Consider the following 144,179-nt stretch of genomic DNA (forward strand, 5'->3'; position numbering starts at 1 on the left):
TTTAATAATGTACAGCCACAAAAAAATCTATGCGCAACAAGTCGGCATCGTCAGGCGAGTTCGTTCTTCCGAGATTAACGTCTGAAAATCCGCGGAAGAGTTTGCCACGGCTACTACAGCAAGATAGAAACATACACGTGCGCCGTACAGCAGCCGTCCTGACTTCCGGCGAGGTGCCCAGAAAGCGACGAGTTCGTCGATAACATCACGACTGACGAAACTCGTCAAGTTAAAAAAGAAGACCAACAGCATCCAACGCACGCTTTCCTCTTAAGCGCGGTAAAACAATCTGCAGTGCTATGAATCTTACGACCATAAAGACAGCTAAATTAGCCTCTAGCTAGCGCATACATTGACGTAACAACTCACGTTTGAAAGATCGTTCATATGCATATACGCCGGCGTTCGCAAAGAGCACGACCACCGTGCAACTACTGCAACAACCGCACGCACGACTCGCTCAGCGCGAAACGCGCTCTGTCCGCCATGTTTAGACAGCAAAGTAGTCTGCATCGATGTTGCCTTCGGCGAAGCCGTCTTCGCGAGACTGCTTCGCGAGAATTGGAACGCGTCCCAAGATGGCGGCTGCTCGCGTAGCCGTCTAAGTAGACGTCTACGAGGGGGTATTGGAACGCACCCTCAGCCACTAAAACCCACCAAGATATTCTGACATCCCCTGAGTTTTGTTCCATCTCTGAGATATATCCGAGCCCCTGGGTCGTTTCCTTACGTTACAGCACTCGCGTCTTGAAGCGACGAGGCAAGAATGGACCTGCGAAAAGTCAAAGATGACGAGAAGCTTCGGCTGTGTCGGTGGTACTACCGGGGCGGTTTCTTCGCGCTCCCCTTTCTTTGGCTGGTGAACGCGGTCTGGTTCTTCCGGGAGGCATTCGTTCGACAGCCATTTGAAGAACAGAAGATGATTAAATCCTACGTTATCAGGTCCGCGATCGGCGCCACACTGTGGACCATCTTGCTGGTGTCTTGGGTGACGTATTTCCAACTGAACCGGGTCGAGTGGGGCGCATTTGGTGACTCCATATCTTTCATCACGCCGACAGGAATACCCTGACGCCCACTATCGGAACGACCCACCTGCAGAAAGCGATGCGCGATGTGTACCAGGAGCCTTGCCTGCGAACTTTGTTTTAACGCCTTTGAGTGCTTGTGTCTTCAACGTGAACGGTTCCCTGCCGGCAGCAAAATGAGACTTGCGTCACGAACTGGTTGGTCAAAGCGAGGCTGGCCATAACTGGCATGTAGCGCAGGTTTTGTAATGACTGTTTTCAACTACAAGAGTGACTTTGCGCACGACCGACGTCATCATCCAGGCTGCAAGCTGCTGCTTTTTTTTTTTTTTTTTTGTTAAAAGCTGCTCTCAGCTCAAAGAAGATATATAGCTTGCAATTATTTGTGTGAATGTTAGCTGCATTGCCAAAAAATTTGACAATTAAACCGGGGAGAAGTTTAAAAAAATTACTGTGCACAAGTTTTCATCAGTCATGAGAACGTGCCCGCAGCAGCTCTTAAGACCGTGAAAGATGGCAAGCATTATGAATTGCTTCAGCTAGTTAGCCATGCATAGCAAAGTGAGGCACCTGTTTGTATGCTACTTTGATTTGAAACACCAGGGATATAGCTAGACAATGGGATAATTATTGCATGTTTATGTTTTCGTTTCTCAGCGTTCTCAGCCGATTTATTTTCCCTGTTGCATCATTACAGCATGTGTATTAGTGACTACCTATGCTGAGTACAGCTTGTAGACGCACTTTGCCATTGTCTCCATGTACCGCATCCAAACTTCATGGAGATGCAGGTCTCTGTAATGAAAAAGCAAGCTTGTTGTAGAATTTATGACAACGAATAAAATTTGCCATCACGGTTGCAGGCAGAAAGGAAAATGGTGGTTTAACTTTGACAAAAAAAAGTTAAAATTTGTTCCTACTGAGCAAAAGTGACGCTTTGAGGACTCTTCACAAAAGCATCCATGACCAACTGCAACTCATCTACAGTCCAGTGAGCAGCTCTGCAAGGTTCTATGATCTGCAAGGCAAACGTTGAATAAGATCGGTACCAGGTTAAAGATGAGCCAGCAATTTTTGCTTGAAAGGCACACACATACCTTCTCAATAATGTCAATGAAGAAATCTCTCAGATCTTTACTGTGGTTCAGCCCATACGCAATGTTGACAAGTGTCCGTGTCAGCGACTGTAAATATGAACAAGCATTAAATAGCGCAAGCAACGATAGCAACCAGTGGTTACAGTTTTTGCCTTCCTATACAATGTTATGATCAAAAATGCTTGTAATCATCAAGTGCCATTGACTCGTCTTTTCTTTTGATGTGCTATGACTTTACAGTTCATACCACACTCAGCAGTGGCCATCAGATGAAGATGAGTCATTGTAGTTACTCTTGCATAATTATATGCCTTGTAAGTGGACACTAAATCTCACCTTGAAATTGGATTCCACATCCTGCAAGGTATGTTTGGAAATCTGACTCCGTAACGAGAACAGCACCGAGTCCTTCAACCGGTCAATATGGTCCTTGTCGAGAAGCAGTTTCATCTCACGCAAATGCTGGAGGAATTCGCGGTCCATCTCCATACCAGACTCTTCATACTTGCAGTCTGCAGCAAGTGAATCCATTTCACGAAACAACTCGAAGGCAGCAACTCGGACTGAGCAGATAAAATGCAACTCTGCATGGCAGCAGCACCCAAGAACAGCAGAATCGCCAAGGGTGACATTGCAAGGTGATTATTTCTAGTACTCTCCTGAAACAATATATTCAGTACCAAGACCATTCAGTGCTTGCAAAAAACAATGACAATTTAAAAACCTCATTAATTCCAAGTCATTGGGGCTGATAAAAATGTTGGAATTAACCGTATTTTCAAATTAACCGAACACATTGCAAAAAATTTGGCCCAGGTGAAAAATTTGATTGCGAGAACATGTTGGGTGCATGGTTTGTTTGAAAGTGTGGAGGAATCCTCTTTAGAAATGATGCAATAAGAAATGTGTGAGGCTTTTCTGTGATTTAGCCACAACCAGATGCCATTGAGCACGTATCTCTTTCACGCACTGCAGGTACAAATGTATACGCATCCTAAGTTATGCTGAATCTCTGTGCGGAAAGCACAACGTCCAAAATTATGGGTGTGCTCCCGCAAAATTCAAGCCAATGTCCGCATAACCCTGGCATTTCTCTACCTCTATCACTTTCCTCTCAATTCCTTTCACCCCAACTGACTGTCCCTCTTGGGCTGGGCAATATTATGTTTCGTTTTATGTACCTTCCTCTATGCTAATCTAGAGCATTTTCAATTCGTTTGTCCCATTGTCGTTCAATTCGAATCCTCATTACGTCCCCCTTGCCCTGTCCATTGACGTGCTTTCACTTCTTGATAGTCAACTCGACTTGATTTGTCAGGCCACCAGCCTGCTGGGTACTGATAGCTTTCCCACAGAAAGTATATTAATGCTAATAAAGTGTCGAAAGGAGCAAAATCATCTGTAGTACAATTTCAAGCCAAGCATCTGAAATGAATGTAGAAAATTGTTTTTAAAGGAACTGAACACTGATCAATACGTGCCATAGTGTTGTGGTAAAAGTGAGAACATCTTGCCACCATATTGTACAGACTCGGTACCCCTATTCCCAAGAAATCAGAATCTATAATCTTAATTTGGCACTGGTTGAACTTCTTGAATGAGAGAGACGGAGAGAATAAACTTTTTTTAAGCGGTATCCATTAAAACTTTCACTGACAAAAATATGGGTCACAGCCATAACAACTTTCAGTGTGGAAATAGAAATGGACACTACTCTGCACTAAAATAGAATTACTGTCTGACAGGTGAACACATCACCCTTCCTGACATGCAACCACTATTGTGGTTAGTGATCTTCGTTTCCAGCACCAGAATACATGAAGAAGGAGCATGTAGCAATAAAAAAAAATTCTCTAAGATTTTCCCACAACGTTTCGAACTAAACTAATGCGGAATCGAGCACTTTAGATAGGAAGCCTTCAGATGTAGTGAAAAGGAAGCGGATGCTTCAAGTCCACAGTTTGGTCTCTGCGTTTTACGGTTCATGTCGGGGCACATTTTCGTTTGTGCACACTTTGTATGCATAAGTGCTTTAAGATGCTTAACATTTGCTGCAGCGAGTATTATGACAGGAACAGGTCAAAAGCAACATTAATGAGACCCTGAAATCAGTGTGAATTGCAACATGGAGAAATGAGGTCACGAGAAACTTGGCTAATTAAGCATCTGGGAGAAAGGAAATCTTTTCTCCTTGACCCTGACATACTGCTCAAGATATAAAAATTTCAACAACTTCCCCCTTCAGATAACATCTGAAGCATATTACAGTGAGCACCCGTTGTCTGCAGCTATAGCACAAGCATGCCAAACAGATGGAAACCTGGACACTTACTTGGGTTTCTACAACTCCACAAGCGGATCATGTGGTCAGCACAGAAGACAAAGTCCTCTAGGCGCAGGTAGCCAAGCTTCTTTTTACCGGTTTCAAACCGGTTGTGAGTTATGTAAACAATGGCAGCATACTTCCTGTAGGCAACAAACGATGCCAAGGAACTGTAAGTGGCTACGAAACAGCGACTGTCTGCAGCCTGCATGACACTGACAGCAATAATTAAAAACACAAGAATTCGACTGGGGACCATTAGAGTTTCCACGAATAAACAGACCTGGAAGCAATTTTCAGTGAGAATGGGCAAGCACGTCACTGTTTGCTCATTATTGTGGTGCAATTAAAAAGATTTCAGACCAATTCCAGTTTCCCATCTACCAATACATGGGGACTATTTAAGCACTCTGACAGGACGATTGGCATATAAATTATCTTGGCACTAATTAATCCAGAGTTCAAAGGTCAGCTCGCTATTCATACAAACTATCACTGAAAATAACACTAAGAAACGTTGCTGTGCACGAGTGAAATTCAGTGATGGTGCATCTGACTGTCTGCATCTGGAAAATAATACAGATTTTAATTTGGGGTTTCATCACTACAGTGGTTAAAAAACTAAATGCCTGTTCACAGACCACATTAATGCTTAACCTCGCTCTCTTCATCAACCAGCTGCAGCTCCTGCTTTCTTGTAAGGTAACCATATATGCAAAGCAGAGGGCAGTGACCACACCTTCTCAGCATCACCAGTGAAAAAAAAGTTTGCGTACCATATCATTGCAGTGGAAATTTGAAGATTTAGTACGTGATTTTTTTCAACTCTACAGATGTAGCGAAATAAGCTATGAGAATCATTAACCATCTCTGACACAACAATTAAAACAAATAAAATTTTTCATTTACACTACTAACAACCGATACTATACCATCATAACAAGCCGGACTATACCCACTGCAGGGCGAAGGCCTCTCCCATATTCCTCCAATCAACTCAGCCCTGTGCAAGCTGCACTCACTTGATCCTCGCAAACATTCCTATCTCATCCACCCAGCAAACTTTCTACCACCCCATACTATGCTTACCTATTTTGGAATTCAGTCTGTTAACCTTAGCAACCATCAGTTATCCTATCTTCGCACTACATGACCTCCTGCCGATGTCCATTTTTTCTTATTTTTTTTTTAGACTAGAATGGTCATAACCAATATGCTCCTCAACCCACTCTGCTCTCTTCCTGCCTCTTTATATTATATGTACTACTTTTCACTAGTCATATTCATACTCATGACTCATGAAAAAAATTTCATGCACAGTGTAACTTTCTACATATTCCCATCCGTTACACAATCACATTTCCATTCAGTACACAGTCAGGGCTCCGTTTACTGCACACTTCATTGTACACTATTACACAGTCCATTACTTTATAAAATGAAACTGCAGCATTTTCTAGCCCTCTATATATAGTTTCTCTTATGCGATAATGATACAACTCAACATGTTGCTTCACAAAAAAAGACACCAAACCTTTTTTGTCTTTCATGTAGCAAATTCACCCACGAAAATGATGCAACTGCTTGACAATAAGGGCATTTCTGCAATCTCCATCAATGGAAATAGAAAACCTAATTCAGCACAATGTGATGCTTCCTCTTATAGCTTGAAAGTAAAGCAGCACATGGTTAGCTAAGTTCATATTACTCCACCTCTAAATGAACAGGTGCTCAAAGCAGCGCGTGAACTGAAAAAACAGCATTCAGAGGGCTGTTTGAGAGCAATGGTCAATCACCTTGCCAGCTCTTCCGGAAGCAGGAAATGAGTCTGAATGTTCTTTGTCAGAGACCCTGGTAGCTCTTCGACTGCCTTGTAGACCCGCTTGATGTTGTCGAACTGCGACAATTTGAGCACACACAGCTATAACACTTTCTGGCAATTTTTCCTAAACTCTAGATTTAGCAAGAGGTGGCAATGAGGGAAGGTAGGATGTAAAGTGAAATTGGGAATTTCAAGACTATACATCAGACTATAGACTCCAGATATGCCTGCCTTCCATTCTGTACCACACGGAGGGCACTCATACACAAAAGTAACTAGCGAGGTTAAGCTCCATTAAACAATTAAGATGTGTGAAAGCACAGCGATGTCGGCGCATGTAAAAGTCCTTAGGTGGTAGAAATCATTCTTTAGCTTTCTAGTAAGGTGCCCCCTTTCTCCCTTTCACTCAAACCTTCTTCCTTTTCCATAAGGCACAGCTCAAGTGTCCAGCGAGAAGTGTGAAAGAGACTGCGCCTTTCCTTTTCTGTACACCAACTTACAAGGCACCCGTGTACTGTTCAAAGTCAGTGCACATTAAAGAACCCCAGGTGGTCGAAGTTACCAGAGCCCTCCACCACGGCATTCATTGTAGCCCGAGTCGCTTTGGGACGTTAAACCCTATACACTAACCAGCTAAAGTATATGTATTTAGTTAGTTTGTTTTTGAGGAAAAAAAAGCACAGTATCTGCCTCACTCCTGGGTGGAAACTTATACAAAGCGGACAAACAACTTCCAGATTAGTGCTTTAGCCCACAAGAACATGTGTCACAACATGGCCAACAAAGCATTCATCACCGCTCTTTCATGACACCAACATCACTTCTTAAAGATGCACATTCTGAACCTATACTATAAAAGCAATCAGTGAAGTTTTGAGCTGTTTGAAAACTTTGTGCTGTTACAATTGCCCAAAAATTCGTGTAGTAGGTGACGCAAGCAACTAAGCAAGTCTACTTTATATTAAGCAAACCTGTAGTGACAAGCAATTTTACTTTACCCTGTGTTATTTTTAGAACAGTGACAATTAATCAAGCTATAGCACCAGTTTTGTGTGCTACTGTTCATGAACTGAAATAAAAAATTTGCAGTTGTGTGATACAAAAATAAAAACGCTGGCAGGTAGCTAGGTCATAGCATCAGGATAGCAAAGCTTAGGAAACAATGAGCACTGCTCCTAATTGCTGAATTACATAATTCATCTCTGCAGTTAATCTACAAATTTCAAGTAATATGTGTTCATTCCAACTAGCCCAGTTTGCCGTTCTAAGCGATTTCAAGTACGATCTGCATAAGTGCTTACATGCTTTGCTGCATCACGGATTTCACTTTGAAGCCTCAAGGGAAAATGATTTCGGTGAGAGCTGGTGCTTTAGGAGACTACGTAAACGACTGATACGAAAAAAAAGCTCGACAATGTCAGCTCAGAAATTCCTGAAAGTATGACCTTGAGATCATTTCTGAAAGCTGGGGCTTCCCTATTAATCTCTACAACAATATCAGTATATATGGCACAAAAGAAAGTGCAGAAGTATGTTAAAGGGAACCTAAAACACATTCTTCAGAATTCAGTGAGGTACAGTTCTACCACCGCTGGCAGCTGCCTGAGAGACCCTGCTGCGCAGCTCAGTCCCGGGCATACAAGACTGGATCCCCAAGCGTGCCTATGAGGTCGCCAACAGACTTGACCTGCTGGTCATCTAGTAGGGCAATATAACTCGGCCCTATATAACTATCCGGCTAAATAAAGGTTTCTTCTTTCTCTCTCTGCGTTTCGATGGAGGCAAAACTGGTTGTCAGTGTGGTAAAGATCCACACTCCGGAGCCCTCTACTATGTACCCCTCTCTCTTTTTTCAGTTTCACTCCCACCTTTCTCCCTTTCCCACACTCCGGAGCCCTACACTATGGCATCCCTTTCTCTTTTTTCACTTTCACTTCCACCTTCCTCCCTTCCCTTATGGCAGGGCTCAGGTGTCCACAGAGCAAGTGTGACAGATACTGCTTAATCTTCTACTTTCTTAGGCATTTATGTTGAGTGCAGCCTACCCCTGAAACAAGAGACAACGGCACATTACAGTTTCAAGTAAACTAATACTGCATCACAGACCTGACGCCTGCAGCTCTTGATGTCGACGCCAGTCTTTTCACTGACTTCATCCAAGTCTTTTCGGTTCCGTGAAGATAGCTTCTTGCCAAGGAACTCTCTCACAACGTTCTGGTCAAAGTCATAATATCTGAAGCAAGGCATTTCATCAATGACATCCTATGTCCACAATATTCAGAGGAGTGTAAAAAATAAATAAGCTAAGGAGAAAAATTCAGTTCACTAGATACACTGGTGGCAGCTCAGAATATGGTACTCTCTATTACAAGAAAAAAAAAAAAAAGATAGCCATGATTGAATTGCAAGGAAAAGTATACCAGAGTACAGCAGTTTAATACAGCTTGGAATAATGCAGCTGATGCCAGTGATAAACACAGAATGTATGACAGTGGAACAAGTTTCCACTCTCAACTATATCATCGAACTGGTAATTGTGCCCTTCCACATGGAAACCATCCAATTCTAGCTAGAACGGCTTATGCTTTCAGCTAGAAAATTCCACTTCTTGCCTGAAAATCGTGATGTGGGTGTGGTAAATTTCCACTTGCAACGTCACTCCAACAGGAAAGACAATTGAAAAAATGCTCTTGGAATGGGTATACCACTGTCGAAAGTCTGCTGCCTCTTCATTTCCATGGGAGGTAATTACTTACAAAAAAGCCAAGCATTGCTTTGGTACGACCTCCATCGCTAAATGTTTTACACGCTTCGCTAGAATTTGGAGGTCACAGCCTTTGTCTGCTCCAAATATAACTTTTCTTTTGCTCGTCCTCACGAAGCCAACTCACTGCACATTGTACATTACTAAAGTGCACCTCGCAATCAGCATTCGTTGAGTCTGTGGCGCCAGTTGGAATGTCCATTGCTCTGCGAGGTGTACGGGACTGTGCAGAAGTCTCTCAAGCATTTGAAGTGTCCTGTAGTGATCCAAGACATCGCTCTTGAGGAGCTCCAAAGGAATGTCCGTCTCTTTCATGCGTTCATTGTAGTGCAACGTGACGGCTGCATCTTGCGCTGTAAGTACAAAACAAATTAATTTAACGCCGCTTTACATACACGCTCGTTCCTTGCAATGCTTCTGTTCAACCGCCGATTATGCATGGTGTGCGATTTCAGGGTGAGTGTAAGTAACGATGAACATAGACTTAATTTGTTCGCCTGTATTTGCTGTGCTAGTAGGCTCCATGTACACACAATTTTTTAGGTAGGCACTAATAAAGTGATTTTGAATAATTACGAGAAGTTGCTACAAGCGATGCTCGCTCATTTCAGTATCGGGTAAAGCGGAGGAAAGATCGAACCTGAATATCCCTCAAGCCATAGTTGGAACACCTCTGGATCAATCAACGTATTATTTCCCACAAAAACATCCACTTCGGCCAGCATAGATGAGCCGGGAGCTAAACAAACACTGGGAATGTAAGTAACAAACTTCGCTACACGGTCGTTGAAAGCGAAACCAAAATACTGTAGTTGCTTCTGGAGAGAAAACGTGGTTGGAGAACTTTCCCCTCCGATGCCCGCCTAATCTGGCGCGTTGGTGCTGATCGCCGTAGCAGTAGTTCTCTTGTTGTCTTCACATTTATAGACGCACATTTATTTTGGTAAATTTTTCTCAGTCGGTTTATTATTACGTAAGTTGCAAGCATGTACGTGCTGCTAAACGGAGCTATAAGGGAGCCCCGTTTTCGCATGTGTGATGCGCGCCATTCGCTATCCATTTGCATGCGCAGCCGAAAACACTGAGATGTCGCGGCCGACGCCATTGTGATAAGTGTGTGTGCGTGGTTTTCATGGTGGAAATTCTTGGTTCGCTGTTTTCAGATGAGAACACTACTGCATCGTGTACGGATGGTGCAGTACCACATGTAGCTCGAACTCGAGCGTAAAGTGGACTCGGCGCGGTCCTCGCGGACCTCGTCACAGGACTCTCTAAGGGAGAGAAAAAGAAAAGGCCCAGCAAAGACATGTCCGGACGGCCCTTTCGCGGCGGCCGGCGCGGCGGGGGCTACTTTCCCAGGGCCCCGTATCGCGGCCGGGGTCGGGGCTTCAGAGGAGGACCCTTCGAGGGTGGACGGGGTCGTGGTCGGGGAAGGGGTGGCTTTGGCTACAACAAGCGGTACGACGACGATCGGGACCGCGACAGGGACAGAGACAGGGATCGGTACAGCAGAGACCGGTACTACTCGAGATCACGCTCACGGTCTCGTTCGCGTTCTCGATCACGGTCTCGCTCGCGGTCTTACTCGAGATCGAGATCGCGGTCTCGCTCACGCACCCGCTCCAAGACACCACAGAGAGAGACACGGACGCGCAAGGTTCCCACGAAGAAAGAGCTCCAGGAGGTGAGTATCCAGTTGCGCGCTTGCCGGCTCCATGGATGCCATGTCATCCCTCCATTGGTGAATGTGCAAATAGCTGTCGTGTTTGCTTGTTAAAAACGTCATTGTCCCCCCTTTTCCGTCTTAGACATGCATTGTGCGGTGTCGAAAAGGAAACGCATTGAAAAAACTCCTGCCAGGCCGGTTGGCAGTCTAGCAGCATTTGGATGTGCGATATTTGCATTACGTACAACTAAATTTTGTTTCATTTCTTGACCCTCTCACTGCATCACAGTGTTGAAGCCAATGGCCATTGCAAAACCTTCCGCGGTGGTTGGTGGCCTTTTGACTTAGGGGCCATTAGAATGTGGGATCGAATCCCGATTGATTGGAGGCGAAATGCAAAAGATGGCCGTGTGCTGTTGTCTGTGCACGACAAAGAACCCCCAGGTGGTTGAAATTGATCGTCTTTACGGCTCCTTTTATAGCCCTTGCGCAGCTTTGTGACATTAAACCGCGCATACCACGTAAATAGTCTGTAAATATTGGAAGCAGGTTGTTGTCTTTGGATGTCAATGCTGGTAATGTGCAGCTGTTAATGTATTTGATGGTAGAAACTCATATATTGTCCTTAATGGCCCTACATTAGAAAGTCCAATAATTAGTCTTTAAGTGCTGCACAGTTCAGTTTATAGTTTTGCCTGTATAGCAGCACTAGCCTTTTGTTTCCTTTGAGCGCAGTTCAAGACTATAAACTATTCATGCCACCTGCCACAACTGAGCTGCCGCAAATCTTTGTGTTGTGCGCAGAGATTTAGTGAACGCGGCTATGAAAGGCCATATTTCCTGGCCACCTGTTGAGCATCAAGAGCTCAAGCATGAAAATTAGCAGACTCTTGTTGCCCTTATTGTTTTAGCCATGTGGCATGTGTGACATGCTCGGAATATTGGAACATTGGGGGGAGCATAGTCCCCTTAATATTGTGCGGAGTTCATATCCCCAACAGACCGATTATTACCGCTATGAGGATCCGCATTAACCTTCCTGATTGGAGACCAAAGAAAGTTGAGGTGCGGGACAAGGATTTGCCAGGAGTTTTAAAGAAGATGCCCACTAGCTTTTCTTCATACACTCAGGTGCCCCCTATTTATTAACTTATTTTCTGCATTGCATACCTTTGCACAAAAATTGCCTCCTGGTTCGGTCATTTTATTTAAGATTACATATTGAAGAATATTGTTAATCATTACTTATGTTATTGATGTTGTATAGATTCAATCCTTTATGTGCTACGTTTTACTGGGTTTCCTACCAAATTCAACTGTTTCCAGAAATCTGTGCGTCATCATTTTCATCAGCAGCTATGTAGTTGCTGCTATTACTGGCTGCTGCTCCCACCCTGTGGTAGTGGCAGTACTAGGAGGATGGGAATGCACCCCCCTCCCCCCTCGAAAAGCTTTTTTCGAAAATTACATTTTTGGGCTTTCATGGAGTATGCAAAGAGAATTTTCCAGCGGCCGTTTTTCTAAGCAAGATAAATAAAGACCTCCGAACAATCAAAGCTAGAGCTATATCCAAAAAACATGCCTACGGCGTTTACTTTTCACTTAGCTATTTTTGTTTCTATCTTTTTTGTTTTGGTATTAAGAGGTCCATCCCCCCTCAGAACAAGTTCCCGGGACTTGGCTTCCTCCACAGGGCACAAACTTATTTCTGCCAAGTCAGCACTAAATCTGTCTGCTAGGATGTTCGGACATCATATTGTGTAGTCAAGCTTGATGTTTTAGCTTTCAATAGTTGCTTGCTTGCTGTCGTCATTTTAAGTCCCTTATTTGTTTATAGGCAGCACCACATATTTTCTTATGTACAGTCTTTCCCATAAGTAACCGTGTGGCCATGCCAACCGAAGGTGCAGACCTAGGGCTAAGCAGCAGCAGTGCATGCTTGCTGTGCGCCGCTGTGAAAGGAATTGGCATTGGCATCTTAAATGGGGACAGGGGCTTCTATGCCGGCGCTACGCCTTCGCTGACCACTGCTTTCTGGCTATGAGTGTACGCCGGTTCATATAAGCATGCTCTCTGATTCTCTTTCATGGGATGGTAAAAAGTAGGCGAGTAGCATGTGCGGCGTTCAATTTTGTGTCCTAGGAGTGCTGTGCTACTGAGCAACAGCACTATGCACAGCAAAGTTCGCTCAGTGCTCCTTTTTGGTTGGGTTAGTTTTCCCAAAGAGAGAGAGGCGTCTCTCCATTACGGCTATGAGAGACGCCGTAGTGGAGAACTCTGGTAATTTCAACCACCTGGGGTTCTTTAACGTGCACTGGCATCGCACAGCCGCCGGGAATCAAGGCCGTGATTCTATCCCGCGTCCTTGAGCACAGTAGTCGAGCACCGTAACCACTGCGCCACCCCGGCGAGGCTGTGCTCTTTTTTGGTTGGCGTAATGAAGCTATGCTCTTCATTAGTACCATGCATGTTTAATGTCAGACACAGCTCCTGTAACCTGAACAGTTGGGCTAATATCTGTTTTTCTGCTCATTTGAAAGTTTCAACAACGTAAGATGGGAAACTGATCTCGAAAACTCGGTTGTGAACTTTTTCTTGTGCTTCCGGGTCTTTTCTTGTGACTTTTCGTTCAGCTGTAGGAGAGATAAAATGAGGCAAGGTGACCAGCTGTTTTAAGTGTGCCTTTTGTGACACACTGGATTTCCTGAAACTCAGTATCGCACTGCGTAATGCTTTTTGTAGTGATAATTATCTTGTTACATAGGCCTACGGGCAGTTTTTTCATTTCATGAATGAACCGCATTAAAAAAAATGTCACTCCCACGACTCAAACATACGTAGCTCATTTTTACAATAAGTATTGCCATTTTTTTATGAGAACACCAAGCTCTAGAAATGAAAATAAAACTGGATGCGCAGCATAGGACTGGCAACTGTTCTTTATTGCCTGCTATTAGCTGGTCATCCGATATCTAGTTTAGTGCCTGCTGGCAGTATGGTGCCATCGAAAACTTGTAAACACATGCTGTATGCAACCTTCAATTGCTATTCTAGATCACAGCTGGAACCTAAGACTTTCCACTCTTCCTAAGTTCCTGGCCTTAGAATGGTGAACGCTCTGCGGAAGATTCAGTGCAACTAGCAATAGGATTTTTTGTGACACCCTTCACAGTAGAGAGGTTTTCTTGGGAGATCATTCCTTTGGGAGCATTTATGTAACGCGTTTGCAGTCGCCAAATATTTTTGATGAGTCATCCTCTTTGCTCAAGCTTCCTGCATTAGCTTTGGCATCACCAAGCGGTAGGAAATGCAGTGTTGACTGATTTGCCTCATTACATATGCAGCCATAAGGGCGCTGGAAATGGCTGGAAGCCTTACCTCAATTTTTTTCCTGCTCCATCTGAACGAATGGGTAAACAGAAGACTAAAAACCGCAGAAAAAAAAATTAACTGTGGTTTAGCTTGTGGTTAAACCTGGAGTTATGCGAGAGCTATCTGCATGGCTGCTCTTGGGTTTGGCTTGAAAGTAAAGACATGTCTTTTGAACATAGTAGCTTACTCTATGGTTTCAGCTTTATTTATGCCATAGGGGGCACTTTTGACCATTAAAGTGCGATGAGGCGAAAGCCTCTATCGCGCGGTGGTCCGAAGCCCTCCACTATGACACCTATTTCTATTTTCACTCCCACCTTCGCGATGACACGATAGCGTAAGCTACCAGCTAGCATATAAAGCTCCGCTTTAACTGAGCCGTATGAACATGTCTGTGTGACCTAGGGATAACGTGAATGCAAGGCCCTTGGCAGGCCGATTCTGATATCACCTTCCCATATGAAAGGAGAGACCCGAGTTGGCAGCTCCTGCCAACTCTTCTTCTCCTTCTTCTTCTCTTCGGACAGGTATGGCGAAATGGCGAGACAGGGGCCAATGTAGCTCTCACTACAATGTTTTCGAGATCTGTTGCTGATCTTACTTTGCCGACACTCCAAACGAGCACAAAACAAAGTACAGTGTTTGCCCATTCGTTGCGGCTACGGGAGGTGCTTACTAATATATTATCAGCTTCACTTTGCCAGCCAAAATGAGTGTTGAATGAGTTTCGTTACAAAAGATTGGAGAGTTGGGCTAGTTGAATGCAATTCATTTTGGAAATGATCAGCGCACGTAGACAAGGACTAAGAAGAGGGCTTTGTCAGGTTGGGTGGTTCATGTTGAACGGAAAGAAGAAACAGCTCAAACGGATGGGACGTGTAGAAAGGCGAGACAGACACATGAGCTGTCTATCTCACCTTTCTACACGTCCCATCCGCTTGAGCTGTTTCTTCTTTCCGTTCAAGGACCAAGATCAATAGATGCACGAGTGTGTATAAATAGCTGTTTCTGGAAATGTGCTCCTTCTGCAGAGAAGCATGCATACATAAAATTGGCGACTTGAGTGGTGACCGCATTTGAAGCTAGTTTGTTACTTACTCGTTGCTCTAGTCTTCACTACACCTAGTGACATGTTTTCTTGGCAATGAAAATAAGGCTACAGGGCTGCACATCCTTAACTGTGTTATTCCACAAAACATTCCCCAAAGGGGATCACTGATTATGCATATTATGCATGACAGCGCAATAGCGTAGCCGCTTCCATAGACAGCCATGCCATAGAGACACCCATAGCATGACCTGCTCCCGTAGATGCCATATACCAAGCCAAGCCAGGCATTCTTGCATGTGTCGGTTGATGGTTCAACTCCCGACCAATGGCTGGTGCAAATTGAGACTAGCAGTTCTATGCTAGGTCTCGCGCAGATTCTAACATGTTTATACCCGCGGTTGTGCAACAAATTGGGGGCCCACATTTCTTTCGTAAATTGGGATTAGGAATTCTACGCTAGATCTTGTGCAAATTTGAGTGCAGTCCGCAATCTACCTGAGCACCTTCCACCTCACCTTGCGTGGCAGCAACATAAAGCCGTAAAAACTCTTTCTCACAACTTTCCAACATGGAAAATGTGCCGTTATGTTTGAAATATGCCTTAAATAGTGATGGTGTACTATGTTTTGAGACCAAAATATCTGCAAGTGGGATATATTCCACCTTATAGAAAGGATGGCATGCTTTTTTTCCATCGTTGTAGCTTCTTTGCCAGAAAAAGTTATTATGGCTGACTTGAAGCCCCCCCCCCTCTCCCTTCTTTTTTTACCTTAGTGAGGTATCTGTGATTTTTTAGCACTCACTCCATACTCGCATGTAAAAATCTAAAACTGAAAATACCTTGAGGCTTTTACGTTTTCTTTTTGTAATTATTTTAGCATGTTTCTCTAACTCTTGTGAAATGTTTTTAGTCGACTGTTTTCGCCTCTAAACGTCTTCTCGACACCTGTAGAGTGGAGGTTTCACTGTTGCTCTTGTTTTTTTTTAGCAGACCTTCTGTGGGAGACCTGTCTATATTTGTTGTAAAGCACTTGCTTCATCTAAATTTATCTTCCCGCACCCCCCACCATTATGGCGACCCTCATAACCTATGTGTTGCTTCGGGACATTAAATACCACAGTTTACATTTTTTTTTGTAATTGCTTCAATTTGTGCTTGCTGTTTTGGAGACATTTATGGGAGGCAGTTTATCTTTTGTTGTTCTGGCCGTGTGCAGGCATTTGGCTATCTTTTTCTGTAGATGCATACTTTAGAGGCTGTTGCATACTTTTCAATGCAAGTGTTTATGTTTGACTTTCTGATTGGACCTAATTTTTTTAGATGCATTCTTAGACATGCTCGATACTTCGGCTTTCAAAATGAGTACCTCAGTCCTCCAGGAAGAAGAAGTGCCTTTCTAAAGATTCATTCCCATTGACAGCATGGCCAGGATAAGTAAAAGTTGACCCTCAAACTGGAGTAAGGGGGCCTTCACTGTAATTGGCAGCTACATACGTGAAACATTATTTTTGCTTTCACCATCTCAAGGATTGAGCTCAAAGAAGTTTCAGCTAATCTGAAACAAATGTTGAACCTCAAGTAGATCTCATAGAGTGTTGGTGATCAGTGACAGCGTCCTATGTGAAGGAAGAGCTAGTAGCATTGGTCTGCTAACGGTGCTAGTCTAAACGAGAACGAGGCCTGTCCTTACACTATGCGGGCGAGGAAAACGAGGGCCTCCTTGTAAGCATAGCAGGTGATTTCCTCCACGTTTTAGCGTCATGCCTTCCGCATTTCCCGCTGAAGACAACAGGCTCGTGCTACCTCTCGTCGCTGCTAGGGAATTCGGCATTTTCCTGTCCGCGTGCTATGCAACCTACCTGTTATCAAGTCCAGCTGTCACTTAATTGGAACGTACAGACAGAGCCCATCCCACATTCCATATAGTGGTTGACTGGGGACACCAACTTGACCACAGGGAATGCCCCTTGTATAATTGTGGCCTTATTTAGCTAAGCAACCATGACAACAGCGCAGCAAGTTATTATTTACATGTTTTGTACAGCTGTTGAAATATACTCTCGTAACATATGGCTGCTGTTTGCTTGCTATGGCACGGACTACAGTCGGAGAAAACTCAAGAACGCAGCTGTGACCTTCCAGTTAGTGGCTTTACAGTTAATCCCCTTGTGCTTGACATGTCGCCGTTGGGGTTTGAACCCATGGCGTTCGGATTTTGCGTACGGTGCCCTGCCGCTGAGCTACGGCAACGGATGTTTACTCTTGCGCTTTCTTAGGTATTTGTGTTGTGCTAACTTGTTCTAGAGAGAGTGTGCCAGTGCCGCTTAGAACGACACCAAACGGAGAGGGCGGGAGCTGTGATAACCCTCTTGCACTGCCTGCGACGTCAAGGCCCTCAAATTTGAGGCCCTTGTTAAGCTACATAATTAGCAAACAATTGCAGATTTGTCTGCATTACCAATTCTGATTGCAGGAATAAGCAGAGAGCAGTATGTATAATTGGAGCCCCGAAATTATTGTGGAGTCATGATGCGGAGGAATGATGTCTTGGCTGAAATTGCATAATGAAGCATCTGGGAGGGTGGGAATTTTAGTCTGTCCAATCACAACTCCTTAGTACAGCCCAAAATATTTAGTTTCCACCACCCCTTTGGACAATCATCCACATCTTAAGGGGATTTTGTTTTTGGTCCAGGAATGGTCAGGCATGGCTGTTAGGCCTTCAATCGCACTGTCTTATTTACTTTCAGATTGCTGCCGCCGTCACGCAGTCAATAGCCAAGGAGAAAGAGCAGTTGCTCAGGCCCAAAACACCAGTTAGGACGCGATCCGGCTACACGGAGGCTTCGGGCTTGGCCAGCACACGCCGAAGCCTGAGCCCCGTCGCACGCAACGACAGCCCCTATGGGACCAGGGACTACGGCGTCTCAAGGCCCAAGACCCCCCAGCACAAGGCAAAGGACTCGGGTGACACGGGATTCAGGTTGGTGGTGGCTGCATTCTCTTTGTCAACTTGTCAACTTCCTGTTTCACTTCAGTCTCTTGATTGTCAGAACCGAAGACACTTGGGGACATGCCTGTCACTCAGACCTGTCAAGCTGCTTTTATGTGTCATCAACCCCCTTCATCTGTGAACCTCTTAGCTGGACTCACTCTGTCCAGTCCTCTGCTGTGTCCTCTCTCATCCTTTTACTGTGAGAGTGGTTGAGGAGCGCGTTTCCTGCTTTGAAGCTGACGTAACTTGAAGCAGAGACAAAGACTAAAGGGGAGCGAAGGAAGAGGGGCATTGTCATGAAATAATGCTTATTCCATTCAATGTTGTATGCACTTGTGGTGCCCTCTGTGTGTGTGGCGGGAACTAGTGCATTTTTTTCCGCCGCAAATTCCGCTCTCGGGATATCATGTTACACTGGCGTTGCAACTGGTGACAAGCTTTTTATAGCGCAGCTCTTACGCGCTCTTCTGGTGGTTGGGCCGCTTCACCGTTGGTGTCGTTGCCGGTGTAACCGAATGAAAGTGAGCCGTGAGCCAAAGCGAATTTCTCAGGAGAAGAGAAATTCTTATCGCCTTGTGAGAAAATAAATCTCACATCAAGGAGTTTTGTTATCGACCTTGGAATATATTATTATTTATCATCCTTTTTGTTACCTTTTGGACTGATTGTCTATTCTGCTGCATTTGTAGGGGTCTGTATGGTGTGCAAAGTAAGCTGAAGCAAGGTGGTGCATAAGGAAGCACATTGCTGTGTGTTTTCTTGTCTTTTTCTGCAGTGCTTTGTACCAACTCGCCCACATTTTCATTTTCGTTGTACGGACTGTTTTGATGCGCTTACACCATCATAATTTTGGTCTCATTGTCTTAGTTATATATTATACATCACGAACTGATTTTCAGTGCCGTGCCGCCCTTTTTATATTTTAACGCTACACATATTGTGTTCCTTTCTCTCTCTTTTGTACCTTTAATTTTTTTTTTTGGCAAATGCTTTTCTTGCACTTTATTGTTGGTGTCCAGGAGACGTTGCATGAAAACTCGCTGGGACCTCTTTTGAAAACCACGATGTTGTGCCAAGCTAGCTTTGATATTGCACTTCGTTTGCATGACGTAAGTTGCCAAATTAACAGTAGCTAGTTTACTAGTTTATCTTTGTTGCTTGGTGAAGCTGTCGAAGTTTGTTCAAAGGCGTGACCTGCCGGACAGTATATTCGTAGCTGTGGTAATTAGTGCAGCAGTGTTGGTAACCAGGCAGGCAGATTGTTATTACTGGTGGCAATTTACGGATAGTGAGAGTATCAGTAATGGCAATGACGTTGTTGTTAGTCTTCTTTTAGGCACATCACTATCAGAGGAGTAATGGCTTATTTTTATGTGACAGTAACACCTGTTGGTAGTGTTTTTGCTGAACAGTTTAGGCTATGCTCTCAAATTCACAGTATTCTATGTTATTCAAGGCTGCTAGTCAGGCTGATTGAGGGGACCTCACATTGATCACTTGCTTGACTAAACTCTGCGAATATCCAAATCCAGGGAATGTGTAATTTGTATATATGTCCCTGTGTCTTATCTTTACTTTCGCTGCTACCACGCCTAACTCTGTTACAGTTACAAACATAGACAACACACAGGGACGTAGCTGCCAGGTTAGAAGGCAGTTTTTTTGAAATGCTTTACTACTGCAAAATCCTGCCATCTGACGAGGGGGTTGTTTGCGCATGTTAGAAAAAAGAGCTGGCGAATTCCTGGTACCATCAGGAACTCATTGTGTCATTGTGTGCTGGTTGTTGTTGAGCCTGAATTTCTTTCAATGTTGTTTTTCAATTTTGCATTGTTGACATTTTGTGCTTGAATCTGTCAACCCACTCCTGGATGGTCTTGTACTGGCCTACAATATGACTAAATAAATAAATAAAATAAATAATAAGAAAATTTCTGTTTTCACGTTGGTAGCGTTAACACTTAACGGTTTCTTTTTGCAGCTGCACAGGACATAACTACCACTCACATTCAACTTCTCTCCTTTCTGCTAGTAAATTACAAGAGGTGCGAAGTATACATTGTACTCAAATATATTCAAAAGTATACTCAAATGTTTAGGCAACAATTTAAAATGGTTTGCATTTTTCTCTGGTTATCGAAGCCTACACAAAATGTATTGGCATGCCAGGGTTAAATTTTGAATTTGTGATTCTGCACGGACGCCATACGCAGGGTCATTGGATGTAGCATACTGTTGAGGTGAAAGTTACCTAAAAGGCAGCATCATTTGTCCTATTCCTGTGACATGCTCTCAGGTCTTGGGTAATCTGTGGGTACAAACTTTCTCTGCTAAACAGTGCTTATTCAGCCCCCTACCTGGTACTGCTGCTTTTAAATTATGCAGGGCCCAGCTGCTGGAGCTAGCCTTAAAGGAGAAGCAGAAGCTTGGCCTTGACAAGCTTGACTCGCCGCGAAGCTCCAGTTCTGCTCTGAAGGCAATTCAGGGTTACTCTGGCACACGTTCACCAGACGAGTCTGATCACGAAGACCAGACACCGCAGGACCTTTACGATGACCTCCCCAAGCCACTGTTCCCAATAGGCGGCAAAGGTAACTCAGAGTCTGCACGAAAGGCAGGTGGAGGCAAGCTTGTCTCATCATTTACACCTGTAGAAATGCGGAAAAAGCCCATTGACGATATCTTTCACGACATCGATGAATACGACCCTCGCCGCGATGCTTGGGAGGACCGCCGCGAGGGCAAAAGCAGCAGCAGCAGCCTGCGCTTGGATCGTCACCCCGATTCACGTTCTGAACCGCACCGGCCTGACTCACGCCGGCCCGACTCACGTGCTGACTTGTACGGGGACCTGCTGTTGGAAAGCCACACAAGTTCGCAGGTGGAATCGAGGTTTCACGGAGAGAGCAACAAGAGCCAGCGGCAGTCGTCCACGCTGATTCCAGGTCTGGGCATTGATGAAAACATTGACGACGAAGACGCATTCCTCTACGGGGACGAGGCACTGAGCACATCGCGTACGCCGTCCGCTCAGGAAAAAAAGCCCTTCATCGAAGAAGAACCACCCAGGAAGAAGCATCTGCCTCAGGAGTCATGGATGCCAACATCGCAGCGCTTTGGCGCCGCCCCCGCTTCGCCAGATGAGTCGGACCTGACCATCGATCTGAAGCTTCCATTCGATAGACGCAGAACTGCCGAGTCGGCGCGCTTGGAAAAGATGTATCTCGACAGCAGGCCACAGCACGCCCCTGAGCCGCCTCTTATCCAACGAGGCAACCGCCGAATGATGGACCGCATTCCCGATGATCCGGCACCATTGGAGACTTCCTGGAAATCTCAGAGGCACCGGACGCCATCGCCCAACCCAAGCCCACCTCCCTTGGCACCTCGCACGCCCAAAGCGTCGTCTTCATCCAAGCAAGCAATGTTGGGCTTCAGCTCCATTGAATCGATGAAGCAAGAACTGCGCGAGCTGAAGATGATGCTCAGCCGCGAGAAGGAAGCCAAGGAAGACAACTTCGAGCGCGAACGCAAAAGGTTGAGGTCACCATCGGAGGAGGGCTCCTATAGCCGGGCTGCTCGGAGCCCGAGTCCTCTCAAGCGTCGACGCGAAAGTTACTCGCCAAGCCACCGGCGGCGTGGGCGAAGCCCTGGTGACAGCTATCGTCGTCCTTCCCCACCATCATATCGCAGGGAGCGGCGCGAGAGCCCTTACTACCGTGGGGCTGCAACACCGTCTGCGCGTCGATACTCTCCATCACCTGCCAACAGCCCCTCGCCATCGTCTGAACGCTCGGGGAAACGCTGGTCACCGAGCCCGCCTCGGCATGCCTCTCGAAGGCAGGAGGGCAGGACGCCAGGACGTCGATGGAGTCCAGACAGTCCACCACCCAGGCCGCGACGAAGCAGCATAGAGCGGACACCTAAGCACCCATCATCACAGACGCCCTACTATCAGGGATCGGCAGCGGCATCTCAAGCAGCCTACTACGACCAATCCTCTGGACCACCCTTGATCCCGCCGCCAAATCTCTCAGTCCCACCGCCCAATTTTCCCGTCAATGCTCCACCGCCCCAGGCAGCAGCCTATTTTGCTGGCTACCCTCCGCAAGCGCAGGTGCCACAGGAATATTCTTATCCTCTTCCATCGTCGCAGCAGGCACAGCAGGCACAGCAGCAAATGCGCTCCAACCTTCGCGTAGTGCCGCTCCAGAGTGGGATGGATGACTCCATGACGCCAGTGAAGCAAGAGCCGTTGTCCCGAGCATCCATCAAGCAGGAGGAGAGCAATGCAGTGCCGGTCATCAAGAAGCAGCAGCAAGTGACGCAGGAGGAAATCGACACGTACCTGCATCTCGTCGAGACTAAGGACAGCCAGAGGGACAAGATTAATCTTCTGAAGCAGGAACTCATGCGGCTTGGGAAGATCCAGAATGAAATAATGCGGCGGAGACAGCATGATCGGTGAGTCTGACCATCGTGTAGGGGCATCCCAGGGCTGTAGGGATGTTGCCCTGTATGTTTCTGCTTCTTGTGTGCTGTTCTTGCTCAATTGCTCAATATCATTAACACTTTTAGCCCCTCTCCACCTCCTCCCACCCCAGTTGGATTTTGCACTGGCCAGAAGAAAAGCTGGCTAAGAAGGGGAGAGTGTGTGTGGGGGGGGGGCAGCGCTATCTAGTAAAAAGAGAAAGAGAAGGATGTATGGTTGCAGGCACACCCCTAGCTGGTAGGAAAAAAAAAAACGTTAGTACATATGTATGTTCTAAGATGTATGATTACAAGAGCAGCTTTAGCTATTAACGATGAAAGGCATGCCGACAGGTGTATGCTGACTGAAATATGTCCTTCACAATTCCATCTTTGTTCATGTTCCCATCATGGACATTGCACATAGTCGCAAACTTTCTCTTCGGTGCTTTGACGACGAGTGTTTCTCCTGTGTGATGTTGTTGCGACGTGCCCACGGCTCAAAGCAGCAGCCTCGATGAAAGCAGTTGGTAACAAGTCCTCCACACCGTCTGTACTTGATAGCAGACCCACAACCACCTTGGCGTGCGACAGAATGACCTGCCAAGGGTGGGTATGGTTTCGGATTTCGGCATGGAGCCAGCGATGCGTGCACCGGAGATTTCGGGTAGTGAAGCGCGCTCCAACCGGCTGTTTACTCTGGGGCTACCTATCACTCCTCCGGGAACACTACCGCCATCGTGACCAATTTGGGTGAACGTACCTATCATTCCTCCGGAAACACTACCGCCATCGTGACCAATTTGGGTGAAAGTAGCGTGGCTCAAAAGTTCCTTAGCGAAGTGACTTGCATGTGAGTTGACCTTTTTTTTTTTTATCGTGGAGCCATGGCATTAACGAGCATCAGCACAAGCCATGTATTATCCGTGGCTGTGCTGCAACTACCTTAAATTTCTCAGCTAGATCAGCCCCTCCAATTTCAGACGGTAATTTTTGTTTAAAGGAAGAAGGCCGTGCAGTAAGTGACAGTGTGTTTTACAGTATGTACAGTATGTAAGCAAGTTAGGCGCAAAGCTCATTATGCAAGAAAAAAAAAGAAAAGCTTGTGTGCCATTCATCCATCTGTTTGTCAATCGTCAACAAAAGCATGCGGTCAGCCGCTCTCATGATGCCGGTTTTTAGCGTTGTTCGATTTGGAAGGTGTTTACTGCTAATCATAGTGTTGGTCAAGCACGGTGAGAATGAGATGAACATGCTGAACGCCTGGCTTGCTCATACATTCACCAAGCGAGCCGCTGCCCCCTCCCGCACCCATACGCTCGTACCGTGGGAGCTCCCGTCAAAAAACAAGTACATAGGCATGCTGTGATGTTTGTAGAAAGGTAGGATTGAAAATCAATAGAAGACTAAGGTAATATTCAGCAGCCTCGGGAAGGAACAGCAGTTTACATTAGGTAGCGAAGCACTGGAAGTAGTCGGCGAATATGGCTGCTTAGGACAGGTAGTAACCGCAGATCCAAACCATGAAAAGGAAATAAGAAGAATAAGATTCGGATAGAGTGCATTTGGCAAGCACTCAAAGATTATGACTAGCAGCTTACCGGTATCGCTCAAGAGGAAAGTATACAACAGTTGCATCTCATCTGTACTCACCTATGGGGCTGAAATATGGAGGCTAACCAAGAGGGTTCTACTTAAGTTGAGGACAACGCAGAGGGCTATAGAACGAAAAATGGTAGGGATAACGTTAAGAGATAGGAAGCATGCAGAGTGGGTCAGAGAAATAACTCAGGTTACTGACATTCTAGTGGAAATCAAGAAGAAATGGGCATGGGCAGGACATGTAGTGCGAAGAGAGGAAAACCGATGGTCGCTTAGGGTAACAAACTGGATTCCAAGGGAAGGAAAGCGTAGCAGGGGGCGGCAGAAAGTTAGGTGGGCTGATGAGGTTAAGAAGTTCGCAGGGATCAAGTGGATGCAGCTAGCACAGAACTGGGTTAATTGGAGAAATATGGGAGAGGCCTTCGCCCTGCAGTGGGTATGATCAGGCTGATAATGATGTTATCGGCGCACAGCGTCTTGGCTCGCCACCAGGGCATGCGCCAGGGACTGCGACCGCACAGAACTGAGGGCTGTGCTTTGAAAAAAAAAAAAGAGGAATAATAAATTAGCAACAAAAGTGACGGGTGTGGGTTCATTATGTAAAAATGCGCGTTACGCGATCGAGTGACTTCGTTTGGAGGTCACATATGCCACTTGTTCAGGACAGAATTAAAGGAGCCAGTAGTCTATGAGAGTGCAAGGTAAACGTATGGGGATATTATGTTATTTTTTTAGCTTTTTTTAGTTGATCTTGACCAGAATTAGTCGTGTGATGATTTTAGGTGGAGAGAATATAAATGCAAAGCGGAAGGAAAAACAATGCGCTGATGGATACATTCCCTTTCAATTTTCTGCCTAATAGCTTGCGAGGGTCTCGGCTCCCTAATTATCACGTGCTACGTGATGCTTGCGGTATAATAGGATGTTCCTCATCCAACGCTGTGGATGAGGGTGGCGCTGGTGAACACTCTCAGGTTTCTTTTACAGTCAACATAAATACCCAAGAAAGCGGAAGGTTGAACAGCCGTTGTTGTAGCTCAGTTGGTAGAGCACTGAATGCGATATTTGGAGGTCGTGGGTTCGTCTCACCATTAGCGCATTGTTTTTTCTTCCGCTTTGCATTTATATTCTTTGTCCCTAAAATCATCACAGACTAATTTTGGTCAAGATCAACTAAAACACATGCACACAAAAAAATAATAATATCCCCATACGTTTACCTTGGACTCTCGTAGACTGTTGGCTCCTTTAATTGTATCATAACAAGCCCCTCATTTCCCTTTCAATTTTCTGCTTGTTCAGGACAGCTTAGTTAAAGCACCTTCTGTAGCTCTATCAGCATTCACATTCTGTCACCCCTTAGGGAACTAGCTTGAATGCTGAGAGGTGCTTTCTAGAGCAGAGTGGATGCGTTGATTCCACAAACAACCTCCTGGTTTTGCTTTGTTATTGTACACAAGGCGTGGAACTTGGGGGCATTAGTTAGGCACTAGTTAGCACAACAAGTCAACTCTTCGCATTGCCTAATTTAACTGCCTAATTTAAATTACAGTGCGCTAAAGTAAAACCTCAGCTTTTGTGCCTTGCTCTCTTGAACGCGAGGCCCACCGGTGTAACGAGCGGCACTAGTGTGTTCCTGAAGAAGCAGCCAAGGGGATCACGTGTCTCCTTTTACTGTTGCTGGTCAATTGTATTTATGTGCAGTGTTTAGGTTAAAGTCGTGCTACTCTTTTTTTTTTTTCTTTATATATTGAGCGTCAGCTTCGCTTTTCCTGATGTTGCATTGTCACTACAGCTGCTGCAGTTTGTTTAAGCTGTTGCCATGGCCTCTTGCCATGGCGAGACTTGAACTACGGCGTCACGTGTAAGCTCCCGTTTCTACCCAAAAACGAAGCTGCGAGAGAAGCTTGATTAGTCGAGCTGCGAATGGGCGAAGGAGCGAATGGTCATTTTTACATGTGCAGCAAGCATATCAGCTAGCATGGTTTCGTTTATGTACTCGGTGCTGAAGAGTTCCGTGAGTAGTGGCCGATTAATGGGTGCACGCTCACATCTGTGTGCTTAGCACTTCTGAAGCTGAAGAAGGCTGATTACTGGCACAGTGCGAAAGGTGCTGGTTTCTTCATGGAGCAGCACTCATCCAGAGCAAGGAAGGCCCATCTAAAACCTAAGAGGTCTTGAATTTCTTCTCAATGGACTCATTGACGCTTGACGGTGAAAGTTTCGCTGAAACAAACTAAAAGACCCTGCAGTAACGTGCAGTGGCATGCATGATGAATTAATTGACTTAAGCGTTTCAGCCAGTACTGAAGTAGTAGTTTCAAATGCCTGAGAAAAAATAGACAACCAAGGGCATTGCAGATAAGAGCCAAATATATGTTATGATCTGTGTGTAGTAAACAAATATTCACCCAAAGCTCATGTAGCAATGATTGTAGTCAGTGTGCAAGAATTTGCAGCACGAAACACTCTGCACAGTTGCATTTAAAGATTTCTTCGCATTGTCTGCATCGCCCGGTTTGACTACTCTAGTATGTTCAAGAGAGCAGCCAAATGGCGCTACTTCTGCTGCTTATGTCCGGGAACACTCCTAATCGGTCGGGCACCGGACAGCTCTGTTCCTGTCTCGGAGGAACTTTATTACCAAGACTTAGACACTGCTTAACCTCTGATGGTTTCGCAACTTCAGTTCTTTCCATAACGGCTACAATAACACTGGTCCGCACACATGGTCGAAGCAGCGGTTAAAACTCGCCGGCTCACTCACTCGTCGAAGTTCCTTCTTGCTAAATAAAGGGGCCTAATACCTCAAAATAACCCTAAGTAGGCCCTGACAAGAGTGAATGCTAAGTAAAGAAATAGATAAATGACATATTTGCACACAACTAAACTGGCTGGGAAATCAAAAGACAACAGCTGTGCAGCGTGCCACTTAATGCATTACATGGATGCTGCCGAGACGTGGCATCACGTTACGCACTCGTGCCCAATATAGTATGGCATTTGTTTCTCACACTTACTGTGGAAATAGAACCCTTGGTGAGCCACTTATTTATTACGTATACTTTTCATGCCTCAAAGTCTGCTAGATAGGGTGCAGTGAGGGAACCAAATCTCGAGAATTGTTGGTATGAGCAACGTGTTTGATCAGAGCTCGGTTTCTGCCACCAAACTTTCCTAGTAAGTAATGTTCTTGCAACAAGATCTTGCTGTCGCTCCGAAGCTTTAAAAACTAGAGGCTGAATGTTTTTACAGGGTTGGTTGTGCACTACGGTAGATATCGCATTTCAGTGCTGCACTGTGAAACCTACAGGCCTTCCCAACCTGTCAAGAGCGCGTTCGGCACTTAAATAGGTTCCTGCGCACCTCATTGTTTGCTTTTCATCCGCTGGCGGTGAGCAGACGTGACTGTGCAAACACTATGGCGCACTTGGTTTGGAAGTAGGAACCAAAGGCCTTCTACAAACCGTATAGGGGAACAACATCCATTAGTGCGACGGTTAAGAATTCCTCTATGGGAAGCACTGAGCGGCTGTGCTGCAGAGACTATAGCAAGGGTGGAAATCCGTGTCGGGAAGACAGTACTCGCTGAAGTTGGGACCCTTGCTTTGTAGTGAATTTGTCATCATTACTATGCTTCACAATATGTCCATGGGCTATGAATGGTGCGTGCAGTTTCCACTTCATCTTATCGCACCTACTGCGAAACTGGTGAGTGATAAATTTGCCTGTTTCTTATTTTGTTTGACAATTTATGAGCTTCTAGGCCTAGTGAGAGTGCAACTTTCGCGTCACTTTTTCTGTGTGTTTGTGAGAAATAATTTATTCCTACAAATTTTGTTTTATTTTTTCAGTTCACTATACCATGTCTGTGTGTGGTCACAAGTAGTGCAAAGATTATTTTAACCTTTACTTTAGAACGAGTAAGCTCATGTAGCATTGTCTAACATAGAAATGGTTGTTTAAGATTTGACTTTGCAGCGAAAAATTGTAAGGTCAAAACAAAAACAAAATAAATGGAACTGTTCTGCCTGTGCAAGCTTTGTCATAAAACATGTTTGAAAAGTTTTGGTTGACCCCTCTGCATCAGAAACGGTCACACATCATATGGCCTCCCTGACGAGGCAGCAAATGGAATTGCCGTTCAACAGTCGCAGGGACCAGGAAGATGCAATTTTGTGCCATTTGTACATGATTCTGCATTGATGGTTGCTTGTTACGGTTACAGAAGTAGAAGTTGTCAGTGTTCACTTTCACTGTCTTTGCGTGTATTGGAACAGCCTACTTAACCAGTCGACACTCCTATGCCAGTGAAAAGCCTGAGTAGACGACGCAGTGCTTGACCATGTGCTTAGCAGGAGCTGGAGCCTCCTGATCAGCAACGTCGTGTCGGAGTTTGCGCATCAATGCGTCATATCTCTCACAGCCATGGTCGCAACTTATAAAGATGCTTTCGTACTGTGTTCTTGGTTCCAGTACTTCAAGTTCGTGGCTGCAACTAGTACAGTTAGAAGGAATGAAAGTGAGTGGGATACACATATTTGTCGTTGGGGGAGGGAACGAAGCCTGCAAGAACTTTTAAGCAAAAGCCTTTCTTTGCTCATAAGTGGCGTCTGAAGAAATGTGACAAATGAGACAGATCCACAGCCTATTCAATACTAGCCACATAACAAACCAACATTGGCTAAAGTATCTAAACATAGCCGTAAACCAATCCAGAAAGGTCGTAAATCAATCCAGTGGCCACATAACAAGTAAACATTGGCTAAATTGGCTAAAGTATCTAAACATTTATTAATCAGTAGCCAAAAGCCATAGTGCCTCCTAGAATTTTTTTGTAATTTCTTGCTGGCTAGACCATTAGGTTGCGCAAGCTAATCCTAGCATATGCTGCTTTTTTCTGCTGAATGCCATTGGCCCTGCGAAGATTCGGGTGCTGAAAGAAAGCACGCCACATTGCAGGCCCTCTGCTCTCCAATGGCACCATTCTCTTTTTCTTGTTGTTGACTTTTCCTACTCCAAAGTTGCTCCTCTGAGTCCCTCTGCATGGATGAGGGTGTGTGACTACAGTGTTTGGTTGGGGGCACTCTCCTAGGGATGGTCACAGGGACCCCTTGCTGCTGGAGAGCAGCAGCATGTACGAAGATGTGAAGAAGCAAGTGATGGAACTGAACAGCAACATGGAGGAGGTGTCACGCAAGATCTTTAAGGTCCCGCAGAAGGTCAAGATGGAGGCTATTGCCTACAAGAAGAAGCTGGAGGAAGAGGTGAGTCGGCTGGGCCTGTAGTCCTTCCTCATAGCAGTGAAAGGAGAGGCACTAAGCATCCAGTTGACTTGTTAGTTTCATGCCCCCTCACATTGCTATAGTAGAGTCCGTATTCAGGGTGTGTGCCAATATCGAAAGTTGTCGCTATCTCCCTGACCTCGAGTTATCTGATTGGCGGAGATGCCGGAACCAGATGTCACTACCACTTCCTTTTACCGGCGTTTCCACCAATCGTACAATTCGAGGTTAGGGAGATGGCAACACTTTTGATAACGACGCAAACTCTTATAGGGACAAGGTAAGGAGACAGACACAAAATTGTTATGTTTGCTGCAGCATGGGTCACTAGTAGGTAGCATTTATTTAGGTCTAGCTGCCGCAAGTACTGGGTTGCATGATGAAGTTGTGGGGCAGATTTTTTTGTGAGGTCGATAAAATGCTGAACCTCGCAGTAAAATTTGTCCCACTTCTTCATTGCGTGACCCAGAATCCCTGGCTGCACAGCGTGAATAAATGACACGACGCGCCAGTAACTCGTGATTAGTGAGCGTTTTAAAAGCACTCGGTTATCAAGTATTGCTAAAAGCAGAACAGGTTAGGAAAGCATATTGCTCTTGCAAACTAATAGACCCGAGGAAGTAGCACTAGGAAAGTTTTAACTGGTGTGATGCAAAAACATGAACTTGACGGCTTTCGGCTCTGGTGTGGAGATGATGCTGGCAGGCAAGTGGTTTCAGTTTGAGCTGGGGTTTGGAATGAAAGTTTGTAAGTTTTGCAAGTGAAATGCAGTTTTCTTACTGGAAAGAAACGGGGAAGATGTTATCAAGGGCATTCTTTTAACAGCTTATAGTATACAAATGAAGGTCCGAGGATTGTTTGGACATGATTGCAACACAGAGAAAAATGATCCGACCTGAGGACTCGTTGCACCATCAGTGCCCATTAGCGTAACCTTTCTTGTGTGTTAACGTCCCTTTTACGCTGCAGTTATGTCAAAACATTTTAAGCAGACTTGCCTAAAAGCTCCTCTTAAATGCAGCGGAATTTTTAGTTTCGCTTGAAGGGTAGGGAGAGCAATTTCCGGTGTTTCTTCTTCTGAAGACATCAGTAAACATAAATCGCCATGTGGAATTTGCCTCAGCCTGATAAATAGTTTATTAATTCATTTTGTTTTGGGTTTGAAGAGAGGCTTTGATGGCACTCTTTGTTCATTTGACAGCTGTTTGCCCATTTGTTGCCATTCTGGATTTTTGGGCTGGGATGGCGTGACAGTTTGAGCGAACTAAAATAACAAGGCGGCAATTTTACCAACTTTCCTATGCCTCATGTGACATCGCTTTTGTTGCAACTTATCCGCGATGTCACATTCAGCGGTTGAAAAGGAACAGCTGGAGAGAAAATTTGAAGTCAAGTTATTTAGCGTGTGCAGCCAAATTTCGCGTGGTGATTTATGTGTGCCGATGTCTCGGGCACTGTTTGAAAGATGCAAAAGGGGCAGCTACTTATTTGGTGTCCCTTCTTATTAATAATTAGCAGTATCATTTGTACACATTGCAAATGAAGTTACTCGGATGTTTAGTGCCTGTCCTTTGCCTGTGTGTTGTTTTTGTCTCTTGCTGTCCTTGTGCTGGCAAAGGATTTTATGAGCACGAATCATATTTGGCCTTGTAATGGTGAAAGATCAGAAATACAGGGAAAGATTGGGGCACAGCGGTGCCAATTACTGCTGAGGAAATTGACCAGGAAGTCCTGTTCGTTTTAAATATGATGTCTGCCTATTTCTACAATAACTTTTTTTATTGCAGCTCTTTGTCACTCTGATGAGACGTCTTTCGATCTCTGTATTTCCTCGTTCTGACTTCATCAGTGGTACTTTTTTATGCACTTGCAAAGAAGAATGTGGCTACTAGTTCGCACTGCTTTTAACGGTAATAATGTACGCAAAAAGTTTTCCTGTGTTTCTACTTGAATAAGGCTTTTCTTTTTTCCTCAGCAGAAGGAAGTTAACACTGTAACTACAGCTTTTGAATATGTGCAGCTTCCTATATCAAGGCACTTTGATAGCTTGTATGGATCACGGTTCAGACTCTTCAGGCAAAAAAAAATATATATATATAAATGTGTTGTCGTTAATGTACATAGTATAGTTGAGTTGATGTAACGCAGTTTTTAGACGCTACCGGTTGTAGATTGCAAGACTCCTCTTTCGCAATAGTTTTTGTAGTCTTTCTTCCGTCGATCCACTCTTATGCTACTCGGAAGGATTGGTACGTACCAAATGGAGTCTTCGGCGTGCCTTGTTTTTAGCATGTTCAGTTAGTGCTTGTCTTGTTTTTCCGGCTTAAACACCAAGTGCTTTTGAATCCCTTTGCCAGAACTGCACGAGCGTCGAGTTGACATGCATTGTCAATACGTTTGAAAGCTCTTAATTTGCGCCAGGCAGATCGAAGTTTGCTAAACTGGTTTTGACTAAATGCATGAAGCACTTGCTGAGTGCCTCTTTTGTAGAAAGAAAAAAAGAAAAAAAAAACTTGATAATTGTCTTTCATAAGTGTCTGTTGTACGGTATATAGTAGCAGCCAGCTGTAGAGCTGGAAACAGCATTTACTTCAGTTTTCTGCTGAGCATCAGACTGGGCCAAAAACATAGATGCAGTAGAGAATGTTTTGAGCTTTGACCTATAGCCAATTATGTTCTAGTAGCAGTAATAATAATAGGTACCTCTTAATAGATAGCATCTATGTTTACGGCATTGGGAGTTTCAAGCGGTCATTTCAGGAAGCTTGACACTTGATGTCTTCTTGTCAGGGACAGGTGCGCCATTGCGGATGTCTGAGGAAGCCTAGGCAGGCGTGCAGTGTGTGTCGAGAGGATGTGGGGGTCGTGTTTGTGAAGCATGTTTATGGAGCGCATTGTGGGCGAGCGTCACTGGGCGGATCTGGCTCTGACAGGCTCTGGCTGCCGAGAGCCCCGACACGGCCGGCATCAAGTTTTTCTACGAAGACCCACGTGACCACTGGTGCCAGACATGCAACGTGGTGTTGCCGACGATAAACGATATGTTCCGCCACTTGCACTCGCCCAAGCACAAGGAGGTAAGCAGCTGCGTTCTGCGGGCGCGTTAATATTACTTCATACTCACCTTGCATTCCATATTCTTTGTGTGTACTCTTTGGCAACCTGTATGTACGTATACTGATCAATACTGTTTTGGTATTGTTAGTACTGTCATCCTATTTATGGATAGCTGCAGAATAATAAAAAGCACTACGGTATAACTGGTGGAACAATGCAAAAAGCAGTATGAATGATGCAGTCGACACTGACTGCATGCGAGTTGTATGTTGGCTTCTGGGGTATCTTTGTTTGTCTTATTGTTTATGTTGTCTCTTTGTTCTTACTGCTTTTCGCGAACTGTGTACATTTGTTGTGTTTGGCTGAACTTTTTTTATTTTACGAGTATAAGTTTATTTGAATCACATTGGATGAAGCATGTTATGTGTTAGAAAAAGTGCCCTGATCACTAACTCAGGGACTCATTTTTCTTGGAAGGACATTGCTTAGTTCCAGCTTGCCAAAATGCCATGTCGCAAAATGGCTTGAAGCCATTTAACACAACTACTGCTCTTAAATGGCATTTGGGTGGGCCCGTTTCTATATGTCCATTCACGTTTGTCAGTAAGAGTTGCATACTATCTCTTGGGTAGCACACCTGATCAGAGCGTCAATGTTTTACATGTCTTGGGGTCCATAATGTGCAGAGAAGGGTGTCCATAATGTGCAGGAAAAAAAAATGCTGCTTTCCCCAAAGTGAATTCCAGTAATTGCTGTGAATTGGAGAAGCCGTTGAAGAAGCCGTGATAAAGTATAGCTTTTTCTCTGTTGCTCATTTATTTGCAAGACACGGAAACTGGGGATGCCATTGTCACTTGCGGTAACTACTTGCATGGCGAACTAATGGATTGTGTATAATTTGGTCGTATTGGCTGGCAAGTACATTGCCTTGGCAGTCTACTCATTAGTTGTATTGTTAGTTGAGCCACTTTCTTACATCTCTTGCCATTCCCCTTCCGAAATTTAGTTTTCTTTTTTTTTTTTTTTCTATGTAGTTGGTACACACTTCAGAAACATTTTATCAAGTTAGCATTAGAAAATGCTAGTGGTGATTGCTTCATGTACATGAAGAAAATTTCAATACCAAGTGTCACGCTGGTAGTAGATTGTAACTTTAAACAGTGGGATTTTTTTTAAGGGGCACTCGGAACGATCATGGCATCGTGTCATTTTCTTTCTTCTTCCATTTTTTGAGTATGTGGAAAATGGTAACAGAGGTGATAAAATGTGCCTGCATCAAAATGTAGGAAGGGTTGCCAGTAAGCTTAGTATTTTGTGAAATATTTCTTGCTGCTATCCATAGCTGACATAAAGTCAGCTTAGAATATGACAGGTGCTGATGAAATCATCTTGAATGTAAACAACTCTGCTAAATATCTCTGCGCACTCCCAGAAAGGCTTTGACTGTAAACTGTACTTGCTGGAAAAACAAAAACTATTTGTGTATGAAATCATTTTTACTGTCCCTTGAAGGCATTGCACCTTTTCCCAAATTTGCACGTTCCAATGGGCACTTCTACATGAGAAAGAAGCCAAGTCACTGCGGGCGATGGTACCATAAAAAAAATATATACCCTTTTTTTTTTTTTTTTTTTTTTTTTTTTTAGGGTGGTGTTGATTAGGGTGAAAAGTTTGTTGCAATAACATTTAGATGCAACATGGTAAATTTGTAAGACAGCCATGCCTCACCTTCATTGGGATTTCAAACCCATGACCTCTGCATGTCACTTGTGGTGGTCTCAGTTGTTGCATCTTTGTTCTTACTGTACACGTGAAAAGGAGCACTTGCTTTGTACAGTGATAAGCCAGCTATCTAGAAAAAGCTTTTTATTACTTGCGCAGCTTTTATGCGTTCGTTCGGCGGTGGAGCTGCGTCACCATTTGTGCTGGTGTAACTGAGTGAAACACAGCTACAACGGAGTCACGAGCCAAAGAAGATTTCTCAGAAGAAAGGAAACAAGAGCCACAAGCACAGCTCCGCTCGCTCTTGGTTCTTCTTTCTCTTCTTCTGATAACTTCTCTTTGGATTGTGAGGAAAATAAAAAGCTCCTTGTTTAAAGGGGAACAGCGCAACCACGAGACAAAGCTAGAAACAAAAAACACAGCACTGGGTTGTTCGTTCCTCTCTCTGTCTTACATTTAGGCTGTTCCCCTTCAAGCATTGTTTTAACCAACAAGCCCGCAACAGCACCCTCGTAAAGAGTGCGATGCATACAGACAAGCATCTCTCAAATTCTTTACCTCAGTGTAATCGCCAAACCGCTTGGATTGCGGCGCTCAATTGTCGCTGTGTGATGTAATCGTCCGTTGCATTTTTAATTTTATCTTTTTCCAATAACGACCCCCTCCTTGCAATACTCCCTCACAGGCTACGCCGTCTCATGAAAGGCCTTGGGCTGAAATGGAAAAGCAGCAGCAGTCTTCAAAGCAAAACTTTCATCGTACAATTGTATCTACTGTCAAAGGTAAGCTTCCTAGCATTGGCTTGGGCTCTGTCTGCGTCCGATGCCTTTTGAACGCACGCTTTCTAGTGCGCCTGCGAGATTTGGCAGGCATGCTGGTTGGACATGGGTTGCGCGTGGCATTGCATGTTCAATAAAGCTTTTTGTATCGAGTCATTTTGCAGGTGGTGGTTACCATATTAATGACACAGTGGAAGGCCACTGAGAGTGAGTAGAGAGCACTACCGTCCAAAACGTAACAAAATCCAAGCTCAGTGCGAGTAGAAAAGCATTAGTCCAACCATTGTACTATTTAATGTGGCTTTTATTCGCGTGCAAAGTGGCTCGGTGGCTGTGCCGTAAAGTATGTGCTGGTCCCACGATTGCGGGTTCGGTCCCGAATGTAGTGGCCATGTCTCGGTGGAGATGAAATGCTAAATGATGCGTGTGCGTTGCAATGCCAGGGTATACTGAAGAACCCCAGTTTGTCTCGGTTAATCCGGAGCCCTTCACTACAGCTTCCCTCATAACCTGTGTGTTGATCTGGGACAATGAACCTACTTGCTTCACTTACTGTATATTCACGCGAAAAGAAATTATTGGCTCATTGTTTACGAAAATGGTGGCAATGTTTTGCTTGATATTCATCGGAATTCTGTTCGGTGCAGTGAGCAACCCCTCATTCTTTTTTTTTAGTCTCCAAGCAAAATGCATATGTTCTCGCAGAATATATTGTAACACACCCGTTGACAGAAGTTTTATATCTGTCATGCTTTTGCTCCGTGAAATCTGGCCAGCATTACAAGGATGTGGTTGCTGCAGCAAAACTTTGGAATGTGGGAGATCTGCAGGTTAGTTTAAAGAAAAGATTGGCCGAATTTTGGGTTTGTTTCATCTGTAAGCGCGGAATGCTGGCACTGACACTACACTTTGTGCGACGCACATGTTGCCAGCAAAATTCGGTCAGTTAAGGTCGTTGACTAGTGCTGTGACTTTGCCGCGTGTGTGTATCTGGAAAGAAAGGGACCGCGTGTCCGGATCCTAATACAAGCAAGGACACACTCCTTTCGTATAGCCATCGTTGCTATTTTACTTCTCGCTTGCGTAAAATAGTTGAGTGCTCTTACATTCCAAGTTTGTTGTGAAAAATATTGGTCCACTTGCTTTTTGGGATAGTGTATTTACTCATTTGATAGTCTGGCATATATAGGAGCTAGGCCACGCTATGGGACGGTAAACTGTATTTCAAAGCTTTAGGTATATTTGTAGCCATTGCTTACTAATATTGCCTGCCATATCGTGGTAAGGATTAACATAGCTCTGGTTTTTGTAGCGAAAGCTACACTACGGTAGGTTTTCAAGCTGTCGGCGTGGCACCGTGGAAGACAAAGAAGAAAAGAAAAAGAAGAAAGAAAGGAAGAAGAAGAAAAACAAGAAGAAAGGAAGAAGAAAAATAAAGGAAGAAAAAAAAAGAGAAAGACGGATAATTCGGTAGTTGGTAGAGACGAACGTTGCTAGGACAGAAGGTTCGATCTAATGTTGTGACGGCGGCACATTAAATTGACATGTTAGCAAAAAAATTCGCTGCAACACTCGCAGCTTTTGCTCTATCGCTAGGTTCAAGCCGTGCTTAAACCACCACAATTTTTTTTTTTCTTTCTGATACACTAAAGATTCTTAGCTTGAGTTTGATGGATGCTATTTGCTCTTGTTCTGCATCTTTGAATTGTCTAAGATACAATGTCGTGTATCTTTGTGAACATTACAAATCCTCCGGGAAACGTCTGGGAAACTACTTTTTCTTGTGCAAGCAAAAGATGCCTGTAGTAACGAATTCACCTTCAAACTTAGCTGGCTCAAGATATTGGCTGCGTTACGTGAACAAATAAATTTGTATGTAGAGTTGCATTCAGTTGGCTTTAACCCTTGCTGTGTCCATTTTTGTTGGGTATTATGCGGCTGGCACAACTAGCAGGTCTCTTCCAATATTAAAACATTTCTTTAGAAAAAAACTTTGTTATCAAGCTTCGGGATTAGTCATAAAAGGTAAGAGGGACCCCGAAGTGCATATGAAAGGAACCCAGGTGGTCTAAATCATTCGGAGCCCTCTCCTACTTCGTGTCTTGTAGCTGAAGGTCGGTTGTGGGAATTGGCCCAAGTGATTGGGCCTGGCACCTCTCCGAATTACTCCTATCTGCCATTGAAGCTAACCAGGATGGCTAACAGAGGGCAGGCCATGTCCGAATTGATCAGCTTCTCAAAGTAGAAAGCTGCTCGCCTAAGTTTCTGGAAAGCTGTATAACTTTCCCCTGTGGCCATATGATTGCACTTAGGTGGCCTCTAACGAGAGATTACTGTTTTATTTCGTGCTTTATGCTTCAACTGAGCCTAGTCCCAGGCTATAAGCCTTGTATACATGGACTCGACAGGTCGGGTCAGCGTCGGGTAGGCAAGGCACCCTTACTTGACCAGCTTGGTGTCTACATGAACTCGTTTCTGGCGAGTCAGTATTGTAGCGGCACCTAGTGTCAAGATTTGCACTTTTGTGCAAGCTTCCTTAATGGTTGATTCCGTTGCCTTTTACTATAGAAAGGTTTTTTTTTTGGATGAAGGTTGGAAAACATTTAATTTCATTGTCGCTCCTAGCCACGCTGGAAGCTTTTGATCCCAGTGTTCTCTATTCACTCTACTGCCTGTCTGGACAGCACCTACATAGTTTTAGACAAGCGGGCCAAGCGAGTTAACTCGACTCGCACCACCGCTTGCTTTACTCGACACGACTGCCTATACCGGAACCTGACAACCGTTTTTTTTTTTTACAGGACAGGCACACTCAACCCAACTCTGTTGAGTCCATGTATACAGGGCTTATAAGTTGCCTACAGGTGGAGATGAAAAAATGCAGCACCGTTGTAGGCTCGGTCATGAGCAGCCTTTATGTTGACGCAGTTGTGCACACAAGTTTCTAGAACAGCCGGCACATCTTTGCTTAATGGATTCATGGTGTGTAAACCGAAGCAAAAAGAAGTTCGGCAGCATGGGGGGCTATTATTTTCTTAGCCAAGAGATTCCTTGTGATATCGCATTGTCATTGTAATGCATTTTTTTTGTTTTTTTACTGGCTTTGGTTTTCTGCCCTTTTCTAAGAAATTAATTTCTCCATGTGGATGATGGCTGTGACTTGAGCCGGTGCATACTATCATTGCACCAGTTTTCATGGAATGGTCGAGTCGTCGTAATCGTGGCTGCCTTGACTCTAAGGGTGGTGCTTCATTTTTTTTTTTCCCAGGCAGCTTTGTTTCAGTGGTTCTCATGAGTAACCGTGCTGTTGAATTGTCGCGAAGCGTTGTTCACCAGTGCCCTCTACCGTCCTGCAGGCGTTCAGTTCCTGGTTGGAATCTCTGGCTATTACTGCAAGCTCTGCAAGTTGATGAGCGGAGACTCTGCCATGGCTCGCAATCACCTGCACAGTACTGAGCACAATCAGAATTACACGGTATGTGAACGGCGCTTGCTTCGTGGAGCTGGCGTGTGGGTAAAGATGGATTATAGCAAAGGGCAACCTAGCTAGAACATCAAAGATACATACACAGGAAACGTTGAGTTGGGTACCAGCCTGTCTTGTGTTTGCTTTGTGTCCTCACTTAATTACGCCACTTTTGGCTGTAGTGTAGCGCGTATGCAGAGAACTAGGTACTTGTACTTGGTTCACAGTGTCGTCTATATGGGTGCAACTGAAATATTATGAAGCCCATTTCAGTGTCTGAATTTTTTCATGCATTCCGTACAGAGTCACTGTTTCTTGCAATCGTACGAGAGTGCACCACGGCGTGGGCTAACATACGCATGAACTACTTCCCAAATGTTTTCTCTAAGTAAGGTGTGGTGAGAGTGATCATTGAACCCTGCTCCTCAACATCACTATGGCCGAGATTCTACAAAAGGGGTTTTGGGTGTAGTCGCTATAGGCGGCGTCAGTTATTAAGTGAAAATACGTTGCATAACTGCAGGGTTGAGTGACGCTCCAATCGCACCACAAAAACTGTCACAAACCGATCAGCTAGCCCTGCTCCTACTGACTCTGACTTGACCTCTGACTGGCAGACCTGTCGACCAATAGTAGATAGGGCTGTTTGAGGGGCTTGTGGCAGTTTTGGAATGTGGTCTGAGTGTTATTCGGCCTTTGCATCCATTATGCAAGACCGGACTTGGTCTTGCATAACGAGCGCACTTGTCTCCATTTTAGTGGTTCAAAATGCATCTCATTCGAACTGACTTTTTAACCTGTCTTAAATAGGCACCTAGTTTTTGGGTTCGTGATTTATCACTTGTAATTATGCCTAGAACATTAGTGTGCGTGGACCACCACGTCACATTCACCTACGACTGCTGAATAATGTATACAGTGCAGTCCACTTATAACGATATTAAGAAAACCTGAAAATCATTGTCTTCTAAACATTTTATCTTTTATTGAATATTCAGTCAAATTTTCGTGATAAACACCTATCGGGCGGCGATAAAGCTATCATTGTATCCGATGTACCGCCAATAATCGATCGTTATATCTGGTTTATTTTTACATGGGGGCAATGGGGAAAATGCTAAATCTCAAGAATTTGATCGTTATAAGCGATATATCGCTATATCTGGTATCGTTATAAGTGGACTGCACTGTAATTGAATTTCTTTTCTCACCTGTTTCGGTTTTAACAGCACAGCCGAGCTATGGCTGTGACGTCACAGTCAAGTCTAGGTCACACGAGAGATGAAAATACAGCGGTATAATCATTGCTGTGTCATTTTAATTTACTACAATGATAAAGCCAGCCTGCCTCAAGAACAGGAATCACTACACGTGAAGGATGAGCGATTATATAGCTGTTTTTTCATGCCGTGCATCAAGGCATGATTGTGACGTCACAGCCGTCTCTCTGCTGTCAAAACCGAAACTGGTGAGAAAAGAAAATTCAGTTATAAATTATTTAGCGGTCATAGGCGAAAGTGACGTACGAATCTGTATACAGGAATGACTTACGCATCATTAAAAAAATAAAAGTGCCACCGAAATTAGGTGTCTGTAGTCCCTTAAGGCCCCTAGATCCGTATTCATTTAAAGAACACGGAATGGACTTCTTAATCTGTCTTAGGGCCTAAGATTCTTATTCATTAAAGAACGACTTTGAGGTGAAGTTAGTCGAGCAGTGGACTGGTTCGTGTGAGTGGAAAGTTCGGTGTGAGAAGGCGCTGGGAATGTTTTAGAGTGCAGCTCTTGTTTGGCAGTTGGGCCGCGCCACCTTAGTGCTATTGCCAGCGTAACCGAACAAAAGGCTCGTTCTCTTCTTTTGAGAAATTGTCTTTGGCTTGTGAAAGAAATATAGCACTTTGTTACTTCACACACATGCATGCCTGCATACACACATAACACCAAAGGATGACGAGATCTCTTTTTTGTTTGTTTGTTTGTTTAAGAGAAATTCAGGCTCTAGTAAGTACAGCAGGGAAATAAAAATATATTCCAAGGGCGATTACGATACTCCTTAATGTGAAATTTGAGTGGTTATTTAAGCTTTTTTGCGATATATTGTTGTTCCGAACACACTCCCGCATTGCTACTGATGACACGAACACGGTCATGAGCAGTTTTTGGCATCATGCGGGTCCGCACATTACCGCCATTGAAATCTACGGTTGTGTTTTACACACCGTAAGAAGCTTTCAGTGGCACGCGGCTCACACATTGCCGACACCACAATCGCCAGTCGCTATGTACTGTGAGCTTTTGGCGGGGGCACATGCGGTGGGCACGCTGCCAATGGTGAGCTATGGCCGTGCGGTCACAAATAAATATCCTCGGTCGTAAATAGATATGTGCGAATGCATTTCCCATGCTTCTGCTTACCGATTTTTTTTTGTTTTGATGATACAAATTTTTTCGTAACCCCAGGAGATTCGTTCCACCGCGGTCCTACTGCATATCGCAAAAACGCTTATATCGCTGTGCTCAAATTTCGTATTAGGGAGTATCGTAATCGCCCTTAGAAGTTTTCTTTCTCTGCTGCACTTGAAAAAAAGGAATCTCATTATCTTTTGACATGCACGACGGTGTTCTTTGTCAGAACTATCAGTGCAAGCAGGCGTTGAGAGTTGTCAGGGCTCATTATTTTAATTAAACGCTGTGGCGCTGCTTTCAAGCACCAGCCTGAGAAATTCCACACTCATTTGAAGATATTTCCTTGGTTTTATTTACTGTTGGCTTCCCTAATATGGTTAATAGTGGCTATTTATAAATTATAATTTATCAGCAAAAGGTACAATGGGGACAGCTTGTTGTGATTGCTCATTCTTAATTGTTTGTGTTGCTAGATGATAGTAAAGGCACATGTTGCTGAGTAGGCCATACAATCTTGGCGAGCTCAAGAAAGTTGCCATATTTCCTTGACATTGGGACTCCTTCAATTATTCGACCAACCACGGTTGGCTTTGGAGTTTGGCTTCTGACCTCGTAGACCATGTTCGATCTAGTAGCCATATTTCGATGGAGGCAAGATACACAGAACTCTTGCTTGCCATGTAATTTCATTGCACATGAAAGAGCAGTGGATTCTTTGGGCTGAATTTATCCGGAGCCCTTTATTACGACAGCGCAGGGGGTCGAGTCCCACAATCATGACTTTTTTATTTTTATTCTTTCTGTGAGGCCACGCTGCATACTCATTGGTTTTTCTGCGAGGGCAGAAATGACTCAGTCTGTTGCATTCTGTCATTGTACATCTAAGCCATTCTTATCTTTTGCAGAAATATATACTGCTAAACCCGTTCTATGAGCGACGCTGGAAAATGGAGAAGGACATTGCCATCGGGGCTGCCATTAAGGAGGAGAAGGAGAAAAAAAAACAAGATAAGGAGAAGCAGGAGAAAGAAAAGGACCGCGACCGAAACAAGTCGAGATCACGGTCACGCTCGAACTCCCCATCTTCCGAGCACAATTCTTCATCGAAGCGCTCAAAGTCCAGCCGTAAGGAGGAGCAGGAGAAGATACGACGGAAGAACGAGGAGCTGCAAAAGGCGGAGCGCGAGAACAGCCGCTTAGTCAAGGAGCTGGACGACTCGGAAGTAAGTCCGAAGAAGGGGAAGTCAATATCACCTCCGCCGTCGAGGGCAAACACTGGTGGAAGCGGAATCAAGCTGAAGCTCCTAAAGGGCCAGAAGGCACAGAAGCAGCCACCCAAGCAAACTCCGGTTGTGATCATCGGCAAGGCGCCTTGTTTCCGGCCATCGTTCCTGTCGGGGAAGTCCAAAGTTGGAGCAGCCACAACAACCACAACAACACGGCCAACAGAAACAACACCACCCGCAAAGCAAGAAGAGAACAAGCCGTACGGCCCAGCGCTGCCACCAAACTTGGCTTCAGCTTCAGCTGCAGACCTTGTGGAGGAAGCCAAGAAAAATGAAGAAGCCATGGAGATCCCGCTACCAACCTCTGCTTCTTCAGAAAAGGAGGGTCAGTTTCAACTCGACAAGTCATTCACTAAGGTTTTTTTCTGATGGCATTTTTTAAAGTCGCTTTCACGTTCAAGCGGAAAAACACGTTCTGCACTTTTTGTTTGTTTCGTTAAAGAGGCAAGTCACCTGTGCAGCTCTGGTCCATATCCTATCACCTGTATCTTTGCCTCCATGTGGTGTAGGAATAAAAGCTTCTGAATCACACATAAAGTAAAGGATGCAGTGCCTGGGTTTTGTCTTTTCGCCTACTCAGCTGTTTCGACCTCTGTCCCTGCATATGGCCTACGCAATCTGCTGATACACAGAGTCTACTAGTGCTACACGAGACATTTTTGGCAGTGCTGCTTTGTTGCTGCAGGCCATATCCCAGGCAGCACAAACCATATAACCAATATTGTGGCTTAGTTGCCAATGTCCGGCTGTACATTGGGCCGGTGCATTAGCAACACATTGCGATATTGAGCCAATATTGGGTCCACGGTTTTTGCTTCTCGGGCTCAGTGTGCAGGCTGCCAAGAATATTGCAGTAAAATGAATGCGATTTTGCACTGCGGTCCTCTCTATGTCGAGCTTTAATATGAGTCTTCTTTTTTTTTTTCTGACACACTGACAGATGCCGCTATGCGACGGGAGTCTTAATATTAAACCTGAGTAGCCATGGCTGAATAGTTGCTTCTTTCTGTGCATATTATATTTCCGTTACCATTGGAAGCACAAAGCGCTGATCACAAAATTGTTCGAAATTTTTGTCGCTTTAATCGCAATGATTTCAAGTAAGTTGATGGAGGCACCTGTGGAGCCATGCTTTTAATGCATCTGAGGAACCTGTTATGCTATTTTGATGTGTACTTATGTGACAAGTCATCGCCTCAGGGTAAACATTTGTTTCTTATCCGAGCAGGCCATATTCACAGTTTAAATGCTTTCCAGCTTGGCACGTCTTCTTCGCCACACTCTGTTAATACAAGTTTAAGATAAGCTCTTTGTGGCTGCACACTTAAAGCTGGTTGTCAGGCATATCTTTTTTTTTTTTTTGCTTGCCATTGATTTCATGGAACCATTAAAAGAACATAACCGTGTGACCACTTTCTAGTCACATGAATAACAGCAGCTCTGAAAGGGCAATCCCTAATTCCGTTTAACGGGCTGGCAAACTGTTAGTGTCTTTCTTGTTAAAGGAGTATAGGCACCACAAAGATATTTGCTTACTTTTCTTTCAATGCAAAAGGTATTACAATAGAACTCGGTGATACGAATCTCACGGGGTCGCGAAAAAGTTTGTATCATCAAAACAAAGGAAAAAAAGTATGCAGAAGCATAAGAAAGGCAGTCGTGCATATCTGTTTACGTTCGAGAAGTTTTATTACGGTCACGCGGTCATAGCTCGCCACTTGCGGCGCCGCACATAACGCAACAGTCTGCCACGACGTTGGCAACGGGCGGGCCGCGTGTCTCTTGTCTGCGTAAAGCATGACAAGAGACAGCGACGTGCCAGTCGCGTGGCGCCGCAGACTGCTCACAATGTGTACAGCGCAACTAGTGGTCGCAAAGTCTACGATGTGCGCGTATGCCGCCGACTACTACTCACTGCCACGCGCCGCTGCAAACCTTTCGCGGCATGGAAAATGATCGCGAGGCCGGCGATGTGCGATCCACCCGCCTCCGCGTACTTCTCGTAGCGCATACAGCATGAATGAGGATGGCGACATGCGGGACGCGCGGTGCAGCAAACTGTTCGCGGATCGCGATCGCGGAGCCAGCGATGTCCAGTCCGTGCACACTGGCCGCGTACACTGCCACCAGCTACGACGGTTGCGATGGGTATGGTTTGTGGGCCACGCGCCGCTGTAAGCTTTTCGCAGCGTGAGCCCGACAGAAAATCGCGACGTCAGCAAGGCGCGGACCACGCATCATCGCAAACTGCTCGTGATGCGTACATACAATGCGGCTGGCGATCGCGAAGTCAACGATGTGCGGGCAGTGCGTAGTGCTCAAGGTTGCGGTCGCAATTCGTGTGTTCGTATCATCCATAGCGGCACGAGAGAGTGTTCGGACCATCCGAAATTTTGCCCATTGTACGCAATGCACTTTAGCCAGGAATTTCGCAAATTCGTATCATCCCGAATTTAGTATCAACCGGATTCGTATCACCGAGATTTTACTGTAGTTTGAATTGGTCGCCAAATTGTATTTGCCTATCTCTGGTATATTAGTATACTTGAATTTCTCCTCTCGTGCTGTTTTATTTTCAGCAGTCGAACAATGGCTGTGACATCAGTTTTTAGTGTAGGTCACCTGGGTCATACAAAGATGCTGATGTACCCAGGGCTTCTTAGTTTGAGTTTTGTTGTAATTGCAGTTCCTGAAGCAGTGGGCTTCAGTTTTGAAGTGAATTAGAAGACTGCTGCAATAAATAATATTAATTTTTTTTACCTAACATGATCTATGCGGAACATTGTAGCTGCCATTCGGTTGTTTGAAACTGAAACCGAAACCGCAAGAGGAAAATTCATTTATGTTTTATGTACCAATTTTAGGCTTATCTACAAATTGATGTGTCGTTATGCATCACTGCAAATGAGAAATTGCACACCCAAAATTTGGTGTCTGTATTCCTTGAAGAGCTTCGCTAGTTTTGAATGTGGTTTAGAGAGAAATCTACACAATTAGTGACTTCTATGGTCAAATACTCTGCAAGTACAGACAGACCGCAGCTGTTTTGATTGCGTAGGCTGTGTGCAGCCTCCGAACAGGCCATGTCGGGCGCATTTGCAAATCAAGTCGAGCAGTTGAGAATTGTGGCAAAAAGTCAAAAACATGGCTATTGCCTGAGAAAAAGTGCATAGCAGCTAATATAGTCTAGCTGCCACTTTCTTCTTGCAATGTTGGAAGGCATTGCTGTCCAGAGGCCAAGTTTGTAAAAGTTGAGGGTTCTTGTTAACAAGAACTTAGCCCTTCAGTGATGCTTGCTCATACGATAACACGGGCTTACGAATGTTGGTAGCTAAGGTCTTTGTCTACATCAGGACGGAGATGCCTTTGGAGCATTTTAGCGCATATTAGCGAACAGACCTGATATGCATCTGTGACGGGCATGGATCATTTCCTTTGGCTACCCAAACATTGTGTTCTGTAGTCAATTGTTGGCTGTTCACTGGAGGCATGCAGCGTCTTTATGATGGTGGGATAAACACTGTAGAGAATTGGAGGGAGAAAAAAGTCGCACTCTTGGGAGCTTGCTGGAGGAATTACCCTTGCTTATTGCACTCTTGTCACCTGGCCCATCAGCTTTGCCAAGGTGAGCACTGATTCCTAGAACTTGCATGTATCATTTGGCTGCAGAATTGTGTGAGCAGTGGGGAGGCCAACAACATCAATGTGTTCTGCAACCACAGAAATCCAATTCATTAATTTTTAGTGGCCCATGTGGGAACTTTGTAGCTGTCGTTTGGTTGTTTGAAACCGAAACTGCATGAGAAAAATTCACTTAGTTTTGTGTAAATGTAAACTTCAAGAACTTGAGTTCTTGTTGAAGTTTACACTTAACAGCCATGTAGTTGTAAATATATGTCTTAGTGGATCGCCAATTTTGATTCTTCACTGACAGTAGTATGGGTTGTGGTCATGTCGAATGCCTGCAGCGTTACTTGATAGAGAGCTTTTTGCTGATCTTCACGGAGCCACTTGTAATTGTAGCAGCTCCATCACGATGACTTGGTGGTTAGGGCATTCAACCAGTGAGCCAGGTAACCCATGTTCGATCCCCGCCACTGTGGCTGTGTATATCTTGATGTGCATTGAAGAACACCAGTGGTCGAAATTGCCTGGAGCTTGCCACTATGACGCCCTTCATAACTGGAGTAACTTTGTAATGTTAAGCCACATAAACCAAACCTAACCGTAGCAGTCGGGATGTCTGTTTGGCAGGGATATTTAAATACTACTTTAATGTGCATTTAGAATGGACTTTGCTGTTATCATCATCATTTAGACTATACCCACTGCAGGGCGAAGGCCTCTCCCATACTCCTCCAACTTAACCCAGTCCTGTGCTGGCTGCATCCACTTGACCCCTTCAAACTTCTTAACCTCATCTGCCCACCACACTTATTGCCGCCCCCTGCTACGCTTTCCTTCTCTTGGAATCGAATTCGTTACCCTAAGTGACCAACGATTATCCTCTCTATGCGCTACATGCCCTGCCCATGCCCATTTTTTCTTCTTAATTTCCACTAGAATGTCATTAGCTTGAGTTATTTCTCTGACCGACTCTGCGCGCTTCCTATCACTTACTTGGCTATAGTTGTCACAAGTGTTGAAGCAAACAGGCAATTCAATGCACAAATTAGCAATTTTATTAGGCAGTTAATGTATTCAGTCACATAATATGCAAAACCATAGGTTATGCCCTTTTGGTGAAGCATGGTGTGTCATGATCTTTAGTTCAGGTGTAGTTGAGCTCATGGCTCGTGTTCGTGGTTTGCCTTTATAAGGTTATACAATGTGCCTTTGAAGTTGACACAAATCGCAGCATAATTTCATGAGCTGTTGTTTTAGCTCATCTGCAGCACAGTCTTGATTGCTTGCTGTTGCTGCCGAATTTTGATAGAGGCAAAATGCAAGGTGCCTATGTGCTGTGCTATGTCAGTGCACATTAAAGGACGCTAGGCTTCAGATTACCTACCGCTCTCAATACAAAACCAGTTTCAAAACGCTCGCAATGTCCCGCTTCTATTGGCCGCCCTTTCCATCAGTCAGGGAAAACCAATCGGAACGGGGCACTGTGAGCGTTTTGAGGCTGATTTTGGTCAGATTTCTCCGGAGCCCTCCACTGCTGCATCCATTATAGCCCGAGTCACTTCGATGTTTTGAAATTCATTAACCAAGCCAACAACAACTTCTTTGTAATGGCCATTCAAAGCAATTTCGGGAGAGCATGACTCACAGGTGCTTTCAGTCTGTCGACTATCTGAAGAGCAAAATGCACATTTGTAGCACTCATTCAACAACTCGCAGTAAAGTTTATCAAAGCTGACGATAAGAAATTTGGGCTTTATTTGCCCAAATTTTATGCTGAGTGACTGATGTGGTTTTAGAATGCCGGCGCATCTTTGCATTCTCTTGCGTAATAGCTGCAGCTTTTATATCGTCCTTCATTACTTATGCTATATTTAGGGCGTCATTATTGCATAAAACAGCTGCATAGCTTTTGAAATCTGAAGTGAAGAAAAGGTCGTCCTCACCGACTCCAGACTCCAAAAGCTGAACTGAGTGGCCTCCAGGTGGCAGGCTAACTGGGATCTGATCAACAGCCTTGAGTGGAGGTAGTGGGGATTTAATGGCCACAGAACACATTGGGCTTGCTCACCGTGCTTTCTTCGAGATGGAGCCAAATAGGGCTGAATGGGACAAGCAAGTTGCTATCATAAGCCTGTAGCTTAGACCTCAGTGTCCTTTTAAATTCCATCATATTTTCTTGCTTAATGTTCCTCTATTTGTCTTACAGTTTCGCTCCATAGTTGTCGCACATTTTTCTCGTCTGGAAAAAGATTACTAAGTGTTGTACCTGCTAAAATGGTCTTCAACATGGGGCACTTCAGGCGTGGCTGAGATATGAAAAGGTCAAGAATTGTTTTCATTTCTTGCTTCTGTGTACGAGCATCTTTTATTCCACGTGTAGTCACTTTTTCCGGGTCAAACTGGTGGAGAAGCTCAGCAACTTAGCTTAGGTTTTGAGCTTTGGCTCTGTGTCTCGACTGTTGTGGTCGCCACATAGTATATTTCAGTTTTACGTTACTCATTCTAAATTGCCCAAGGCCTGCTACTGATTTTGCACATAGAAGACTAGCCAGTATTTTTCATTCATTTCATTCATTCATTCATTCATTTGCAGACTGTCGTGGACTGCGCCCAGAATGGCATCCGAATAGAATAACTGGACTGAAGTGAGAGAAGCATTAATTTTATTCACATAAATCCACATAAGAAAGCAATGCTGCTAAATTTTGCTAGATTAGCTGTCATTACGTCCTTGCAGGTTAAAAAGGAAACAATCAACATGCTTCTACATCATGTTCTAGTTGCTTCAAAAATTCATCCAAATGGTTGTCAGCTATCAAATACCGTTATTCACCAGCATTCAGCTTTGCTTTCACACAAGAGAATTTGTTGACATAGCTGGTTAGTCTTTGCCGTTCAATTAATTCAAGGCACATTATTTGGTGTAGTCTAATTATATTGAGGTTTGTTACTTGCGTGGGTCTTGAGGGCCCTGCCTCAGTGGCTGAGGGGTTATGCAGCACACCCCATTGGCCCAATATTTTTGAGGTGCATTGGAAGTCTGCTTGCCCTATGTAGGATCGTACATTGTCAACATAGTACCAATATTGGACATGTGATTCATGCTGCCTGGATGTATTTAACTGCTGATCCCAAGGACGCAGTTTCAATTCAGGTCATGGCAGCTGCATTTTGATGGCGGTGAAGCTCGAGGGGCCCATATGATGTGCAAATCAGTGTACAATAAAGAACCTCAGCTGGGCAAAATTGTCGGAGCCCTTCACTATAGCATCTCTCGCAGCCAATGTCGTTTTGGGATGTTATACCCCGTATACCATATTATGGATTTTTTTTAGGGCAATGGTGATTGAAGTTTATCGCTCTACTTCCAATTTTTTGCATAATTGAATAGAGCAGGTTCAAAGCAAAAGGAAAAGCATCGTTGTTACACCTTTGAAGAGTGAGAATGAGTTAGACTTGAATGGCATACGGGCTGTTTCTCTTTGCAGCAGCCCCAGGCTTGTTGCCAACGCCGGTAACCACTGCCTCCCCATTGCTGCCAACACCGACACCACCAACACCAGCTGGACCAGTGGCGCGGAAGCAGGCGCTCAAGTCTGGTGTCGTGACGAAGACGCCGTTGCTGCCCTTGCCGGGCACGAGTCTGTCTGAAGAGGACATGGACCTGAAGCTGCTCGGCATTGAGCGCGACGACATCCAGCCGATCGCGCCGGTGAAACCACCACCGGCATTTGGTTCGTCTCCGCCGACACACGCTGTACAGCTGCCCAACCTGTCGGTGCCCCCACCCATGTTTCCCGTGCCGCCACCCAAGCGCACCCTGTTGCCACCTCCTCAGTATCTGGCCACCGTGCCGCCACCAACGCTGGCTCCTCTGAACGTGCCTCCACCTACAGGTGAGTGTTCGTTCCCACTCGCGCGACGGGCCGTGTTTGCAGGCTGCCATGTTATCCCATCACGCACACGCTTTGCTGCTGCTATTTCGTGCACGCTGTATTGTTGAATGAAAAGCTCTTAGTCGGGCTGCACTCGGCACCATCTGCTACCAAAGGCGTACCTTTTGCGCGGTACTTGTTGCAGCCAGGTCTTCCCGACAGCTCGTTGTTTGTCATGCATTTGAAATGTCGCATGTCACATGACCCATTAAAGCCCTAACAGGGGGCCATAGCCACCTCCTTACTTAAGATGTGGCCTCGCTAACAGCTAGTACTGGAATGTGTCTTGCTTGTTAAACACCCCTTCAGTTTCTTCCTCCCCCTGCTTGCTGTACAGAAGTGGCTGAAAGAAATGCAGTAAGGCATGTGGAAACTGCATCAATGTAAATGGACAGCTCAGGCTGACCTTTTCAGATGCAAGTTTTGAAGCACTGACGAGCAATAGGCACCTTAGTAAAGGTCAGAATCGACGTAGTGTGAGGAGTGCAGCCATAGTAATGCAAAGAGGCATGCCGCGGTGTCTAAAGCACCATTTGTGCTTTGCTTTTCATCACGTCAAGAAGTCTGTGGCTCCATTGTAAGGGGTGTACTTACGTTCAAAGATTTCAAATAGTAAGATTATATATTCGTGAATTCGATTACTCAGACGAATCAATGTATTCTGAAAATTATTTCAACCGAATTATAATTTTTTATGGATATTGAATGATTGGTACGGGGTTCAAGTATGACCCGCACTGGTATATTTATTTGACTGCTGCTCGCTACATGTTGCATTCCTGTGTGGCAGCATTCACAATGATTATACATGGCCTCTAAGGGTGGGCGATGCCGTAAGGCTTTGACAAGTTTAGCAACCTTGCCTTGATGCCTGACTGCTGCAGCTGAGGCTCTAAGGGAGCACTTCAGGTGAGGCTCAAAGGAAGTACCTTTTCAAGACAAACAGAACCACCTTTGCAGGCTGCGAGGTTCGAAACTGGGTTTGGGCCCACTGCGGAGGAGGGGCGCGCAGCGGGGTTTACGGAGCTTCTCCCAAACGCACACCCCTGGAAAAGCTGAGCGCCAGGCCGGGGGACGCTTGTACCCATTTTTACCGGTGGGTGTCCGGCGGTGGGTGGGTTTCGAACTAACCACCTCCCGCAGCCGAGACGAGCGCTCTAGTTTATTCTTTGTCGTCACCAATGGTAAAAGGTCATTTCCCTAAGCATATAACTTCACTGTCATAGAATCAGCACATTGAATTTGTGTAGCCGCCACTCAGCGGAAACTGTGGTCTCGTCTCTTAACAGCTATAGCTCTAACTCAACAATTTACCTCTGCACTGCAGCGCAGCTGCTGTTGCTTCATTGTTTCACACTATTGTTTTCTTTTTGTAGGAATATTTACAAAAGTAGTTTGTTTTGTTTGGTTTGGTTTGTGGGGTTTAACGTCCCGAAGCGACTCAGGCAATGAGAGATGCCGTGGAGGGCTCCGGAAACTTCAACCACCTGAGGCTCTTTAATGTGCACTGATAGCGCACAGCACACGGGCACCTTGCTTTTTGCCTTCATCGAAAAGTAGCCTCTGTGGCTGGGATACGATCCCGCATCAGTCAAGCACCCTAACCCCTGCACCACCGCTGGGGAAGTGGAAAGTAGTAATTATAAGTCCAAATATTAAATTTATATTTGATTCAGGGCTATTGCTGTTTGATTCGTGTTCAATTCGTGAGAAGCTACACTATTCGTTTTTGATTCGGAAGTGGAGGTACACAGTTATTTGGCTTGAAAAAGGTACTACAACTACACCCCTACTCCGTGACAGTACACTGCCCAAGCATTTTAAAACTGTGTGAGCCATTTACTTCTGACGAGGGATGGCGTGCAAAGCACACGAGGCATCAGCAGGGGGGTAAAACTACGTTGAGCCTTAACGCAGTGTGCCGCTGAAGTGTTTGCATTAACGCCGTAACGTCTTCTTGCACTTTGTAGCCCTCGCAGCGGCCTAATGCGATGCCTCCGCAACTCATTTGCAGCTTCCTTGCATGCAAGGCCTCATTTACTAACCCATGGCAGACTTTTTATGGGAAATGGTGGCTACGTCAGGCCCAACAACAATACGGTTACATGTAATACAGTGGTGCCCCTGCAAGTGTTGCGGCTGCCCCCTCCACCGCCACCCGCTGAGCCGGAGCCACAAGCGCTACTACCGACGCCTCCAGCAACGAAGGCAAGACGCGTGGTGCCCGTTCAGAAAATCACCGGCATAAAGAGCACCACGGCTCCAACTGGCACAGCACCTGTGAAGCCCGTGCAAGTTTCTGCAGCCTCTCTTGGCTCAGGTGATGGGAAAAACCTGACCATTGCAACCGGGGAGCAACCTACCAAGTCGCATGAAGCCGGTGGTGGTGATGCCATGTCTGCGGCCGCCACAAACGATATGGACCCTGCCAAAGTGGTCACTACTGGAGAAGTGAAGCCGGATGCAGGAGACGCAAAAAATGCCACTTCAGGCACTGCGACGGATAACGGGGACGAGCCTAGCATAAAAGCAAATGTGCCGGCAGAAGCAGCCCAATCATCAGAGTCGGCTGCACAAGAGAAGTCTTGCGAGCTTAGTGAGTCAGCAGGTTCTGGGGAGCCTGCAGCCAATTCCGATGCACCGGGTTCTGTCACAGACGACAGTGATAAGCTAAAGTGTGCCACAAGCGATGGAGATGAGACTGACACAACATTGACGCCTCACCTTACCTCCGGCGTTCCCGCAAATCAAGGTGGCAATGAAGCGCAAGTTGGAACAGAAGCATCTGGAACAGACGCCGAGAAAGCCGTAGCCAGCTCCACTGATGGGGATACCTCAGAGCCAGTTCAGGAAACGCGGGAGCTAAGCATTGAGGAAGCTAGCAGTGCACCGAGCACACAAGTAATACGAGAACCAGAAGCAAGTATTGCTAGCTCTGTTCCGCCTGAGAAGGAAACACTTCCACCATCAGGTGCCCATTTAGAAAGCCTCAGGACCAGTAAGCTAGCTGAGGACAGTAGCCAAAATTTTCTTGATGCTGCGGAGACAGTTGATCAGGAGCAGGGCAGCACGGCACCTTCCAGTGATCGGGTAGATGCACAGGCGGAGCAGGAAAGGGCAGGTGGTCAGTTGCGACCTGTGGGCGTTCCAGGAGTAGTGGAAGGTGAAAATCTTTCTGGTGAAGGTGATGGTGTTTGTCCTCAGTGGCAAGGGTCCTTGTTGGGTGAAGACACAACTGGCAACAGTGCTTTGAGTGATAAGATTGTTGATCAAGAGTTGTGCCAGGTTGACAATGGGGCAGAGGAATCGAAAGCAGTTTCACACGGTGCGCTAAACGAAGTGTCGGGAACTCTGAGTAATCAGGTTGATGTGGATTCAACTGCTGCCATTGAAAATGCTGGCGGGAACGATATGTCTGCTCGAACAGAAACCAGTTATGATAACAGTGGAGATACTTTTGTTGAAAAAGACAAAATGGTTTCAAAAGAAAGCGTGCCATTTGCCACTGGAGCAGAACAACTGCTGAGCGTTGGTACTCGTGCATTCAGTGGTGTTGAGGTTGCTGAAGGTTCAAGTGCCACCATTGAAAATGCTTGTGGAAAAGATACATATGCTGGTATGGAAACCAATTATGATAACAGTGAAGAAACTTCTACTGAAAGAGGCAAAGCGGCTTCAGAAGAAAGCGCGCCACTTACTACTGAAGCAGAACAACTGCGAAGTACTGGTACTGGGGCACTCAGTGTTGAAGATGAAGCAATCGGTTTTGAGGCAGAGGAAGCCGCTGTGGAGGGTGCGCCCTTTGCACAGATGCCAGTTAAGAGCACTGAACGATTAGTCCCAGAAGATGCAGAAGCTACCTTTGCCCCGGAGTATACACCGGCCAACACGGGAGATGACGGTGTAGCTCAGTTTGTCTCTTGTGAAGCGCCAGCAGATGCCGACTTAGATGAGGCAGAAGTGCTGAACAGCGTGGCCAGGGCAGCGGGCCAGCCGGAAGGAGTGGCCGGTGTAGACGAGAGCTGCATGAATTTCGGCAGCACTGGCGAAACATATGCTGATGCTGGGGTTTCCTTCATGTCCTTTGACGAGCCATCTACAGATTGCTCTGTGCCTGCGGTGACCACACTGGGCTTAGACAGTCTTCTGGACGACTGCCCTGACTGGAAGGCAGCCATTTTGGATGCCACTCACGGCCTCGACGCCACTATGCAGGGGGAGAGCCTCTTTAACAGCACCTCTGTTGCAGCGGAGTCACTGGCGGCTACCCGAGAGAGCTCAGAAGCTGAAGACGGCGGGCTCGGCAAAGAAGGCCGGCAGCTGGAAACTGGGCTGCTTCAATCAGAACTGGTGAGTCCCGACGGGCTAGCATGTAGCTCAGTGCCTGCGTTTTCTTTTGCCGTAGGCCCTTGTGATCCTCGGCTGTTGAGATCTGTTTTGTTTTCAGTTCCTTCTCTTTGGCATCTGACGGGGAGAGCGCAGGAAATGGCAGGTTGTCCCAATGTAGGTTGTTGGCTAAGCAACACTTTCTTTTTCTCTCTCTTTCATAAAGGAGGCAAGTAATACATGGCTTCTAGGAACAGGTAGCACATTCTATGTGATACTGTAAAGGTATTCTTTTACCATTCATAAGTGGTTTTAACTTCAGCCTAATTAAGACGACATATCTAAAGTCAGGTTTCTTTTTTTTTTTTTTTTTTTTTCTCATTACATTGGACTGGGACAACCGCCTTTGCAAAGGAATTTTGCTTGACAGTTGGTCAGTATGTTTAATTTCAGCCACGCCATTGGTGTTACATTGCTACGTCACAATTATCAAGAATCAAGAGCTGCTCTTGTTAGCTTCGCTGCCAGTCTGCGCAGTGAAGTCAAAGGGAAATGTGTCATTACGCTGAATCTCGAAGGTGGCCGACTCATAGCACGTGGACCCATGACCTGTGTCCTGTTAATTTAATGTGGGGGCCCATTCAATTCTTGCTTCACAGGTTTGAATTGTGTGTGACACTATACGTGTGTGGGAACACTGGGGCACCCACTTCTTGTCCTGTGCTTCAAACAAACAACTTCATCTTCATTTTCAAACCATGCTTACGTCACTACATGGACGGGGGCTCACCTGTATTGCGCATTGATCAGACGTATATAAATGCCACCATGATGTTGCAAAGTGCAATCACTGTTGTGTGGAGACTATGAAGCGCAGTCATTTCCATGCCATGATTCACAGCATTTTGTTCACAAGAATACTGCTAACTGTGTGATTGGATGGTGTACACATAAAATGCAACTTTACAGTAATTAGAATGGAAAATGGGAGCACATTTTTCTAAATTATTACCTACCTTGGAGGGGCTCCTAAACAGTTTGCATGTAACAGTTTTGATAGGTAGCTGCAGTAGGTTGGTGAAAAGTAAGTGCACCGTTGTATTGGACAGATGATGCAGTAGCTCCTAAATCGTGCCACAGTTCCTCCTCAACACAGAAGGTTGTATTGCGGTGACCTTTTGCAAAGATGCTTTTTGTCACTTGTAGAATGTGTCACAAGAAGCAACAGTATTAATAAAACGGGACAATGCTACTTTTGTTGTGCCCGTTTCGCCACTACATTGCAATCCTTGCTTGTTTACAGACAACTGCATGTACTGTGCAGTCAGGGACAAAAGTTTGTGGGACGTGAGTTCGTGCAGGAACGTTTATTTTTGACTGGACTGAATGAAATGTGCTGAATCACTTGGGGACACGCATGCCCCATTTACGGAAAAAAATATCACAGAAAAAGCCATCGAGGCAACGAAGAAATGTTTTTCCACAAATCCGCATCTCGCAAATTTTTGTCCTTGACTGTACCTAGCAAGAGCTGGAGGTCTCTAGTTTGCCAAATGCGCCATGGCAAACTTGATGTGCCAAAGTTTCCAAGAGTTTCCTATAGCACTTGGAATTGGTGACACTGAGAGTGATTGAGGTTTGGACAGCAGCTCACTGTGCTTTCTGAAGAAAAGAAAACTGAATGCTCACACATACAAATGCTACCTCAGTTTCTGTCGTACTTAATCAAGTGTGAAGTGGCACGAAATTTTGTTTCGAAGCCATTTGTAACAGAGATAACAAATATTTAGCTCACTTGAATGACACTTTAAATCAAACCAACTTTAATTTATAGCTTTGATCAATGCTGGGCACCTGCTGTTGCTGTGGTGTGACCAGGCTGAAGATCACCTTAGCAGATAGGCTGCAAATTAGTTAAATCCCATCTCATACCTTTATTTGACCTGCCTGTTTGCGCAAACAAATTTATTGCTGGCTTGATTTTTTTTCCCCTCTTAAATGCCAGGGGTGCTCTGCAATACATCTGAACCATCTTGGCCGCATTGCGTAACTCGTGCTCCTCTTTCAGCGTACTTTGAACACCTTGTTCCGAGCATCATGCTTGAGTTGAAGTGGCACATCCTTTGGAAGGTGCCACACCGGTGTGGCCGAATGTCAAGTTGGCGTAACTGTTCATTTTTGCACTCGTAGCCACGGTTGCTCTGCTTAGCAAGTGCGAGCTGTGTTTTTAGCCTCAGGCGTGCTGTGAAAAGGTGCCGGGCCTCTCCGGCTGGCGTGTAGCCCGTGCACTTGCTCAGCATCAGGAACAACCGCATACGGCCAGAAAAAAAAACCGCACATGGCCAACGGGGCATGCTTGTCTGAACAGAAGCGTGTTGGGCGACGCTGTTTTGTGTGAAGCACATCACTGGATGTTGGATGCTTTAAGACTGCAGTTGCCATCAGAGCAGTACTGGTGAATTGCGAAGTAGCTGTTTCCCACTAAACCCGATATGTCTCGGTGTGATGGCCCAGCGTAAGTACCCTCTTCATAGTCCCTTGCCTGTTTCCAGTGAACTTGGCCTACTGCCAAGGATGCTGTGTGCTTAACTTTTGCTGGCACCCTGGCTGAGAGAGCGTCGCGAGGGTTTCCTCTTTGTGTCCTCCTCTTGGAATGGGACTTTAAATTTTTTTGCCTTATCTGTAATTCTCTCGAAAAATGGTGCTTCTAAAGAAAGAATGCAGAAGAACAACACTCAAGCAATCTTTAAGTGACCTTGGTGCTTTGTAACTCTGTTCATTAACTTGTTATCTGTGTGTCGTTGCCAATCAGCGGAACCTTAAGTGTGCGTTCTCTTAGGCAGGTGTGCCCATTGCTTCGTGCATATTGCAATGATCATTCGATAATCAGCTGTCTCTGTGTAAGCCTGAATTTTTCGGCTGCGCTCAGATTGTGTGTTTTTGCTGTTTTTCTTCCATCCCATGTCCCTGCAAAAACCATATGGGACGATCAAATCAGCAGGGTGAAGCACCACTCGAAGATGCGTCACTTGTTGCTGCCGAACCAATGCTTGATGACGCCAGAAAAGCCTTAGAAGGTGCGACTTCTTGGCACGTTGCCTCTTTTCAATCTGTGACTGTACTGGTGCTGCTGCACGTCAGTAAAGCTGAAACAAATAGCACCACAGTAAACTGGAACAAATTGCGCTCCTTTCATGCTCCTTTCCAGGGTGTCATGTGCATGTCTTGTAACTCAGACGAAATGAATATAGGCAGTTTGTCCTCCCCTAGTGCTTAGATGTCTTTGAATTTGGGAATTCTGGATGAACGTTTTGTGCTGAATCTAAAAAATGTATGCAGTAGCAATGTCTCTGCGTCAGTGAAGAAAACTTTGAAGAGGGTTAAGACTCGGATAAAATTACTGGACAGCTGCAAATTGTCCTAGAACTAGCACCTCTGTGGAGCATTATTTTGGCAGAGAGAGCAGTTTGCTCTAGCCCAGAACTGTGTGGCCTCTAGGCTTAGGTTGATACTTTGTTTGCTACTTTTTGCGACTGATGGTCTGAAATTGTTGATGGAAAAGACAGCATCTAAGTTTAAGGGGGGATGTGGGGATCGGTTTGTGAAAATCGCAAAAAAAAAAAAGTTGTGTTTAGAAAAGTTAGCTTTTCGGCAGCCACAAAACATTATTTCTTATACTGAAATATTTCACCCAAGAACAAATTATAAGTTCTCCAAATAAATATGCAGGCTATGTAATGTACATAGGCAGTGTATGCTAGTTAAGAACTTTAAGGCATGTTTTCTGAAAATTTTGTTTTAAGCATATCACCTTGCTCATGGAAAGCACAGCACCGTAATGAATGCACAAATTGAATACTGTTTGTTTTGTTGTAGTCGCTGACGTATGCTTTGTGTCAAGGAAGTCTCAGACTTACCATCCAGGCTCACGTTTTTTTTTTTATTAACGAGTAATTAGGCCATGATGCATTTTAAATATTAGTAAAAGGTGTATACTGCATCTTTGAAAATAAGAGCAGGGAAATTCAAAAAGAGATTAAGAGCGTCTTGGTTTAGACCACGCTTCTTACGAAATATTAAAACCATTTACGGGCCCATAGCCCATGTTGTACCCCTGCTAGCCTTTCCACGAGCAAGCAACGTGCGAACAAGGTGTAAAATATGACAGAACAAAAACTACTTTAGACATCATAGTGAAACTTAATATCTGACTGATGCTATTTCAAGTGAGTGTACTAATTTGTGTCGCTCTAAGTAAAAAAAAAAAAAAAGTTGCTTCCGATCTCTTCATCCCCCCTAATGGAAAGGATGATGTCTATTTCTGCTGCTCTGCTGAGCTCTATAAACATTCTATTGCCCACACTATCATTTGATCTATGTTTAGCTACACTTCACACAAACCTTCTGCCTACCTACATTGAGGTACTTCTTGAGACTTTGTGGTCGTTGTACTCAGTAAAATTGGTGCCTGAAGTTTAATTTTGCTAAGCATGGAGGGTGAGTGTAAGGCCCAGTCAGTTGAATAGTTACATGCAGTGATAACTATGTTGCAGTTTTCTTTGTGTGCCTAATAAACTCACTGGTGCATGCTAAGCAAGGTTAGTACACATGTAACTAGTAATTGCTGTTAATTGTAAAGTCAAACTCTAATATGCCCATTTATTGCTGCCACTTTCTCAGACATGGAAAGAGTGAATCCTGGCTGCAGTGATTAGCGAAAGATATTGCTTAGGGTAACATTGTCTGTACACAATCTTACATAATTTGTGCATCTTTTCCTGTCTCAAGGTCAGAATTATACCCTGGAGTCAGATTTTAATGAATGAAGTGTGGGTAACACTTTTCTCGCATTTAACATCTGTTCTTTCTTGCAAAACAAAAATCGCAGATGAATGCACCCCGGACGCAGACTTCGCGGTGGTGGACGAATGCTCGGACGAAGTGGTGCTTAATGAAGACGACGATGCCATGGTTGTCATGGATCAAGCGTGATTTGGGACTGCCGTGGTTGGCTGTTGTTTGTTGCTATTTCTTCATGATCTTTTTTTTTTATTTTTTTTTTAGAATGTGTCATACATACCTTTGTTGTTTCACACATTTCAGCATGTATGGCGTTTCAAATTTTCTTGCTGATAAATGTATTGAGCAGTGCTCGTTACATGCATTGGCTCTGTATTGCAGTAGCACTGTACAACCATCGGGCTTCTTTTTTGTGATTCTCTCTCTCTACCCATGTAAGTAACATGTCACTCATGTATTCAATAAAGGCACATTCTACCCATATGGCCGCGTGAAGTCCCGATATAAGATCTGCCTTGTTAACATATACAAGACATTGTACATGGAGGAACACTTAGTTTTGGAAAAAAACATGAAGCTGTGGCAAATGAAATGAGGGCAGGATATAATTAGTCGGCGAAATTCAGCATGAAGACACCGTGGCATTCAAGTTCATTGAAGAAAAGGTTGTGAACGTAAGTTTTAATGCTTCTGCTGTGAATCGTTCATGCGTATTAACCCCTTACCGCATAGCATGTTGTAAAGAATACAGTGATTTCCTTTGTGCTAAATTGTTCTGAACTGCAAGAAATCTTAGTAGCACGAAGTGTGCTGTCTGGAATTCGTGTGCGCAGTACCTGAATCTTCGGAATAATTTTAGTGGTTTTCTTTGCATATGTTCAAGAAGATACTGTTCTTGCAGAAAGTTTGTAGGTAGTGAAAATATTTTCTTCATTTTGACTGGAAACAGACCTCGGCAAAATTATTAGATCATTGAGATTTATTTTGTCCGGTTGCAATATCATTTGCGCGATAGTCCTTCAGACTACATTGTGAAGTGCTTTTCGTGTATCAGATATGACACACCATGTAGATAAGGGCAATTTTTGTGACACTATCATGCTTCATAATTTCAGTAGCAGGAAATAAATTCATTGCACTCAAATTACTTTACATATTTTTTCAGATGCAGATTACCCTTCTTAATTACTCATTCTAATCAAAGCAGTGGTAGGACTCAAACAATGTATAGCTGAACCAAAAGTGAGTTCTCATGGTTATTCGACAGCCTGTGGTAGCAACAGTGAAAATGTATGAGTTCACTGTACGGTGTACTAACTGCAAAAGAAAAAAAGATCTTCAAAGAAAAAGCGGCAACCCTTGCTGGGATAAAGAAAAAGAATCGAAGACAGAGTAGAAAATTCGTATGAGAAAAGCATGGTGCTAAAAGCAAACCAAGTATCTGTGCTAGCCTATTACAAGCTCATGCCGAGAGGGGTTGCAGGTGGAAGAAAATGAGCTGCACAAAATAGCTGAAGAGTGCTCTTCAAGGCAACCAACAATGTGGCACCGTACGGTGCCACTGCAAGGTATTGACTATTTGGGCAGACTTTCACGCCTTTGATATACTAGTGAAATGAATGTGCCGTCCACTGCCCTTCACTACTCAAGGCAGTATAGTTTGACCTGGACGAGCAATAATACTGTGTTTCAAGACACTCTGCTAGATTCAAGGGCTTGCATTGTGAAAGCGTTGCAAGAAATAACGCAGTTGTAGGTGGGCCCTAAATGATAGTCATAACTTCTTCAGCTGGATCTTTTTTGTTTTCAAGAAACCGCCGTTTTGTGATCTGTAATGTAATTTTCGTTCAGCGAGAGCTGCTTATGAGCAATTTTATATTTTTTTCTAAAATTACCCCTAACTGCATGGTGCGTCATGAACACGACAATATTTCGCAAAATTTTTCTCAGAACATTGATATGGCTCTTTGCATCGTGAATGGAGCACAAATTTTTGGGGCTGGGAAAGAAAATTCATGCAGTAAGGGGTTAACATCTGCAATAGTGCCTTGAGTGTTCAGCTTTTTTTTTCTTTGCTTCTAGCTTTGGGAGCAGAACTGGTCATGCAAACCATTTAAAACAATGTGATTCTACCAGGTAGATTTTCAAGAAAAGCATTGGAGCCTCCATCTTCAAGGAAGTGCGGCAGGAATTTTCTTCAATGCGTTTTGGAGTGAAGCACCAGCACCTTTGGATTATCACCTCTGCTGCATTATCAGGCTTTGCTGAACATGTGGTGGTTGCAGAGGTATAACGGCTCAGTGTATTTAAATGCGGAAATTTTTTGAAGTGTTGCGTTTTCATATATGCATTCATCCACGAGCAATAAGTTCTCCGACAAATTTATTGTCATCAAAAAATCTATTATCATTGCCTTTCCCAAGTTCGATTGATATATGGCTACATTTATTGTGCATGGTTGTCATGAATCCTTTGTAGTAGCATTGTTTTGTGCTCAAAGCTTTGGCATTAGTGTGCAACTGGCTAATCCTAATGCATGTTTCACTTCACGTAGGAAGTGTGCTTGCTAGACTATCCTGTTTGTCTCAAGGAAGGGTCGATTTCATTGTTCAGTCAGTGTAAGCATGGAATACATTGCCATCATTAAACTAACACTAGCAACACAACCTTAGTTTACATACTGCTAGTCAGAAAATCTTAAGATGTTTGTTGCATCCAATATTGATTTGTTGTATCTGGGAAAATGTAGTTTCACTGAGGCATTCAGAAGTTTTGAGGTAAATGCAAAATTATGGATTCTTTAGATAATTTTGTTTAGCTTTAGCTAATTGTGCTTTTTTTACATTTTGTGTCTCACTGGTATGTCTGACTATTCTTGCTTGTTGACGAAGGGTGCCTTGGATGCTTTTCTGTGCTGTCTGAATTTGATGAAAGGAAAAGTTCAGTTCATCACGAAGCAGTCTGCAGTCTTTCCTTTCAAGATGCATTTGTCAAGCTGAAGGGAAGAAAAGCTTGTGGATTCTTCAAAAAATGTATGCTATTACATATACTGCACAGCAGGATGCTTGTTACATTTAAGTGCACTGTGAGATTTGCTGTAACTGCCTTGATCCAGTGAACGGTAAATCCTGATGGCCTTGACATTGACTTGAAGACAGATGTGCCATGGGCTTTCATCGAACAAGCAGTCCCCTCCCCCACTTTGAATTGTTTATATATCAGTGCAACGCCTTATGGCTCTCAAGAGACTGCTGTGCCTCAAGCCTTCGAAATAGATGCGGCTGATTCCTGCATTTCTGGAATTTACCAAGCATGGAGGTGCAAAGAAGCCAAATGTGCCTGCACAGGCAAGCAACACAGGAAAAAATTCTCAGATATTCTTTTCAAACTTTCCATGTGCTTAATCAGCCACGCATGTTTTTATAGGAGAGGTGAAAGTTGGAAGACACATCTGGGAAAGCAGCGATGGAATATAAACGAGCAAAGTTGAGCACTGTTGCCGAGATCACTCTGCCTCAACATTGACTTACCGAGCCTAGTGTCTTCATCAACAATTGTAGTTGTGACCCAACATGTTGCAATAGAAGCAGTTGAGCACATTCAAGCACAAGGCATGTTCCTGACATGTTCAAGCACAAGAACAAAGACAACATGCGTCCCTTTGTGTCGAAGGAAATTACTGCACAGAATACCTCGAACGAAGCTTGTTTGCTTGCTTCATTGCTGTGGTTGATTGGCTGTGCAGTGCAAACCAGTCAGCATTTTTGAATGTTTGATGGTGTCAGTCTTGCACAGTATGCGCTCATCGAGTTGCATCCAGCGCATAATTGCATACACATTTACATGCTGTCAGAATGTGCATTAATCAAGCAACAAATGTGCATAGTTATTAGCAATGCTTCAAGTTCGGTCAGAACTTCATGTACAGGTAGAAGCAATATGAAAGAAAACGTGTCAGCACATTCCACTGAGGCCAGCGACGCACTTGTGGCTGTTCTAAAAACATGCCATGCCCCGTCATAGTCGTTATGAGGTTCATGCCTTCATTTTCTTGAACGCCTTTAGTTTCAAATGCAAATGGCACTTAAGTTGGCCAGGGCATGTGTCCATTCATAATATTCACACACGGGCAGTGGATCCGTTTTGCTGCCTGTACGTTTTGAAGCGACATTCTGAAACAGCTCGTTTAAAGTGCTTCAGTAAGGCACTTGAACAGGGCAGCAGTGCTTCTCGGATTATTCGTAATAGACCTTTGTTGTCATCCACGAAACCTCTGCCACCTTTTTTGCCAACCATACCAAGTGAAAATAGGAAAAGAGTTGTTTGGTTTGGTTTGTGGGGTTTAACGTCCCGAAGCGACTCGGGCTATGAGAGACACCGTAGTGGAGGACTCCGGAAATTTCGACCACCTGGGGTTCTTTAACGTGCACTGGCATCGCACAGCACACGGGCACCTTGCTTTTCGCCGCCAGCGAAAAGCGGCCGCCGAGGCCGGGATTCGATCCCGCGTCCTTGGGCACAGTAGTCGAGCGCCGTAACCACTGCGCCACCCCGGCAGGGGGAAAGGAGTTGTGATTTTCCACAAACAACATTCTCTGATCAATTCAATGAACTGCTGTGCAGCAAATTCATTGCTATAGCATCTTCTAGGCCCTCACAAATGCAGGCATTGCCTCCATGCACTGGCTGCGAACGAAAATGCGGTCAGGTTTGCCAGCATCTTTACCAAGCGCAGTGCACAAGGGGTTCCATGTTACGTCCTCGGGTAACTTTGCGTAAGCTAAACTGCTCTAAAAATAAGCATACCTTATCATTGTAAAAGAATTTTTACAAAATATGTAAAGAAGCCTCGGTAATGAAACTAGCCCTGCACTTAACTACTGCTCGCAAAAGCGCACCCTATCATTGTAAAAGAATTTACGCAGAAAATATGTGAAGCTGCAAGAGGGGTGTGCTACTGGAAAAAGGTCCAGTAACAAATGAAGATGCACAGAAAGTGGCAAGTTGTAGATGTTTGAGTGAGGAGCTGTGACAATTTCAGATCAGACAATCAGATGGCATATGGCCTGACTAGTGATCTTAAGGAATATGTGACATTTGCAAAAACAACCGCATATTCGGTGGCACCCAATAAGCAGTCGGGAGGGATAAGATATGGAGTTTTTTTGTCAAACCGGTTGGGCTAATCCTGTTGGTCGATTCTGGCCGGCGGACATCTCGACCAATAGGAGTGGCGGCTGATTGTTGATAGGTTTGTGGCATTTTTTGTGATATGATCGGAGCCTAACTTGGCCCCAGATGCTCCACTTCAGCCGGGTCGAGTGCGCTAGACTGGCAATGAGCGACGCACATGCCACTACTGCGGTTCGGTCGAAACACGAGCACATGGTCCTTTATATTGCGCCGTGTCGCGAAATGCTAGCTGTTTACAGGGCGTTGGGACACAGTCTCGCGCAGTTTACAAGGATGCGAAAAGGGGCAAGCTCTAGGATGCATTTTCAGATGGCTAGTCATGGGACTATAGTGAAGCCGCCATGGCACACATGGTAGAGACATCGCAAAAGAGCAGAGGCTCGTAACATCCTGGTGTGCAAAACCAAGATTTTTGTCTGCTAGGAGAATTTCTTTTCTAGCGCTCAGCAATCTTCCTTTTTCCCAAGGCCTCTGCGCATGCGCGCCTCTCCCCTGGCTAAAAACAAACCTCCAACCCCAACTGCTCATGCACAGTTCATGGCCTCCGTGATCGGAGCAGCCGTAGCTGATCTTAGAGGCCATGCATAGTTAATATCCGTGGCAGGCGTATGCGATAGATGGCGGTAGCTGTCAAGAACACACACCATCATTTCGCTGGCGGCTGCATCTTCCAAGGCCGTTTTCAACCAGTAGCAGACGAATTTTCAGCCACTCCCAGAGGGCGCCACATTTTGTGAAAAAGGCGGATTCTGTCGCGGCGCTGAGGCTGCGGATGCCGTACAGTCGCGTGACGGCAGTTGGGGTATCAGTCAAAACCGAGGCGCCGGTGTTTGCCATCGCAGTGTTTGATACTGAATGTACTCATGTCGACTTCGCGGCCTTCTCATCAGATGGTCACATGGTTGACGGGCCGAGAGGTTATCTTGCACGGGCTACAGGTAAACGTCACGCGGAACCGCAACCCTTGGCTGCTCATCCTCGGTGCTACTCGAAATCAATTTTTCCTTTGGCCCGTGCGCACTTTTTGCAAGTTGGTGTTGCGTTCGGGTCTGACAAAAGTGTACTACATTAGTTGGGGTCGCATGCTGACTGCGTATGTCCGCGCGCTTTTTGGGACTCCGTTCCAGCGGATATTTTCCGGCATTTCGATGCTTAGAAGTAGATCATGTTGCAGTGTCAGAAGACACAGCAGTAGCCAGTAAACAGTTGCCATGGGGTGTCCAGCCGCCCTCATGTCAGCGCGTGAGTGGGGAATCTGCGTATTTTTTTCTGATAGCAGGATTGAAATACTGAACAACGAATGTTGACGCTTTCTGTGGGTTCGTCAGTTCCGTGCATTGCATCTAGTTGTATATTTAATAGTTCCCGTGGCTGCAAACTTTGGGATTGTTAAAGATCCTTGGATTTTGTGGTGATACTGAGTTCATTGGGCTGTCAGCTTCGTAAATAATGGCTGAGGGGAGGGATATTTTTGTTGCGCAACATATGAATGTGGGATCGCAGTATATTTAAATGTCACTTGGCGATAAATTTTCTCGCCTTGTGCCCATGCCTCACAAAAACCCAGTACTATGGGGCCTAGGATTTGAGGGATAATTTTGCTCATAACAGCCGTGAGATAGACTTCGTGACTAAAGGGTAGTGCAAGTGTAGCTCATCGGCAAAAATTACTGTGGACGCACTGTTCGATGAGCTTGAACCCTGGAAAGCGCAAAGGTACGTGCTCACGTTTTCCTGGTGGCGGCATGTAAAGACTAGCATGGAGGCGCACGCGTTCCGAGCATTCGCAGGGCCCGCTTTAGCATTTTAGAGAAGCCTGCGCCAAGTTCCCTCTCACCCCCTTTTTTTTTTGCCTGAGTAAATAAAGTATTTTGCGCACCCTACCTTTTCTGTGTTCGTCAGTTCTTTTGCCGCCTGTCCCTAACGCATGGTCGGTTGCCGTTAGGGATGGCGGTCTACTCTGTCTCGGGTTCTGGCAGTGGAGTGGGAGCTACGAGTTCCTTGAGTCCGCAGACAACTTCGGGAACGTAAATGGCTCGCGATCAGGGCAGGTACCCTTCACTGCTGCATAGGAAGCTGGCCTTAGGGTATTAAACGCTCGTAATGGGGACCTAGTGGTGGCTTCGGATTTGCCTCTGCGTACGTAAAATGGCTCTGAAGAAGCTCCTTTCGGAATTCGAGAATTCTACCATACAATGTGGGCACACGTTACAATAAAACCGTTATTACTGGAATGAAAGCTGGAAACATGCGGGCCGGATTGAGCTACGCGTGCGAGTAGAGGTGTGACTTTTTGCTGCAGTCCAATCACGCAAGGTACAATAGGCCAACGAGAAACTGATAGGCACTCCAAACATTCTGAACATAGAGGTGCTGGCCATCCAATCGGTCTCGTGCCAGCCAAGTACTTCAAGGAGAGGTCAAAGTGTTAGCGGCTACTGGGCTCTGAAAGGCAGTACTACATCTCAATGCAACAGTTGTACAATCGGATACAACTCGTCTTTAGTAACCGCCACAAACATTTCCTTTGTGGCAGAAAGTACTCTGGTATTAAAGCTTTGCTCATTACCTAAATGAAAAGGTAACCACCAGACCAAATTATAAGCTCAAGAATTTCGATAATTCAGCTTGTTTGCTCATTGCTATTCAGCAGAGTAACGCGGGAAATTTTTTATCTTGGCGCTGGGAATTTAATTCCTAGTTATGTGTATGGGTGTATGCACTCTGCGAATTATTGCATTTCACGTATCCGGAAGAAAAGGAAGTTCCTACTGCCGAAGGCAAATTAGTTTTCCACGGAAATACTTTTGAAGTTCACTGCTGCGTTCTTCGCGGGTTACATGTATGAAATGGAAGCTTCCGCTTATGGACCAGTGCAACGATATTTAATTGCCCGAATATGCATTTAGTAATGCGCCGGCATCATTGTAGCCGCCATATTTGACATGCTTGGAGAATGTCGGAATTCTTCGCTCATGTTGCGGTTTATCGTCGCCTGCTTTGGCCACCTTAGCTATACGTAGTGTACAAAGTGGCTTTCATGATATGGCTTGAACAATTTAAAACCGATGACTGAAGCCTGCGACTGCAATTAAGATTGGTGAAACAACTCCATCTTAAAGGGCCCATGAAAAGCTACGGAAACTAGAAGATGCGCACGAGCAATAGGTAGCCCATCGATCGTCACCGCAATGGAAAATTTTTAATGAGAGCACTGAAGATGTAGACGATTGAAAATGATGCTCCTCTCCCCTTCAACTCAGTCTATGCCGGCGCGCAAATAAAAATCGCGGCGCCTCCTTTCGCCGGGTTAACTTGGGAGCGTCCAATGAGGAGGTGCGCCCGGCAAACCCATGTGACGTCACATAGGAGGTTTTTGCGCGGGGATGCGTCGCTCCAACTGAACGCGAGAGGTCGGCAGGAGCACTTTTTATTGGTGCAAATAGCATTTGATGAGTCCCTTCGTCGGCCTGTAGCCCTCTACATATCACTTTGAACACGATTCAATGTGCCTTTAAATATTGGTCCGAAAGCGGCCCTGCTGATCCCGTCGAGCAACAAGCGCCACCATTGGCCGAGAGTTCGGAGCACGCGGCGCCTACGCAGGAGGCAGCCGACCAACTAGAGCGACAGACAAGCGGCAGCCTCGACCAATCAATCGATTCAATGTGCCTTTAAATATTGGTCCGAAAGCGGCCCTGCTGATCCCGTCGAGCAACAAGCGCCACCATTGGCCGAGAGTTCGGAGCACGCGGCGCCTACGCAGGAGGCAGCCGACCAACTAGAGTGACAGACAAGCGGCAGCCTCGACCAATCCGATGACGAAGAGTTCATTTACCACAAGGCCTTCCTTTAAGCCAACGAGCGTGCCTCGATGTCCTAGCAATAGCGTATATGAATCGGGACCCAGGGGCCACAAGTTCGATCAGCAGTTAGCATTCTTAAAGCAATAGTTAGCATTTAAGTCGTTTTGCGACTATAATTTATCTCAATTTTTAATTACCAACTAGGGTATTCGCGACGCGGCGATGCCAACTTGCGTTGCAGGTTTCTCGGCTAAACGGAACTCGTTACGCTATCGCGTTAAAAATGACATTAGAGACTTAGTTTAGCGCTGCCGCTTACCGTGGCCGTCTACCGCTACCGCGCACTGTCAGCACAGCACGCGCTGATTGGTCCTCGCGTGCGGCGTCCACCGAAATTTGACAGGAACGTGGCGCCATCAGTCGCCATCGGGGTGATCTGCGCATGCGTACTGACACTCGCGCGGTAGCACTAAACTAAAAGTCTCTATTAGAGACTTCTAGTTTAGCGCGCTTACCGCGGCTGTCTACCGCTACCGCGCCGGCAGCACAGCACGTGCTGATTGGTCTCTGCGCGCGGAGTCCGCCGGAATTTGACAGGAACGTGACGCCATCTATCGCCCTTAGGGTGATTTGCGCATGCGTACTGACGCTCGCGCGGTAGCGGTAGCGCTAAATTAAGTCTACTGGGACGCATCTTCCCATCTGTCTGGAGCCAAGCACAAGGTAAGTTCGACTTCATGAATTTCATAAAATAGCGGTAAATAATTTATAATTAGATCTTCCCCCTTGAAGTTTCAACCGCAGAATGATATTTGTGCAGTCATTGAGGTGTTGAGGCATGCAAAACCTGCAGTATGGCTGCTGTTTCAGTTTAATTCATACCATTTATGTAAACGTCCCTAAAAGGTAAAATAGCAAGTAAATTAATGAGCAGCGATTATACGTTTTTCGTGCCTTGTGACTTCAATGTGTCGTTCGGCTGCTGAGACTGAAACTACACGAGGAAACATTAATAATAAATTATCATTTAGCCACCATAGGGGAATTCTGCGCCGTGATTGATGCAAAATACTGTCTTACACACTTTTCTAAAGAAAAACGTGTGTCGAAAATTTTGCTATCTTCTACACTACTACATTCGCCCACAGACTATGGGTTAGTGCGGAGCGGCGTGAGGCTTAGAAAAAGTATGTGAAGCAATCTGTTGGGCTAACTAGCAGTTTAGCTAGCTTTTGCACTGTATGGGAATATTACCTCTAGTTCATAAGCAATATGTTGTACATTGATGGCTGCCAGCCTGTGTTTGCAACCGTGTTATCGATCGATAGTTTGCTTCTTCAGATAGCGATTCGAAGGCCGGCATGATCCGGGCCACGTATCCGCAGCTTCGTGTGCACATTAACTGAGTGGTTTCCATGTATGCTTTGTCACATATGAAGAGCGTTGTGACGCTCGCTATAAGCGCAAGGTGTAGAAAACGTGGCCACAAAAGCAGTAGGTTCATCGTGCAAATAAAACAGTCACTGCGCTGATTGGATTGCCTTTGGGGGCGGTGATATAAGCCTCGAGATACCCGAGACATATGCACCAAGATGCATTGCGCACGTGCCCTGCTTTAAAGCACGAAGTCCAGACAGCGCACACGACGAGGTTAGCTACTGCTCCGTCGTGTCGGTTCTCGCGGCAGCGTGACCCATAGGGTAACTTGTAGACCAGAGTACAGGTGACAGCACGTTGAAATGGAATGAACTCTAGCTGCATACCGTCGACAATCACTGCCTCTTGCTTTACCACCAGCATCAGGTCATCTATCTTGCGTCGGGCCTGAAACTAGCGCTGGGCTTCTTGAATTAAAAGGACCACCCTAGCTCTTTGAAAGCAAAAAAAAAAAAAAAAAAGCTGCTGAATTGCTGCTCTCTGCCTCCCCAAGCATAAGTGACAAGCCAAGCTTATCTATTCTGAGCAGGTATACCTCTATGCACGATGCGTTTCAAATTCGTTTTCAAGTTATATGCAGAAATATATATATGCAGAAATCACAGCTTGAAAAGTGCCTCCAGGCACTTTTCAAGCTGTCATAAGACAGCTTTTTTCGCCTGGAGGCCCTTCAACCTCGAGTTGAAAAATAAATGAAATTCATTCATTCAAAAAAATAAAGTCACAGGGTGATCCGGAACATCGTTAGATGACGCGGGGAAATGAAGGAATTTCTCAAAATCGGGTTTCGATTGGGGGTGAGGGGTGACGGAAGTGTGAAGAAGGGGTTCCCTTACCTTGGTGCTTTGTGGTGACGGCATGCGCGACGTTAGTGCGTGCCGAACGTTGTTGCCTGTCAGTGTGGCGAGTGCTTTGTGTTTGCCGTGCCAACGACATTGATGCCATAAAAATAAAACTGATCTAACTACAGGTGCTCCCCCTGAAATTCCCCACACTTATAAGCGAAATGGTTAGGACCGAAAAAGCCGTGGGACTCAAGACATGCCACCTGACTGTGAGTCGTGAGGTCACCGCGCGAGAGTGTAGCTGTGCGAGTGATATATTCAGATAAGAAAGGTAATCAAGGTTCCAACCATTTTTTTTTTCAATTAAATTTTTATGTGGTGGGCAATTGTCTCGACACAAAGAAATCAACCTTAGCTTTGCAAGATATGCAGTAGTTATCTCAGAAAAAAAAAAAATGTATATCACTATAGGGGGAAACCGCCGTTTTCCCCATTTCAAAAAGTTGCAAGTTTGGTGCCCTGCTGCTTGTACACTAAAATTTTGTTGTGCAGTATTTCTTGCTCAATAAATCTATGTCACTTTTTCTTTAAAGGGAGTTATTACAAAATTTTTTCCTTGCCGCACTTGTTTTACTAAAAAATCGCAAACTTTGCTCCAGGAGCAACGCGCTGCAAGAAGAAAACGTCGATTTTCAATCTTACATTCTGGCACGAAGAATTGAGTTACTGTCACTAAAACTTTTTGTCTTGGCTATGGAGGCTTGTTCTTAATTTCAGGCAAAATTTGAGGCTGTAGACTTTTACTTGCTTCCCGCACAACGCAACAAATTCGGCCAAATTTCGAAAGTAGCAAAAAAAAAAAACAACTTTGCTGTATTTGACACTTGGCCGCGTTTGACGCGTTGTGGAGAAAACACCGAAAAGCCTACAGCCTAAAAGTTTTGCCTGAAATAAAGAACAAGCCTCCACAATCAAGGTAAAGTTTTAGTGGCAATAACCGAATTCTTCATGCCAGAATGTAGGATTTTAATGTTGACTTTTTGTTTGCATCGCGTAGCTCCTGGAGCAAAGTTTGTGATATTTTTAGAAAATCAAGTGCGACAAAAAAAAAAAGTTTTTAATGACTCTCCTTAAAGGAAACATGGCATATATCTACTGAGTAAGAAATACTGCACAACAAAATTTTAGTGTGCAAGCAGCAGGGCTCCAAACTTGTAACTTCTTGAAATTTCAAAAACAGCGTTTTGCAGTAATAGCGATATGTGATTTTTTTTTTTTTTTTCAGAAAAAACTACTGCATATCTCGCAAAACTAAGGTTCATTGGACTAAGGTTTTAAAAAATACGTTTAGCCTTAGCACAGTGAAACAAATTCAGAGAAATTCAGAGTTGCACATGCTAACCACCAGTATTTTTTTTCGTTCGCTGAAGGTAATTAATTAGCAAAAACTAATTAGCTATTTTTAAAATTTGCCTTGGGAGAAAAAGTGTCAATATAAACGTTGCATATCTCCTCAGAAAAACGGCTAGCTACGTTGTTTCCATCATGCTACGATTTACGCAAGCTGTTATTTCTAATTCGCCAAGCGCATACAAGCAGCTTCATGGTAGAGAGCATGGCCAAAAAAAGCGAGTTTTGTTTTCTCGGGCGCGTCTCGAGGCTTTAAAGTGACGCCACATTCACGAGAAAGCTTTTTCTTTTTTTTTTTATTGCACCAGGCGTCGTTTTCGGCTGGTTTGGTTTGGTTTGGTTTTGTGGGATTTAACTTCCCAAAGCGACTCAGGCTACGAGAGATGCCGTAGTGGAGGACTCTGGAAATTTCGACCACCTGGTGTTCTTTAACGTGCACTGACATCGGCTGGTAAAACTATCACTCTACGTAAACGCTAGTTTAATGGAAACAACCTAGCTAGCCGTTTTTCGAGAAGATCTACTACTTTTTGATTCACACTTTTCGGTCAAACTTATAATTTAAAGATATCTAATTAGTCTTTGCTAACTAATTAACTTTGGTGAACGAAAAAAAAAAATACTGGAGGTTGGCGTATGCGACTGTGAACATCTCTGAATTTGTTTCACTGTGCTAACCGTATTTTTTAAAACCTCGGTCCAAGTTAGCTGGGACACTCACCCGCCCACCCAAAGGAACAGCTTTTGCGAAATCCTCCGTGTCATTTAGCTGGTCCCGTGGCGTAACACTACCAGCTGATCAAACGCTAGCTGGCCGACCATTGCCATGCTATAGGCATGCTCATCATTTTTCGCTCACAATTAATGCTGACGCCGTATTTTTCGGAGTAGAAGGCCTCTGATGCTGTCTCGTTAAAACGGTTAATATTTAAACATCATTCGACAATTAATTGCAAGGTGATTCATGTGTGAAAAGAATGTCTTAGTTTTGGCTCCAGTTCATAGAGACGCGTAATGGCGTACGCTGCGGGGTGCCTGAAGGGCATCTCACTTGGCCAGCTGCTGTCGTTCCGAGCCGCGATTCACTTTCCATTTATAACGCGCAGTCGCCTTGAGCGGAACGGGTAAATATCTCAATTTATTGTCGCAATCACGGTAAATAGAAGGAACGCATACATCCTGCACTTTTGGAAGTATAATTAGGGCGTTTATTGTCGGTCGCCCTTGAGCAGGGAGGTCGGTCGATGTTATTATTATTATTATTTTTGTACTTCGGTGCATTTCTCTGCGTACGGTAAGTTTGCCTCGAGTAGAGAATCATTTTCGGAACCCGCTGTATATACTTGCAGGCGTTGCAGCGCGCAGGTAAGAAAATGCAATTGAATTTTTGAATTTAATTTCGATTGGAGCAGCATGTGTCCTTAAAGGAAGGAAAATGGCGTGCAACTTCGAAAGCCTCGTGATAACGTGACTGGACCGCATCAAGAGGGCCATTTAAATACGCCCAATTCTAACTCGGCACCTTATCCTCAGTGCAGACAACAAGTGCAAATAATTATCTGGTTTGATAAAGTCAGCGATAGGACGCGTGCGAGATTTTGAGTGGGAATATTATCGTAACCAGGAAGTTCTTTGGTAATAAATTTGAGCGAAAGAGTTTCTGCCTGTCAGACGCATTTCTTTTTTGAGAGTCAGAAAATTTTCGAGCACGAAAAGTGAAAGGGTCGCCGAATGGCATTCAAGTTTTTATTTCTCGGTACTTGGTATTGGGAGCAAACATTTGCGTTAGCTGTGTGCTGCTACACAGGACGTATAGAACGCTCATTTTGCTGTAACCGTTTTCTTATTGCGCGCAGTGTGTACTGTCTGCAATCATACCTTTTTTTTTTTTCTTACTATCAAGTACATGTGGGCCGACAGTGCATCACAATTCACAAAGTTTTTCTGTTCAAGGAACATATAAGGCAGCTGTCGGACTTTGCGAAAGGTTTTGCCAAATGGTTGTATTGAGTATGCAATGGTCACCGCCGAGGGTTTTCTTGGTGTTGACCCGTCCGGACACGTGTCGCGGGTCACGGAGTCACCTACGCGAGTTGAGTGGGGTAGGTCCAGCGTGGACATAAGTCCAGCCAGCTTACGTCCACGCTTCTCTTCACGCGCGTATCCCCAGATCGTGCCGGGGGCGTTAAAGTCGCCCACAGCCAGATGGTCCCTGCCCGCAATCGTTAAAACGCGGCTAAAGAGGTATGCGAAAGTGATGTTGGCCAGTCTCGGGGAACAGTAAATGTTAAGAACGCGTAGTTGCGGGTCTTGTTTTCGTAGCGGAAGAAGGGTCATCATTACGTATGAGAATTCTGTTTTGAGATCTAGGTCAGCGAGATTGGCCGTGTATATACAGGAGAGGGGGTCCTGCTGAAATGTATAATTTGTGAGGGTGGCGCCACTCCCTGGCTCCTGGAGGGCTACCAAAGCAGGAAGGTGCTCAAATGTTGCGAGGAAAAGTTGTAGGTCGACCCGCTTATAGTGGGCTTTAAAGCATCGACAGTTCTACTGGGTAATTAGGATGATGATGTACAATTTAGATCGGGAGGAATTCCTGGGTTTAGAGGTGCTCGTCGAGATTGGCAAGAGGGGTAGGTTCTGCCTGCTAACGGGACTTTCTTTTTGAGGGGGTGACGTCGTCACCGCTGAGGCCTGCGAGAGAGTCTGAGTATGCATGGTAATCTCAGTTGGATATGCCCCTCCTAAAATATCCAATATCTCGGTGCCTCCGAGCGCCGAACGGTTATCTGGACTCCGGCTCGCACTAGCCTCGAGGGAAACGAAACGGCCGATGCCGCCGCACGCGCGCTCACTTTAATTCCAGGCACCAACATCGTCTCCCGTCAATCCGGACTCCGAACCCAATCCCGCCTACACTTTCAAAGAAATAATTCAGTTCTATCAATCCAGCCATTCAATCTATCCTAAGCCCTTCAAGGGCCTCACAAAGGCGGAGGAGCGCATTCCCCTTCGCCTTTACACCAAAACTTTACTGTGCCCGGCAGTATTGCAAATATGTTGAACCCGCTTGCACGGGGAAATGCCCGCACTGCGAGGAAAAGTGTAAGAGGGAGTCTACCTAGTAATTGTAAGGGGCGGCCCTTTAGCTGCCGTACCATCCCTGTATAAAAAAAGATAACAATAAATGTTTTTCGTCATCATCATACAAGGATCACCTCTATAAATTTCTTTGATTAGAATATTACCGCAAGTTGCATTTCAGGGGGGAAAGTATGGTACAAACCGACGAAAATAGGAGCACAAACTGATGAAACTTTGGACGTCAAGCTCGGAACTAGGAGCTGGGAATGAACTGACTGCGCGTACACTGTCTGAGTCAGGCTAAACGCCGTCAGCATTAACCAGATGGCCAAGATTTTAATTTCGCGGTGACCGAAGCGATATTTCTCAGTGTTGAGCTGATGGCTAGCTCGGCGGAAAATTGCGAGAATTGTAGAAAGACGATCCAGGTGGCTTTCGAAAGTGAACGAAAAAAAAACAATGACACCGTCTAAATAACTCACACAAGTTGTCCACTTGAAACCCCAGAGCAACGAGTCCATCATCCGTTCGAAGGTCGCAGGAGCATTACAAAGGCCGAACGGCATCACCTTGAACTGGTAAAGGCCATCAGGTGCACATATGTGATGAACGCTGTTTTCTCTCGGTTGCGTTCGTCGACGGTTATCTGCCAGTAGCCCGGACGTATACAGGAATATCACAATATGAACATACCTGCAGAGTCTGTAAAAGCTGCGTGCTTGGCTTGGTACCCAAGAGCCCTAGCATCCAAGAGTCTTATCCCATCCTTCTACCTCAAATGAGCAATCCCAGCGTGTAGCTCTTATTCCCAGTTTTGTGATATCATGAGGGCGCATTAAGTCTCGCAAGTCATAGCAGAATTAGTTCTCGGCCACATATGTCATTTCCCAGCTACCGTCTGGCTCTGGCAGATGGCAAGTGGAACGGAAATGCATGATCGTGGCTTTCGCTCATCGGATATTTCCTGCAGAACAGGGCTATAACGCAGTCACGTCAAAAAAATTAACAGACTATCAATGAGATTCATATGTCTACGTGTGAGCGTTATTTTTCTACAGCATATGCTACGTTGTAAAGAAATGACTGACACATTAATGCTTGTTTCTGATCATTTATTGTACTGTGGCAGTTTTCTTTGAGCTGACTTAAATTTAAACAATTTGTGATGACCAACAGTCATCGACTTTTCTTTCAGGTGAAGATTGAGGTTAAATATAGGGCCATTCAGTTAGAGGCATGTATGGATGGATGGATGGATGGATGGATGGATGGATGGATGGATGGATGGATGGATGGATGGATGGATGGATGGATGGATGGATGGACGGACGGACGGACGGACGGACGGACGGACGGACGGACGGATGGATGGATGGATGGATGGATGGATGGATGGATGGATGGATGGATGGATGGATGGATGGATGGATGGATGGATGGATGGACGGACGGATGGACGGACGGACGGACGGACGGACGGACGGACGGACGGACGGACGGACGGACGGACGGATGGATGGATGGATGGATGGATGGATGGATGGATGGATGGATGGATGGATGGATGGATGGATGGATGGACTGACAAATGGATGGATGGATGGGCGGATGGATGGATGGATGGATGGATGGATGGATGGATGGATGGGCGGATGGATGGATGGATGGATGGATGGTAACTTCCCGGCCTATACCTGCCAACTACCACCTGCTAATGGCATGATCGTATCGTGATTTCTGACATACATGCTGGTGATTTGGCGAGGGGCTTCGAACGTCTGGCAATTTTTTTGAGGCATGGGTACTAGCGCTGTCGCAATAAAAAAAAAACTAATAAAGAATGATTAGATAAAAGAAAATGAATTCATCCGGAAGAGTGCGCCTTTACATAGCAACGAAGAGCACATTGAGAACTTTCGTCCTATCCTATTTGTTGTATGATTTTTCTCATATATATCATTTCGTCCACTCACATATAAAGAAAGGGGAATGTCAGTCCATTCTGACACTGGCAGACATATGTGGCTTTTAAACCTAACCGCGTTAGGTGGCAGGCGGATGTTGGCACCTGCCAGGCGGTATAGACGCAGGCACACGGAAGAAAGTTTTCACCTTCATGGCACTCAGCTCTGCGGAATGCGTGAAATGAAGGAAAAAAAAAGTACGAACGGCTTTTCTGACCCGAGAAATTAAAACGTGATTAAATGAATTAATTCCGGCGAAGCTTATAAGAAAATAAAACTAGCTGACTGCATTAAGAATCAGCAGAATCAAACACCCTCTGGAAAGACAGTTGAAATGCCATGACCTGCACTATAATTACCTTCATTTTTTATTTATTTACGTAGAAAAAATTCATTGTTATACGTAGCAGCTAAACAAAAATAAAAGGCGCGGCACGTCTCGCTAGAGCTATGGAGAGCTATTCAGATCGCGCCTAAATGCCCCATTTATCTTTTTCAGTTGCCGTTCGCGTAATTTGCCGCGTAACAATGAAACGGGCTACACCTGGAGGCTGGGCCAGCTGGGCTGGTGCGCAGAGAGCGAGTGAGAAACCTTGCGTTCAGCGGCCGTGAAAAGACGCTTGTCTGGCAACGGGCCAAACCAGCGGCCGACCTTAGCCGCGCACAGCCGCAGCCAATCCAAAATGCGGAAATGAAGTCCACTGCTCGTGTCGTGTGGCGAGAAAACCTGTTGCACTGGAGCCCGTCCCACTCGACGACGTCGACGAAGTAGAGGCCGCACTCAGCTCGAGCGGTCACAAGCGCACGGAAATTGCTGCGACCAAAACAACCGGCAACGTTTAATTCCGAAATCACGTGCACAGCTGTTGTGTCTAATAACGGTGCTCCGCTGCTCCCGCTGTGTACGCGTGTGGGTCACTCGCAATTACGTCCGTGGTGAGTGCGTCCGTCCGCTTGGTCAAACCGCCGGCTGCTCGCCGAGCATGAGCATTGTTTTTCGCTCGCTCGCATAGGTCAGTGCCGGAGAGCATTGTCTCGCGATGGCCAAGATCGAAACCTGGCAGGATGTTCTCGACGGCACAGCGGAGCGCATACGTCAGGGAAACGGCTTCGCCGTCTTCAGCGCACTAGAGACGAATGAAGAGCGCGTCAGGTTCTGTCTTCGCCACGAAGTGGCCCATCCGCGCATCAAACACTGGCTGGCCGTCCTCTGCTCGTCGAAGCACCGGAAATTCTGGGAGAAGGCCTCCGAACTTCGCAGCGAGGGAAACATCTGTTTCAACCGCAAGCAGTTCGCAAAAGCCGCTGAGTTTTATACGCAAAGCATTCTGTCAGCTCCATTCCCGGACACGCCGGACGCTGAAGGACACGCCGAAGAGATGTCACTGGGATTCGCAAATCGGTCCGCCGCTTACTTTCACGCAGGCAAGTACAAGCGATCTTTGTGCGATGTCCGCTACGCTTTCGAACTCGGTTATCCTAACCACCTGCGTTACAAGTTGTACTTGCGGAAGGGCCAGTGCTACCTCCGCCTTGGAAAGCCCAGAGAAGCACTCGAAAACTTCGATTTGGCCAGCAAGGCACTGCGACGCGCGGGGCTAGACAGTCGAAAGCATGCGCAGCAGGCGAAAGAAATTGACCTTTTCAAGCAAGCGTGCACCGCTTGCCAGACGCCGCCCGTGCCTAGCGACGAAGATGACCCCGATGATGAATCGCAGGTGCCAAATGTCGCGCACGGCCTCCACGATTCTGTGCCCAACTGCACCAGTGCTGTGGACATCTTATACAGTACGGAGAAAGGACGCTTTGTGGTTGCTAATCGGGATCTGCGGACTGGAGATGCAATCTTCGTCGAGAAGCCGTACGCTTCGGTTCTATTACCCGGTCACACTAAGACCCACTGTCACCACTGTCACAAGAGGCTCCAGAACGCTGTCCCGTGCTCACAGTGTAACCAAGTTCGATTCTGCACCTTCAGCTGTGCCAAGGAGTCTTGGAGCCTGTACCACCAGTGGGAATGCGGCAACCTGAACCTTTTGTACTCTGTAGGTATCGCACATTTAGCAGTGAGGATTCTGCTTGTCACAGGTCTGGCTAACCTCACTCAGTTCTATCGTGCTCTTGCTGAAGGAGACGATGAAGTTAGTGAGTACAGTTACAATGCTGTGTATGAATTGGTTACCCATTCTGAGAAGATGTATGCTGATGACATGCTACAGTATTCTTTGACAGCAGCGTTGCTGTACTTGCTTCTGGATCAGGTTCAATTTTTCAGCCTGGATGACGTGGCCTCAAAGGCTTCACTGCTGAGTCTCGGTGGAAGGAATGGGTCTAACCACCACTCTGGCCTGCCCGGGAAGGAGCCCAATGTTACGGCTTTAAAAACTTTTGCTGGGGGCCTTCTGTTACGCCACATACAGCAGCTCGTATGCAATGCCCATGCCATTACTTCCCTGGAGTCGAGAACGACGCAGGAAGATGATGTTGTAGTCACAACTGAGCAAGTTCGGATAGCCACAGCCATCTACCCAAGTGCGAGCCTTATGAATCACGCCTGCAACCCTAACATCATTTCAAACTTTCCTTGTGGCTCGACTCTTGTGGTGAGAGCTGTAAGAAAGATCTCAGTCGGAGAGGAAGTCTTAAACTGCTATGGCCCACACTACCAGAGGATGACCTTCGCGGAACGGCGTCAGACGCTACAGGAGCAATATTTCTTCACTTGTGATTGCACGGCTTGCAGTGCTGGTGAGGATACTGAACAGCGTTTGCAGGCCCTCAAGTGTGAATACTGTGAGGGCCCGCTCAATACACCAGATGACAGTGGGAAAGCTGCCTGTCTGGACTGTGGCACCACTCAAGAGTGCCTCGCCCGCGAGCAGAAAGCGTTCCGAATGCATGACCTGTATGTGCAAGGTGTTCAGCTCGCTGAAAAAGGAAACCACTTGGAAGCTCTGCAGCGGCTCAACAAGTGCTTGAAAGCACGGGAAAAGTTGATGTACAAACACAACTTGAAGCTCTTGGAAGCGAAAGACATGGTGGCGAAATGTTTCTGCGCTATTGGTGACTTTCGTTCGGCGTGCGATGTGCTTAGTCCTGCCGTTGACGCGATCCGTGAGATATATGGGGAGAACAGCATTGAGCTGGCCAATGAGCTTCAAAAGCTCTCTGATGTACTTGTTAATGCTGTGCCCCAGGCTATCCGGCAAGAGGCTTCTGCTGAAGAGATAGACCAGCTCATAAGGAATGCAGATACTGTAATTGATGAAGCTATGACTATTTACATTCTTCACTATGGTAGGAGGCATCACACGACTCGGGATCTACAGGCAAAAAGAAGAATGCTGGCTACTGTGTCCTGAGATTGTTCCATGAAAGTATGTTCAACGTTTTTACTTTTTTCCATGAATTTTACTTGTGTGTGCACTGCCTGCCAATTGGGTGTTGTGTGTTACCTACACTTTTATACATAGAACTGTCTACAAGCCAGTGAGTGTGAGTATGCAACAAGGAAGTTTTTTTTGTTTAGAATTGCAACTGTCAATTGTAATCCCTTTATTCTTTGTTTTGTGTGCAAAAACAGATGTTTGGTTATTCGTATTAGCACTGTGATGTGTCTAGAAGTGTGGTCTGTTAATATATGCATTTCAGGCATGTGTTGTCTCAACAGGGTAATCCATAAAGCTGTTCAACAGCTTCGGTGCCATTAGCAGGTGGTCATTTTCAGGGAAGGCTTTGTTGTGAAGAGAGTCGAGCTCTGGGTTTCAGTGCAGACACATAGGGTGTTTTGTGACGCAGTCTTAGTTAGATATGTACAGCACATAAAGCAGACGCTCAAAGCACACATACTGTACTAGTGTTGACCAGTGCCGACTTGCATATCTGTGCTTGGATATGAGAGTACTTTCCTCTGTGACTTCAATATGTGCACCAGCTTATTGCCTGTGGTTGCAGACTTGTTTGTTGAGCATACTATGCATATTGAAAGCTTTGGGTTTTGTGTGACAGTATTTTCAGTTGTTTTCACTGCCTTCTGTATAAGCACTATTGCTTCCTTCAAAATACTATGCCTGGCTGTAAAAAAGAGCATATTTATTAATTTGCAAACTTCAATAATTGATGACTAATGTTAATGCATGGCATTCCTATTGTGCAGTTGATAAATTATAGAATTATAGTTGTAGTGGGACTGAGTGCTGTGCCTCCGTGCATGATACAGGATTGTTGGATTTATTATGATTACCTCCTACTGAAAGCGTAGTTGCAAAATTAGACCTGTTAGCTTGAAGGCTAGAAATATGCATATTGTGTGTTGAAAGATGTGCATGTAGTAAATATTACATTGCTGGAATTGTCTCAAGACCTGTGTGTCCTCATTCCGGCCTGCCTTTTGTAAGAGAGGAAATTTTTTAATTAAACATGGTAATATCCAAGAAGGACTTCACATTAATTTTTTTCTAGTTGAGAAATTGTACAGCAGATATCAGCAGTGAAGCATATCAGCAGTGAAGCACTGGGGTTGATTAAATTTCATAGATTGATTGATAAACTTTAACTGAAATATAGGGAGTAATGGGTTAGGAAAGAGTTGGTAAGGGAGCAGTGGTCAGCAGTCCTTGGTCCAAGAGTCCATTGGCCTCAGCTATGGCTCTGGATAGAGAATGCTTTATTATTGGAGCAAATCTCTACACTTTACTCGATGTTGAATTTTACACGAATTCCTCACGTAGCAGTTCCAGTTATTTTTCCTTCTCTGAAAGGGAGAGGTTTAATCAAAGATATGGCTTGATTTAAGAAGTCCTCAGTTCTCTGATAAAGCCGACAAATCAGTATCACAAAGGACTGAAAGTCTCATTTCTCCACTCCGCATCAACACAAGTTAACAAAAGCAACCATCAACAAACAGCTGCATTCTAAAGCAAGGTTAAATCAGCATAGTAACAGTTAATGAATAATACAGAGAAACTGTAAGGAAGTTGCTCAATATGGACTTAAGTTCTCAACTGGGGCACTATTTTTGAGCCGATTTGTGGGAAGTTTTAATCAGACACTTAAGAGTGAATTGTAAGGAATGGTGATCTCCCAGTTTTTATTGTTTGTTTGCTGTGATCATACCAAGTTTACTACCCACTTTTTTTTTGCGTCTTAAGGTGGTGTATTATGGGAGAATGGTTGGTGGCGTACATTCCGAACAGCTAGTGTAGCAGCATTCCGCGTAGTCCTTGGCAAGCCTAATGGGCACCTGGCCGGCGCTTTTCTTTTCGTCTCTGTGCGCCGTAGTCGATCTGGGTCGCGCCCAGGCGGGGCCAAGGAACGACCGCGCGTACAAAGAACGAGACTCGGCGCTCCGCTCGATTTCGGTCCGAACGAGTGTTGCGTCTGGCGGCAGGAGGCTGTTCGCCTGCGAACTGAAGCACGTCTGCCCTACTGCGTGATCTCATTCCCACGGCAGGGCCGTAAATCAGCGCTCCAGCCACTCTACCCGCGGGCCTCGAAAAAGGAAAGAACGTTAACTTTCCGTTTCATTTTTCCTCCCCTCGCGTTGTGCTCTGGAAGCGACGTGTGCGCGCATTGGCGTTTTCGCTTTTGCCGCAGCTGGGCTGTGGCGATAACAATGCTGACGCGCGGTGACAGGGGCAGCGTGCAGTACATTGTTTTTCGGGGTTCTTTCGAGAGGCGGCCTTAGCTGTAACCGAGCAGCTGTAAAAAAAAAAAAAAAAAAAAGAAAAAAAAAAAAAGGGGGGGGGGGGGGGGGGCGACTGCAGGGGAGTTCCCTTCAGCGGCCTGCGGGGTCCACTTTGCATAGCACTTCGCACACACGAACCTTTTGCCTCCCTTCTTTTTTTTTTTTCTCTCTCTTTATTTTTCTGCTATAGACGAACGTGCTTTGATAGCCCTAGGTATTCGCGCGACCATCTCGATCGCGACCCTCCGGAGTCACAGGTTCAAATTCCGTGTAATTACTGGAGTTTTAGTTTGAGCAAAATTAACTTGTATTGCATTTTTACATGCCAGAATGACGTTGGTGTCAAGTTGCAACGTTATAATGATTTTTGTTCCCTTGCTATGTTTTAATCATTTTCAATTCCACAGCAGCACCGCATGTGACGTAATGACCCTCAAGAACAATCCGGACCGGAGATCCCGGGTTCGAAACCCATCGCAGCGACCGCGTTTCGATGGAGGCGAAACGGGAATGCGTCCGTGTGCTGTGCGATGTCAGCTCGCGTTAAAGATCTCCAGGTGGTCCAATTATTCCGCAGCCTTCCACTACGGCACCTCTTTCTCTTACTCCTCCTTTCCTTTACGGAACGGTTCAGGTGTGGTGTCCGCGAAGGATTGTGACAGATACTGCGTTTTTTCCTTTCCTGTTAACCAATTTAAATTTTACTCGTGTATAGTGCTAAAACCCTGTGTTCTCGCTATACGGGGCTCTTGACCCAATTTCGTTAAAACTGTTCTCCGTGCTAGTTTAATTAGTTTTAGCCAGGATGGATGGATGGAATATAGGAGCGTCCCCTTTGAAAGGGGTTGGTAGCAGTTGCTGTCATGCGATAATGGTACCTAAAAAAAACCGGCTGAGAGCGTAGAGCTTTCAAGGCGCACTCTGATGCCATTTTCACGACGAACTGTCGTCGCTGCTGAAGCCGGCAGGAAGTTTGATATCACGGTGACTCCAAGGGAGCTTAAACAGGAAGAAACACGCAATCAGCGACCGTAAACGAAGGCAGGCTGCTACTCGGGTTGCATGCTGTGTTATTCTCTTAGTCTTCGCTATCATTCTTACAAGACGCGGGAAGGGCCAAGAATAGCGACGCTTTGTGAGCGTGCAAGTCGCGAGACATTCTATATAGCTCCCACTTCTCGCGAGTATTGCACAGTGTCGCAGGAGTGTGAACATGCAAAGGCGATATACCGTATTTACACGATTATCTGTCGCACTCGTTTCAATGAACGTCGAACCATATTCGAACCTCAAAACAGCATGCGCGTACTATCGGTTACGAAATCGAAACAGCGTTACCAATGTATCGTGTTACATCAAGACGTGGGCAAGCCTAAGCTGCGTCACTCGTGCCACTCGGCACAAGGCGCGCCTCTGCCAATCGGGCTGGCCAGGGCCTATATAACAGAGCACGGAATAAAGGCTGGTCATTCGCCTTCCTGATGTCTGCCTGTCACTTCACCGTTCACGGAACCTTACATGGTGTCAGAAGTGGTCCCCCTTCCTCGACAGCGCCCTGAACTGACAGAAGACTTCAACGCAGGCTGCAAGAATGGAGCTTCTGAAACCCCCAGACCAACTTCGCATCACAGGTGACGTTTCCAAGAATTGGCAGCTCTTTAGACAGAAGCTGGAACTATACTTTACCTTAGTGAAGCCACATGACAGTCCGTTGAGCGATTCAGCAAAGACTGCGATGCTCTTGACTTTAGCCGGTGACGACGCTATCAAGGTCTTTAATAATTTTACATTCAACGATTGGCGAGGGCAATGATAAGAGGCGCGCCTTGTGCCGAGTGGCACGAGTGACGCAGCTTAGGCTGGCCCACGTCTTATCGTAACACGATACAACCAACGGGCGAAGGTTCAAAATGGAATGTGCCTTAGATCGGGTAGTTGCTTCTTATCTCTACTTTTTAGTCTTTTTTGTTGAGGTTTTAACGTCCCAAAACAGCATCGGATACGAGGAATGCCTGTAGTGAACTCCGGAAATGTGGACTATGGTAAGTTCTCCTTTACGACATCGCACAACACGCGGGCGTCTTGTGTTTCGTCTCCATCGAAGGACTGCCGCCGACGCCAGCATCAAGCCCGCATTCTTAGGATCAGCAATCGAGCGCACTGACCACTCAGTCACAGCTGAAGTACAATTTTACTTTTGGAGAACAATGTTTTGTTGTGTGCAAACTTTGTTGAAGCGGGAGGCCGGTAGAGGCTTTTTTTTTTTTTTTTTCTTTTACGGCGCAGGTATTGGCAGACCTCGTTTCTTGCATATATGTTTAACCTTTCGTCGGTACTTTTAATGCAAGACAACGTGACTATGTTTTATTGCTTTAGTAGCTGTCACGCACACGCGTACACTCCTTGCTTAATTGTTGTTGGATTTCACTGTGCCAAAGTGCACTAATAAACAGGCCACATCGTAATTTTTAATAAAACTTTGGTTAGGCCTGGTTTGTTCATGATTTTCGTGAAGTAATTTTTATTTATGTTTACTTGTCAATATAGAAGATGTAAATAAAGGTCTGAAATCACATTTATCAAATTTAATGCTACAGAAAAAAGAAACCAGCCAAGAAGACGCACATAGGAAAAAACAGACGCAGAAAGAAAGAGGCTCTTTTTAGCTTTTGTATTAGCTTTTGTAGCTCCAGCCTCTTTAATAATAATAATAGTAATAATAATCAAAATAATAATAATAATAATAATAATAATAATAATAATAATAATAATTGGTTTACAGGAAGGGAAAGGCGCAGTATCTGTCACACTTGCTTCTGTGGACACCTGAATCGCGCCGTAAGGGAAGGGAGGAAGGTGGGAGTGAAAGTGGAGAGAAAGAGGAGCCTAGTGGAGGGCTACGGGGTGATTCCGACCACCTGGGGATCTTTAACGTGCGCTGACATCGCACAGCACACGGACGCCACTTCGTTTCGCCTCCATCGAAACGCAGCCGCCGTGGTCGGGTTCGAGCCCGGGAACTCCGGCACAGTGGTCGGGCGTCTTACCACTGCGCCACCCCGGCGGGAGCATTTGCGTCTGTTTTTTCCTGTGTGCGTCTTCTTGGCTGGTTAGTCTTTCTTCATGCAATGCACCAACTAGCCCAACAGTGTGTTTTAATGCTTCAGCTTTGACTGTATAGTCATGAGTTGAGATGCCCAACCTAACGGCTGAAGGCAGACAGCTACGGCGCAGACTTTTAACATCTGGAAATGCCGAAGGAGAGGTACTGTGAAAATGAAACTATGAGGAAGTTCTTTACGTGTGATCGAGAAAATACTCCTTCACCTTCTTCCGGCGGGCAAAGAGTGTCATACTTTCAGAGGTTTTCCAGGTCGTTCGCGCATATACGTATACAATGGAACAGTTATTTGCGTGCTGCGAAAAAAAAAAAAGAAAGAAATAGGTTGTTGCGGTCGTTATACCTATAGGTGTTTGCCGCTCCCGGCCATGATCTCAGGGTAGCAGTGACATTAGTCACCCAACCCGTTTTCTCCGGGGTGAGTACCTACAATACAAGACAGACAGGAAATCGTCGAGACACGTTGCAAAAATAGCACGGCGCTGCTGTTGACCTGGCTAATGAAAATAATTCGCTCCGCGTGTCACGGATAGCGTGACACAAGTAGCGTTGAGAGTGCGAGAACGGGTAGCAGGACGTTCCTTCCGTGCGCCTCGCTTTGCGGGCCGGCATTCGCGTGAGACATCCTTGACCTTGGATTACGTTACGTCATATTAGCGGCACGGCGCGAAGCTGCCGCATTGCGTACACTGCTCAGAAGCCGCCCCAACGCGCCAGGCACGACAGATCGCGAAGCAACGTCTTGGTGCCGAGGTCAAAAGCGCTCGGTTTCATGATTGCGGTCGTTATAACCTCTCTGCCTTTCCTTATTTATCTCTCCTTTCCCAGCTCACAAACACGTGTTATCGAAACTATTTCATGGCGAGTTAAAGAAGCTAGCCTTTCTTCACTGTAACATCTCAGCATATTTCGATGACTTGTAGAATTCTCTCCACAGAGGGCGGTTCCTGGATTTCTCATGGTGTATTCCAGTCGGTGATTTGGAGCAGCTTCCGAATCTGTGAAGCAACATCTCTAGACAATCTAGGGAGAATAGTGTTACGGCGTTACGGCCCATTTAGGAATCTAAATCGCCGATCGAAGCATGCCATCGGTTTCGTGCGGAAAGCAAGCTCGCTTCGGAAAGCCGATATCTCAGCAGCGACAAGTTGACTCGCGCTGGCCTTCGCTTACCCCCTTTCCTTTTCCGTCTGTGGGCGATGAAATCAATCTCAAGCGTGCTCACCGCTGTCAGTGAAACCTGTTCAGTGCATGTCAAAAGCTCTTCATCCAGTCTTGTCCTGGTTCCAGATAAATTCCAGTTAGTTCCGTTTATAGCTGGAGCTAATGGAGCCAGATTAAGAGGGCAGCTGCGGTGATTAACGCCGCCTGTACGTACTCGACTACCTGCAGCTCCTCCCACAGTTCGCACCTTGGCGCAATGGTTCACGCGTAGACGCATAGGTCGACAATTTCTACGCAGGAGACCTGGCGCCTTGTGAAGATAATTTAACATGCCAAAATATTTAAAATCGCCGCTCCGCTGTGATTAAGAAGGGCCTGAACTACTAGCATGTCCATGTGCCTTTCTTTTTAAGGCGAAATCCTATCTAGGCTCATAGCGAAAATCTCGCGATCGCGAGATGTGTGCGAGATTCCACGAGATGTGCCCGCGAGACGTCGCAGTAGGTTCTGACGCCGACATATATCCCCCTTTCTGATAGTTAAACCTTCATTCTCGAATGTCGAGGAGTCCTGAGATGCCGATATTGCCGAGGACGAAGCCAAAGAAAAAGGAAGAAAGAAATGAATTTATTGCAAGTACGCAAACATGCAAGATAGAGGTAAAAAAGGAGGAAGACTGGCTTTCTCCATTTTTTTTTCTTTTTTTGCGTTTCGAGGTTGGGAGAGAGGTTCGAAGTTCGATTCGTAGTGTCGATAGGGTGGTCAAAGCGACGGCGCTGTGCGCATCGTGGCGTGGCGTGCTGTACTGTCGTCTTAGTTGACCAACCCTGCTGCACCGAAGGCACCGGAGATGCCTGCCAGGGATCGCGGGCTCTTCCGAGGTGAAGCGGAAAATAAGGGACTTGGTCCAAACCGTCGCCTCGAGTGGTTCAGTTATTCTTTCCTCCTCGAAATAACTTAAATCCGCCTCAATGCTCTCTCGTAAGGTTCTTAAGGTTAAGGTTCGGTCTCTTCAATGATTTTTTTTTTTTTTCCCTTCAGTCAGGAGGCACTGAGTCGCGCGCTTTAGGGACTATGCTTTATTAGTGCGAAGAAACGCATCTCGACTTAGCGACCTTTCAGTTCTTAGTTCAAAATGAGGACACTGAAGCTCCGGCTTATGACGCTTTATCGGCCCGTAGTCATCTCGAGATATTACACACGTACTCGTCAGCATATACTCGTGACTCGTAAGATACTTCACATGAAAGAACACATGACGTACAATAACCCCCACTTGTTCGGAAGCCATATAAGCGTCCCTTGCAGTCAGTGTAGCGGGTCCCACAACAGAAGTTTTGCGAGTCCGAATCTCGTCTAAAACCTGGAAGTTCTTTGCTAAACGGAATAATATTTTGTAATAAAGTTCATTGATATATTCGATACCCTCTAATTCGCATTACAACTCATGTTTTAATCAATCATCCCGTGCTCGACGTTATGTTTCACGTGAGCGTTATAGAGAGGGGGGGGGGGGGGGGAGAATTTGAGCTCTCGGTCGTGTCAATGACGTCAATTCCCCATCGACCAATCAGCGTTCCTCTGTTTGCTTTCTGGGGATTTTTTTAGCTTCACTCCATCTACGGGTTGGTTGGCTGGTTCATAGGAAGGGAAAAGGCGCAGTATCTGTCACACTTGCTCTGTGGACACCTGAACCGCGCCGTAAGGAAAATGATGAAGTGGGAGTGAAGGTGGATAGAGAGAAAGGGGAGCCGTAGTGGAGGGCTACGGAGTAATTTCGACCACCTGGGGATCTTTAACGTGCGCTGCCATCGCACAGCACACGGACGCCACTTCGTTTTCTCACTTTTTCGCATAAAACGCAAACGCAGTGCTTTAACGGTAAAAATTCCTATACAGGCGTGGAACGTGTGTGCAGAGGCTTTGTTTGTAGGGATTTGTACTCAGAAGTTTTCAAACGCCAAATAGAATGTCCCCCCATTCCTTTCGCTGAACCAAAGTGCACGTTCAAACTAGTTCGAAAGTAGTCGAGTACATTTTCAAGTTTTCGGGTAACTGGCAGAGAGTTTGAATGAACACGCCATAGTTTTCTCCAAGGACTGTTTCAAAAAACATAGCCACTCCGACTGCTTGCATTCAGCTGCTGTGATCATTGTGCGCAGGAAAAAAAAGTTTCAGGACAAGGCGGATTGGCGCGATGGTGTTCAGTAATACATGTTCATATGAATGACCGATGGAGAAATTCTAAAAAAAAAAGAAAAGTGGAAGGAACAACACGAAGACACACAGGAGAACTGATGGACCCGTACAGGCACTAACAACTGTTGTTAGTCAGCGCCTGTGTTCGTCCCATAAACGTTTTGTTCATCCAGTCTCCTGTGTGTATACGTGTTGTTCCTTGCGCTGTCTTTTTAGAATGGTGTACCAACTAGCCCGGCATCTCGCACGACGGAGAAAGGTTCAGAGAGGCTAGATATAGCCCTACGTTCATATCAGTTGTAATTTGGGCCTGTTGGTCTGTTTGCATGGCTAAGGGCTAGTTGTTCCCTTAGCCATGTTCCCTTTAACAATGGACTGTACTGTACATCAACATCGCGCAGTACACGAGGGCCGTGCTTTGAGCCTCTACATAAAAGCGGCCGCCGCGGGATTCGCTCCCGCTTTAAAATTCTGGAGCACCTTCGATGCCGCCACTTGATTAACATGGAAACCAACGCTCTTGGCACAGCGCCCGCAAACGCAGCTGAAGCTTCGTCGTCGGAACGCTGCACATATGCAGGATGCCGGAGCCGCAGACGCGCGCGGTGCAACAATAGAGAGATTTAGCATACCGTGATCCGCGATCCGCCACCGCGACCCTCTACCACTCGTGGGTGGGGCGCACAAGCTGATTAGTTCCGATGCAGAAGGTCAATGTGCCGACATCAAGTATGTGGCGCCATCTATCGGCATCAACGTGATCTGGGCATGCGCAATGGAACGCGCGGTGGCGGATCACGGTAACGGTTCGCGGATCACGGTGTGCTAAATCTCTCTAATGACAGAAGGAAATCATAAACAACCCGGAACGTTGACAACGGGCGAGGATTTAGAAGCAAAAGCTTCACTACGCTGTGTCAGCCAAGGTCAATCTGTACCCTCGCCTGACCTTCAATGAGCCAGATGTCACAGTGGGGCTGTATAGCTTAACCATGGTACCACATATAGCGTACCACCAATTGACCTTTGATGGCAGATACAGCATCCCGTGTTGTCTCGTGTAGTTGACTGCGTCCCCGGCTCCATAGTCTCGCCAGTTAATCGCTGCAAAGTCATGTCTGCCCATGTTTAAACCTAAGCCTAACCAGAGTCATTCTGTTAATAAAGCACACTGACCTAACCAAAGCAAAGCCAAGCAAAACGACGTTTTCGCTTCGCCTAATTAGATTTAGTAGGGTTAAACGTATACCTTCTTTTTTTTTTTTAAAAAAGCGGGCGTCGTACACGCTAAAGTGTCATTAGCGTCACATGGGTACAAGCAACGAAACTAGAAAATAACGGGTATTTTAGTGACAACCATTGGAGAGCATATGTGTGCATTCCTATTCTGAGGCAATCTAGGCATAGCACGGGTTAGACCGCAAATTGACCATTAAATTCGTATTCACTTCGGTTTCCAGCATTACTTTATTCGTATTTGATTTGGTAGAAAAACCAGATTTTTCTTAATCGATAGTAGCCCTACAATTTATTCGAAGCATATTATTCTATGCATGTGTTTAAACTTCATTCCTGGATGAAAAATTCGTCGATGTGTTTGTTATCTTTAAAAGGTTTCTTGAGAAGGCGATTAGTGGGGTTAAGTGCTGCTGGATTTGGTACCGAAGCATGCGTTCGTCTTCACGTGTTTCTGTCACATTGTCTTTGTCTTGCTTATTATGTCGTTGCACGCTAAGCCCACAGAGACATAATGAAAGAAAAAAGAAAACTTGCTCATACAATCCTTGCACTGCCCTGTTCTATAATGGGACAAAAAAATACCTCGTAAGCGGACGCGATGGGCATCATTACAAAACAACGCCGCCCACTATAAGTGCGCACGTAGGTGCCGTAGTGATGACGCGTAGTACTCTACGAGATCCTCTATAGCCTAATTTAGTTCCATTTACTTGCTAAATACGTCCCGACCGCTGTCGTACGGTGCTATTTGTGGTCGCTCTACCGGCCACTTACGTAAGCATGCCAGCGAGCTAACTTAGGCTGGCGGCAGCCCAGCAATTGAGTCCGTATTCGAGAGCTGTGCCGTGACTTTCCGGAACAATGCAGCACTGCTGAAGCTAGTGCCCGTGCCTTGGAAAAGCGGGGGCATGCAGATCGTCCATTTGGCTGGCGCCCGTGCACCGACTATACGGTCACTGCGTGATTTAGTCAGTTCTTTGCAGCTTCGCCCTAAGCCTTAAGGTCTCAGTTCAACGAAATGTTAACTGCTTGGCTGCTTAACGATCGACAGATTTATTCGTTTATTTAGTTATTCACACATGCCTGCACCGTCAGAAGTCATTATTGCACAAGGCGGGAAGTGGGGGGGGGGGGGGGGGGTCATTTCGTTTCTTTGAGGCCAGCGAAAAAATGTAAAACGAAACAAATTCAAAAGAATAAAAAAGGCCACCAAGCAATTTATTACATAGTAACTGCCCTGCTGGCACCTCAGACTGGCATTTGGCAGTATTTCGTGTATTTCGTTGGGGTCGTTGATTACGTTGCCTGAAGGTGTGCGGAAAAAAATATGTATTGAAACACACGAGTTAATTCATTTCTTTCCTTCTTAACTATGCTTCGCATTCTGGAACTTATTACGGCTGTGAGAGCGCTTTATAATTAAACAAAAATATCCGTCCGCCACATTTGCGTCTGGTTTTGCTTTGACATCATCGACGTCCACTCGCAGTCTCTCCTTTTGTTTTTCGGTTTTCTCCAGTATGGAATAAGAGGCCAGGGTCACCTTACCGCTGTCTGACCTCTCCATCTTTCCCGTCGTTAAATTATTCCCTCTCTCTCTCTCTCACACACACACACACACACACACACACACACACACACACACACACACACACACACACACACACACACACACACACACACACACACACACACACACACACACACACACACACACACACACACACACACACACACACACACACACACACACACACACACACACACACACACACACACACGCGCGCGCGCATTGCTTCTTCTGTTTTATGGTTTTATCGGCAGAGTCATAATTCATCGACTTTTCTTTTCGCTTCAAAGTATCACTGTGTATTATGATGATACGCCAAACCGGAGGGCTCAAGAATATAGCCACCATCGTCCACATATAACGCGCACCGAAGTTTCAGTACACGGGCTTTATTATTTTGTTTTGTCAGCAATCCACCTCTACGAAAATAAGCCGGCGAAGCCGACATCGCACCCTCGACCTTGAGCCCAGCCGCCGAACGCATAGCCGATAAGGCATCGCACGGCGAGGGGTAATTTCCGTTTCGGCCGGAAACAGGGACAGCTGTCACAAGATGTATGCACTGGCGTCCGTGGCATGCAGCTGGGCCGAAGCTTCTCGTTGGCAGAAATCCTGTGCAGTGAGGTTCGCCCCCCGCTGTGACGACTGAGTGCTAAAGCCCTTTTTTTTAGATAGTCGATAAGCGCACTCAACGTAAAGACTCATCTTATAAGGCGATCGTGTTTGATCAATGCTGCGCAATATTTTCATGCTCTCACCAGAGGGCAATGTCCCCTTGTCCTTTTTTGTGCGCCAGCGGACTTGATTCGCGCTTGTAAAGCAAGCTACTGTGTCTGTATATGTATTTCATATGCCTTTTCCCACATCGTCACCCATCATGACCTTCTTTCTTCTCTCCTTCCCCTTCCCCAGTGCAGAGTAGCAGGCCAGATTTGAATTATTCCGGCCAACCTCTTTGCCTTTTCCTTTCAATAAATTCATCTATCTATCTAAATTGTCCTTTTCGCTGAGAATGGCTTGGTTTATGTCGTTGCAGAGCTTTGTGGACCTCTGTATGACCATGTGACTACAGTAAAGCTACTCTATTAGCAGTTGCCCCGCCGTGATTGTGCAGTGTTAAGGGCTATCGACTGCTGTTCCCAAGGATGCGGGATCGAATCCCGGCCACGGCGGCCTCTTTTGTATAGAGGTGAAATGCAAGGTGCCCGTGTGCTGTGCGATGTCAGTGCACGTTTAAGAACCCCAGGTGGTCGCAATTTCCGGTGCCCTCCACTACGGCGTCTCTCATAGCCTGAGTTGCTTAACCCCATAAATTGAACTATAAGCGGTCGAAAGAATCTAGGTCACGGGACCCGTTCAGAGGGTTGGCACTGCTGAGCGTTCGACTACGACAGACACGCTGTTATTTAATACGTCTACTACTACTGCTACTATTGGTTTGGTTTGGTTTGTGGGGTTTAACGTCCCAAAGCAACTCAGGCTATGAGAGACGCCGTAGTGGAGGACTACGGAAATTTCGACCACCTGGGGTTCTTTAAGGTGCACTGACATCTGCTACTACTACTACTACTACTACTACTACTACTACTACTACTACTACTACTATCACTGCTAGTACTACTACTACCACTACTACTACCACTACTGCCATGATACGACTACTGTGAATACTAGAATGACTGTTGAGTTACTGTATATATTAGTTCAATTATTATTTTTTTTGTGTGTGTGTGTGGAATCCCCCGGTAGTAATTACACTCAGTAACGCTTATCGACCAATGCGCACTCATGTGACTTCGCTTTAGTGGTTCGTGCTCACGGTGCCCGGACTGCAGGGTGAATTTTTCTTCAAGAACGGAGTTTCAGAGAAAGCTCTGTACTTTTTCTCTGCAGTCGCATGGCTGTTCTTGGGTGATTGCTAACGGGCTACTGCTCACCATTCCCTTCACTTATGCCTATATTCACGTAGCTACAAGTCAGTGCCACCTGCCATTCCACCTGCAAAATACAACCTGCCTGAGCCATATGCTTCTGGATTTTTCGCTCACAGCGCCAACAACACCGAATTTTCTGGTTAACGGACAGGACTAAAGAAAATTACATGGACCACCTCAGTGCCACTCATCGCAAATAAAGAAAAAAAAAACGAGTCCTTCTTTCCACGGGTATAAGTGTACGAAACAAATATACGACAGCCAAAGCGCCTGCACCAGACGGAAATCCTTTTTGTAGCAAGTGCGACGCTAAAGACAAAGCACAGCCTTCAGAGCTATTCTGTTGGCTCAACGGTTGCGCTGCACGGTTTTGTTTCCCCACCAGAGCTATTCTGTTGGCTCAATGGTTGCGCTGCACGGTTTTGTTTCCCCAGCAGCGGTAGCAGTGCCCCCCCCCCCCCCCCCCCCTCTTCGCTGACAACAGTTGTGACGCACGCACGCACGCACGCTTGGAGGACGCAACTCACGACGGAGGCGTTCGCTTACGTAACTGGTGCCACTGCGCGGTGCGCCGACACAATGCGCTGGCTCCGCGCCGTACGTTCAGTTCCGCTGCTCGATCGCCGAGATACGCACGCTGCGAGCGTGTCCCTTACGTAAGGACCAGATGCGGCGGTTCTCGGTAGCGACCGCAGCAGGTGTGGCGAACCGTTCGCCACCGGTTCGCTACAGGCATTCCTACTTGTGCATTGTTCGTCGGCAAGCCTGTCCAAATGACGAAGTGGGCAAAAAGACTTCCTGAAACAAAACAAAAAATGTGGTGATGTATAGAGTCAACTCAGACAAGTGTGTATTGAATGCTGTATAAGGTATAAGGTCGCTTGCATCCGAAGGAGGGTTTCATCGCCGCTTGGTTCGTCTCCACTAGCGGTGTCTGGTAGTTCACAGATCAGATATTCCGTATTTACCAGCTTTCTTGTGAGTTTATTTCTCTTGCGCTGTAAGGCTTTTTGAATAATTTGGTTTGGTTTGGTTTGTGGTGTAAATTTAACGTTCCAAAGCGACTCGGGCTATGAGAGACGCCGTAGTGGAGGATTCCGGAAATTTCGACCACCTGGGGTTCTTTAACGTGCACTGACATCGCACAGCACACGGGCGCCTTGCTTTTCGCCTCCATCTAAAAGCGGCTGCCGTGGCCGGGATTCGATCCCGCATCCTTGGGAACAGTAGTTGAGCGCCGTAACCACTGCGCCACCCCGGCGGGGCTTCATGAGTAATTTAATTCGCCCCCACACCTCTCCAGCGCTCCAGCCCTTACTGTGGGGAAATGAGCTAGAATTCTTGCTGCGGCGCGTTGGTTGCTCCATCTCCAAGAGGCTTTCGGGTTTCGACGCCTTGGTATAGCGAGGGTTTCGCGTTGTATGCTTTCTTAACCTAATGTGACAGACAAAGCGTTGGCGAGTTGATTGAGCGTGGTCAGCAGGTGATCAGCAAAGGGACACCGCACTCACTTATCATTGCTCGTGTGCTTCCACTTGTGCGTATTGTCGTCGCCTGTACGTTCTGTTATAAAGAACGGGCTAAATGGTTACCGGAAAAGATCTGCTTGAAGACTATGTCCTTTCCCCCCATGCTAATTCCTTAATTGTGCGCTACTAAATGCGACACCGGCGGACGCCACTACTGCACGTCTACCGTCCCAAAACGGGGCGCTGTACGTGACAAGGTCGTCTTTGAAGAAAAAAAAAATAAGAAACCGCTATCAAACGCTGATTGGCCGTCAGCGCCGGCATTCCTGCAAACGCCCTCGCCTTATAGCAATCAGGAGAGGAGAGCTACAGCTATAGTAAAGGCTGCCGCTGAAAAGGCCACTTGCGAGGTGGTAGAGAGTGTGAGGTCAAGGTTGTCTTTTAAACGAGGCTTCGCGATCGAGAACGGTTTCTCTCAAGCGTTACGAAACTCTCTCAATATTCCTCTTAGGTCGATTCTCTTTATCTTCTTTTATACCTATCTATTTCATATTCTACGCTCGCTGAGAAAACCGCATGTCTTACGGGAGTCGCCTGAGGGCACATCAAGTACTCGTGCGTACAGTGTTCGTGCACGTTCTTTCTTCTCCCCTTTGAATTCATGACCATCTCGAACTCATGCGGTTCTCGCTTCTGTCGACAACACAACGGGCGTTACGCCGTCTATACTGCGTAACTTTTGGGTCAATATACTCGATTTGTGTGTAGTATGTAGCCTTGAAGCGTGGAAGAAGGATCATTCTACATACCGCAGCCCCCCTCCCCTCTCCCCCTTTCACAACCCTCTTCCAAGCTTTCTTGCAAACGAATATACTTGCGCAACGCCTGCGGTCTCGGTCTGTCGCTCGAAGCGCCCTCTTGAGGCTTCGCGACCATCGCTTCCACTGCGTCTGTGCGTGCCGCTGACCGACAGCTCCTAAAGGTCTCACTCACTCCATTGAAATGTCTCGGGCAACGTTCGTCGCGGAGTTTTTGAAAAATAAAATCAAAGTTTGTGTATGTAAAGAGACAGAACCGACTGCATTGTGCGGGGGCTCGTGTAAAGAAAAGAGAAGCGCAGCTTTAGCGGTGCGTGGTGAAATGCCAAATGGTTGCATAGAGACACATTTTGAACTTAAACCGCCGTCCACTTCTGACAGGCTTTCTTTACGGCCTCCGGCGCAGCCGGTCGTCGTCTTTTCATTAGCCACCCGGAAAGAAAGAAAGGGTCTCAATGACGTCGCGGGTTGCCAGACAAAGAGAACCTTGGCCGTTTCACGGCACTTTTTGCGTGAAATGAGTGAATACGATCTTGGATCTCTTAGCGGCTTCGCTGGGGGCGACGTGGATGGAGGCGTTTGAACTCGGGCACACATTATGCTACGGCTTCGGGTCGCAGAACGACCGCGTTTCGCAGAAAATTAGTTTAATACTCTTTTCTCGGGATTAATGGCCTCTCCAGGCAAGCGGGTCGTTGAGTACTAAGACCGCAAGGGCGCGCGTGTGCAGTGTTCGTATACTTAAGTGAGTGATGATCTAGAGATAGCAAAGAAAGGGAAATAGTTCTGTCTTCGTAGCGCAAAAAAAAAAAAAAAATCATTTGCTGAAAGAAATCACTTCCGCCTACACGCGCATATGGACGTATATCGGTGGCCTTCACCTGCGCTGTTCTCCGAAGCAGTTCGTTTGGTTTGTCTCTGCTGTACCGTCACCTCACCCATAAACAGCTTCGTCCAATTCTGCATTGATTTGCAAGGTTTAATAATAGCAACCGTGCGTGGCACGCATTTGATGCCTTTATTGATTCGAAATGTTTATTTACAGAAATAGAGGACTTGCGAAGAGTCAGTGCCACGGTAGGTGCCACGTTATAGGTGCCATGGTAGTTGCCGACTTGACCCAGTCTTTGAACTTGTGCTGACCTCCCGGATCGTTGCTGTACAATGCTGTCTTCAACTACTCGAATGGCGCATGCATGTGGTGTTTTTAGGTCTTGATTTACCGCAACAGCCCCATGAGGCGTGGAAGAGTATTGAATAGTTACCGCAACAAGGGCATGTAGGTCAGGAAAAAACGTACAGATTAGTACATGAGTTCGGCTGGATCTGCTTCCAAGATGTGGCTTTTTCCATGGGGAGGTTTTTATGAGACGGGGAATATGATGTCCTGAATATGAGGTATTTATGCGCCTCGTTTTACTCTTTACCGTTGTGTCGAGGAGACTCGACGTTTTGGGGAAAGCGGAAGCGATCACCCCACTCTAGAGAGCAAGACTGCAGCCACTTTAAGGATTCTACTGTTTATGAAGTCTAGGCCGGCTTGCGTTGAGCCTGATACAGTTGTTACGGATCGTTAAATCTTTTGCTCAGAGGTTATTTTCTTACCGGTGAAGGTACATTTGACTCGCGTACGAAAGTTGTCCACGCGACTGACTGCGAGCGTCCGTGGATTTTGCTTAGATACCATTGACCGTCAGTAATCGACCTCCTCGGTACAAAATAGAAGATTTGTCACTGTCATATCGAATTTATTACAGTATTAGTGACATTTGTTGCTGTAGCAGACGTCATTTACCATAACGTCACCAGCACAGAGGCGTCAGAAACATTAGCGAGACGCTGCAAAATATGGAGAGAGAGCAGACGCTCAACTTGGGCTACTCTCAAATGTGATACATGGATTGATTTTAAGAATGCGTCAGTGGACATTTAGACTTGAGTCGTATTTCTGAATCATTTAGTTCCCGTTCATTCACAGCGTATACCTGCCTGCGGTATCATCTTCCGTACCTCAGCATGCGCATTTAGTCCATGAGCATCATCTGAAAGGTGAGGGGCCATTCTTCGCAGAGTTGGCGAAATTCATTGCACCGGATGCGCGAAAATGTGGCGACGTGACAAGCGGCTCAAGTAACAGGGCACATAAATGACCAAATTTCGCTACATACCATGCAGCATGGAGCCATTGTATACAGAGTCAGAAGTGGTGGTGGGTGGGGAAAACATTTATTAAAAAGAGAGTTACATGGATGTTGCTCTGGGATCAAGCTTAGTGCCCTTCTCCTCTCAAACACTAGGTGGAGTCCCTAGTACGGGACCCCAGTGGCTTCCGCTGTCGTCACTGCTCGTTTGACCAACGCCTTTTGGGCTTTCAGGTCCGAGCAGGCGAGTAGGGTCGCCTCCCAGTCCTCCCGGGTGGGGCTTGGGTTAGGTGCAAGGGCAGGGTTGGAGGGCACGCCCACACCATGTGGAAGAGGTCCGAGGACATTTCCCCACAGTGCGGGCACTCCCCGGAGAAGGCATTGTGAAAGTGTTTAAGTGATGCCAGGCACATCATAGCGTTCGTAAGGAGGCGAAGAAACACGCGTTCCTATGGTGATGGGCAGTGGAAGGGTGATTGAAGGAGGAGGAGGAGGAGGATAAAACATTTATTAGACGCAAGGGTACACACTGGTACACACTGAAAGAGACAAGTGTTCTGGTTTCACCTACGGAGACGCTCGGTGTGGGGGAAAAAATGCTTCTGGTGCAAGTCCAAGAAGGTAAGAGTTTAGCAGGGGTTATTACAGTGCTAACTTTTGATTTTGTACAGCATATGGTCCATTGAAGTGGTAAGGGTCAGGTGAGGAGGAGTTAGTGTGTGTAGAGGTCTTGTCTGAGAAATTGGTTGGGAAACAGATGGGAGTGCAATAAGCGATGGAAAATAAAACAGGAAGTGCTACGTTAGCTGGCAGGAAGTGTTGGCGATAGAAAATATTTAGGAATACACTTATGCATCGCCCTAAGATTAGGCGCGATAGCGCCTTTAGCACCGCCTTTTCATTCCGCCAGAAACAGCGAAGGGAACCAGCAAACAGGAACCAATAATGCTGCCCATCTTTCGCTAAAAGGCGGAGCTTAAGTGTCAGCCTATATTCCCGGATAGCCATATCATCTACGGTGGTGGTTTTCCGGCGAAACGAGCTATATAAGTTATCGCGCAAATGCCAAGCACGAGTTGATGATAAGACTGCGAGATTCCGTTCTCTCAACGGTAGGGTCTAGAGTTACTATAGGCTTTGCCAGAGTTCCGCGTTCCTTTTTTTTTTTTTTCGCCACCAAGCAATCGTGTAGCACCGTGAAGCCAACCCAACGGGCACCCCGGCTGCATTGCATCATGCGTAATCGGTACGGCCTGCCGGGCTCTGTGCGAGCTGTAGCGACGTTGACTTCTTTCGACTAGGACAGCCGAAGTAATCCCTTCCCCACTGCTTTAAAGTCTGGATGCTCGGCTCCCGCAAAAACGACATATGGCTTTGCTGCACAGTTCAGTTCAGTCGTTCAGTCGTGTCCGACTCTTCGTGACCCTATTGACCATGTCACGCCACGCTTTCCGGTCTCTCACTATCTTCCTAACATCACATAACTTCATCTGCAGTGCCTCGAGGATGCCATCTAACCATCGCGTTCGCTGCCTACCCCTTCTCCGGCGACCCTCAACCTTTCCCAACATCAAATCTTTCTCCAGCGACTCCTCTCTTCTCATCAGATGACCAAAGTAGCTGAGCTTTAACTTTAGAATTTGACCCTCCAATGAGCAGTCAGGGTTTACGGTCGACAATATTGACTGATTTGATCTTCTGGCAGTCCAAGGAACTCTCAAGAGTCTTCGCCAGCACCACAATTCAAGCGCTGCACAACTTGGTTGCTTATGCGGCACCTTCGCGCAACTCTGGCAAATATAAAGTAACTCTAGTAAATGGATGGGTGGATGGAATATAGGAGCGCCCTCTTTGAAACGGGGTGGTAGCAGTTGCTATCATGCTCATTCCCCCCCCCCCCCCGCCTATATCTTAATTATTATTTTAGATTGGTTAACTATACCATCATCCTATTTGTTGATTTTTTGTTTCTACATTACTAACATTATGTCACTTCTCTGCTTTTAAGCCACCAATCTTGCAGTCGTTTTTTGCTAGCTTCCACCGCAGGTTCATTCACCCGGCCACAGGTCTCGCTGAACCCCAGAGCTTCGGGAAGAGTGACTGCGCCTGCATCGACTTCCGGATGGATACCATTACTTTCGAATATAATATGGTCAACTGTTTCACATGAGTTACCACATACAGCACATGGATCATCTTCATTGTTAAATTTCTTTTTGTAGCTGCGTGTTCTAAGGCACCCTGATCTAGCTTCAAAAAGTAGGGCACTGCCTCTTGAGTTATCAAAGAAAGCTTCCTTCCTGATCTGCATTTTCCACTTTCGGTATAATTCCACACTCTGTTTCTTCTCCATCGAATTTATCCAATTTTTACCTTGTGTGTTTTTCACCTGTTGCTTAATGCTCTTTATTTCTCCGTCCTTGTGACTAGCATACTTACTAGCTGGTTTCCTAGTTCTTTTCCTCCATTGTGAGTCAACGCTTTTTAAGTACAGGTATTTAAATAATTTACTGCCCATCTGTTACTATTACTGTAGGGTCTTCTGAGCAGCGTCACCTGGCGACAGATAGCGGAAATATTCTAAAAATGAATAAGAGCGCATTTAAAGCCTGCAGTTGATGATATGACTGCCAGTTAAGCGATGAAACTGTGCACAGCGCACGAGACATATACATCAGGTAGTCGGTGGATTGTGACAGTGGCGGAGTTGACACAGGTGCGTGGAAATGTATACAGCCGAGGTTTGCAGAGGACCCAGCTGGAGTAACGAGCTCGACAAGATCCGGGTCAGGAGTGACTCATGAGCCATTTGTGATTTGAGAAAGTCATTAGCGATGCAGTGCAGACAAAGAGCATACGCTACACGAAATGCAGCTGCAGCTCTCTGTCCGTGTTTCGTCGAAAGCCGTGGGGATCATGAGCACGTCAGAACTTCCTGGGCGTTTCCATTGCCGTCCGCTGCGAGCGGTCAGTGCCGGTGCGCCGGTCGAGTCAGCTATATAGTCGTTCGGAAGCCAGAGACAAAGAAAAAAAAAACGCTTTGCTTCTATTTCTTCTTCACAGCCTTAAGATTGTACACGTGGAGAACGGACAGGAAAAAACGTGGCGCGCATATTCATTTCGGCATAATTTGTGACGAGCGTTCGAGGAAGATCTCGATCGTCTGCCGGCCTGGGTGTTTCCGACGGGACGTGCTATTATAGAGGTGCATTGCATCAGTCGCTGAACTCACGTTGAGAAAGTGGCACTTTGTTACCTGGCTTAGTGCACTCGTTGGCACTCTACGCCCTTGTGCGGGCATTGAGAGTATATATAGGGAACAACCGGATAAAGTGGCCACCACATTTATGTGTTTACTTGAATAAATAAATAAACTAATAAAACTCAGAAACACACCTAATTCGCTATGCTATAATTAGAGGCTACTGGCGCCTTCCCCTTCTCGGGCACAGAGTTGCAGGCCAGACATACATCTTTGCAGCCAGGCGCCGCTCTGACTTTGCAATCAATAAACTCATTCATATGTGTGTTGATACATTTACATGGAGTTCTGTCGTTATTCCATAGTTATGTTTGCGGACGCCTACACGTCTGTGTTCACGCAATAAAGCATCTATTCGGGCCACCTAGCTCGGGTGAGATGTTCCCCAAATGTGCATGCCTAGAGGTGGCGCCACAACCACCCCTAGACATCCGGTGAAAATGCATCGAAACGTGCAGTTGTCAATGGTCTGGGGACGTCACTTCCCTCCTGTCAATGAAATTTTCTTACCGACGCCTCGTTTTTTTTTCAGTCAGGCTTCTAACGGTATCTCATTATAATATTCATTTGTTTGTTTGTTTCTATTTATAGCATACTGCAAGTGTTCAAAATCAAGCAAGGAATCATTTCTGGACAAACAAAATTTGGTATAAAGAAGAATCACAAGCAAGCAACAATTCGAGTGAAAACAGCAAAATGCTTAAATATAACAGAAAGCAGAATAAACGAATTAAAGAAAGGGATTTCAATGGGGCACTTTGATTGAAGACACGCAGAAATGTCACCCGCGGAAAAAGTTTTACATTGCAAGTGCTTCCACCTAGCGATGGTACGTGGGAAAAACGAGTTTCTAAAGATATTAGAGAGTTTTAGCTTACCGTGATCCGCGATCCGCTACTGGGATCCGCCACCGCGCGTTCCACTGCGCATGCCCAGACCCCCCTTGACGCCGACAGATGGCGCCACATACTGGATGTCGGCACACAGACTTGCCGCGTCGGGACCAATCAGCTTGACCGCCTCGCCCAAGCGCGGTAGAGAGCCACGGTGCCGGATCGCGGATCACGGTAAGCTAAATATCTCTATTAGAGAGATTTAGCATACCGCGATCCGCCACCGCGACCCTCTACCGCTCGTGGGTGGGGCGCACAAGCTGATTGGTTCCGATGCGGCAGGTCAATGTGCCGACATCAAGTATGTGGCGCCATCTATCGGCATCAAAGTGATCTGGGCATGCGCAATGGAACAAGGTCAATGTACAACTGGTCGCGCAACTCGGAAGAAAACGCGTGCAGCTGCCTACTGCCAGCGGCATCAACTCGATGATGAGGGCTCCTGCGAACTGTGAGGCAAATTACTAACGCACAGAAAATAAGATCTCCCAGAACTCCAAAGAACTAGAAAGTAAACATAATATTCGCGCTCAGGAATGAATGCAGTTTTTGTTTCTTGCATAAGAAAAAACGTGTCACGTTTTTAATAATATTTTAACTTGTTTCTAACGGCCTCTCTCGGCCACTTGTTATCCGCTGCGTAGTTGCCCAAAGCTCAGATATGGTTCAGACTGTTCAGACCAAAGCTTTTTTCATCCGCGGAATGGGTGCGTCGTCGGCCCCGGTTCAACGTTCATCGTTGCGTGCTGCGTACAGAGTGGGTTATCTGTACCAAACAGTCAGTATTTCATTCTGCTGGTTTTGGTAGAGCTTTACTGCAAGGCGAAGACTGTCTGTGCTCGATGAGAAACTGATTGCCGCTGCATGTGCGCATTTCCGGACGATGGGACAATGCTGCGTCACAGCTCGGCGGCTCGGCTCGGCCTCCCAGGCACGTCGCAAAAGTGGTGGCTTGTTTTACGGATACACGTCTGCATGAGCGGCGTATCGCTGCATGTTTTAATTGAGCGGTGAAGGTGAGATTTTATTGCACCCAAGAAGCGTGTCGCATTGCTCAAAGCCTTCCGTTCCGCTCCCCTTGCTGCGTGTTTTGCTTACTGCGTCGTATTACCGCACCAACGTTCGCTGAACGTGCTTTAGCTGTTATTACAGTGATGTTCCTATTGTCAATGGGATCTTTCTCATGAACATGTTAAATGCTTAAGTTGTAAATTTGTAACCTCACATTGACTCCTTTCAGTGGCAAATGAAGCGCGAGTAAAATATGGGAATCATGAACAGGGCAATTTTTTATTGGAGCGAAGCTATATCGTAGATATTTTCACTTCTCAGACGCATTAACTTCTAAATACTAGCAATCCCAATTTGAATTGCTTACCTAAGCTCTTACAGGTTGGCGTTCTAGCGCTAGCGTTAGTTATTCCGTTCGTTTGTTTTTGTTGTTCTTTGAAGCTGATATGCATACTTTGTTTGTTAGCAAGATCTTTTACCCTTTTATAATCTCACCGCGTCTCGTTTGGAGACCTACGCTCAGGTCATTTTGTTATCACGAGGATTTCATGAAGACCGTGACGAATGAGCGGTGGTCGCTCTCCTACACTTAGATTTCAGTGTCGTGAAGCGTCTATGTAAGTAATCGTGAATTAATAAAGCCTGGCTTTCTGTGCAGCGCAGCTTCACTCATTTATGCCCTTAGTGAAATGCCTCAAGCCATGTGGTTCTATCCATGTGCTTGCCGAATTCACTTGAAGGTCCTTGTTCACAAACGTGCCCGAAGAAATAAGCCCCAGAATGCGTTTACATGACGCGCGACGAAAGACTAGGCTAACGACGACGGAGGCAGAACGATGCTATAATAAGGTGGTTAAAGATGCCGTAACATTTCAGTTAACGTAAAACTTGACAGTAGAAATCCATGTCAAGTAAAGTTGGCTGAACAGTTACGGTGTCCATTTTTCTGCCTTATCCGAGCATCGTTCTGCCTCCGTCGTTGTTGGCCTTGTTTTTCGTTCATAAGTAAAAAGACAAATTCCCCGCCAAAAGTACGTCCCTGTGACGTCACAAGCAACGTCACGTGTTTGTTGTGCCTCACAGTTCGCAGGGGGCGCTGGGAAACTAAAGCCTCGCTCAGAGTCGACACGCAGGCTTCTATGGGAGTTACGCTACCATTTGTTCTTCTACCATGCAATGGAACGCGCGGTGGCGGATCACGGTAGCGGATCGCGGATCACGTGGGCTAAATCTCTCTATTAGTCCAAGCCAAATATTTAATGAAGGTCCTGCGACCGCTCATTGCTCAGCCTATATACAAATTTCGGAGTTATGGAACGGGGCCGTCCGCATAGCAGTCTTTTTGACTAGCGGTAGTAATGTGTGGTGTCAATTCAGTTCATATTTATTGACCAATAGCCTGGGAGCATGGGTTTCTGGACTAAACTTTGCGAATCCATGCAGGTTGGCATTACTGTCAAAACCGCTGCGAATCAGTTTTTTCACGTATCGAAATGCCGGAACAAAACTGCACATTGTTATTTAGAGGCATGCGGATACGCTATAAAACACTGTATATTAGAGAGATTTAGCACACCGTGATCCGCGATCCGCTACCGTGATCCGCCACCACGCGTTCCATTGCGCATGCCCAGATCACTTTGATGCCGATAGATGGCGCCACATACTTGATGTCGGCACATTGACCTGCCGCATCGGAATCAATCAGCTTGTGCGCCCCGCCCACGAACGGTAGAGGGTCGCGGTGGCGGATCGCGGATCACGGTATGCTAAATCTATCTATTAACTGCAGTCACAAATAGTCCAATATTGTTTTGCAGTGTGCAGTCCAGAAAATGGCGCCGGCGTTATGAATGAAAAAAATAATAAGATATTTTGATTTACAGGCAGTATAACATGCGTACAACATAACAAGGCATATAACATAGTATGCGTACAAATTCTAAAAAGCGAAAATTCAAGGTTAATGTTAAATCAAAGCAAAACAACGCTGAAAGGAAGTAGACGCGCTCATCAAGTCTATCACCAGCAATCCTTCAAAAACCACATCGCACACTGATACAACAGTCACGCCATCGCACAAACTCCTGCCCCTCCTCCGCCTTTCATTCTATTAAAAATAGAGTAAAAAATACAAAAATCTGCGACTCACATATACTTATAGCTGCCTTAAAAATAAGCTGGCATCTTATCTTCATATAACGGATGTAGGCGCTGTATGCGGTCCGGATAAGGCATTGCGCAAGGGCTACCGACTCGATTCTTTCCGCCTCCTTTTTTCAAACAGGTTGCCTACTATCTACAGGGTAGTGCGAGCCACGCTTCTTCCATTGCCAGTGTCCTACCCGTTACATCCGCCGCACAGTACGTCTCGAAGTGCCCAGTATCAGGCTATAATCAGGCTGTCCCATTCGACTACCAACCCAGCGAGTATGGATTGTGGTGCTCCGGTTTAGTCGCAACGAGGAATAAACGTCATTTGCGTGAGGGGTTATGTACGTGCGTGATAACCATGCTATTCAAATTAGGAGAAAAAGGTAAGGAAACAGTAATGATAGAGGCCGGCTTTTGATAAAAAGAAGGAGTGGATAGTTATCTGTGGGTAAGACGTTTGGAATGATGGTTGGTAACCAGTTTCAGGAGGACTGGTGGAAGGTCCGCGACGCACAATCTTTGTTCTTCAGCTATCCCGTGCTGATCCGACGTTGCATCTGGGCTGGAATTGGTGCTGTACTCGAAAGCTTTGTGCAGGTTCGTGCTGCCGGTGTCAACCCGAAACGCGGAAAGAAAAATGTTGCCGCCGAAACAGAAACGCCAAAATCCCAGCTGCTGCAGAAGAAATGCACGCAGGGCCTGCACTATCTCTTACATTCTACTGAAACTAAGTTGCGTGATGCAATAGCCTCATACGGGATTTATATAGCTTCTAACAAAATATCACATAAATGTCATACATTTTCATATGTTTTGTATATTTGCATGACAACGTAATATATTTGCATGAAAGTTTGTGATAAAAGCTGCATGAGGTTATTGCATCACAAATTCCTTCAGTAGCATGCAGCTGTCTTTGGTCCACTGAACTAAATATTAGTCGGTCTGTCTCAAGTAAAATCCTGTCATTCACCGTCTACCATTTCAGCTTCTCTGTTCGCGTTTCATTCGTCGTCGCATGCTGAACAACATAAAAATGGGGCCGCTGAACAGTAGCGGACAAAGACTGCTACTGACAGAGCAGCACGGGAGCGTCTGTCCTGCCTGTTCGTTGCAGCACATGCCGCAAAGTTATGTTCAAGCAGTTGACACGGGCACGATATTGAAATTAATATCATAGAAAAAAAAATGGTTTAACTTCAGTTTGACTAGGCCCAGTCACCCAATATACGAAGTAGTTTTGGAGGCCCACATTAAAAAGCAGGAAAGTACAACTTGATACGAAAATATACCACCTCTGCGGAACAGCATGAAATAAATGAATCATAAACAGAAAACAAACAGATATCATACACACATACTTCTGGACGATAAGAGTACAGCCGTGGCGGCCGCTTTTCGATGGAGGCGAAAATCAAGGCGCCCGTGTACTGCGCGATGTCTCCACTCCATGACGACCCTCATATACCTTGGCCTGAGGCGAGATAAACCAAACCAATCTATACCAATACAGAGGTTGGCACGCCTGTTTAGAGGGCTTGAGCGCAGTTACACGGGAAGAATAACGTGAAATCCCATCTCGGCTGCTTTATAACGGGCAGCGGCGCTGGTACTTTTAGTCTTTGCGAAGATGTGTAACAGCGCACTCCCTAAGGATCACCGGTCGAAGCCGCTACCTGATTTAAAATTCAGCGCCTTTTGCTCCGCCTACAAAAGCTCGATCGTTTAGTCGAGCCAGCTCACGTCTGTACAAGCGGGACTTCTTTTTGGAACAGAAGCGGTAAAAAAAATAAAAAAGAACAGTGCAGGAAAGTAAGAGAAAAGAATGGAAACCTGGAAGCGAAAACTGGCCTTTACACGCTCAGCGGCGTGTTTTCCTTCCTTCCTTCTTTCTTTTTTTTTTTCGGAACCATCGTGCAGTGGGGTGAAACGCAAAAGGCGCTAGTGTGCTGTGCAAAGTTAGCTCATTTTAGGATTCCTAGCGGCCGTCATCGCCCCTGTGGATCTCTTTTAGACGTGCTTCGTCTGTCTATCTCATTTCTTGCATATATGTTGTGTTGTGCGGCGACTCCTTGGACGTTAAATCTCGTATATACATCATGCCATGCCGCTTCGACCTTGTAATCCTAAGCCATAAAACTATGCACTACTAATTTCGCATTGTAATATGGAGGCGAAAGGCAAGGCGTCCGTGTGCTGTGCGATGCAGCGCACATTACAGAACTCCAGGTGGTTGAAATTTCCGGAGACCTCAACTATGGCGTCTCTCATAGCCTGAGTCACTTTGGAATGTTAAACCTCATGAACCAAACCAAACTAACTTTGCATTGATAAAAACCGAAAATAAAAAAAAAGCATAGGAGCTCTGCCCTATGATTTCTATGGTTTCGTTGACTGTTGGCATCACCTATTGCTATAGGCATATACTTTACACTGTAACTGAATTGATTGTATATTTTGTTTCAGGCGCCGTTTTCTGCTACTTTCTGGAATCTGAAGCAACTTGAAGAAAGGTAAAAGCGCACAGGAAGACACACACTCGAGTGAAGACGGCACAGGACACTCGAGTGTGTCCTGTGTGTCGAGTGTGTGTCTTCCTGTGCGCTTTTACCTTTCGTCAAGTTACAATGCACCATCTAGTCCATCTTCAAGTTTTGTTAAACTAACGAATCTTAATCTGATGTTAGAACTGATGCTTGGGCGAGTTGGTATGCCATTTTCTGAAGAACAGCGCGACTTGGACAAGGACGGAAGGAAGACAACACGGACAGGCGCTGATGAAATGTACACCACATATCAAGTTCTCTGATGAAATGTACACCTGATGTACACCAATCTGATGAAATGTACACCACATATCAAGTTCATTACGGTAGGCGAATTCCCGAGCTATATCTGTACGCTGCTATTCTTAGAAAGCCAGCCGCAGAAACTGACGCCGGTGGCAAAAGAAAGCGGCGATTTGCATCACCGCCTTTGCGTCCAGCCCGAGGAAATAAGTTCTCTGAGTCAACCGCCGCTCAGCCTTCTCGTTCCTCGTGCGTCAATGACCGCGCTCGCGCGCGCGCTAGTTCGCCGCCTCGAGATCGGCGATTACACGTGTGACTCAGCGCCACGCTTGGTGCGACGTGGTGCTTGCTGCCTCCTCGAAGACGTAAGCATGCCGGAAGGCGGCCGCGCTTTTGGATACGTGGCGTCCAGCTAGCGTGTATACGTTGCTCCTGGAGCAGATGTCATCCGGTGCCTGTGCACGAGACGCGTTCGCTGCGTCGGATTACGGTGAACGCGTATTACAATTAAGGGCGACGCACTCGATAGTTCGAACTCTACGGTACGACGTATCTCTTCGCAGTTATGACTTTTCGAATTGAACTTAGCTTTTCCAGTACCCCTGATGCTGACGGTACCGAATCGTGAGCTCAAATAAACCGAATGTTCGTAGCAAACTATGCAGAGCTCAGGCAGTCGCGTGGAGGCAATTACAAGCAAATATATACCCGAACCCGCTGCAGTACAACAGGATTTACCCCGAAATATATGACACCAACACATGCAAGTTCCGCAAGACAAATATAGCAACACTTAAAGGGCAACTCCGGGGGTTTTTTGACATTCGAATATTGTAGTGAAACTTTTACCACAGGTTCTTCTCTCCGTCCTGATGCATACTACAAAATTTGGGTGCCGTACGATAATCCGTTCACGCGCAATACGGCTCTAAAATATGCCGTTTTCATAGCTTAAGTTGAGATTATTTCTGCGGGCAACACTGAGTTTCGGACGTCACAAACAGTATACAGACTTTAATGTCCACTTCCCGCGTGATTATGAAATTGTGAGGCTTATATTGAACTACCCCAGGCATTTTATGCAGTGCGTCATGATTTCCATACTTTATTTTCACCATCCAACGCACGTACGAGTGTTTTTCTAATACTGAGTGTGACGTCACCATTTCGTCAAATGTGACGTCGTTTCTGGCCGTGAAATCAGTTTCGGTTTCGATTTGCTGTTTTTCTTTTTTAAAAATACTTCTAATTGGAATTTTGGAAAACGGTTTTTTGTGTTGAAGTCAGGACGTGCCGAGGAATGTAATTTAATTAAAAACACAAAATGATGAAAAAACCACCGGAGTTGCCCTTTAAGGACATACTCTGGGAGTGCAGGGCACAATTTAAAGGCGCTAATCCCGAAACCCTCTCGTCGAGTTGGTCCACCGTTCTGCGCAGCTCCAGCCTCAATGACCAACTCTGGGCCGTCCAGCAGGCCCTCGTGGTGGCGAAGAGACAAGGCCTCGACGTTCCCACGCGGGAGACCTAGGCCCGGTCGCGTTAAACCCTGCTGGACACCAAATAAAGTTATTCTTCCTCCTCCACCTCGTATAAAGCGAATTCCAATTAATTACCCAGGTCAGTAATGTAGAAAAACGGGCCGTTATTGGTTACTGTTAGTTTCTGTGATAATCTTCACCGCCGTAAACGGCTGTTTATGCCAAGATCTAATCAAATCAGACGCCAAGTAACTCTAAAAGACAGGTGGAAAAAGAGAGAGGACAAAAAAAAAAAAATGGAGCCCGTTCCGTATGCCTCATGTGCTTTTTTTCTTTCTTTTTTTTTTGCGAACGTTTACGTAACCAGCTTCCAGAAGGAGTCTATAGCAATGATGTCTTATCAGTTCAGTTCAGTTCAGGCGTTCAGTCGTGTCCGACTCTTCGTGACCCTATGGACCATGTCACGCCACGCTTTCCGGTCTCTCACTATCTTCTTAACATCACATAGCTTCATCTGCAATGCCTCGAGAATGCCATCTAACCATCGCGTTCGCTGCCTACCCCTTCCCCGGCGACCCTCAACCTTTCCCAACATCAAATCTTTCTCCAGCGACTCCTCTCTTCTCATCAGATGACCAAAGTAGCTGAGCTTTAACTTTAGAATTTGACCCTCCAATGAGCAGTCAGGGTTTATGGTCGACAATATCGACTGATTTGATCTTCTGGCAGTCCAAGGAACTCTTAAGAGTCTTCGCCAGCACCACAATTCAAACGCGTCAATTCTTCGGCGGTCAGCCTTTTTCACAGTCCAACTCTCGCATCCATACATCACAACTGGAAAGACCATAGCACGGGTTATACGGATCTTGGTTGGCAGACTAATGTCTCTGCTCTTTACTAGGCCACATTGGACAAGTCCCCTGTAGGCCGGGTGGACGGTCCGCTAGATAGAAGAAAAGAAGTGCACAACGCTGCACTTTGTATAAAACCTGAGCTGAGTGCCCTGGACGTGATTGGGATGTGGCCTGGACTGCATATGCGATATCTTGCTGTAACATTTGGTTCGACATGGGCCGCACGTGAGCATGCGTATTTTACACTCATGGGTCAATATAGTCTTTTGTTGCTTAAAAGAGTTAAGAGTATCGTTTTATTATTTTTTTTATTTTCTTGCATATCCGGTAGCTGCGGCTGCTCTCTGATTGCGGAGCGAGCAGCTCACGCGTTCCAGACAAGTGTTTTGCTAATCTGCACATGGGTACGTAAACAGATAGGCGTAACGTTAAGAAACAGGAAGATAGTATTTTCAAGGGATGCGGTCGAGTTAGTACACCGCACAGTCGAAATGAGGACGACGACAGAATGGACACAGGCAGGGCATGCAATGCGAAGTCAGACAACCGACTATCGTTAGAGGTAACTTACTGGTTACAACAAGCGTAGCAAGGGAAGGCAGAAAGTTAGGTGAGCGGGCAGGTTAGGAAAGTTGCAGGGATCAGATTGGTTCAGCTGGTACACGGCCGAGTTCGGACGGATCTGGTTTGATTATGATTTGTAGAGTTTACGCTCCGAAGCAGCTCATGCTATTCTCAGGCAGCTCAGGCAGAGAGCTCCGAATAATTTCTACCACCTGGAGTTGTTTAACGTGTACGGACACCGCGCAGTACAAGGGTGCCTTGTACAGCCTTTGTCAAAGGTTTAGAGCCCAGAGGGCTTGCTTTTAAGCCGCATATCATATGGCTCCTTTAACAATCGTGGAAGTCCTAGCTATTGGAGAGGGTAGGACGAAAAATCTTCTAGCCTTCACCAAGTTTGGAAAGCTGGGAAGGCATTATGAACCACATGGTACGGCTCAGAAGCAGACCCCCGGTCTATAAACTTTTGACAAAGACTGTACGTTTCGCTTCCACGGAAACTCATCCGCGTTCGATCCCGTGGGTCTCCCGGCACAGTAGTCGAACACGTACTCAACACTCAAGCCACTGCGCTACTGCGATGGAGTAGATGGATACAGGAGAGCACTTTATCCTGCAGTCAGCGCAGTTAGGTTGGTAGTGATGACGTCATAGATACGTGGCGCCAACAAGCGCCTGCTGCACCGTCAACGTTCGGAATGGTAAGTTCACCTTTATAGCGAAGTACTAAGGCCGCATCCTATTTTGAGGTCGTTTTGGGGCACAGAATTTTTTCTTGGTTCCTTACAGCACACTCCTCTCATCTCTTTTTTTTTTTTTTTTTTCGATGCCGAAGAAGTTGTACATTTTAGTTGGCGTATTCGTTGTCACAGTTAAAAGGAGGATAAAAGCTGACAAAACACGAGAGGAACGAGGAAAAGATGAGCGCAAGCTCTAAGAGCGTCGGCAACTCTTTTTTTTTTTATTTATTTTTTTTTATGGGACGCTGTATATGGAACTGCGTGATCGAAGAAATATCACCCCAAGACATCGGCGAAAGGAACCAACAAAAACTCCTGCACGAAGTCAATAAAAAACAGACATTTGTGCTCGAAACGTGAACATTGAAGCGTTTGAAAAGCAAGCACGTGGATTCCATTGAAGCCAGCAGGAAGACGGTTGGGGCGAAACGCGTTCTTCGGGGCCGTCGTAATGGACGCGGTGTACCTCGTGCCCCATCTCCACAGTATATACTACACACACTATGTGCTGACATTGGGGGCTCCGAAGTCGCTTCGAGGCAGATACACGACCGCCTGATTTTATCAGCAAGCCTCTGAGCCTTATGTGCCATGACCTTTTGTTCGTTTCTTTTAAGCGCCCCACCTTTATAGCCCCCCAGTCTACAAAGCTTTATTAATGTTCGGTGCAGCCTTTATGAAATGCAGTACTAATCAAGTGGCCTTGAATATAACGACGACTCTGATGGGGTGCGCGAATGGGAGGACCGATTCAATGCATATACGTGTACGCTTCTGCGTGTGCTGAGAGTGCTTGCTTTGGCACATTAATGCCCATTCTGCTGTTTCCATGACAAATGCAGCTGTTTAAATGCCCATGAATGTGTATCATTTAATACGCCTATGAGATATGCCAGAGAAGTAACCAGTTTCTTCTTCTTTATTGGACAAATAATACGCACGCTAGGACAGCGACAGCAAATGCTGGCACAAGGCGAAGCTAACATATGCAGCGAGGGATAGGAAAGCGAAAATAAAGAAAATGTCAGCGGGAGAAAAAAAAATTCAAGCACACTGCCCGGTTCTTTCGTGGACCGTTTCTTGGCGTGTAGACCTCATGGGATTGAAACAGTGGCGTGCCATGTTCACTGGGTCCCCTCAGGGAAACCGGCTTCGCCTTGTCTCCGTTGTGCCGTCAGCTGGAAACGGGCGATAAAGAAAAATAAAAACGCAGGTGAGGAAAACGGCAGCCTGCCTCGCCGCGCGAGGCCGGCCGCTTCGCTCCTCGAGTCCAGCTTCGCGATGCCCCAGCGTGCACCCGGCTGTGACGCACGTACAGCGCCGCGACCTGACCAACCCCCCAAAGCGCCTCTTACGACGCTGTTCTGCTAGTTACATGCAGTGCTGTCTGGAAGGAGTGGGTTTTGAGCAACTTAGCGTGTACTCCTGTAGTTGTTCTCAGCGCAACTTAAGGTAATTTGTACGTTCACAAGAGAGTAACTTGTTGATTTTAATCACACAATGCAGCTGCTTTTCTTGTTTAATAGTAGTTGTAGTAGTAAAACACTTTATATCAGAGCTGAAATCAAACTGCTCAAAATAAGCTTCGCTTGCCACAACAGGCCGAGCTGATCCTGATCGTGAGAAGAAGCCAGCCAGTTATGTCCAAGAGAGGACGGGATGAGGAAGGGGATATAAAGGAGATTAGACAAGGACAGGGCAGCAGAAGAAGAAGCGCCTGCCTTAATTCTGCAATAATAACTCCAAGGGCCATCAAGGAGTGACTTAAATTGGCCTGCACCGATAAATTACGACATTACAGCGATAAATAGAATACTTCAATTAAGAAGAGACGTTTAAAAGCCATAATCATTATAAAATGATATGTAGTTGCCGACAGCATTGCCCTATTTCGCTAGTGAACTGCTACGCTTCAACTCTTGTTTTGCGCGAATCCCACTTAGCCATCCATTTCAAGAACATAACGGAATCATCTGCGATGTAAACGTCACAAGTTTTAATCGAGCGCCGGGAAGAGTATTATACGCAGTTTAGGAACGATTTGGTAACCCCAATGAAAACTGAACTCGACAGCCTGCAGAGACTCATCTAGCTGTAACCGCTCTGTAACGCTTTTGTTAGGATGCGCCAACATGATGTAGAGCCTTCGCTAGTCTAAGATGGCCCAAATGACTCATTTTTTTTTTCATAGCGCAATTGATTTATTTTACTCTACTTAATGGTCACAGTGTACTTTTGGCATGACGTCACTCCACACAATGCCCTACGTGACATGTGACATCAAGGTCCGACCTCATGCAATGTGAGGGATGTGTCGTCACATATCGACGTCTGGTTTCTCGTCGAACGGCAAATCATAGCAGATCTTGCAGTCTCTTTGAGCAGTCGCGTTTCAAATCACAATCTCCAATCTCGACATTGCTTAACCAGTTCCAATCCACAACCATTTTTCATGCGTCCGCGTCGTTTCCGTAAGCGTAGGTTGAGCACTTGTCGTGTGCCGTGTGTCGTCTTCCTTCTTCCTCGTCTTTGTCGCGCTGTTCGCCACCCTTGGCAATGCCGAACCAGCTAGCCCTGATTGCCACTGTTATTGAAACCGTGATCTTATACGACTGGCATCATATTTTTTTCCCCCAGTTGCCGGATGTCGTGCACATACTCACTGCACGCGATTTTCTGCCGTTTACCTCCTTCGATCATTATTAAGCGATCTTTATTACCCCTTTTTTTTTTTTGCAGACTATTAGGAGACACCCCTGACACAGAATGGACTCTGCCATCTCAGATCTCTGTTTTATCATCAGTTAAAACGAAAAAACTCCACCAGAGGAAGGTTTGGTTTGGATTATGGGCTTAACGTCAAAAAGCAACTTGCCATGTAGGACGCTTTAGTGGAAGACTGTAGAGGATTCCCGATTAATTTCAGCTATACCTATACGTATACTAGTTCACCAAGCTTAGGTAGCATTTTCGCGACGTGGATGTAGATTTCTGCAGCTCAGCATATGTTAATATGGTCGATGTCCCACCGAGCGGAGGAGAGTTTCGACAACGCCTATATCGTCTACTCAGAGTTCACTATGTGAGGAAGAACCTCTAGTGGCCAGCATACACCACGGTGTCTCGTACAGGTCGCACTGCTGTGTTTACGCCTTAATAGCTAAGTTGATTTTAAATTTGCGTGCGATGCAGTTGGCTAAGATAAAAACAACAACTGCTTAACATGGTCAGACATTACAGGTCAAACTCAAGGCTTTATCACGACTTTAGTTTCCGAATGATGGACTTGAAGTCTCGTGGTGCACCAGCTTCCTGTCAGGCTGTCCTGCTACGGCCGCGTTTCCCATTTATGCAGCTTTGGTGTCGTACAACGCGTCACGTAGATTGGTCTGAACGGGGGGACGTTACGCATGGCTTCTCGACAACGCGCACCACAGTGATTGGTCACAATGACAATCATTGTTAAGTCCCAAAACAAAGATGTCACTCATGATTTCGGGAGACATTGACTAGAGCTTATCTGTGGTGCTGCTGCAAGTTCAGCATGGTATCAGTGCAAATGATGTACCACTTTTGTGATTAGAGTTGAAATAACACTCGTCAGCATTTCGCGACACACGAAATGTCGCTGGAATTAGGATTATTATTATAGGGTGTCTCGATGCGATGTTCTTGCACTAGGGTGGCGACATCCAAACGTCACGACGGAGCAATGTGAGGCAGCCTTGTTTAGCGAGTGAGCACCGGAAAGATCGACGTAGAATGGTCGACCGGGCCTGCGTCTCTGCAGCCGCTGCAAGAGCCCTAAGACCTAATTAGGGGCTCCACCCATCAAGGTCACCAAGACGTCTCTATAAACGTTTCTCATTAATTGATTAATTATTCCGTTTGGGGGAGATGCCACTTTGGGTCACGAGGTTTGTGTCAGCCACTAAATAAAGAAGCATTTTTTAAATCTGAATTTGAAATAAAACTGCAATGTATACGGAAGCAGTTTTGGACGCTATCGTGCATGGAAAAAGCGAGAAAGCTAATACTTTCATCAAAACATTTTTGGTATGGCTAACCGGCTCTCCGAATCGGCGGAGATGTCCCGAATTTCTAAAAGAGCGCTGCATCAGGGCAATGACATACCCCCGATCGCTCTGTATGTAGTGTTGGTTTGGTTGGTTTGTGGGGTTTAACGTCCCAAAGCGACTCAGGCTATGAGAGACGCCGCAGTGGAGGACTCCGGAAATTTCGACCACCTGGGGTTCTTTAACGTGCACTGACATCGCACAGCACACGGGCGCCTTGCTTTTCGCCTCCATCGAAAAGCTGCCGCCGAGGCCGGGATTCGATCCCGCGTCCTTGGGAACAGTAGTCGAGCGCCGTAACCACTGCGCCACCCCGGCGGGGTTGTATGTAGTGTAAACTGCCGGGCGATAGGGCGGCAGTGGATTGGCGCGGCCCTCACAGCTTTCGCCAGCAATGCACGCAACTGGCCGGCGAAACGAGGCGCTGCGCTCCCGCGCACAGGTCAGCTTCGTGACTCATGGCGGAAAAACGGTGACACATAGCGCGGCGGCCAAGGTAAAGAAAGAACTTGGGTCACTCGCGCGCGTTTGAGGATCGCCGCTAGTTGACGCAGCGATGCTGGCAGGGTACCTGTATGTTTAGCTTGCCATTCAGAGGTGCTTACTAATGCGCCACTTTAAGCCACATACTCACTTTTTCTTCTTTGGCGCTTCCAAAAAGCGATATTTTCGGATGTCAGGCTGACTAGATCGCCCATTAATTGGAACCCTTTGATCTGTGAATTTCAGAGGCCTACGCAATATTAACGAAAAACAAAGCATTCCACTCGACTCCTTGCGCTAGCTCGGCAGGCAGTCTGATAGTCAGAACAAGAAACGTTTTTATTTTCTGCATTCATTTGATGCATAAGGTGCATTTATTTGCTACATTTAGGTGACGATCTGTGAGGTCCGGGAATGGACATCTCTCTCTTTATTAGCGAGTGCGAAGGCGATCGTTTTTAGCAGGAGGGGGCTTTGGTGCCCGGAAGGAAGCCATACCCGGTTTGAAGTGTTGGCGAAGTCTAATGCATGAGTAGGCATATATGTTTGTGGGCCGATAATAGGAGGCTGTACCCACGTATATTGCATTGGTGTTCCGTCCATACTGTTCAGGAAGCTGTTGAAGGCTTTCCTGCCTTCTTATGCTTTGAAGTGCATGGTGCATACAGGAGAGGTGGGTGGAGGTGATGTAAGGTCAATACAAATATTGGTGATGGTCATTGGAGGGCATGCCCTTCAAGGCAATGTTCTGGGAGGCCTGGGGTAGCCAGTGTGATGGAGAATGGCTCTGCTGGCCACACTGTTGGACAGGCGGGTATGTGGACCGCGTCCCGGAGCTTGTAAAAGATGTTTGAAGGCCTAGGGAAAGCCGGCGGGCCATTGACATGCACACTGAAAGGCCGAAAGCATCTCTTGTAGAGGGCACAGCTTAGGACGTTCACCTGAGGTCGTGATTTTATTAAGAACGCCAAGATATGCCAGCAAAAGGTATAACTGATTCTGATATTAAGGGGCCATCCACATGCGGCAACGGAAGCTACCCATAAAACTGTAGCGAGGCGTTTGTCGCGAACATGCGATTGCGATCACTATATACATAGTTAATGACAAAGAAACGCGAGAAGTGAAACTGGTAAGGGATGAGGCGGTGCGTAATCTCGGGTTATTAGTTGCTTAATGGTCGCCTCCTTTCATATGCTATTGTTAAGGGCAATTGTTCTGAGTTGTTAGTCATCGTTGTTGGCCCCCCACTGTTTTCCACTCGCGTCTGTTGTCTTCTTCAGCTGTCCTCAGCCATAGATAAATCCTGTCCAACAATGGGGCATGCGCGTAAAGGAAGACTTGCACGAGTGCGGAAAAAACGTGCGAGGGTTGCTGAAGCGAGGGGTTGGCATTCGCGTCATGCGAAGACACCGCTAGCGGTAGGGATAGAGAGCGAAATACGTTATTCAGTTCATACTCCATTGCCTGATGGCATCATGAAGCTGCTGCACTTCGTGGTCATGTGGGAGGCTCACCATGCCTCCGGTAATCCGGGATACATCTATACACTGTTGCGTCTTCATTATGCTAAAACTCCCAAATCCAACATCTAGACCAAGACAGGAAAATTTTCTACCAACATCGTTTACGAAGCAGTAACAACGCAGTACTGAAACCATGTACCGACGAGAATTCCGCTCAACGGTAATGTACCCCAGTTAGCATTATACGTATAATGCTCACCACAAAGATCATGCCCGCTATAGAGCTGATGGCAAACTGACAGCCATATTTTTATTGTGTCATATAATGAAGGGGACACTAAGGACAACTCCAAATAATTTTTAGCAAAAAAATGATTTTGTAACCTTTAGTGCATATTTTGCTGCTGGTTAGACAAAAATGAGGCATTAAATTTATTCTCGACGAAATTACATTTACAAAAATTACCGACGCTGTATTCAAACTCTTGACGTCAAGACTGAGGAGTACTCCGTGGGATGAAAGGCGGTGTAACCTATATATAGCCTCACGGATGCGTTCGCTTTTCTGAAGTCATGGCACGGCCGCTTGCTTGAGAAAATGACAGGTAGGGGGCGATACCCGTATTTCATTTCCCGACTTTTTTTGTTGTTGTTGTTGTCTGGTTTATGAAATTCTATTTCCAGTAAAGGTAACCCGTCTTTTTCGATAATCTGTCGATACAAGTCAACTTTAGTTTGTCTTCAGTATCCATTTGAGACCGGTGTCTAATTTATAGCCGTGTAGAATCGATGTCAACGGTAACGGTAAACCTCGACTTGCGCTCTATCGTCAATAATCAGAGCGCGCGAAGCATATGCACAAGTAAATGCCAGCATCCCAGACACGGCGCGGGTCCTTACATGCTGCCGGAGGTTAGCTGCGACTGCTGCGAGGATGTTTGTCTGTCATATAGGAGGTCGTGTACGGAGCTGCCTGCCGCGTTTGATTGATGTTCTTGCAACGGAACGATCGGGCGTCTGCACTATATGCCATCTGGCTGAAGGTGTTTAGCTTATTGTACGCACGGCGCCAGACTGCTTGAGAAACTCACCGAAAACAATACGGCGCTGCACAAAGGCGTCACTGGAATGCGGCGTTGGCTGATCGGGTTCTTCGAATCGATCCCATTTTCCCAGTCGCCGTTGAGGAACGGAGCCACCGCTAAGAAAAATTATTGTGCCGACATTTCCGAAAGCAGTTTACATTAAAGCTTGTAGGAAAGCTGACTTTATTGTATCTCAGGGTACCGCAAAGCAGTTTGAAGAATTTCACAGAATATTTATCCGCTTAGATGGCATGCAGTGAATTAGCGGCCGGCCGAACCGTTCTCAAGGCCACCCGATCAAAGCAGAACCCTCAGTACGATGTCGCAGCTTATCGACATTGATATTTTGGCCACCAGTGTCTCTGGTTCTTATTGAAACATCGAGCTCTAAAGATTTCACTCTTTTGTGTTGTGGTATAGTGACAGCTTTTTCTTTGTCCAGAGCGTCAACGCCGACGCAACGGTAAGACAGGGAGCATTAGGATAGGACGCTTATGTTTCTCCTATTGATCTCGATACCCATCTCTCTCTCTCTCTCTCTCTCAGAGTATAACAATGACTTGAACTTTGGAATCTCCACACGTTAATGCCGAAAACAAGAGATTATTCTCTATGGTAACGTTATAATTACAATCCAAACAATTAACCGCAAAAGCGAAGCAAAGTTGAGATTGAGTGTCAAACAAGAAACTATGCCTACGTCACGGAGCCTAACAATAGCCGAAGAACGGTCATCGAACGTGGACGAAAAAAAAAAAAAATTGCCATCATTTTGGGTAGTAGCGCGCATCACGCATGTATTAGAAGAACAAGGAAAGAATGTCGTTGTTTACAATAGGGGTGGCGATATCACGAGTTAATTGAGTTACATTCCGATATTATCGAAAGGGAAAACGATAATTTAAATTTCTCAATTTTACGGCTAATTTTTCTAACCTTATTGACAAGGTTCATGCAGAAACATTACCTATAGGAAGGAAGAAGATAGTGCCTCGCCGCACACTATCAAGTGGCAAAAATAATGTGCAAGAACTTCCCCTTCTGCGGGTCTCGAATGAATTCCAGAAATGCTTTAATTAGCACGTGCTACAGTTAACTGTGCCTGTAACTGCCGAAAACAAGATTTCTCAGCCCGCCAGCCAAGGGATCGACAAGAAGGCCCGCCTCGTCTCTGGCCCGGTGAAAAGCCATCCTCCTCAAGACAAGCACTAGCTGGCAAAACACGAACACAAAGCCAGACGATACAGGTCCCTCCTTTGTTCTTTTGACCCGCTTTGGCGGTGCAGTGGTTTTGGGGTGCAGTGGTTACAGCGCTCGACTACTGTGTCCAAGGATGCGGGATCGAATCCCGCCCGAGGAGGCCGCTTTTGGATGGAGGCGAAAAGATATAGGCTCCCGTGTGCTGTGCGATGTCAGTGCACGTTAAAGAACCCCAGGTGGTCGAAATTTCCGGAGTCCTCCACTACGGCGTCTCTCATAGCCTGAGTCGCTTTGGGACGTTAAACCCCACAAACCAAACCAAGCCTTTGTTCTTTTGGCGCAGTTCAGAACATGCAGCTTACCCCTTGAATAAGATCTCTAGTTTATAGCAATTAAACGCGGCGGCCAGCACATCAACACTCTTTTAGCAAAGAGAACGGACTGCTGTAACACATCCCGTGGCAGGTGGGGAGAAAAGCTATACGAAGGAAGGGAATGTTAAAAACTGTAGGAGAACTGTCTGAGTGCCAAGCGACAATTGAGTCAGCCTTCGATTTTCTCAAAATTAATTTTGTTTTTATCGATTCCATGCATGCGCCGGTCATTAGCGATGGCCATTTTTTCGGGCGCTCTTAGGAACGGCCATAAGCGGCGTCTTGATTATTAAGGCTTGTTTATTATTGAGCTTCACTAAAAGTACTGCTTCATTCTCTCCCATCTAGATTCCTGGACTCAGAATGGGCACAGTAGGAGAGAAATAGTTTTGGCAGTGGTACTTGGTTTCAACATGGACAACGAAAAAAAAAAAGGGGGATCATGCGATAACACGGCTTCAGCGGATCTATATAGTAAATTCTTTCTTATCAGTTGACATATGGTTCATGCAATGCCCTTTATACGACCACCTCTCAAAGCCAGCTTTTAAAGAGGCACCCAGTGAAATTCGTGCAAGTTTTGTTCATTGCATTATGACGTCATTGGCAGCAGATATGGATTTTGTGATCACTGTTGTGACCCGCAGCCTCAGGGCCCGTACCTAAAAACTATTCGGACCTTTCCTCGACCTTTTCGGCCTAGAAAAACTCAGCCCTAAGCGAAAGCGGCTCCACAAAGCGGCAATTCCTACGCAGGCCAGGGAGTGTCTGAATTGTTGCCCAAAATAAGACCTCTTTCTATGCCTAAAAGCTGCATCGGTCGATATCGTTGTTGAGAAAAAAAAAAAAAAAGAGAGAGAGAACACACAGCCTCTTGAAATAATACTGCGGCGCCGAAAATAGAGCCACGGTTCCGAATGACGTATAGCTTTCATTACCCTAACCGAGGGCGTCAAACATCGAACCACGCCCGTCCGTACACAAACGCTAGGAGACGCGTACACCAGCGCACTCCTGCCCCACATTCGGAAGTCTTCGGCAAAGTTGGCCAACGGGAGCAGCCTCCTACACCCCTGCTTCTCCGCTGTGCCCCGTTTACGTCATTGGAGTTTGGGGACGCGAAATCGTGGGTAAACAGCTGCGGGGCCCAGCGTGGTAATGTCAACATCGCCCGGAGCATCGACGAGAGCACCACATCCATGATAGGCCCGGACGCACGCAGCCGGCATCGACTAATCGCCGAGAGTCAGCTTTCGGTAATCCCATCGGAAGCCACACAGGAAGCGTGCTCCATGTCTGCTGACAGTAAGCTGCGTTTGACGTCATCGTCAAGAAACCCTCGCGCTCGACAGGACTTGAGGAGACGCAGGGGTCACCACGGTTCTGCGAAGGATCACTGCCGTTGCGTCTTGAATACATTTTCTTTTTCCTACGTTCATCTTCAAAAATAAAATAAATAAAGTGGCTAGACCTAGCCGAAGCCACAGGCACTGTGTTTACATGTTCCAAAGTGTGTAAGGGTGCGCGCATAGGCGCGAACTTGGCGTTGTCATGTATACGTTAGGAACAGCACGTCAACCATGCATGTAGGCTCAGATAGTGCCGTAATCGGCACACGAAAGAGTCCTACCCCTCACTGAACGATATCATTATTTTTTTCTGCGAAGCAAATTTAATCGGACTCGATTACACAAGCGGACTAACACAAGTGATGTCCACGTGTTCCTTCCTTAATTGTCCTCTGAAGAAATAATGATAAACAGCCTCCAATTACATCGACTACCAGTCAGTGGTCAGAGGGCCTGGACAAGGTAGTCTCCAGAACCATGCGACTTCCGCCACACTTTTCTGTCTGGTTACGGTATTAGGTAGGGCCTTCGCCCGAGCACAACATTACTTAGGAAACTTCTATGTGGTGTTGCTTAACCTCGGTATATCCATGCCTATGCAACAGAACCGATTTCATAGGCCCACTGTGCATGCGTGCGCATGACGTGAAGTTGCATATGAGCTTAACCGCCTTTCATAGATAATGATGGCAGTTGAGAAAACTTTGAGGTCTCTCATTTGCAGAAACAGTGCACATGGTTTGTATATTGATCTAGATATAGGAAAGGAAAATTAAAGCATCCTTTCGCCAGTATACGCTTTTTCTTACATATGCACCGACATAGGGTTGCAGTGGAGAGTGGATTAGTGAGCTGTTTCGGGTAAGCGGGAGTCCGCGGTCTTGTGAACTGCTATCTGTTCAGTTCATTTCGGTCTAGGTAGAAAAGCTGGGCTATGCAGCGTGAACCTGAAATAATAGACGACACCAATGAAAGCAAAGTGGCTTGTTGGGCGAGTTGGTTGGACATTATGTTAAAACAGCGCTAGAAACACGGACAGATAGAAAGACAAACACACAAAGACAAACACACGTGTATGTTTGTCTTTCTATCTGTCCGTGTTTCTAGCGCTGTTTTAACATAAAAAAAGCAATGAAAGGTATCTGCTTTTTACAATGCGAAAACTGAAGCTCCTAAAGTGCGCTATTTGAGGCACTGAGAATATTTTTGATATGATACTTGATCGCAATAGTGTGCTAGCTTGTTAAATTAAAAAAAAAAATGTTTTCGGTGGTTGGATATATTTGGCGACGTGAAGAAAAACCTCTCTCTCATCACAGGGAAATTCGATGCATGTTTATACATGTTTGCTTTTCTGCTCGGTTATTGCAATGCACAGTAGGCAGATCTCACTTAACCATATTTTGATTTTGAAACAACGTTTCCTTGTGATGTCCTTTTTATTTTCTTTTTTTACAGAGGTAAAATTATATTTTGTGTCAATCCAAGTTTCCCAGTATTACCACTGTGGATGAAGTGCTCTTTTAAGGAACTCGCATAGACAGGGGCGCCCCTTTTGCCCCTAGATAATGTTCAGGAACTCTATGTTTCTGGGCACTGCCTGTGCTGCAACCCGCTCTCATTATCGCTTAGATTGGCACTATCTAAGCGAGGCAGAGGTATAGGCGTATACGATGTATGCAAATTGTGTACGCCTATACTTCTGCTTAAAGCTTGACACTCAGGCTGGCAGCATGGTACCAAGTAAACGAATAGATATATTAATGGAATCTTCTCTACGCAGCTTATATCTGTCAGAGAAAAATGCCAGCGGCATGATTTCTCAAGGTAGATGCATCTTTGAGAAGGAAACAGCTACGACGACAGGGGGGAGGGAGTGACTGCATGCGTGCCACTCGAGGCTTGAAATGCTGCAAGTGGTGACCAAAAAAAGCTTGCCACGCCCTTTCACTTGACCCGCTCTCCTTCAAAAAGAAAAAAAAAAATAAAAAAAAAGAAAAAAGAAAAACAAATAAATACAGTCTCACACCTATAATATACGCGTTTTTCATGCTTTCAGACAACACTTGCATTTAGATCCACTTTTGCTTAACGTGATTATAGTTTTTGTGTTCTTTATTTAAAACACAAAAAATAAATAAATTGTATGTCCTTCATTTGCTGTCTTTGTAATAGAAAGAAACATACCCATGTTCATTAAGCATTTTCTTCACGCCATGTATTACTGAATTACATGTCATATCCTACAGAATGGGCCCCGCAAGGAAGCAAGACGAAGAGCATAATTATGCATCATTGCGATCATTTTTTTCCTCAACTCAGAATGAGCGCATAGAGCATTTGTGTTTTATTTTTCATTGTTTAAGCATCAAGCCGGTTCCCACTAGTCTGTGGGATGTTCTCTCTCTCTCTCTCTCTCTCTCTCTCTCTCTCTCTCTCTCTCTCTCTCTCTCTCTCTCTCTCTCTCTCTCTCTCTCTCTCTCTCTCTCTCTCTCTCTTTTTTTTTTTGCGACAATGACACCACGTGCTACCGCATGCATTTCAGCTTCGTTTAGTTATATTTGCAAAGTTTCACCTTCCGCTTACAAGGTTTCGTAAAACTTTCGGTGCATCTGTGTACATATGATGCTCTCTTTCATTACGCGTACGAACATTAAAAATATATTTGAAAATATGAAAACGTCGACTGCGCAATTTTTCGGCTTAAATCATTATAGACCTGAGCAGTAACAGGAGAGTTGCGCTGACTACATTAAAGAACTTTGTTAAAGGCGCGTATGTTCTATGTGAAATCACAACTAAGAGAAGATTGCCGAGGTCGATGTGGCTGGAAGCTCACTTCAGGGAAGCTCACTACCGCACTATTTTAATTTCCGGAAAGCTTAATTTATTTTCGAGGTCAGAACAGCTCTCCTGTATACGTCACAGTGGCGGCCATTTTGTCGTGCATGAATCACGGCGAAAGGCTGTAGGCACGTTTAATCGGCTTATAGTTATCTGTCCCGGTTTGCACTGCTGAACCTGCGTTCTGCGCCACAAAATGGAACCCATGACGTCACCTGACTATCTCTTATACCTCACCGCTGGCTTGGCCATCAGAGCTTCGTCGGTGCAATATCAAATCAGCTCATTTTGTTTTAGTGGGAAATATTGAGCAAGATGCTGAGGATATTACGAGATATATTTGCAAAAATGCTGGCCCATATACCTACGCGTGGTCAGAGATGGATGTGCAAGGAATTGTCCATATGCTACTCTCATTACATTAAAGAAAAATCGCTTTCGCGAATGTGAAGGAATGAGTAATAATCGAGCAGTGAATGCCCACCAAGAAAATTTCAGTGCTGTCAAGTCAATCCAATGTTCCGCAGCCGTGCATTCAGGGTAATAGTAGTTACAGTGCGCGGTGCTACTTCAAAATCAGTGCCAAACTAGTGACCTAAACCAGAGCCCATCGGTAGTGGCAGTTGTGGTACGGTCTCCTCGTAGGGCTCGAAGCGCGTAAGAAGTGTCAGAGCTGCCGTATGCATATCAAAGGCAGAGCCACAAACTCAAAAGGTGGGCTGGTTGGTCATCTGTCCCGTTCGACAAGTAAGGTTATGCACTTGTTTGCTCTTGAATAGACGCCTGACAATGCGCAACACTGCAAACTTCTGTTTGTTTCATTCGGTCCCGTACATAATATGCACGAATTAAAAGTACCTTCAAAAGGACACGCAAATATGTATAACTGTATAAATGAGAGCACAGTACCTTTGGTCCAGCACGTTACAGGTCGCTGTTTATTACGGCGCTGTAAAACCATAAACAATTAACTTTCCGTTGTCGCCATCCGGCTGTGAATGCATGCATTGATGCTAATGAGTAATTACTTCCTAATTATAGAAGTGTATTTAGAAAAATACTGCACAAAGTTAAAATACATTCACAGCAACTGTGAACATTTGTCTTTCTTTGCCATTTCATGGTTGCAGAATCCATACTCTGGGATCTCTTTCTGCAACTTGAAATGTATTTATATTACTTTGTTTACTTTCGAAATAAACTTGAAATTAGAACCAGCCAGCCCGCCAAGCTAGTTCCCTGAACTAGAAGCGAGCTAGTCGTGCACAATGTCAGAGTGGTGCCAGCTTGCCTTTTAAGGCGAAGGCCCTTAATGGCTCATGCGGTCGTGGACAAAATGTGTCCCGCTTTTGCGGCGGCTCCGATTGGCCGAGGCCGGATGACGCCATAGAGGTCTCGACCAATCACAGAGCACCGCCACAGTCTGCACGAATGCGTGCCTAATGGCAATATGCCAATTAATGAGCAATTGATGAAATAATCATAATTGGCGACTAATTACGTAATTCAATATTCATCAACTATGTGATAAATTATTGATTTAATTAGCTACCTAATTAATAAATAATTAATTGGCCGAATAATTAATTACTAAATAGCGCCAGTTGCGTAGCAGAATGCGGCATTCAGGCTTTCGTCTTTCTCTACTTTAGTCGCTAAAGTCTCTCGTATTTTTTTTTATGCTTCTTTCATCGGCGTTTTATTCCATGTACTATACGCCTGGAAGACCTTGTCGGTTCTCGCTTACGTTTCCACCTTGCCTTTATAAACACACCGCACGGACTCCTATGCCAAGCGCACCGTTCTTCACGAAGGAGCCAATGAAACGCCAAATGAATTCACTTTGCGTATTGACAAAACTTCGGCGTAAACATTCCGCAAGGGAGGAGAATTAATTAAAAACAGTGGGAGCGGCAGGAAATCTGGCTATGCTGTTCACTTACATCCTACAGTCGCTTTCGATCAGGGCTCTTATTGAGTGCTCCGTTTCATTCGCAATCTGCGAAATCAAAATGTCACGTATCGTGCGCAAAGAGAGCGGCGCGGCGTCTATTGCTGTTCGACTTGCGTCCCTTTTTTCTTTTTTTTTTTTTTGTTTACGTGATTCAGTGCATTAATGCGTCACTGAAGCGTTTCAACGCGAACCTAATCTCGTTATTGGAGCGACCGGATCCCTGCCTTCATTCTAAAATCACCTCTTTGTTTTATTTTTATATCTTTGTTTCTTTTACCTTGTTTAGTAATCCTTGCTTTTAATGTACACTTCACCTGTCGAGTTCAAGCGAGTTTAAAAAAAACAAAAACATGATAATGGCGGCCCTTGAGCGCGTTCATTGCGTATAGTGAAAAAATAAATAAATAAATAACGGTTTACTGCATACACGTCCTCTACGAAAAGTCTAGAAATATTTATAGTGTTGAAGCGTAATCTCGAGAACTTGCGAGAGGAATACGAATGAAGCAGATACGGTCAAAACAGGGAGCCTTGAAATCAAGTGACTTGCGTCATGTATTTGAAAAAGTTAAAGGGGAAAAAGAGGGGCAAGGGGTCCAAAAACAGCCTACAACAACCTTGAAATTGAGTTGCATACGGTATAGAAAATAAAGAATGTGCCCGACGTTATAAAAAAAAAATGATGTCACAGTTTTCGTCTGGCCGCATTATACTGACGTATCCAGGGCACCAACCAATGCGCGTCAGTTTGTTGTCATATATATTAACCACCGGAAACGCTTGGACCTTCAAAGTGATTACGACTGAAGACTTCGCCCCTAGACTGAAATGTGCGATACGATCCCCTCCTGTCCGCAACATTAATGACAGCCCTGCTTTTGTCCCTGGTGTTTAGTTAGCTTCATTATTTGTTCATTCCGTTCATTTTTTTTTTCAAAGTGAGCTATGAATTTATTCACGACAGCACGGCATTGCGATATACCCTTCTGTTCGGAGACGAAAATTGCAGTAAACAAAAATAGCCCTTGAGGCGCACGCACGCACGCACGCACGCACGCACACACACACACACACACACACACACACACGCACACGCACACACACCTATCTATGGCGATGCCTTAGTGTCTATAAAGGCGCTTGGGCCCGTTCAAGGGCAAGTAAGAGCTCGAATCTCATTAGTGGCGGCCGCAATTTAACGCAGGCAAAATATCAAACAATTTTTAGCGCAGATAAAATATAAACCGTCTAATAGAGTTCAGTGGAGATTTGATTTGGAATGGCATTCCTAATGACATTAAAATTAGACCAAATTTTTTGCAAACTCTGCAAACGTTCCTGATGAACATGTGAAGTTATGGTATTGTGAATTGTGTTTTTTTTTTTTGAAGGTAAGTGTATTGTGTTCGCTTTCCTTGTTTTCTCTTGATGTGCTGTGAATTTGTGACTTTTATTTCATGAATGAAATGTGTTCGTTTTCGCGTGCCGCAGTTATGTTGTACTGTGTTGTATTGTATTGTGTATGGACCCGACACTAGCCCTTGGCTATGGGTCCAAAATCTTTGTGCTCATTCAATTGTTGTAAAATTATTGTTTAAAAAACAAAACACGTCTTTGCGCGTTGTGGTGTCAGTCAACGTTATGGAACTCCATATGACCCTCCTCCGTAACGTTAAAGGCCATGTGTAGCCCTTTGGGACTTTACACATAAGGTACTGTGCATACAAAAAAAAAAAAAATAAAAAATAAAAACTGTGCTCTATTTTAAAGGATGATAACAAATCTTGTCGTATTTGGTGTTGTCACGGGTGGGACTGTATACTATTCGGTTATACACACTTCCTGTTCCACTTGGGCAGAAATATTAAATGAAATCTGCCGCAAGTAATGTATCACGTATAGGGGAGTCATGACGAAATGCATTTTGAGTACAGCTGTTTGAGCAATTCGAGGAAAGGAGCACAATTATAAGCTGTTATATTGCGGAGCTAATGAACCTATCGTGAGAAAAATGCAGCGGTTTTGACGTCACACGCTCAAGGTGTGCGTGGCGCGTAACTCGTGAGCGTGTCTCACTCATCTGCTGACAACCGTGACACACAAGAGGTGGGTCGCCCGAACAGCGTACTGGGAAGAACTTCCCGAACGTCACCGCGAATGCCAGCGCAAGCGCCGTCTACCGCGTGAACATACGCGTTTGCGCTACCGTCGGCGGCGACAGGAACCTGACACGCGGTGCCTAGAAATAGAAGGAGATAACGGTGCTACGATCATGGAAGTGCGTGCCCTCGAAGCAGAGGTAAAAGTACACGAAATGGACTGAGGATTCACGAGGATATATCCTCTCGGGCCCCTGTGCGTCACATATCAACGCCAACCTTTGCGTTCGTTCAGCAACGCATTCTCAAACATGCTGCGAATATTGCTTTTAATTGCACGCTTGATTGAATCATTAACCGGTAAAACCATAGGTGAGATAGGGTTAAGCGATTAGCTATCCCACCATATTTCATGGCCACATGCCAATATCTCTCAGTTATAAGCCTCTTCTACCCCGTGCGTACCAGCCCTCTCTCCTCCAGTTCCCTCGCACCGACTTTTTTGCTTGTTTAGTCAAGTATTCGCGCCTTATTTATTTATTTAGCTTCTTCATTATTTAACATAATCGCGTTCATTAGGCGTCAGAAGGATGAAGGTGACCTTGCGATTGCGGCAGTGAACGCAGGAAAAAAAAAAAGATTAATGTGACGAAAGAGACCGGGAATGTAATATTTTAGTAACTAAGTCTTACGCGAACTATATACAACGAGAAAACATCATTCGAACACAACACGAGCGCACATTGAGAGCGTTATTTTGTTTTAATATATGGGCTCTATTCCGTAACTATAGATCTGCGGCTGGAATCTGCGTGGTGGATGGTGTTTGCATTAATTTGAGCAAAAGTCAGTGCGCAGACCGGTTCACTAGGATATAAATCCTAAAGAAATGACCTTACGCAATACCTGGAGAGGAGGACAGTTCCTTCCTAGATTTTTGCCTGCGAATTGTGTCACTGTGTTGACCATGCCTCGATGCGTTGCACCACTCACGGCAAGTGCCATAGCTTAAAAGTGGTCAGCGTATGCAAAATTCCCTTCACTGAGAGGGGACAGGTCCCCTAGTGCAGGTAATAGTATAGTTTTATCGATACCACTGATATTCGCATGAATTCTGATTTCGATTTTTTTTTTTTTTTTTGCTTGTCTGGTTGCCACATTATTGTATTCCAGGCCTCATGCGGGGACTATAATTACGCTTACTCGTCGTTGTTATTGTTATCGTGACTGGAGGAAGAATAAAAAAAGGAAAATGCTCGGACCTGCCGACAGACTCAGGTTAACCCGCACGTTGACAGAAGAGAGTTCAAAGAGATCTGAGAGTAAAGATTGAAGGAAGAGACGTGCGTCACAGCAGCCGCATTCACCAAAGAGGTGAAAACGACGACACCTTTACCCTCAGATTCCCCAATGCATGGAGCCTCTGTCGCAACTATAGAGAAAGGCCTTGGATCCGAGCTCCGAGGGGCCAGGAACAACATTAGTGCAGTCGGCCGCTGATTCGAGAAAACAGACCTGACGTTGGGCGATTGCCATACACTCGCTGGGGCTGTTTGTGAAGCTGCATAAAGTTTTCAGTTCGATCTGAGGAAAGAAAAAAGGCGCAAAAAATTCGATTGAGTCACTCAGATCTCTCTTAAGAGGCGACAGCCTTTCCTGCGACTATTTGCATTCATTTGAGCCTTTTCACTCATTTGCCTCTTTTTCTTCTTTTTTTTTTACTCTTTCTACTTTTCCTCTCTTGGTTGTTTTTTTCTGTTCTTTACACTATTTATTCTTTTTTCTCTTTTACTACTTTTTCTAATGACTGTTTTCGATGTTGTAATGACGAGGCCTGACATTAAAGCTTTCGTTCTTGCATTTTTCTTGCACAATTTTGACCTATTTTGCACAATTTCAACGTCCGTGGCTGTTTTGATGTCTACACGTTATATCGACGTCCGTGACTATTTCGACGTCAAATTTACTCTTTTTTGTTCTAATTAAATATTTACTCCCTATCAATGAAATTTTGCACATAGAGACATTGTTTTTTCTCCCTCTACCTCATACAAACATTATTTTACTCATAAATCACGTCGTTTTTCGATAACGACGGTGTGAAACCATTTACGGACGGAAACTTTATCCGCACAACCATGGCGCTATGAAGGCCTTAATAACTGTTTCGTTAGCGCGCTTGTCTGCACGCGTTCGAACCCGCCTTGGACACACACACGCACGCACACACACACACACGCACACGCGCGCGCACACACACACACACACACACACACACACACACACACACACACACACACACACACACACACACACACACACACACACACACACACACACACACACACACACACACACACACACACACACACACACACACACACACACACACACACACACACGTGTGTGTGTGTTTATAAGCATAATATTGAAGGGGAAATGAGGGGCGTGTCATGATGCACGAAGGAAAGAAGCCAACAGTCGGCGATGCCAAGAAAAGCGTAGGGCATTTTTATTTTAATTTTTATCTGTGTTATTGACCTAAATTATTACTGTAATCAACTTATTGAGGTATATATTTAAATCTAAGGTAGAAGGAAAAACATCACGCCGATATTAATATTGCCTGTTATCGAACACACGCACAGACGCACACATGTGTACATACATACATACATACATACATACATACATACATACATACATACATACATACATACATACATACATACATACATACATACATACATACATACATACATACATACATACATACATACATACATACATACATACATACATACATACATACATACATACACACACACACACACACACACACACACACACACACATACATACATACATACATACATACATACATACATACATACATACATACATACATACATACATACATACATACATACATACATACATACATACATACATACATACATACATTCAGTCATACTGAATAATAGCAAAAAATCCTTTGTATTGCCTTATACCATTCATCCTGATTGCAAGTGCATATATATGCAAACCAGACTCAAAGTAAAGCTGGATTGAAGTAAGCGCTTATGTGTGTGTTCCTGCTTTCGCGCCCGTACTGAGTCTGCGCAAAAAAAAAAAAAAAAAAAATAAGCCGGGCCTCATGCATAACAAATTCGTGCAGACAGTCATCTAGCAGTGTGCAAATACGGGGCACCGCCGCTATTTACTCCCTCCGTGAACAAATTTGGCAGCGACGCGCATCCGTTACAAGGCGTTAAGACAGCACGCACGTCCTTGGCTGAGGCCGATCGATAGGGCGCGGCGGCCCAATTTGTCGAAGGCGCGGCCTTCGAAAGCTTCTGGAGGCATGTTCGGTCGCAGACAGGGAATGAAAGGGCCCCTCATTATACCCGACGCCCGTTCGATTAGTATTGCCAATGACCGTTCAGTCGGTTGATATTCGTTTCCTATACATGCATAAATGTGAGTCAACGAACAAGACATGTCGTACACCGGCTGCAGCTTTCGTTTCATCAGCAGTGCACAATCAAATTTGGTTTGATACTTCCCTCTAAAATCATAGCATTCGACTGCCGGATATATACGTGACTTGTTAAATTCTTGTCTCGAGCTTCTCATTTTTTGCTTTGTTTCCTTGCCTTATTGGTTTTCGTCTGCTGTTCAGGCGCTGGCTCCGTCTGCTTCTCGAAGCAGGTTTAGTGCTCGCTCCCTCGTTTGTCGAGAATCTATAGATCATGCAGCGCTCGCGTCTTGACGTAAGGGGCTCAATTAAGGGATCAGCGAGCTATGCACGCCCTCTCCGCAGGTCGTGACATTACGTTTGACGTCAGTGGCGAGGCATCCCGCGCCACCTGCTGGCGCGAGACTCTGACGCATGCGTGCTAAGCCTGATAGCAGACGGCCCGCGAAGTAGTACAGCCGAAGCAGACGAAGCGTTTATAGCAGAGCTGCAGGGCGCGGCGTTTGCGAAGATTCTGAACGCAGAGGCTGTACCACACAGTGCCGACGCACGCTCGACTTCTCAAGCGCGGCAGATATGTGGAATGCGGTACGCACGTACACTTGGCGAGAGGCTGTTGACCGAGTGAGGTCCTCGTCGACTCATTGCCTCTTAAGTAGCACTGAGCATACCGTGCATGGGTTACACAAATCAGGCATGTTATACCGGTTTGGAGCAGTTGCGACGAAATAAACGACATGACCATAATTGCTTTAGGTGAGATATATTATCGAGTGTCCTTTGCGCACACTACACGATGCCGTCGAATTCTCAGTCTTCAAAGCAGAGAAATAAAAGACGCGCGAAAATCTCCACGCATATTTGGTTCGGGGCGAGAGATCGAATGTGCCTCAGTTTAATTGGCCTCGCAGTAGGCACGAAGCGCGTTAAATAAATCACAACCGATTTAAGTATAATGAGTGTATTACTGCATTGTGAATAATTGCCGCTCATTAAATTACTATTATTTGAAAGAATTACTGCCCGCATTGCTCAATTAAGCCCCAATTGGTCGCAGATTTTCATCGACCGAGCTCAGGTTTGACACTTGATGGAAACTCTTTCGCTACTGGACAATCTGCTTTCGATGAGAGCCTACCCAGGAAGCACGCTGCATTGGCCCTATATTGACACTTTTGGGCCCACTATGTTACCCGTGCATTGCCAGCATTGTACCAGTATTGGGTCGGTGGTTTGTGCGATCTGGGTACTGTTCAGAACGGTTGTCTCCTAGTTAGCTTTTGAAAATTTTGTGCGTATTGTCTTGAATATCGAGCTGCGCGCTGAATCGGTAAGCGATAGTCTAAATGTATTATGCTATGCCAATATAATGAAAACCTCTGATACTAGGTTGTCGCGCGAGACCCGATATATCTCTTCGTGAAGGCTTTGGGTTTTAAAGTGAACTAGAAGAGGGCAACGGGCTTACTCCCCATAAAACTCGAGAGGGGGATGCTTGGAGGCCTGTGGAACACCTGCATACACCATTGAAGATGGCCTATGATAATGATAACTATTGTCGCGTATGTCAACAGCACCCTTAATATATTAATCCGTTTATTAAGCATTGCCTAGTAAACTGGGTAGCAGATTCCAATCAAGATCTAGTACGAATAAGAATGAGTGATATAGGTAGATCTGAATTTTTTTTTGTTCTCCAGTTTTATCTACCTGCAGAAGACCTCCATAATTTCTTCCTATTAACGTATCGGTTGCTCAAACATCGCGTTCCACTGACTTCAACGTCAGACTATAAAGCGCTGCATAATCGACGATGCTCGCCTATAAAAAAAAAAAAAAAAAAGGGCAGTGGCTTAGCTCGGCTGCGCCAGGATATACGTAGTGAGAGCTACTTTGCTCTGTTTTCGGCATATTGCCGAGCCTATCGCTGAGCTTCGCCCTCATAATTGTGGTCGACCTTTTGAATTAGCTCAAGAAACTAGAAAACGAATCTGCAGCAAACCCAGTTTCCAGTAAAAGCCTTTCTTTTTACGGTTTATTATGACTAGCACCCGTGTTAGACAATGGGCATCACTTCACACACAGTGGACAAAGTGGTGAACTCCATTGTATTGGAGGTCACATGAAAGCTAAGAAATTATTTGCAATGATCACGTGACTTGGCCGCCATCTTGAATCTGGGATCGACGGAGAAAGGGACTAGAAACTGGCAAATTTAAGTAGTAAGAGTTAAAAGGTTACAAAACGAAATAGTGCAACTGTCGTCATTACTGGTCGATTTCGAAACTAAACGTCGTGTGTCGACGCCAATTTCCTTTTTATTTTCGTCATGGATCTCCAGTGCCGTTTACATGTGACCCTCACTTCAGTCCTGGAAGCAACGCCAACAGACATACACTTGTGAGCCGACTGTGGCAACACACTCTGTTCGATCAAGTCTGCACTAGCGAGAGGAAAGGGGCGGGGAGGTGCCTCTAGTGAAAATATCTATGAGTCACAATAACCTCATGCAAATTCTCATACTAAACCCATAACTCATACTAAGCTCGTACAAATCTCATATCATATCATACAAATATCATTCAACGTATGAGAAATATATGAGATTGTATGACATTTGTATGAATTTAGTATGAGAACTTTGTATGAGATTATTGTGACTCATATGGCTCTTTTCACTGAGGGGGGGGGGGGGGGGGGGGTATTTGAATCTAATTATATCACCTGTAAATGCGGCCTGTTGTCGTGGGTGGACGTCAATATGGCCACAAAGGGCCAAAGAATTAGGTCCAAGTTATGGGATTCCGCGTTCCGTAATGGCGGCGTTAGTAAGTGCGATGCGCCCTGCAGGTCCATTTTTCAAGTAACATGATTCCCCTTGACGAATAACAGAGCATATTATCGTTCGATTTGGTGGGCTAGAGTATCAGCATTATAGACTCTGTATTTATAGTAATATTAGAGTACAGTCCAAACCATTTTTATGAAATGTATGCCGCACTGTGCCGCTTCCATTAACTAGTTTAACAATTAAGGATTTGCAGCGCGCGAAGCTGCTTGTGTGTTTCTTTGTGTTTATGTGGCCAGAAGCTCTTTCGAGTGTTCTCCCGGAAATGCCGCGATAAAAAGAAAGCTCGACAGCACTGTTGCATGCTTGTTTGTACTTACGTACCCAAGATGGGAAAGCCGAAAGGTATCATGATTTCATGCAGCTCCTTTCCCACCGTCAATAGTCCTAACAAAACAGCTTTGGATGCAGAAACCGCGCATTTCCAAGCCACTCATGGCGTCAACGGTAGTGGGTTCGAAATATTTTCAGGGAGATGACCTTTTTCTTCTATAGTATACGTGGTCGAAGCCAATATAGCTGTTTCCTTTTAATTGAAAAACTACAGAATGATAATCGAGCTGGTCGTTGACTTTATTATGATATTAGTGACCGTTTTTCGATACTCTTTGGAGTGAAAACTCAAGAGCAAGCCGCCACGTGCTTACTATTATCAAGTCATAACTGACAAGAGCCTTGCTGATTTCAGATAGGCAGTTTTAGATGCGATCTGGTCTGATGCGCTCTCTCTGAAAAATGTGGAAATGGCTTATAATTTTCTTTATAAATTAAAATTTATTATGCTGACTATTTCCCATATCAGGCTTACCTCTCATCCCGGAAAGGACGAAAAAAGTGAATGAAGTCAAAACTGCAGCAGGCGATGTACACTAACTAAAAAAAATACAAATATTTCATTATCACACGTGATCAGGAACTATTAGCAAGATGCAAAGTTTTTGTAAATGCGTTGGCTAAGGAGTTAACGTATGATAGGGATTTGTATTACTCTATACGATAACTTCGAATCAAGCCAGGGTGATATATGAAAGCTATGGCTAAAGATTTACTAGATTAGCTCGCCTCATCTCATGAAGTAGTTATGCAAATGAAGTATGTAAGTGGACAGGAATTAGTAGAGGCATTAAATCAGTATACTTCATGACCGGGCAGTATTAAAGTTCCTCAAATATAATATACGAAGCCCTCATCAAGCCTAGCAGAAATTACACGTAGTACTTAAATTCCGCCACATGTTCTGAAGTATTCACTACATTTAAGAAGATGAAAGATAGAAGGTGTCACGAAGCGGATGGTGTACAGAAATGGCTTGTGAAATATGCGTTAGGTATTCTAGCCACAGCCTTTACACATTTATATTTAATTTAAGCCTTGATTACGGAGTATTTCTACGACGCATGCAAATTGCTTAAGATAATAAGAACGGCGATAAAATATGTATATCAAATTATAGTCAGGTTTCGGTGTTTCCAATCTTTTCCAAGGGATTGAAAAATGTTATCCACACCTCAACGGCATGCTATCTTGAAACACACCAAACAATAACAGACTCGCAGTTTGGTTGTATTAAGCATAAATTAACCAAGATATCATTATTCAGCCAAAAAGGACAAATATTGCACTGTTTCGATAAGAACAACTTGTTCTCGGGGTTTTGTGGACTTTTCGCGGGCTTTTGACTGCATTAGTCATAATAGACTCTTAGCAAAACTGTTTGACTATGGCTTCAGGAATCCCATTGATGCGCTTCTGACGTCATATCTTGGGCACTGTTTGCAGTTTACTAGCAATAATAATTATCGATCCTCAGTAGAAAAGTAACTGTGGAAGTGCTTCAAGGCAGTATCACTGAATATCTACTTTTTATTTTATATATTAGCGACATCATTAATGAATGTCCTAATGCTAAGTGTGTTATGTATGCAGATGATGTCTCACTTCTGTTCTCTTCAAGCACATCTGAAGAGGTGATAAACCAGGCTAATAGGACTCTGAGGACACTCTATCAATAGTCACTTACTGATCAGTTTAAACAATTGGTTCATCTGAGACAAAGACAAACTCAGACCACAAAAAGAGTACATCACGGTGTACGGTACGACCAGCTAGGTTCCGAAACGTTAAAGAGGTTGTAGAAAATATGAAGATATTATGTGTACATTTCAACAATAAGCTAAGCATGGACATCATACTAACGCTGTTCTCGATAAACTTTCACGAGTCATGGATATCATTAACCAGTATCGTCACTCGCTCCCATTCAGAGTAAAGCCTGGTTAAGCTTAACTCGGATGTACAACTCCTTCTCTATGTCCCGCGTGAACTATGCCCACCCAGTAAGGGGAAAAACTACAGGTATGCCTTGTCCTGTCCTCACCTCGTCCTTTGTCAATTTTTTTTTTGCGCTTTGCTTTCTGTGTGACCAATAAAATACTCGTTCTACAGAAGAAAGCAATACGCGTAGCGTTAGACCGTTATGATGTGAACACGTGCGATTTATTCCGCCAATTCAATGCTGTAAAAACATCGGAAATGCGTGTTAGCCTTGTTAAACGATAAAAGAGGAAATAAAACAAAATGTGAATTACATACGCGATACAACACCCCTTTCGACAAATGCCCAAACATGTATTTACAGACACAGCGAGCTGTGGCACGTCCAAACATATCTCACAATGTACGGTACACATAGCATAGTAAACACGCTACCCCGTCTGTTGAATACGTTTCATGCGGAAAATATTGAAGCGTCACGAGCATGCCGATGCACAGAGCGTTCGCGCTACTTGTGTAGACTGTTCCATGCATAACGCGTGTATTTTGTGCAAATGTTCCTTCCGTTCTTCTGCGCAGTGGTTACGGCGCTCGACTACTGTTCCCAAGGACGCGGGATCGAATCCCGGCCTTGGCGGCAGCTTTTACATGTAGGCGAAAAGCGAGGCGCCCATGTGCTGTGCGATGTCAATGCATGTTAAAGAACCCCAGGTGGTCGAAATTTCCGGAGTCCTCCACTACGGCGTCTCTCATAGCCTGAGTCGCTTTGGGACGTTAAACCCCACAAACCAACCAAGCAACCTATTTTTATTTCTGTTGTCTTTCATATTATTTTCTTTGTTATTTTTGCTCGTTATTCCTTAATCTCATTTTACTGCCTTATATTGATGCAGTTGAATGTTGCCTATTGCCCTGTAATGTAGTGGCAAAGGGTCATGTCAAGTCACTATTTAAGGCTTTATTCTTTCGACCCTCTCTTAGTTGCACATGAGAAATAAACAACTGAATTGAATTGAATTGAATTTAACATGCGGCCATGACGCAACCGTAAACCTCGAAAAAGTTTACTTTATTGTAACCTAAACTATTCAACGTGCTGGCGTTTTATTTCTTCCTCTCTGCGTTTTGCACTCTCGCCATTTTGGCTTGTTTATTCCAAATGCTCGTGTTTCAGAGTCCGAAAAATAAAACGTCAGAGCGAATACGAGTGAATGAGAATGATCGAAACAATGTGAATCAATCCTGTAATCAAGAAAACTTGTTACTGCTCCCCAGCGGATGACAAACTGTGTCTTTCTTGGGGTCAGCATCTTGGGTCGCCTGCAGCGCCACTTCATTTCGTGGAAATCGCTGGCAGGCCACACGTAGCGAACTCCACAGCGCCGGGGTGGCGCACTGGTTATGAAGCTCGAATACTGTTCTTAAGGATGCGGGATCGAATCCCAGCCTCAGTGGCCGCTTTTCGGCGGAGGCGAGAAGCAAGGCGCCCGTGTGCTAGGTGTGCAATGTCAGTGTACGTTAAGACCACTGTTCCCAAGGACGCGGGATCGAATCACGGCCTCGGCGGCCGCTTTTCGATGGAGGCGAAAAGCAAGGCACCCGTGTGCTGTGTGATGTCAGTGCACGTTAAAGAACCCCTGGTGGTCAAAATTTTCGGAGCCCTTCACTACGACGTCTCTCGTAGCCTGAGTAGCTTTGGGACGTTAAACCATCAAAACCAAAACCGGAGTTTGTGCCATACATGTTTGCCGCTTGCTTCAATTCACATTCCGTTCGAGGCTAGGGAAACGAAAATTAGCAAGACCAATTATGGGTGCCAAGAAATCGGGACTCATAGTGGAGGGGCAAAGGGATAGGATCAAAATGGCAGGCAAAATGAAGCCTACAGAGGTGAGTGGCATGGCAAGCCTTTGAAGGGCCTGTGCATGATCCAGCTGGTCTAGCTGACCCATGCACATGACAGCCTTATATGCCACGTCTCTCTCTCTCTCTCTCGCTCTCTCTCTCTTCCTGCCTGCCTCTTTTGTGGACACTGTGTTATAATTCCGCCCGATATAAGGTTTCAAAGCCCGACAATAGAATTGTACGCCTCATTGCTTTCGGGGGCAGGCAAGCTGGTTTTCCAATTTTATTGATTAATAAAATAAATTTCACTGTTGTTATTCTATGTCCTGTTCTCGCAATGCTCTTCCGACAAATCGGAACTACAGCCTTCACAATCAACCCCTCAAACCTGTCGTATATACATGTATCCGATAACTGCGAATATAGGAGAGGGTGCCGCTCCGCAGAGAACATGGCAAGAAAAAAGTACGCAACTGATATGACATTTCCCTAATACACGCAGGTGGATATGAACATCTGAATAACACAAGCTCCTAATTGCTGCAGCTAATTAGACGCACGCTTATAATTATATATCAGAATGTGCGTAAGCGCATCTGCGTCAAAGCCGCTAATGAAATGTATTGCTCCACTAAAACACACCGTGTCGACGACAATGAGCTAGACAGAACTTTCGAACGTCATATGCAAAAAGGTCTGCGCCCTTTCAAACTTGTACGTTTCTGGGAGCTGATTAGCAAAGCAATAACAACAGCATCAGAACCTAATAGCAAGAGTGATGCATGATCTGCTTGTCACCGTGCGACCTCCCTCATGCGGGTACGCTTCCAGGTTGACAATACATTAAAACGATAGTAATAAATACGGTTATGTCTACCTGACACTCCGAAACGGCTCAACGCGTGGCTTTTGCCAGTTCGGCATCATCCCGAGGTCGCGGGTTCGTTCCCGGCACAAGCGGCGGCGGTCGTGTTTTGAAGAACGCTAAATGAAAAGAAAGCGGATTTCAGTGAACCTTGTAGAAATAAACCCAGGTAATATGAATCAATTCAGTGAATTCTGCATTAATTAATTAGTCATTAATTGATAATTGATCATTGATTGCCATATGACCATATAAGGCACGCATTCGCGCATACTGTGGTGGTGCTCTATTATTGGTCGAGACTTCCATGACGTCATCCCGCCTCGATCAATCAGAGCCGCCGCAAAAGCGTGACACTTTTGCTGACGACAACGATGAGCCGTTAAAGGCTTTCCGCCTTAATTACACAATTAAGGCTACACCTAAGCCAGATTGTAAGGTTAAAATGAGGCAGCATTAGAAGGAACGGGGCTACTACAGCTTCCTTTCACTGCAACCTGTAGTGCTCGCTGTCACCTGTATATCGGCCTTTTCAAAATTGGCCAAAGGGCGCTGCCATATTGGAGACTGGGCTGTGCTCCTAACACAGGAAAACGCTGAGGATTCTCTTCCCCCGCCTGTTTCACAGCCCAGTCAAACCGGTTTCTCCCAGGCTCGTGAAAAGGTCTATAGTTCGTTTCATATATCGCTTAGCCCTTATTTACTGGGTTAATTTGTGGCTGTAAGCCTGCAACTTAGAGTAGCCGTTCCCGGCCATGTTACGTGACTAGCTGTATCATGCCAAGTGAACTCATGACGACACACACCGGTGCGACCTATCACCCATGGCTGGATTATCCAGGGCTCAAAGGATTCAAATGAACTGGGACCTCCTTTCTCAGCCCCCCCCCCCCCCCCTTCACGCACACACGCACACATCCGCGGTCTTGCAAAGCTGAAAAAAAATGGCGAATTTCGAGGTTTGGTTCAAAAATAGTTAAATCATCTTCCTGATTTCGCATTATTAAAATTAGAGCTTATGTATTGCAATGTCGCATGCTTCAAAAGCGTTTCGTCACATCATGTGCTTAATCCCAAATCCGGCCTTATAGTTCGCCAGTCAAAGTGCAAATTTTTGTACAAACAGATAAAAAAAAAATTCAAATGATTTCAGCTGGTCGCAGTCGGTCCTCAGCTGGATTTAATTGGTTCCATGAACTCAGTGGGTCCCATGGGTGGTCAAGTTGAATCCAGGGATTCTAGCTGGCTTTGATTTTAAGTCAGCTTGTATAAGCTGGTAAACAAACTGACCTCTGTAATTACTGCTGTTTGGGTAAGTTGTGTGTGTTATGAACCTGAGAGTAAGCAGTGAACGCTGTGATAAAAGCAATAAATTGTTAAATATTTCGACTGCTCACAGCTGACAGCTCTCTCAGCAATTTGTCGCTGGTTAGAGGGGAGACGGAGATTCTCAGGCGGGTCAACGTTGAAGACCTGCTCAAGAAATTTTCCCAGAAAAAGGCTCGAAAACACTTATAGAAACATAAATACATTTCCTCACTTGCTTAAAAGTGGAATAAAAAAAAATGCAGATATGGTGTACGAACACAGGCTACATTGAAATGTTGGATTTCTGTGAAATATTTAAGCTTATATTTTCTTCTTTGTGCAAACATTTAATGCTTCTGTAAAAAATAAGCGAATTGACGCTTCATCTTCGCCTTGTAGACGTAAAAGCACGTCTTAAAGACTAATTGCAACGAAATATAAAATTTATAACTGAACTGATTGTTTCAGGAACCGCTGACAAAAACTGTCGTTTTTCGAACCGAAACTGGAAGAAAGGCAGCCATTACCGAGTCGGAAATGACGTAGAGAGGCACGCAATCGTACCTAGGGCCACTATAGGGTGCTGTAGTCGTTTCATATTGGTGGCTTCTTGCTTCTTGAAGAAGCCTCGGCGAGTGGGCTCGGGTGTTATTCGGGTTGTGTGAGAGACGTGAACATCGATCGTATGAAATTACAGCCCTGCGAACGAACACTTCTGAACAGATGCGACACGCGCGTTAATGCCATTGACGGCTGGACACAATCTCTGCGTGATAATCACGGCGGAAATTATAAAAACTTCAGCGTTGTATACCGAGCCTAGCACCACTAAGCCATTCATGTTTCAGCCTCAAGCTCTTGCCTGAACGTCGTTCTTAAATCGTTCGCAGGAAACAACTTAGGAGAGGCCCTTGCCATTCTTAATGTATCGGAAAAAGTGTGGCAGAAGTGACGTCAAAATTTAGGGCTAGCCAAGTCGGGCCATTAGCAACGGCGACGCTGTTGCTATGATAACTCGGGCCACTAGCTACAGCGTTGCTAAGGGCCCTAGGTAAGTGACCGTCGCGGAGAAAGGATAAAGGAGGAGGAGAGACGTTGCAGCTTCCGGTCGCGGCGCGGCCGCGCCGCCGCGCCAGCTTAAAAAAAAATGACATCAGGGCCTCTCCAAAGTTCTTTCCTTCCTCCATGTTCGCACCACTGGGTTCTGGCTGAGGACACTTCTCGAGAGCCCGTTTGTATGTCATATCCAGTAAACTGCCCAACTCCATGACACGCCGCCTGGTGCACGCATCGTCTGCTACACAGGTTTGAAACGCAGTATGAAACTTCGTCTGGATTAGTTTTAGGGCTCACCGATCACCATTGCTGAAAATAAAATTTCAGTTCAGTTGACTTTTTATTTGAAAAGAAAGTGCATGTGCGCAAACGAGGATCCGCATAAGGAGTCGGTAAAAGGGGCAATTAACGCTGTTCTCTAATAAGTATGGAGCCTAGGTGTCGATCCCATTTTCAGTGTCCAACCATTTTTTTTTTTCGACCGCCATTTACGGTGGCAGCTGCTTCTCGACGGAGCGGCCTGGATAATAATGCCGTAAGGGAAGGGAGGAAGGTGGGAGTGCAAGTGGAATGAGAGAAAGAGGAGCCGTAGTGGAGGGCTACGGAGTAATTTCGACCACCTGGGGATCTTTAACGTGCGCTGACATCGCACAGCACACGGACGCCACTTCGTTTCGCCTCCATCGAAACGCAGCCGCCGAGGTCGGGTTCGAACCCGGGAACTCCGGCACAGTGGTCGGGCGTCTTACTACTGCACCACACCGGCGGGGCCTCTATCTCGTAAAATGTAAACCTATTTTGTAAATTGAAAGCAGAAAAAGACGTGTGACACATGCAAACTTGCTTCCTTCTGTAAAATCATATATGCAAAATGTAAATATACCCTCCTTGTAAATGAGGACAATCTGTATAAGTATATATATATATATATATATATATATATATATATATATATATATATATATATATATATATATATATATATATATATATATATATATATTACTGATTATTTGAGTGCGTTAAAACTTGATTTTCGTGCTAGTTCAGTAACGATGTCATTTTCTACTGGCATGCCATCGTTTCGAAAATATTTACGAACTCTTCACATTATGACAACGCTTGGAGTAATAAATATAATTTGCTGCGTTTTTAGTCAGCATGTATAATATATATTGCAGTCTATGTAGAAACACTGCCTGAGGCGAGCTTCAATTCACCTTGCTGGATAAATTCGCGAAACTATTATATAATTGGTATTTACGGTAGGAATTTGGTAACAGCTTATGATCAAGACCCATCGCTACTTCGTCTGTACTGACACGCAGCCAATCGCCCTGCGCTATCGAAGTAGCAAAGAAAATAACTGATCAACAATTTCATATTTCACGAATGGCCATTCTGATTTTTGAAGGAGGATGTTTTGTGTCCAGCCATTTCTTTGAGTAGCTCAGTCTAAATGCCAGTTTGTTCGCATACTCTGAGGGAAATATATATGCTTAAACGGCGATGCTCATAAATAGCCAGGAGAGTCTTCGAGTAAATATGGCGTGTGTTCTCTGTATATGAAATTCTCAACTGCCTCAAATGGCAACAGGAGGTGGAATAGGGTCTGTGTGTGTGTGTGTGTGTGTGTGTGTGTGTGTGTGTGTGTGTGTGTGTGTGTGTGTGTGTGTGTGTGTGTGTGTGTGTGTGTGTGTGTGTGTGTGTGTGTGTGTGTGTGTGTGTGTGTGTGTGTGTGTGTGTGTGTGTGTGTGTGTGTGTGTGTGTGTGTGTGTGTGTGTGTGTGTGTGTGTGTGTGTGTGTGTGTGTGTGTGTGTGTGTGTGTGTGTGTGTGTGTGTGTGTGTGTGTGTGTGTGTGTGTGTGTGTGTGTGTGTGTGTGTGTGTGTGTGTGTGTGTGTGTGTGTGTGTGTGTGTGTGTGTGTG

General features: G+C 45.5%; 4 protein-coding genes across 9 annotated transcripts; 3 read left to right on the forward strand and 1 right to left on the reverse strand.

Annotated features, from left to right (window-relative positions):
* The first annotated feature begins 572 nt into the window (after positions 1-572).
* pen-2 (presenilin enhancer, gamma-secretase subunit) lies at positions 573-1,479 on the forward strand. Its single transcript, XM_084584635.1, has one exon. The coding sequence runs from the start codon at positions 767-769 to the stop codon at positions 1,070-1,072; it is 306 nt and encodes a 101-aa protein (XP_084440761.1). The 5' UTR covers positions 573-766; the 3' UTR covers positions 1,073-1,479.
* Positions 1,480-1,665: 186 nt separating this feature from the next.
* On the reverse strand, positions 1,666-9,861 carry Fibp (acidic fibroblast growth factor intracellular-binding protein). The gene is made up of 9 exons (XM_084584634.1): positions 9,675-9,861; positions 9,189-9,387; positions 8,377-8,503; positions 6,245-6,345; positions 4,458-4,591; positions 2,462-2,637; positions 2,126-2,212; positions 1,949-2,046; positions 1,666-1,823 (listed from the first exon to the last, which is right to left on the reverse strand). Exons 1-9 carry the CDS (start codon positions 9,757-9,759, stop codon positions 1,745-1,747), a joined length of 1,086 nt encoding a protein of 361 aa, XP_084440760.1. The 5' UTR covers positions 9,760-9,861; the 3' UTR covers positions 1,666-1,744.
* A 246-nt stretch (positions 9,862-10,107) lies between these two features.
* Positions 10,108-59,363, forward strand: LOC146173221 (uncharacterized). Of its 6 annotated transcripts, none has more exons than XM_084585077.1 (12): positions 10,108-10,718; positions 17,875-18,107; positions 20,505-22,583; positions 29,287-29,458; positions 32,410-32,553; positions 34,941-35,037; positions 38,391-38,509; positions 41,812-42,517; positions 49,308-49,715; positions 51,769-54,104; positions 57,079-57,157; positions 58,969-59,363. In XM_084585077.1, exons 1-12 carry the CDS (start codon positions 10,341-10,343, stop codon positions 59,070-59,072), a joined length of 6,855 nt encoding a protein of 2,284 aa, XP_084441203.1. In that variant the 5' UTR covers positions 10,108-10,340; the 3' UTR covers positions 59,073-59,363. The 6 variants fall into 6 exon arrangements, with proteins under 6 accessions (XP_084441203.1, XP_084441205.1, XP_084441206.1 ...); XM_084585079.1 differs by having other exon boundaries at positions 57,082-57,157; XM_084585080.1 differs by having other exon boundaries at positions 51,871-54,104.
* Positions 59,364-77,203: 17,840 nt separating this feature from the next.
* LOC146173222 (protein-lysine N-methyltransferase SMYD4-like) lies at positions 77,204-82,271 on the forward strand. The gene has a single exon (XM_084584203.1). It carries the CDS (start codon positions 77,600-77,602, stop codon positions 79,919-79,921), a length of 2,322 nt encoding a protein of 773 aa, XP_084440329.1. The 5' UTR covers positions 77,204-77,599; the 3' UTR covers positions 79,922-82,271.
* Positions 82,272-144,179: the final 61,908 nt, after the last annotated feature.

This window comes from Amblyomma maculatum, chromosome 11 (assembly GCF_055883805.1).
Source record: "Amblyomma maculatum isolate TAMU_Amacu chromosome 11, ASM5588380v1, whole genome shotgun sequence".
Taxonomy (NCBI): Eukaryota; Metazoa; Arthropoda; class Arachnida; order Ixodida; family Ixodidae; genus Amblyomma; species Amblyomma maculatum.

Bases quoted from the DNA above. Each gene is read 5' to 3' on its own strand.
- pen-2 (XM_084584635.1), top strand. From the start codon at position 767: ATGGACCTGCGAAAAGTCAAAGATGACGAGAAGCTTCGGCTGTGTCGG.
- Fibp (XM_084584634.1), bottom strand. From the start codon at position 9,759: ATGCTGGCCGAAGTGGATGTTTTTGTGGGAAATAATACGTTGATTGAT. The intron at 8,504-9,188 runs GTGCACTTTAGT...GCCTTGCTTCAG, and splicing joins CAACGAATGCTGATTGCGAG to ATATTATGACTTTGACCAGA. The intron at 1,824-1,948 runs GTAGGAACAAAT...TTTTCATTACAG, and splicing joins CAAAGCGTCACTTTTGCTCA to AGACCTGCATCTCCATGAAG.
- LOC146173221 (XM_084585077.1), top strand. From the start codon at position 10,341: ATGTCCGGACGGCCCTTTCGCGGCGGCCGGCGCGGCGGGGGCTACTTT. The intron at 38,510-41,811 runs GTATGTGAACGG...TATCTTTTGCAG, and splicing joins AGCACAATCAGAATTACACG to AAATATATACTGCTAAACCC. The intron at 54,105-57,078 runs GTGAGTCCCGAC...CGATCAAATCAG, and splicing joins GGCTGCTTCAATCAGAACTG to CAGGGTGAAGCACCACTCGA.
- LOC146173222 (XM_084584203.1), top strand. From the start codon at position 77,600: ATGGCCAAGATCGAAACCTGGCAGGATGTTCTCGACGGCACAGCGGAG.